Here is a 144,179-nt window from a genome sequence, read left to right on the forward strand (position 1 = left end):
TGAAAGTATTGTAGACAAACAAAATTATCCGTAGCATGAAAATTTCAGCAAAATATTCTGACTGAATTTAAGGACATACATGTAATAAACAGTGCTCTAATCATATTGTAATCGACGTTGTAGTAAAAGATATAAATCGTAAAAAAAAAAAAAATAGTTGAGTGAAATGAGGATAGAAACGTTCTATAAATTTAAACGATGAATTTTAACTTATATATGTATTTTCATAAATTTAGTAGAATATAATAAGAAAATAAACAAGAGTCGAAATTTTATATAAAAATTGTTTTTATACATTTGTTAAGATGTTTATTAAGGACTACTCTCACGAGAATCACATCTGAGGATTCGAGTGGATTTATCTGTTAAGTACGAATGCTAATGTGAATTTCGTGTAACTCCGAGTCCGCGAATGATTTACTATCTTAATGGGACATGACGTTGAAGTTTCACTCGGTCATCTCTCAACCTCGTTTGATAATTAAATCACATCTTGTGTGAGAAACACATGATTATTACTTTGATTATAAATATATAGATTATAAATCAATCTTTTTTATGATTTTTTTTTTTTTTGAGAATTGCCATTTAATTAATTTACCGTCATCTTTCTTATACATTAAAATTAAATTACATACATAGGAACATCTAGGAATGATAATCAAAATATTTAAGTACATCTTTAAATATTTAAATTAAAATTATTAAATTATATTTATATTAAAATTAATTATCAGTTAAAATCTTTATTAAAGTCTCGATGTAATTGTAATTTACTATCTGTTTTGTTAAAATGACAAGACTGTTTGCCGACAAGATTTGCTGACCCAATTTTATACAGATCCTGAAATTTCTTGCAGGACAATGATCTCGCACAGGATACCGTTCGCGCGGTTCAGGGACTTCGCAAGAGAGAGAGAGAGAGAGAGAGAGAGAGAGAGAGAAAGAAGTAGGTTTCCCGCGAATTAGCATAATACATTTGATCATGCTCCGTGGAATATCGTTAATAACGCAGTCACGGATACCCTTTCGGTTCGCGTGTCCTTCTCGTAAGAATAAAGTACGCGATTCTATTTTCTCTCGTTCTGTTCTGATCGATTTATATTTATGCGTTATTGGCAAACGTAAATGGCCTGAAGATAAATGAATTAATTTTGCTATTTTGTTCGGCATAAGTTTTATCGATTAAAATAGTCATTAATAGTAGTTGATTCTTTTTTAATATGAATTTTTCATGTGGCAAAAGTTTCTTAATCTCTTTGTTAAAAACTCGAATTTCATATAATAATTTTCTTTAATTAATTTTAATAATTTAATATAAGATATTATTTTATTTAATTTTATGTTATTTATAATAATATATATATATTATTATCTATATAATATAATATTACATCAATATTAATAATAAATTCATAATATAATAATTCTATTGAAAATTTAACAATATTTTTACTATATAATATATTTTATTTAGAATTTAATAAAATAGATCTTGCACATTGAAATAATACAAAAGTGTGAGTATAGAAAAAAATCTTATGTGATATAAAAAGAATAGAGGATATAATTGGGTGACAAGAGTACGGTGTTATTACTTGATAATAAAAATATCTGGAAGACGAGAGGAATCAATCTTGAGATTGAGTCGCTTTTTACGCTCGTCGCTCTCCAATTAAATTAATAATCGAATAAACGACGACGTGTGTTTCTCTCGGCGTGCGTTTGCAATCACAATTATAAACTGACAATGCTGACGTGGTGCAATTCGTGTACGGCGGGCATAATCGATTTTCCGCGGCGGATATCGATCGCTCGCGAAACCTTGAACGTTCATTTGCAACTTAATGAACAGACGGACGCGAAGCGTGAAGCGCACGCGCGCTCAAAAAATCACGAATTCGATCCGTCTCGATCTTGCTCTCTCTTTCTCGCGCGCGCGCGCGCGCGCGCCCGCACAATCGGCGCTTTTGAGAGATCGGATCGAAAATCTAATTATCGTCCCTTTCAGCCGCAGCGCGGTTGTAAAACACTCGCTCGAATCGATTCGCGATTCTCGACGGACGATTCGAGCTGCCCGCACAAAGCAGTCGTTTATGACGGGCTGTCTCTCGAAGTGATTCTGTGCTGAAAGTAGAGAGAAAATAGATCGGGATCGCAATATGGAGATAAGTCGCATGATTTAGCGATAAGCCCATGTTGTTAAGCTCACGGTTTACCAGCAGTAATGTAAAATATTAATAATTAAAGAAAAATTTTTTTTGAAAAATATTTGCAATTTTTGACGTTTTACATAGAATATTTTTCTTTTATTGATGTTTAAACAGTACAACAGTATTTTTAAATCCTCGATATTTAATATTTGTTAGCTGTAATCCTCTGAAATGAATAAATTTGATCTATTTTTATCCCGCAGAATAAATTTATGAAATATTAAACCTAATTGCACTAGAAAAGAATTAAAAAATAACAAAGTGTTATTTTAAATTTAAATGTTTTAATTTTGTTGAAATTTATTCGTTTCTTGAAGATTTTAGAAAAATATTAATTGTTAACTTTTTAAGCTTTATTTAGGTTTAGTATTCCCCAAAAAGTGTTTTCTTTCATTTAAAAAATAAAAAAAATTGAAGTTATTCGATCCATTAGTTTTTCAAGATATGAGATACTTTAATTTTAATTTAATTTTTAATTAAATAATATCTTATAATTATATATCTTATATAATCTTTCCATCATTTTTCTTTGCAAACTTTTTTAATTTAAAAACTCGAGAGATATATTTTTTGGATATCATACTTTCAAAAAATGAAAGAAAAAAATTATTGAGCCTCTAAAGAGTACTGGGTTCTCAAGTATTAAAATCTCCAGAAACTTTATTGTTTTCTATTCAGTCTAAAATACCGTTTTCTGTTAACGCAATGTTTACGTAATTTCTAAGAAAACAAGAGATGTCTGCGATATTCTGGATGAAGTTTTTGTAACGCGACGATTTCTCTCACATTTAACGAGCCAATAAATACGTCTTGACCATTAAAAGTACGAGGATTTGATGGAGCTAATTAAGCTCAGATTTGAATAGAGAGAGGACCGATGCGGACCACTTAAGGATCAGGGACAGTCGTTCGGGTTAGGCTAATTTTCCGGGGTAATAGTGGGTGGAGTAACGGAATTGCGGAACTAGAGTAAACTCGACGAGCAATTATCGGGTCTTTATCAAAGAGGGAGTTCGCGGCGATTACGTGACCTTTCACTTTTCCACAATTTAGTAACTGGATCGGTTCGTGACGTAAACGCGATCGCGTTGCATGCCGTTAAACAATCGCGGTTACGATGCTTTTAACACATCGTTGTTTAATTTAAATCGATGATCCTTCTCTCGTAAAAACATCCGCCTTCGAATCACGATAATTTATTGTATTCTGCATATATTTATTTTAAGATTTTTCATTCAATTTATAATTCTATTTTTTTATTTTAAATTATTTTCACATATTTTTCATTTTATTTATGTATTTCTCTTTTCGTATTCTTTTCTTTTTTTTCTCTCTTACGTAATAGGCTTTTTTATATATTATGCTAAATAAATATATAGATAGATAAATAAAAAAATAGATAAATAAGTAGGTAGATAAATAAATAAATATATAAATAAATAAACAATAAATATTCTAGAAAAAAAATGAAAAATAATCCGGATATGAAACGTCGGTTTCATATCGATGTTTTTAAGCTTCTCAAAAGGAAAGTCCATTTTCTAATTCAATTTTGTGTTAAAAGTAAAAAGAATGAAAGGTCAAAATAATATTATATTTTGATTTTCACATTCCGGATATTAACTTTTATATATTAATATCCATACTAATATCTCCTTCTATGATTCCGAGACATATAATTTATCACAAACAATTTTTATATATTAAAATATAATAATTATATCGTTATATTATATTATTATTTTGCATTAAACTGAAATTTGTATAAATCTGAAACTTTCGGACTTTGACTTTGACGTCGCGCGTTCAACGATCCGATAAATTGCCTCTATTTAAATCGGTGTACCATTTAACGCTTGACTCTTATAAAAGAGACGCGGTGTGTTAGTTTTGCAATCAGTTTGCGGCAAATCACTCGGAGTTATCTTGAGAATTAGAATCACGGTGCGGCTCTCAAGGCCTCGCGCGCGCGATTGAAGGATTTATTTATTCCTTATGGTTATACATGGGACTCTGCGAACGAGACAGAGGAATTGGGCGATCACGTTCGTGCCCGCAAGGTGCATACCATAATCGCGACCGCGTAATCGCGATAATATTATCCGCCTGCTCGGAACACACACACACACAGACGGACGGACGGACGGACGGACGGACAGACAGTGTTCGCCGCGACGCGCGAATTGCATTCAATGCAATTACTATGTAAGTCGTCGATCGCGACTCGGGTCCGCGTTCCCTCTTTTCTTCCTTCTTCTCTATCCTTCTCTCTCCCTCTGTCTTTTTTTTTTTTTTTTTTTTTTTTTTTTCTTCTGCCTCCTTTTCCGCGAGCCGGGCTCGCGCGCGCCCATCCATGAGAGTTTGCAACCATTCATCATTGAAATGTGCAACGTGCAGCGTTGCACCACCATGTACGACCGACACTGAAAGAGACGAACGTATGATTTCATCCGTAGGTCCCCGCGATTGCGTCGTCTCTGCCCGAGAATCAATCATATATGTATGATTGTTATAATAAAAATGTATTGAGTTTGAATTGAAGGAATTTCATTATAACTGTTATTATATAATTGCAGGATATGGTGGGAAGGATTTTAAAAAATATAATTAAAATTATGCGTTTGGAAGAGAGAAATTCTCAAACTAAAAATATTAAAAATATCGATCTAATAATTGTGATACAATTCAATGGAAGAAATAAAAAGATATATATGAACGGAAGACTGCAAGTAAAATAAAACGAGATATACAAGGCCTTTAAGAAGCAAATGACTTATAAATATAAATAAGTAGAAAAAAAGTCAAAATTTAAAAACCAAAACGAATGCGAAATTTAATATATTGAAATATTACAAGAAATAATGTTTCAAGGCAGATAACGTATCTGAATATCTTATAGAGGTACATTTTTTAATCCTAAAAAAATTTAAGTTTAATAAATATGCAAATAAATTTAATTTTTAAAAGAAAATTATTTAATAAGGAATAATAATATATTATAATGATTTAATAAAAAATATAGAATAATTATAAAAATTTAATAATAAAGTAACTTGTAAAGTTGGAAAGCATGCTTTAATAAAAGAATTATTTTACCATCGTGATACTTGATTATTACTCGAATAAATGTTTCATGAAATCAAAATTTTCGGAATCTGTTGTTTGACATATGTTCGACAGATGGATCCTCATGAAGATTTATTTCAAAAACCAACCGATCTCTCTCGATTTGTCAAATCGACGCTTGTCAGCTCATTCTCAAAGATTTTCGACATTCATATTTAATAATAATTTAAAAATATTAATTAGTAGTACTTAATTTAAATAATAGAAATATATCAACAGCATTATTTTTAAAAATGTGTATAATAATTCATATAATATTAACAAGAAGTGATTAACAAGGCAGAATAATTAATGTCTAATTAATATCCAAGCCATTTTTTTAGGGAGTACATATGACATTAAAAAATAGTAACAAATTAATAAAATAGCAAAGCATGGTGAAATTATTTATTCATTTCAGGAATCCTTTTTACTTAAACTAATAACACTATACAACATATTTATATATTATTTATTATTATTTTTACTATTATGTTTTAATTAATTATGAATTGTTAATATTATTCACATTATTGTATATATGTACATTTAGTATTATATATATGTATTAATTTATTTGTTTATTTATTCTAGAAAAATGTGGCGAAAGATGAAAGAAACTTGAATAAAAAAAAGTCATCACATTTTGGGGATTCATTTTTCTCCATTAGCCTGCGGCATTCCTCGGATTTCCTGGAAGCAAGTACACATCTCGACCGGTATATACTGAGTGTCAGGTACGAAGGAGGTTATCTTGTGTGAAAACCGTGAACATAATCCGTCAGAGAAGAGCACATTATTCTTAGAACACCTTTATATGTAAAAAATTGCTTAAGATTTCAGACATATTTTTGTCTGAATTTTCAAATTTGAATCTTTAAAAGTAATTTCAGAGACAGTCTGCCTTAATCATCAGAGTCATTTTACTAAAAGTCAGAAAAGAGTGTCTGAAAATTCATATACTCTGTTGAGAATTCTATCTAAAAATTTAGACAGTGTGTAAAAAAACTTTAGACACTTTGTCTGCAGTTATTTATTATAATGATTTATCTCTGGTGAAAAATATCTTCAGAATTTCTTATAAAAATTTTCAGACTTTTTTATAAAAATTCTAAAACTTTCTCAGAAATTTTTCAAATTTTCTATACAAATTGTCAGAGTTTTCAAAAATGTTTAGAAAAAGAATCTGAAAATGTGAGTATAAATTTACATCATTTTTAATATTTTTTCGGATCAGTATCCGAAATATTTTCATAATCAAAGAAATCCACGGTTTATCAACTTTTATTTTCCGATCCTGTCTTTGAATGCATTTTATATTAGTAATACAAGAACGCAAGCATCCGTTTTTTATTATTTATACATATGTTAACGGAAATTCACATACATATCTCATTCTATCTTTGTCCGACATTTAGTGAAAAATGAAGATAGAATGACGTTTGTGTTAATTTGTACTTTAAATAAAATGCACTCAAATATAAAAATTGATAAAAATAAGTGGACTTTTCATAAAATATTGATTAATGGATCGTGAAAGAGAACACATTAAAATCCTTATATAAATATTCTGAGTAATAATGGAGATGTTTAATACTTTTATCGTAAATAAATTTTGTAAGAAATTTTCATATGTATAAATGTAAAATATTCTGAAATTTCTTATTTTATAATTAAAAAAAAAAAATTTTTAATCCAAATAAATCTGATATTTTTTTAGAATTCTTCGTAAAATCATACCATGAAGAATTCCTAAAATTTTCTAAAAAATATGAGATTTTTTTCACCTCAAATATTTGTAGGGACGGAAGCCGTAGACGTGTCGAATGCGCGGAACGAGAATGAAGGAAATGCGATGCGCCTTCGATGATCCTACAGGTTATTGCTATCTCGTCGACGTTTTAACGCGAGAGCGGCACGATTTTACATAAAACGCGCGATTTTACGAGACGCATAAGAGAGAAAGTCTCGAATCGCTCTGCATGCAGTGCTTGCAGTCATTTAGAGATCATTCCGGGACTCGTCGTAAACCGCAGCCTCCTCTGCGTCCGCAATTTATCTCCTTTTATCGTTGGCGGAATCGGGTCGCCGATACATAACTTCTTATATTCCGCCCCACGAAATCTTTTGCATGCGCGCTCGAAATAAATTTTCACGGAGACCCATCCTGTCGGAACGTATAGTTGCATGTCAAACACATCAGACTTTAAAATCTTTGATTTTATTTAAACGTTTATTCGAGCCATAATCAAGTACCACGATCATAAAATAAGTCTTTTATCAAAGCTTTCCGACTTTTACTTTATTATTAAATTCCTATAAATCTTTTATTAAATAATTTCCTTTTAAATATTTAATTTATTTGTAATATTTATTAGTAAATTTAATATTTTTTAGGATTAAGAGAATTTTTTTTAAATCAATAATTTTATATATAATATATATATTTAAAAGAATTTTTTTAGAATGGTTTAGATTTTATCTTCTAATTAACACAATTATAATGTAATATTTCCTCACGTATACTCAATATTTTTATTATAGCGATAAAACATTTATTAAAATAATTTGTCATTTTAATACAATATAAATTGTTATTTAAATTAAGAAATTTAATATGACAGATAAAATGAAATGGATTTAAACTCCGTAAGTTTTGTTTTATTAAAAATTAATACTTTTTTAACATCTTTAACAAAGTTCACATTCTTCTAGTCACAACATAATAATCTTCTCTCATGTTTTTAGTATAAATTCCTCTCTTAAACGAAAGTGGATGCACCGTTTTTTTTTTCCAAACAGGACGAAAAGGATACAATTCGAACGGCAGCAGCCGGCGGACATTGTTTCTCCCTCATATCGCTCTACAAATCATACCTTCTCAAGCTCGCACACGATCGCCACTTTCAAATAGTCTCTGCCCAACTATGCGAACAGCGTTGAATTAACGACGCGATTTCTAAAACGAGCGAGCGCGAGGAATATCGCGCGCGTTATAGTAGCGATATCGTCCGATATTTATTTCTCGCACGCCGCGGGCGAGAAATTAATTGCGGGATATATGTCCGAGCTACTTTAACATTTTTCTCGTGATGTCGGATTAATCGCGAGACGATTCGATATCTCCCCACGCGAGGTTTCTCACGCTCTCTGTCGAGAGAGAGAGAGAGAGAGAGAGAGAGAGAGAGAGAGAGAGAGAGAGAGAGAGAGAGAGAGAGAGAGAGAGAGAGAGAGAGACAAGAGAGAGATGTGCGATTTTAAAATTCTTATCATTATAATTTTATTGTCTTTTGTAAGACTACAATGTATACATACAATAATATAAATTAATATGAATAAAATTAAGATAAATAAATCATTAATAATTAATATAAATAAAAAATTAAAAATCACTGCAGATAAAATGTCTGAAGTTTTTTACAGACACACTGTCCGAATTTTAAAAAAGAAATCTGAATTTTTAGGCATTTTTTGAATTTTTGAAGAAGAATGACTGTGATGATTAAAACCGATTTTCTGAAATTACTTTTAGACTCTTAGATTTTCAGACAGAGTTTTCGGCATATTTCAAGTTTCAGATATTTTCTCAAACTTTTAGAAAAATAAATCTGATGATTAAGACAGATTATCTATGCAAAATTTACTTTCAGACACCTCGCTCTAAAAATTAAGATGAAAATATATCAAAATTCTTAGGCAATTTCTTACAGTGTAATTTTTCCATCATTGAACAATTGTAATAATTTTAAATTTCTTTTGTCACTTTGCAAAAATTTGCGGTGTCATTTTCTTCTTTCTTTTTCCACGAATAAAAAAATAATATAAAATAATATAAATAAAAAGTAATATAAAATAATATTAATTTTTGTACTCTATTTTACATTGAACTAAATAACGTTCCAGGAGACAAATGAGATCTTTACAATTGATACAATCTTCTTGCGATACGCACAAACAGAATACAACCGGTAGATTTTATCAATCGATTCGAAATTACACTCACCTATTTAAAACGTGAGATAAATTACACGTCACTGGTGGCAAACAAAAAAATGATAAACCTTATCGGCCGACGATGAGCGCGAGACAGGCTGAAATTAAACGCTATTTTTCTCGCTGATGCGGGGAAAGTTACGGTAACGCGACGTCGTGGAATCGATTTTGTGTTGTTATTTAAATGAGTTTGTCACGTTTCACGACTGTCACATACATACAATGTGTTAATAAGCCGTGACATGTAATGTGTTAATGGAGGATAACAATATTACTTAATTAGAAAGAAAATAATATATATAATCTCAAGTTGGAATTAAAAATTACTTATTAAAATATACAAGTCATTATCACACAATTAAATATTATCAAAAAATATGTATTTGAAAGAATTACTCTTAAAAGATAAAAAATATTATTAAATAATACTTTTATTAAATATAAAGTAATTTAATTAAATATTTAATAAAATATTTTATTAAATATAAAATATACTTTCATAAAATATTATTAAATAATACTTTATACAAGATATAAAAAAATAATATATAATAATTACAAAATTATAATTGTTTGTTATATATATTTAATCAATATTGTATATATATATATATATATATATATATATATATATATATATATTATAAATATATAATACATATATAACTATATATAATAATGTATAAAAATATTTATAAAATATGATGATATTTCGAAGATGCTCAGATTTGGAATCTCAAAATTCCGAATCTGTAATTTATTTTCACGAATGCAATTACGCGGAATGCATGCAGCACGAATGCAATTACGCGGTATGCATGCAACAGGCCGACGCGAAGCGTTGAAATTTCCGCGAAACGCATAGGGAGCGTCGCTTACGCCATTACATAGTTGACGTGGTCCTGGAACGTCGAAGTCTCTGCCGGAGACGCTTCTGGAGATTTCAATGCCTGGCGCTGTAAGGGATCGTTCGCGCGGGAGACTTCGTGTCGGCATGTGTTGCATGCATGTCGTAATCGATGGTAAATCGCCGTTTAAATTCCGGTTAAATAAGTTGGCGAAATTAAATCGCAACACACGATAGTGCAACTAACAGTGTGAATAACTTCATCGAATGCACAACCGTATCCTTCACACGTCTTTTACGCGCGAGAGATAATTTGATGTTAGATTTAATATAAGCATTGGAGACACATTGATTTATTTTGTAATGCTTGTATTTAATTTTTTTGCGATTTAGCATGATATTTTTGATATATCTTTTAATATTTCAGTATTCGCTGATTTTAGAAAAATAATTATTCAAAATATGTTTGAAGAGAACAATTTTTAACTTTCATACTATAGTTTTAAACTTTTTAAAATTGAGTTTTTAATTAACTTAATGGATAGATTTTTGTTTGCGCTTTTAATTAATAAAAGACTTTTGTGAAACCCATTAGATTATATCACACATTTTGAAAGAAATAATTAATTCGATATATTTTCGTTCGCGCACTTTTAATGGTAAAGTTATTCACAAGAAACTGTTGAAGAAACTATTTCAAAATTTTTTAATTACTATTTTTTTAGTAGTATGGAAATAAGAATGTGTAATCGAATGACGTATTAAAATTTAATTTTCTCGAATGTTGGGGAACTAATTTTATGTAAGTCTTATAAATCGCACTTAAATAAATTATTATCGAAGTCGATACTCGTTGTGTCCCACTAAACGCGCGGCGTACAATAGTCACTACTACTTGTTACTATGCACGACTATAAATACGACTCGATTTACATAACCGGGACTTAGCCGGGCCTTGTTATAAATATGTATCGGCAGACTTGTCACGAAGATTTGCTGGCGCGAAAATTAAATCGCTCCGCGGTATAATAACGGATATAATTAATGGTTCTATATTATCGGAATCTGTACTTTACGCGGCCGAGAGAGAGAGAGAGAGAGAGAGTAATACATATCTGCGGTTGTAAAAATCTTCCGCTGACTCGTTCGCTACTCTATTATTTATACGTATCGAAATTTTCCTCTTGTGATAACGTGCGAGCACCGCGTAAACATCTTATAAAAGTTTACCCGGAATGTGCGTGGAAAAATGTTTGTGATTCACAATCTAAAGAATCTTAGATTTTTGATGTTTTACAAACGCGATTGCAAGCGGAAAATTCAAACAAATCCTAATATTCGCTTTTTTTTTTATTTTTATTTAATTAAGCAAAATATTTTTTTACATAGATAGAACATGTAACGACTCAACACTAATGTTGGTTGATATTTAATTTCTGTTGAAATTCTGGACTAATCAAACAGAATCAAGAAATTAAATATTATAATATTATAATTAAGAAAAATTAATATTATTATATTATATTATAATATTCTTTGTATGGAGAATAAAATTTTCTTCCATTAAACAAATTAATTAGTATGTAATAAATAAATTTAATTATTTTTTACTTTTCTTTATATTTAATCCATTAAATAGGAATAGAAATAAAAATAAAAATTATTAAATTTATTTTAATTAATTTTTTTAAATAAAATAAAATTCAAATTCCATTAAGTAGGATTAAAATCTTATTATTAAATGAGATTAGAATAGAATTAAAATTGAAAAAGTTTTTCTAATTAGAACGCAATATCTATTTAAGGTAGGTAAATTTGGGCATTCTAATTAGAATCTATGCTATATCTCTCTGGGAAAATCTTGGGAAATTTCCAGATAGGTCGCGGAGGTGCATTTGTCTCGTGTTGGCTCGTGTATCGAGACAGAACCCGCGCGCGGGGCGATTAAAAAGAAACGCTCGAGCTGCTCACGTATAGCGTTTCACGGTCGCGTGATTTCGATAAATCGCGCTACGCGCGTCGATTGCTTGCTTGTACGAAGCTACATCAATTCAAGCGACTCGTAGAAAATCGCGTGGATCCTCTCTCGATGCTTAGATGAAAGTAAAACAGCCGCCGGGGCTCTTGCGTATATTCTCGCCTCGCGCGTTGACCCATTAACGGTCGACGTGCCATTTTTTTTTCTCCTTTTTTAGAGAAAAAAGATTTTTATTATAAGTAAATAAGTTGTGCTAACAGTGTGTGAGTGTGCACATATATGTGTGTGTATGTGTGATTAATATTTCATGTGTAGCCTGAGAAATTGGAACGCGACTTTCTATCTGTAAAAGGATAAAAATTGAATCTTCAGTATATTAATTTGGGATTTAAAAAAATCAGACTATCGTATAAAAAAAGATTCTTTTCGGTTGATTGATATCATTTTTCATAATCGCAATTTTGTTTCGAAAAAAAATGGTTAGCTCGATCAACGACGCGTCATTCTTTTTAAACGAAAATAAAGAGGGAACTTAACGGGAGGAGGAGAAACGACGATGGCGCACGTCAGTCTTGACTGGTTCGTTGTGATGTCGTTGAACTTGACCGAAGGTTTCACTTTCCTCGCGCAAACTATTGGGGAAGAGAGGAGCACGTGAATAATTCATGCGCGCCCTGTTCCACAGGATGAGCCACTTAATGATTCCTTTTTCCTCAATGATCGGAGTCTACTATACGCTTATTATATCGGAGAACCTTGAACCTAACTATCGATGACTTCAGTTAGACCTTCTTAAAAGAAACCCTCGATCTTCTCAAAGTAAAATCAAGTGTTTGTCGAAAAATCGCGATTGATCTGAATTTATTTTTTTAAATTTAATTTATTTAATCTTGTTAAATTTTTTTTCTAATTTTTAATTTAATTTATTTAATTTTCAATTTTTTTCTCGAAGAAATAAATTGCATATATATATATATATATATATATATATATTTGTAAGAAGCGATCTTAAATTTAGAAATATAAATTTGTCATCACAATTAAATTGTACTTAATTGTATTTCAGGATTAATTTTGAATCGAACATATCGGAGGATTCTACAAAATTTTGAGATGAGTTGCATTTCATTTATAATTTGAATTTGAATTAACATTTTTCGTTAAATTTAAAATTTTATAATTTTATTATATATAAGAAAATGGAAATAAAATAAAATCATGCAAAATCTATTGTATGTATGTCTATTATATACATACATAATATATATTAATTTGAATTAAAATTATATAAATGTACGTATAATTAATATATAAATATGTAATAATTAGTTAATATAGTATATATATATATATATATATGTATAATATAAAGATATATTAATTATATAAATTATATATAGTTACATATGAATAAAAATTTGTTATGTTATAAATACAATCAAACTTTATACATCTAATTTTATAATTTTCATGCAAATTTATATAATTACTATGACGAAATCATCATTGAAAATTACACGAAATCGAGGATCGAAGGAATTGCGGAATTGCGTTTCGGCGCGTTATTGCGGAATTCCGCGGGACGGAGGAGGAGAATGCGTAATCGGTGGCCGATGGCGGCGCGTTCCATTTTCATCTAATTGGCCGCTCGCTTTGGATTTTGCGCGCTCTTAATTGCGGCCAGGAAAGTACCATAGCAGCGTGCGGCCGGCATAAAGTGTATGTCCTCTCTCCGCCCGCGTGTATCCGCAGAAGCGGAATCTTCGGGATACTGAATGTAAACGCCGTCGCTAGAAGAACGCCTCTCGCTTTAACTCCTTCTTTTGACATAACTGCACGGTTTTTGTATAAACAGAATCGAGAGTCGCGGTTCACGGGAGATTGAAAATGTTCTCGGCGAAGGAATAATCTCTCTTAACCCATTAAACGTGATAATTATAATGTAAAAAATTTCACTAGCAAGCCAAAATTTTTCCACTATTATTTTCCAAAAGTAATATATATATATTTGCAATAATAAATAATAAATTTTATTTATATACATATACATATATATGTTTTTTTTATTTTATAAATAGTATTGTAAATATTTTAGATTTATATTTTATTTTACGTGTATATGTATAGAATAAAATTGTATAAAATTATATTAAAAATATTATATTAATAAATTAGATATTTTGATAATTTTAGATAAAACAAATATTTATATGTACAAAATTTCAATATAAGAAAAAGAAAAATAAAATATAATCAATCACATGTTACGCGTGTAAATGCGTTCGCAAGTATGTTGCATGACAGGTCGCGGGCTGAAGACGATAAATGTCGTATCAAGAGGAAGCGAGAGGGATGTCGAATCGAAGTTTTTGCGTAGTAGAGAAACTATTCTGCGGTTCGAACCGAGGGACGAGGTATTGGGACGATTACATTAGCTCGGCGCGATGCTTATCGGCATCGTACGCACGATTAAATTGATTTATGGATAAACGTTAGAGGCGGCGGCGGCGGCGGCGATGTCGTTTATCCGCCAGACTCGTAACCAGAGCGGGAGAAATCTTTCCCCCTTGTATAATAATTTTTTAAAATTCTTTTTTCCTGTCATCATTTTCTTCAGATTAAATAATTTTTATAAAAAGAATCTTCTATATAATTATAAATGAAAATTAAAATGAATAATTAAAATTAAAAATTAAATTTGATTAATTGAAATTAAACTTAAATTGAAATTAATCTTAATTATTAAAAAAATCTTTTATAAATCACTCTAAATAGCTCTTCTAAATTGTTATTGCATATAATTTTTATATATCGACTAAAAAATATTCGAGGCCAATTTTCTACTCCATTTTGACAAGGAACTTATATATATATTTGAAATTAAAATTTACATTTCTTCCTTCGAATATATAAGAGAAAGATGGATTTTTTTATCGAATCGGGGCGTTATTCCTCTCTCGTCACGGGCGTGTAACTCACCCACGTGGAGAGTGGGTGTGAGCCGCCATTGGAATTCGATATTATCTGCTGACAGATACGAGATCGACCGGCGCGCGTGACGCGCTTTTTTCCAACCGTCACGAGCACGTTTCTCTCTGTTCCGTCGCGATCGCGATCGCACGATCCCCTTGGTTAGCCTTTGAGCTTACGTTTAGAGGAGGGAATGGGCGATAGAATTTGTGCAATTTGCATTATGATCGTTATCTGGCGACGTTCGATTTAACTTAACGGCGGCGCGACCGCCCTTTACGGCGATAACTCTGTCTCCTCGAACTGACGTAGTAATAATAACGATAATGACGTGATCGGCGACAAACGAAACCAGGACAAACGAAAGGCTCGGAATTCGAAAGAAGGGCCGTTTCTCTCTCTCTCTCTCTCTCTCTCTCTCTCTCTCTCTCTCTCTCTTTCGATCGATCGACCTGATTAAAGCTGACTTTCATGGCCAATTAACTAAGACTCGTCTATAAGAATCAATAAAGAGAGCCACCTGTCAAAATTATAAGCCATTTTTACACGTGTCAATGTTACAGGTGGCCCTTAATCGCGATATCTAATGTAATATATTTGTTGAAAGTAAAAAAGGGACGTCGACAGAAATAATCCGTCGCGGACGAACGTCAATTATGACTCTCGAGAAATGTTCGTCTTTCTATAGCCCCGAAGTCGAGGTAAAAAGTTGCGGATTGCGTCGCGGTTTCGCGCGAGGAATGCAGAAAATATCCCGCGCGTTAACATAGTTACTTAAATAACTACGCCAGGCATTACAAGTGTTCGTACACCGGGGAGGTTTCTTGAATGATAGATGTTAGCTATATGTATACATATTTTCTTTATTGATCGTTACAATTTTAAACTTGCAATTTTTTTTGAGAAAAAATATTTTCTCCACCATCCAAAAAGTCAGAAAGGATAATAAACATATAATTAAAAATTATATGTAGCATGGATAACTATCTTTAAATTTCTGTAACAAAAATTGTTTTATGAAAAATAGAGAGTAAAAAGTAATATTTTTATGATAATTATGAATTATAATTACACATGTGACTCAATCCATCCTTTTATTATCTTTTATTATTAAATCTGCGAAGCGGGTTTGAATTATCTTGTAATAGAAAAAATAAAATTACAAGATTTTTTTGGAAGTTATATGTAAAAGAAAATAAGCGAAAAAAATCATAAAAGAAATTATTAAAAAAAGTAACTTAAGAAAGATAATATATTGAAATTAGAATAGTTAATTAAAATATTGAGTGTTTTATATAAATGATTATACATCGTAGTGTAATTAAATATGACTATAAAATATAATATTGAAATATGGAAGTGAGGTAATTAATTTTTTTATTTAATTCAAGGAGTAGATTACGTTTGAAAAGAAGTCAATAACAAAATATATATTATTTTTAATTTCATTTTTTATAATATCAAAATATATAAATAAAGGCAGAATCACTGTGTTCGCACGTCATACGTTAATATCAAATTCATATAAATAAATAACTAAATAAATATAATCAAAAAAATAAAGTTATAGTTGTAGAGGGATATTAATAAATATATTTATATTATAGAAATTATTTTTTTTATATCTTATATTTTAAAATTGACAACTAAACACCTGATTTTTTTATTTATTTCCATTTAATTTTTTTCTTTGTCTTTTTCTTTTTATTTGATTGTACGTATAAGATTTTATAATTATATTGTAATTAGAGTTTTGCATCAGGATATGAAGCAGACAAATAATTTTTTTCCTGCACGTATATAACACGGATTAATCTCTTTGAAAAAGACGATGTGTGTGTGTGTGTGTTTTAGTGGTTGTGTGTATTGAACAAAAAATTGGTATGCGAGTGTAGGCAAGTCTTTTTGAGATGATGAAACCAGACACGAAGACCAACCATGCGCGTCAACAAGCTTTTGTCGCGATTCATAATCGACCCGCAGATATTTATCTCCCTTGTCTTATTCCTGATTACGTTCTTACGAAAAATTTCAAAAGCTTTAATTATAAATCTCATTTTCCCTCCGCAAAAAACCTTTACGATCGCCCAAACAAAGTTCAAAAATTCGCAAAATTTCGTAATACGCTAGTTTAAACGCTGCGAATTTCGAGGACGAAATTTAATTCCGTTTAATTAATTATATTTTGTCCTTCACGTTTACTCTTTCGAAAAAATTAACATTCCAGATGATCCGGCGTTTCCGAGTAATTCCGAAATATCTCGCTCGACCGATTTGCGGTTTGGGAAAAACCACCGGGGCGGGGATGACCGTGCGGAATTTGACACGCGTGACTTCGCGGCTCGAATTGAGCGATCTCGTTCGCGAAGTCATATATAATTACGGCGCGCGCGGACAAAGGATGTGGAACGTCGCGCGAAAAAGCGCGCGTGACCGAACGTCGGCCGTCGTCCTTTTCGTCGTCGTCGTCGAAAGAAAGCGACCGTACCAGCAGCGTAGTAGCGTTGCTATCTCGAAACGTTCGAAGAAGGAAGGAAAAGAAAAAAAAAAAAGAAAAAAAAACAAGAAGGCGGTCGAGAGACGACGAGTTTTCGATCGGAGACGAGACGAAAAACGATCCGGCAGGACCAACTCTCTGTGTGTGCGATTATATTCTTTTTATACCCGGGAGAGGGGCGGGGGGGAGGAGGGGGAGGGGAGAGAAGGGGAGAAACACTCTCCTTAATAATATTCAAGTGTTTCTTATCGAGCTGTTTGTCGACCCGAATATTCTCCTCTTCTCCTTCTTTTCTTTCCTTATTAATAAAGTATATCGGCATTTTCTGCCTCATATCCGGATGAAAATAATTATTCCCGCCCAATATTTGCTGAATTATAAAGTAATTATGAAATCACATTTAATCAAATAAATTTACCGAGAGAGAGAGAGAGAGAGAGAGAGAGAGAGATATTAAATAGGAATAAATAATAAAAAGTCAGGCGTTAAATTGTGAATTGTAAAATATAGTATTCCAAATATTAAATAATTTTTTAATTATATTAAAAAAATTAATTCCTATAGTATAAAAATATATTCATAATTCCTACAATATAAATATATTTAATATTATATAATACCTCTACAATTATAACCTTACCTTTCTTTATTATATTTATTTAATTTTTTTAATTATATGTGTGTAGCTAATATATGTATATACATAATATTTAATATTATCTATATTTTTATATATTATGTATAATACTTCATTACATATATTGTAATATTTAATTATATATAATTTTATATATATATATATATATGTATGTATTTATTTATTTAATGATTTATTTATTTATTTATTTAATTTTTACCTATATAAATTTGATATAATACGTATATGAATTTTATACACATACTGTTTCTGTCTTTATTAATATATTTTAATAATGTAAAAAAATAAAATTGAGAATAATCGTTATTATTAATTTTTTTCTTCAAACTTATTAAATTGAATAAAAATATTAATTAGGTAGTTTTCTTATCACTTCTATATTTTTCAACGATATATTTTATACTATCATATTTAAATATATTATATTACATTCATGTAAAACAATATTTTAATAAACTATTCTAGTTTCATTATTGTCTTCTTAGATCATTCTTAATGGTTTCTTTTATAATTTTTATTAATTAATTCTTATTTTCTTTTTATTTTTAATCAACTATTTAGTCACACGTGCTTGAACACATACTATGTAGAGAGTTATAAACTTGTCATAAAATATAAAAAAAGTTACGTAAAGAAGATAGATGTTATTTTTATGATTTATAACTTAAAGAAAGTTTTACAGTTTTATCTTTCTATCCAAGAATAATTTATATTCGATTCGCAGATTTGAATAATAAAAGACGTATTTATTCGATGTAATCAATTCATAATTACTTTGAATAATTTTCCGAAGAAAGATCTTTGTAGTCTCGGACTCTCTTTCTGACAGAACGTTTTAACATTCAATGGCGCCAACGAGTTAACCCGACGTCTCATTTAAATCGCGATCGCTAATTTACACATACGTATGATTCCTCTCTTTTTTTTTACAGCGCGCTGAAAAATGTGCATCCCCACGCGACTCGACAAAGTAAAATGCACAATAATCGCGCGAGTCCTCCAAAGCCGATATTGTGAGAGGCCCGGGAATAGAACGACGTCATTTTTCACATCGCGTTGCCCGCGGGCGATTATAAAGAAAGAAAGAAACAAAAGGGAAGAGTCGCGCCGATATGATAATAATTGCCGATTTTTATGCAGCTCTGATGAAAGAAAGACGCCCACCTACTTGAGGACTCGCGAGTCTCATTGACAGTGAGAAGAAATGATTCTCTGAACCATCATCCTATTGTCATTGAGATATGTATATACGTTTGACACAGAAATCCTAGAGCAAAGAATGTAAACTTCTCGCTCTTTTCTTATCTAATTTTTACATTGTGACTGAGAAAGAACAATCGATAAATAATTGTTGATTAATGATATTTTATAAATGGGCCCAGACAATACACGGTATTTATTATAAATATTCATAAATATTCTTATTATTTATTTTTTTAAATATTATATAAATATTTTATATAGATTAAGAGAAAAAATAAAAGAATTGTATATTTGATTCATATTATTAAAATATAGATTAATGTTTTATATAATAATATTTATAGTAAAATTAAAAAATAAATGATGTAATATTTAGTAAATATTTCTCAAATATTTGCTGGGATATTTATGATAAATTCTTATGATCTGTTTAATTTAAAATTATTTATGAAATATGAAATATTTTGATAAGCAATTATAAAATATTTTACACTTCGCATATACTTTATAAATATATTATATTATTTGTTGTGTCTCCCCAGATCCGGGAAGGAAATTAACGTTATTTATTGGTGATTCCTTCGAGGAAGTGCAAAAGAATCACGTCTCTCATGAATCTCATCTTTCTCTCGTCTTGTAATACGTCAAGGACTCGGGAGCGCAATCCAGGACTCGCATTTGTCTATATCCCAGTATATGTCGCGTATATATATATATATATATATATATATATGTGTGTGTGTGTGCGTGTATTCAAGTGACGCAATCGGATGCCAACGGCTGCAGCAGATCTTTTGACGTGTTCGTGTTTGGCGGATGCTACCGTCTAACGGTCGTTGATACACAAAGCTACACAGCACACACACACACACACACACACATACACACACACACGCACGCACGCACGCACGCAGGCACGCACGCACGCACGCACGCACGTATACACGACAGATATATAGAAGTAAGCAAATGCCCGGATTCGAAACCACAACCCAATAGCGAGGCCTCGATGACGTCAGGCTTCATGAATGGACCTCACACAAGTCTCAAGAGCTTGTCGGTGCAACCAGAAGAGGCGTAAGCTGTCAATGGCGAAAATCTGTTGAGAAATCGATCGAAGAGAGAATGTTATGCATTGCCGATTGTTGATAACACAAAAATATAAAAAATGTGAAAAATAAATATTATGTTTTTTTGTTAAATCATTATATAACTTATGTTTGCACTCATCAAGTCAAAATGTTAATTTCTTTATATATTTATATTTATTATTTATATTATTATTTTTTAATTTTTGTTTAAACAATTGCGTCGACTTTTTTATTGCACACGAGCTCAGGTGATAATACATGCCAAAATCACAGTTGACTTGAGGTACTCTTCTAAAAAGAAATAATTATTTATTTTGAAAAATATTTACACAATATATTAAACAATATAAATAAATAAAATTAATTTGTTATTTATTTGCTATATAGATTGTTGACAATTTTACAAAACTTTACAAATCAACGTTATTTAAATATACACATTTAAAATCGTATACATATATATACATACATTAAATTTAAATGGAGCGCTACATCACTACAGAATATTTCTTCCACCAAGTTTGAAAAAAACAAAGTAATGATAAAAAAGTTAATAAATGACAAAGTAATACTTTGTAATTTACTTTATTTTATTTCTATTTAATTATATAAAAGTAAAACCGTCGTAAAATACAAAATTTAAATACAAAAATAAATTAATGAGATTTACAAAGTAAATTATTCGCGAAGAAACGTCGAAAAATGTGGAGATCTTATCTTAAAAATTTCGCAGCATTTCTAAAGAAAGCAAATAATAGACTAGAATATCAAATTTTTAATAGATCTTTTTTAAGAAAAGATGCTCAGAATTGCTATAATATACAAAATAAGTAGAATTCATTTAAGAAAAAACTACAAACACTGATTAAAATTAAAAATTAATATGTCAATTAAAATAAAGATTTACCTTGCAAAATTAAAATGTTTACTTTTATGAGTTTCTATGTACATTTACTGTAAAATTTTCGCGATACAGTCACTACAAAAAAGTTAGTTCAATATAAGATAATATTTGTGATGAAGCAAATCTTTACCTTAACTCACTTAACTTAATTAAATTATTAATTTTATAATAATAAGCGTAAAATAGTTGGCATTAAAGTAATAGTAGAAAAAAATAATAGAGAAAAATGTTTATTGTATTTTCAAAATAAAAAGCTACATGGAATCACACTTTATAATTATTTTATGTTCGAAATTTAAAAATAAATTAGACGAATCAGGACATGCGTAGAGTGTATTTGTTTTTGAATTTATATATTTAGGTTTAAATTTTCATTTTAAATATTTATCGAAATTATTTAATTATATTATAAGTTTAAATTGTTATAAGATTAAAAGTTTTATTATAAAAATTAAAAACGATTATTCTTCACAAAATAAAATATAGCTAATTATAATAAATTTAAAAAAATTTATAGAAAGTTATTGTGTGCGTGTGCGTGTGCGTGTGTTAATAATATTTATATATAAAAATGTGTATGTAAATATAATATTTACATATACATATATATATATATATAAATATATATATTATACAGGATTTATATAAGATAAAATAAAAATGATTGACATGCTTACAGGTTCTAGATTGAAAGTGCGTCAATGCACTTGCTTGGGAAGTGGAGGCCTCTTGATAATTTCTAAAATGGTGTACGTTTGATAAAATAAATTTCATATTTTGCTGATATTGTGAAATTTTATGGGTTGATGGAAACCGTTTATTATTCTTCTAAAGGTGTTATTAAAGTCGTCAACACTTTTGGTATCAAACTTTTGAAAATTGAAGACTTCTAATTTATTTTCAAGTAAGTATTGTACGACTTTTTTGATTGTTTTTGTATTTGTAATCCAACAGTAAAGTTGTCGTTATAATTTTTATCTAAATTAAAGCGTAACATCTGAAATTGAAAATATCGAAGCTCAAGCGACTGTTTATGAAATCATGTTATCTTCAAAATAAAATATTTCAAATATTTGTCACACATTAGTTACAAATTATTTTAAGCAAATATTTATTTACAATAAGAAAAAAATAAAATTGACCGAAATATTACAAATAAGAAGTCACACTTTATAAGTTAATATGATAATAAAAACAATTAACAATATACACATATAACTAAAAATTTGTTAAATGCAAAAAACAACGTGCTGTAATTTATTTTAAATTTAAAAACAATAGTATAATCAATATAATATAATATTATGTAACATAATAATAATAATCAAAATAGAAATAAAAAAAGATGAGATTTATACGAATACTGTTGCCTGTGTTTATAAATATAGTTACGTAAAAACACTGTTTAATACGTATCGAATTCGAAAGACAGTTTTTCAATTATTATCAGCTACCAATACGTAGGAAAAACGAAAATATTATGATTGATGGATTATTATCAATATTATTAGGTTCAATTAACAATCGAGTAATTATATTCTGTAATTTTAAATCTGACATTTATTCAAGTATAGCTTCTTGTAATTCATATATCTTGTAAAAGTCACACATTAAAATTCAATCTTATAAATATATCTTAAGTTCAAAGAAAAAAATTTTTAACGTAGTTAATCTTATATAGTAGATTTCGAAAAAAATGCGTTTCTATATGTATATTTACATAAAAAAATGCTAGTACAAAGAATACATTTGCGCTCTACATTTTAATGATTTATATGATATGTCGGCAACGCATAATAATGCGTATTTTAATTTTTTTTTTTCTAATTGAAAAATCTTTCGACCAAATATGATTCTTTTCTCATTTTCTTTCAACCATTTTCCTGGACCCTTCGTACGCAAAGCAAATGAAAAGTCTATAGCAAACATACGCAGCGCATAAATTCCTTTTCATATTTGTCTTGATCGCAATATTTATATAGCTGTAATTTATGCGCGGGAAGTTGATTCGATTATAAAATGAATATATTCTTCCTTACCACACACCACACACACACACACACCACCACCGTTTATGGTTTGAGATTTTTCTCCGTATTATTTTTAAATTTATCGCTTAATAGATTAGTTTTATGTACAACAGAATCTTTGTTGTGTCAATTAGACCCAAACATAATAATGTTGACATTTTTAGATTTAAAAATTATCGTAGTTATTAAAAAAAATATATATATATATATATATATATATATATATACAAATATCAGTACGTAGACAAGTCAATACATATCTAAATTATAATAAATAAAAATTATAATATTTATATTTAAACAATATGCGAGAGAAATCTAATAGCAAAGGAAAATTAAAAAATAATATAAAAAATGGAAAATTTAAATATTTTTTTCAATTGCCAGAAAATCTTTTGATAATTAAAGAAACGCCTTGTATGAGTTGCATAATACTTTATTAATACATATATTTTATTAAAATGTTCGTTGAACGTGTACAAAGAACCGACACCAAACAAAACATTAATATATATTAAAGTACATCACAGTTGATCACAATTAATTATAGTGTCTCACCATTAATCGCAGTCACCACTTTTTTGTTTGTCAAAATCGTGAAGTGATCACCCTTAATGCAATATACTTCCACTTTATTTTGCGTTATCTGAATAATAAATCGTTAATAGTAAAGTTTTGTGAAAATGAATTTAATGGATGTGTGTAAAAGTTAACAAAATTTTTTTCAAAATACCTTGTGTAAACCATAATCCTCTTCAATATCATATACATGTGATAAGGTTGCTTTTAGCAATGTTATGGGTGATTTAATACGCGATAGTGTAGAAGGATCATATTCTCGAATAGCGACTACATATTTATATACTGTTGTACATAATGTTTTTAGATTTATTAATGAAAGTGATGTATTTATTGCCAAAAAGTGTTTGGCAAAAATATCGAACCGTTCTTCCCAAGATTTACATTCTTTCAGTATCATTAGAATCTGTCGAATATGAATTTGTACGTTCTGTTTTTAAATGACTTTTAAAACTTTTTCTAGACTTTAACCTTTTGCGGTCCTACTGAATTCTCAACATTACTTTTTGTTCCAGACTATCAGTCTATTTCAATAAAAATTTATAATTATTTAAACATTTTAGCGATCTCAAAAACATTTCTTGCAGTATTATGATTACCCACACTTTTGTAAAAATTTTTTCCACTTTTTATATGTGTTACGTAATATGAAAGATTACTGAAATATGGGAAAATATACAAGTTGTAGAATATAATTAAAATAATTGAACTGTACATGAACCTACTGAAATAAAATATCAAAAATATCGGATCACAAAAAGTTAAAGACTTTTAATATGATTGTTTTTTAATGACTGTTGACTAAATGAAGAAAATGTAAAAAATTGTAAGATGCTTTAATGTTTGTAATTAGAAATATACTTTGTGAACATAAAGAAAGAGATTACCTTTTCACTGGATCCTGCTTTATAAACTTCTAGAATAATGGCTAAAATATCAATTTGAAATTCAATGTCGTTAAAACATGACAAATGCTGTTCATATATTGCTCGCACTTGTTGTGGAGCACCATCGATGAGTACAAGTCGTCCTTTATAATTCATAGCCTTCAGCTTTCTTGCTAACTCAATTGCGATAATAGATCCGAAAGAATACCCTACCAATACAAAATCTCTTCCATCTTCCAATCTTAAAGATACGTGCTATAAAAATATTAAAATAATACAGCAAATTTTATGCCTATAATTTTAACAAAAATACACACAATTCTTTAATTAATAAAACAAAAATTAACACAGTTTAACAGGATTTTGGAACTTGAATCTACTTTACAAATTCTTGTACAATATTTGATTTTTTTTATACTGAATTACTTTAGTACGTTATAGTTTTGAGAAAAAGGGTAGAAATTTTAAAAAAGGGTTCGTGATAAATATTGAAAGTGCTATATCTTAGAAGGCAAACATAATTTATAAGACTATAAGAAAAGAATCATCGGTGATTACATTTTAATATAAAATTCAAAAACTTCAAGGAATATCAGAAATATCTTAAAGTGTAATCATTGTGACGATTGTTTTAATAAGACAAATTATGTTTGTTCTAAAGTTATGGCATTTTTTTCAAAATTGTGACATACTAGAATAATTCTGCGGCCGGATTTGAATTCGGCATTAAAAAATCTATTCAAAATAATAAGCTTGATTCAAATCACGCGATACCTTCATAAGATGATCCGTTGTTTCCGATATTATGTTTGTAGCCTCGATATTGTTTGTGCTACATTGTAGAGATGTTAAAGAAAATTTAATACTCGATAATAAGTGTTTAAATACAGTTGCACAACCATAGACTCCTGGTATTAAAAATATTTGGACTGTATTTTCTCCTATTTTAGGCGAAACATCTAAACAGATTTCTTTCACGAAATCTTCGTCCTTTACGATACCGAATAATTTCACAATGTTTGGTTCCGTTATTTCAACTGACTGCTCAACTTGCGTATTATCGTTATTTGCGTTGGACATTGCAACTAATTTTGCAAAAATCAAGTTTCGTATCTCTTGTGCAGTAAGAAAGATATCAAATTCTCTTTTCATGGTTTGCTTAATTTCGACAATCATCAATAGAATCTGCTCCAATCTCAGCCAGAGATATATTTTGACTTATCATATGCATGTCTTTTATATCTGGTATGAAATTAAAAATATATATGATTTATTATATTTATTATAACTTTTACTTAAAATATAATAAATCATATATATTTTTAATTTCATACCAGACGTATAGATTTACATCATAGGATTTCCACAATTTAATTCTCATGCGCTGATAACCATTTTTTATTCCAGTTCGCGATATCAGGACGACATTTTTAGCTCCTCGTAATATTAACCAGTCTGTTAATTCTAATCCGAAACCGCCAAGACCTCCTAGTATAACGTAGCTTCTGTTGCTGAGACAGTAATAACGACGAAGTGCCATTACAGGTCCACTCAAAGATTGGTTATCTTCTTGAATATTTAAAATTATCTAAAAAAATATTTATATATAAGAAATATCGAAATTATAGTATTTCAAATTTTTTTGTTTATAAAATTTCTTATTTATTTTGTTTATAATTTATTATTATATTTCAAATTCTTTTGTTTATAAATTTTTTTATGCATTTTGTTATAAAATAAATATTCTTTACAAATACTGTGAATAAAGTTATAATATTAACATACCTTTCCTATATGTTTCCCACTTGCCATATATCTAAAAGCCGCCTCGATGTCTGATTTTGGGAAAACTTGTACCTGAAGTGGTTTGATTTTTCCAATTTTCAGACCGTCAGTTATTATTTTGGACAACTAGGACTTATGTTTGTGATGTTGGGCATACATATTGTCTAATAAAATACTGTGAAAACTAATGCCTTTTTGAAACAGATTTATAGAGGATTGTTAGAAATAAGATCAAACTTTCCAATCTCTAGGAAACGACCTTTTTGTGCTAGACAACGAACGGATGCGATTAATTTTTCTTCCGCCAATGAATTTAACACGATGTCCACACCGCGATTGTTTGTTTGCTTCATTATCATTTGTTCGAAACTCGTATCACGAGAATTTCCAATGTGGTTATCCATAATAATCGGAAACATTTTCTTAATAAATTCTCGTTTTTCAATTGTACCCACGGTAGTGAATACCTCGCATCCCTCGCTAAAAGCCAAGTGGATAGCCGCTTGTCCAATACCTCCAGTACCGGAATATATAAGTATTTTATCTCCCTTTTTCATCTTTCCAAAAATATATAAGGCGAGGTAACACGTACTGTAAACGCATGGCATGTATCAGGTATGTTCCAACATAAACCTTTATCTTTTATAACGACGTTTGCTATACATCTTGAAAAAGCAATGTTAGTCAATGATATTTTACATAATGATTTTTAATGACATATTTACTTATTATCACCAAGTCCCATTACGCGACGTCCATTGGTGTCAAATCCTACGTATTCCATTCCAAGTGATGTAGGCTGAAATCTTGCTTGTGACATTGCTATCGGAAATGAATTTAGTTTGCCGGTAGCTAACATTACGTCTTTAAAATTAATAGAAGAATAAACTACACGTATCAAATCTTCGAAATGAGACTGGATGGATATATCGTTTTCTATCCAACATAATGTTTTTTTTTCATTTAGATCACCACGAACCTATAATAATATAAACATTATTTTATATACAAACATAATAAACATTATGTAAGGTGTTTACTTGAACATATTTATAGAGTGCATGTTTCTTACATCAAAGTAATGAAAAAGATTAATTAAATTAAGAAGTTTGTAAACACATTGTATAGGACATATATATAAATATATAAAGTTAAATATTAATTAACACAAAGTTGTACATCACAGAATACATAGATATATACATACATACATACATATATATATATATAGGAAAAAATGGTTATTTTAGGAAAATAGCTTTTGACTAGTCAAATGCTATTAGCCTAGTCAAATCGCTTTCATTCGTTTATTTGTGTTCAAATGTTATTTTCCTAGACAAACAGCATTTCTCTGAACACTATTTAGGAAAATAGAAATCAAAATTATTTTGAGCAATAATATCTACAGCATATTTCTATAAATTTGCAACTTCTGGATTGGTTTTCAGTATATTTCAGTTAATTATCTTATTAATCCCCTATTAAACTGAAACACTCGAATCTTTCCAATATTTTTGTTATACCATTTGAGTGACGTAGGCGGTAGATACAGGTTTGACTTCTGGACGTGGTAATTTTAAATGCCTGTAAGAACCCCAGGTCTGATTAGGGCGCAAAACATTAATAGTCATGTCTTTTTCCAATTGCTGCATATAAAAAGGGTTTTGTAAAGAGAATTTAGGAGCTTTTTGATCTTGAATAAGTACACTTCTGACAATTTCCCCGCCTGATTCTTTTCTCAAACAGTTAACGAGGCCTAACAAACCACACTCAAAGTCTCCCTGTCCGACAATTATAATTCTACTGTCTTTATCTTGTTGAGTATCATCATTCACGAGCAACTTTAATTCTTCTAGCCAATTAAAGTTGTCATTATTTATATAAACGACAGTCTTTTTCTTTATCTGAACTTTTTTCTTCAAAAGCACAATCACTTCAGTCTTAGTTCGTTTTTCAAGAATAACATTTAATTCATATTGCCGCATGTACTTGTCGTAGTTAATTATGTTGCTCTTTTCGCGCGTCAATAGATAACCGCCTTCTCTTATAAATGGCAAAAGTCTTTCTAACGAGTTTTGTTGTTTCGTCAAGAGATTAAATCCGACAACTATTAAGGCTTTGTCATTTATAGATGATTTGTGATTGATAAATCTACGACTGTAACATTTTGGGGCAATTCTACTGAATTGAAACGATTCGATAATGTTAATAAAGTAATATTTGCTTGTATCTGCGGCATATTATTAAAAGTTTCAATCAGCAACAAAGATGATAAGTTTTCCAATGATACATTATCGACATCTTCTACTAGTTCAATGGCTGTTACGTTAATAATCTGATGATCTTTTAATGCAAGTTGCACCGATATTCGGATCGCTTCATTTAAAGAAATTTTCGCGTGATCATAATGAGCTACAAATAAGTGTTCCTCGATAACGGGATCTTGAATTAGATTTCGGCGAGAAATTGCGGTAACGCTAGCACCTCGAATCTCTATTCCACCAGATATAATCGCATCTGTTTTTCTGTATATCCGTACTGATAATTCTGCAATGAGGCAACTTAAATAGTAATTTTGTTAAAAATCCTTTACATGTTATTAATGATAATGCAATAAATAAAATATAAAAATATGCTTTTAATATGTAGTTATTAATGTAAATTAATATATTATCAATATGTATTGTCAATTTAAATTTCGAAATTTTTAGTTGATGAAGAACATACCTTTATACTCTTCTGTCATCACTTCCCGTAGCTTTGACATGTGAAGCGCAGGATCGATCACCAACTTTTGAATACTAGTAGGAACATATAAATCCCTAGTATCGTATCCAAGTATATGCAACTGCAACATAGTATCCATAAATGTTACCCAATTATTTGTCCAAGAGATATGTCCTTTGCTGCCTGAAATAGATGCGCTTTTTAATCCACGGAACCAGCCACTGTACTGGTAGCCGCGTAATTTCAACTCTTTGTAGATATCTTGAGTAGTCATGTGTTCTTCGTCGTCACATTCCGGCAAAAGATTAGTAGGAATTATTTCCTGTTCTGGATTTGAAACAGTATGCACTGTACCGATTACCACAACACTATCTCCTTCGATAATTTCGAATTTTCCGCTCTATCTGTGACATTTTTATATTCAATATTACACATACAGTTAGTGAACATATAATCTTACTATTATTATTGTAAAATAATTGTAAAATAATTTAATAGTTTGGTAAATACCTTGTGTCCTAATTGTCAATTTTACAACATTATTCGATAAATGAGTAGCACCAATAAACTTTATATCTTGAAATATTATTGGCATAGTTGTGTATATTTTGTCTTCTATCATGCCGATGGTTTCCCAAACAAACGCAAGATATCCTGTCGCAGGTAATAAATTTTTTCCGTCGATTATATGACCGATCATATACTCAAAACTTTCATCGTTGAGACTGATTTCGATGTGTCTTTCTCTGAATTGCATATGTGTCTGTGATTGAAAGGTTGCTACAAACCAATCTTCAGAATGATCCCATCTATATCCCGACATTAAAAGCTTGTTTATATATATGTATATATGTGCTTGTCCATATTTATACGTTTTTCATTTATGTCAGCAAAATGTAAAAAGATTAATTATGACACCATGTACTTTACCTGATAGATGGAGATATCATAGGGGTTCCTCGACTGACTGGAAATTCCACTGGCGGATATAAATTAGCGATCTGCGGTTAGGTAAGCCACAATTGTAAAGTTTTCCAATCCCTCGCAAAGTTACATCGATATCTTGTTCAGTGTGCTCAGTCAGTACGATGTTCGTCACTTTTGGATGTAAAGATTTCTTTAAGATATGCTGCAGATTGCCATCCGATGAAATTTCGATAGTCACTGCATTATTTGGAATTAAATTTGTTGCTTGTTCAAATAGTATGGTATTTAAAATACTATTCGTGTAATAATATCCTGAAGATAACGTCGCTGCCTCATTGGACCATTCGATGTAAGGTACGGAGGTACTGATCCATCTTAGACTTCGTTTTTTTGGCCGTGTTATTACTTGATTCAAGTGAAACAAAAGGCGAATTTTCAATATGGTATATCGCAGGAGATTTCGTTCACATTAATGTTATTAATCTGATAAACAACAAATCAAATTGATGCAAAAAAGTATGAAACAAATTAAAAATCTTAGAATTTAATATTTTTAAAACAAAAAGGATCAAGCAAAGAGATTAATTTAACTAAAAATTAAAAGCAATACCTGTAATTTTTTCATGAACTTTTTTATGGATTCTGCAGGCCCACATACAATATTGCTGTTTTGATTATTATAGCATATTATTTCAATATTCGCTGGATATATATTTCTTAGGCGTTTGTAGTCAAAGTTTACAATTGCCATAGAACTATGAATATTTTTTTCGATACAGGCTATACCAATAAAGTATGCCAATAAAATAGTTTGTTCAAGAGTTAGACATCTAACCGCATATGCACAACCCAATTCACCAGCAGAATGACTAATCATGTAATCTGCAGTAATTTCTAAAGATGTTAGAAGATCTACTAAGCCAATCTATAAAGTTATTCAGAGTTATTTTTATTATATTATATTATGTTTAAAAATTGGACATATTTCTTTATATATTCATAATGTTTATAATAATTTACCTGAATAGCAACAATGCTGACAAATGTATGTAAAGCATTTTTGCATCCTTCTTCGTCTTGCTTTGTTAAAATGTTCATGATATTTATATTATATAATTTTAAAATATCGCATTTTCTCATAGCGTTTGCAAAGACGTGAAATTTTAATAAATTTTGACCTAAAAAGGTTTCAATTTAGAAATTATATCATGTCATTATTTCAATGTGCCATCATACGTGAAACGTCAAATATTGAATATTTATACCCATTCCTGGCCATTGCGCGCCTAAGGCAGAGAATATAAACCAAATAGGTCTTTTTACATTCTCATAATTTTGAATCTCTTTTATTGAATTTTGTTGCAAAGTGCATTGCTTCAGTATAATATATCCTCTCCATGAATGACCATCTATATTGTCTGCATAAATATCGTGTAATAAACGAATATATTCGGCATCTGTAGAATGATTAGCGACCTAGGAGAAAAATTATTTTCTTAAATTTTCTGTAAGAAATATAATAATTTTTAATTATTAAAAATGTTGCTTGAAATATCTACTAACATCGTTCAAAAACGAATTTACTGATTCTTTTGTGCGTCCAGATAATATCACGAGTCTTGATAAGCCGTCGTTTGGTGCTCCATTATTAATTTTTTGTTTGCTATTCCATTTTAGTAACATATGATATATTCTTAAGTGGCGTTGCCTCTGTAACTACTTGAATGTTTCCATTTACAAGGGCATCTATATCATTTCGTGGTGATGTATAATTGATGTTTGGTGGAACAAGACCGGTTTCGAACGCTATTATTACCTTAAAAAGCCAATGAAATTAATGAGAAACATAACAATATGTATTTTTGTATTATTTTATCTACTTAAAAATTTATTTATTTATTTAATTAATTAATTGATAAGACAAGAATCCCTTTAACTATTTCAATACCAACGTCGACTATAGTCAGCATCCACATAACGAGCATCATCACTTGTTTTAAAGTATCATACAAGTGTATCATACGAAATTATATTATTAGTTGTCGATTAATTATTATCGATGATTCTTATTAAAGTTTTATTGTTTCTATTTAAGTTGATTTATTAACTTTAATTCCGGAGTCCGCAATACAGAAAATGCTTATTCGCGGACACATACGCGGTAAGGAATAAATTAATAAAAAAAAGAATAATAGTAATTGACGAACCACGTAAACGGTAAACAAATAAAATTAATAAGAATACTTTAAAATTAAAGTAGTATTTTAATAAGAGTATTTTTTTGTTATACAGGGTGTCGTGTGAATGTGAAATAAAAGTTCTTCTATGAATTTATCTAATTTATCTAATTCTTTTTACCATTCGTGAAATATAATCGCTTCCAGTTTGAAAACTATTCTAGTCTCGACATTTTTGTATTAAACCTTTTATCTTAAAATGTTTTAAAGAACCTGCCATTAAAATATTTACCGGTCATTTCGGGAAATTCTGTATATGCGGAATTTACCTTATATTACTTTTTTTCTCCTGAAAACATTATAATGTTTTTAATTTTTATACCTTAGCTATTTGTGCGAAACCACTGGCTGCTTCACCGTGACCAAGATTGGATTTTACGGAACCGATCGTCAGCGGAGTCTTTCTGTTTTTACACAATATTTTATTGATAGCATTTATCTCCTCCGGGTCTCCAGCTTTGGTAGCCGTACCATGCGCTTCAATATAATCTAGACAGCATGGTAAGACTCCGCATTCTTCACAAAATTCTGTCAATAACATGCTTTGATTATGCATCGATGGAAATGTTATTCCTTCTTCCTTGTATCCATCGTTATTTATTTTAATATGCTTAAATATAGCATAAATTCTTTTAGCATATTTTGCCTTTTGAAGGTATATCACCGACACGGTTTCGCTACGCGAGTAACCGCTAGCTGCAGTATCAAAAGGCCTGCAGTAACCATCGGCTGACAAAACACCTAAAAAATTATATAGTATTAATATGTATATACAGGGTGTTTCATAAGTCATGCCCTATCTCTAAAAAATGAATTTATAAAATCAAACTAAATAAAAAATAAACACTGACAAAATTACATGAGCCTTCTTTTAACAATTGCAATCGAATAAAGATGGATAGACGGACACTCTGGTACGGGATCTGATGAGATCTTAATTAATTTTAGTAAACTTACCAAGACGCGAGAACTGCAGATTTATGTTAAGATGTAAGCATACACCGAAAAAATGGTATTCTCTATTTTAAAAGAATTCCTTCTAAAGCTTTCCTCCAATAAAATATTCTAAAAAATTCAGAATATTCCCCTCTAATGATCTTTTGTTAAGAATAGTATATGAAATAAAGAAAATATTCTTAAATTGTATCATACAAACCGTATTTGCGCTCACACCACTAGAGGGCATTACGGTATATTTTTTCCAATAGAAAAACCTCTCGCAAGATATAAAAACCCCAACTCAAGAGAGCTCAGTATCGGGACTCTTAGCTCTGAAGATGCAAGCTGCAACGTTTGCGAAATGTCATTGCGTGCATTACGCTGTTTAATCACGCGGCATCCATTCGGAAGTCCCCAGTTTAGACAATTCTAATGGTCACGAAAGCCTCAAGACTAGAAGTGTATATATTCTTACATATTAAGAATATCTAATACTTTTCTATTTTTTTAGAGGATTTCTGTCTTCAGTTAAGAAAATCCTCTTGGCGCTTATTTTAGAGGAAGATATTCTAAAAATAAGTGGTATATTCTTAAAATGAGAATATTATTTTTTTGGTGTAGATTTGAGGTTGCAATTATTGCATTGTCGCATTGACCCGACATGATATCCAAGAGCCAAAGCATGAAGACTAGAGCTGCATGCTGAATCAACAGTATAAGACGGACCTTTGACATCCAGGAAATATGAAAGAATATTTGCCTGTGAAGATTTAAAGCACCCAACAATGCATGGAGCGTCCATCTAATTATAAGCAACAATTCATATAAATAAACACTGAATTTAATAATTCTTTATTTTAACTATTTTTCCCTATATTTACTAATTAACAATTTTTTTTTTTTAAGATAATTATACATAAATTTCTGTTGAAACTCAATGAATGTTGATCCAATGATCACAGCAGTATTTTTTCCTCGCAATTGTTTCGGATTGATTCCCGCATCAATAACTGCCTCATAAGTATGTTCAAGTAACATTCTCGACATAGAGTCGAGCGTATGTGCTTGCTGGAAGGATAAGTTAAAAAAATCCAAATCGAATTTTTTAACATTGTTAATAATTTCCATACGTTTTGGTAGATCTGGGTGCTCTGTTAACGAATTATAAAATTTCATAAAAATTATCGTATTTACGTAATAAGAAATTCTAATATACTAAATGTCTCACACATTTTAATTAAAAGTATTCTGTATATTCTTTCGGAACACATACCTAACTGTGTTATTGATGAAAAGAATGTATATTTTACATTAAAACCAATCGTAAATAAATGTAAAAATATAAATTGTAATTACCTTTTTCCCATCGACCGTGATTTATTTTAAGAAGATTAACTTTATTAAATAAATTTTCTCCTAACTGATTCAGATTATCTGAATCTGAAAAGCGTCCAGCTATACCTGCAATAACAATTTCTTCACCAGAATCAGTGCATGGTGTGAATGTTCCTTTCTCCATGATGTCAATTATTTTCGTATATGTTGAGCTAGAACAATAGTATATGAATTATAAATATGTTATTATAATATATTATTTATAATAATGTCTGTACTACAATATAAGAAATACATACTAGATATATTTGCTTCTATATAGCTTCTGCTGCAAATGAAGAGTAGGCAACAGAGTGATTAGCACTTACTTATATAAACTTGATCTTGCATTTTAATTATTTAAATTCTTGCGACTGTATAATTGCGGATAGGTCGTATTTGTAATATAGGTTTTACTATAGGTCGTATTTTTAATTTTTTGTATAATTTTGTAATTCTAATCATTTCCAGTTGAAATACATCAATTGTATGCAAAATATTGTCCCATAATATCTACAATGTTGAATAATTCAACAATCTGTGAAAAAGTTTTTTTACTTTATAAAAAAAATTGTATATAAATATAAAAAAGGACATATTAAAAATATATTATTTAAAATTAATAATATCCTTTACATTGTTAATTTAATATTAAGATTGCAGAATTATAAAGTTTTACTAACTGTAATTTTTTTTATAACATTAAATTTTTTATTATTTAATTAAAGTAATTTCAGTTAAATATTAACTTTTGTTAAGATGTAATTTTTCAATATAAACTTATCTTCTTATCTTCTTTTTATCACAATTCTCTTGTAAAAGAATTAATCAACATAACCAAATAAAAAATTAATTGAAAATATTAACATTAATATGCATGTCGTGTTTGTTCATGATTTTTTTATTAGGCTTTTAATTCTTTTTTTTCATAATAAATTTATATGATTTATATATTTTCAAACATGATAAGTTATACTCGGCGATGTGAGCCCATGCGCGGATGTTGATGCGTAAAGAAACTGCGTAAAGAAATTAATTCTTTTCACGAAAGAATTTTTAATTAATACCCAGAGCACATATTTTCTAGATTCTCATTTTTGAGACCCCTAAAAAACCCGCTCTATAACCCCCCAAAGAGATGTAGACAAGAAAAAATATCGGGGCGAAGTCGCTGAATCGGGAATTGAACCCGAGTCTTTCGCTTGCCGGGCGACTGCTCTTACCACTGAGCTATTCAGCCCCACACCGATACTTCACTCGTCTATTTGTTAATATAAACCTCCTGATAGATAAATCGAAGAACGCGATTTTTCAGCCCCGCGTGATTTCAAATGATTTGAAATTATATTCGGCTCCAATATTTACAAACATGATAAGTTATACTCGGCGATGTGAGCCCATGCGCGGATGTTGATGCGTAAAGAAACTGCGTAAAGAAATTAATTCTTTTCACGAAAGAATTTTTAATTAATACCCAGAGCACATATTTTCTAGATTCTCATTTTTGAGACCCCTAAAAAACCCGCTCTATAACCCCCCAAAGAGATGTAGACGAGAAATATGTGCTCTGGGTATTAATTAAAAATTCTTTCGTGAAAAGAATTAATTTCTTTACGCAGTTTCTTTACGCATCAACATCCGCGCATGGGCTCACATCGCCGAGTATAACTTATCATGTTTGTAAATATTGGAGCCGAATATAATTTCAAATCATTTATATATTTTGATTATATTTTTAGTAAAAGGATATGTAAAAATGTGCACACACATGTATGAGTCTATAGCTTATTGTTAAAATTATTTAGATAAGAAAATTAAATTAAATTAGCATTCAGACCTACCGGATATACGTTTACGAATATTTAACTTTTCCATATTTTTATTCAACGCATTGTGCGTTATAATATGTTAATGTTAGATGAGGTAACCTCTATTAAAAATCTAAAAAAAAAGCGTAAAAGATCGCGAGAATATAGTGCGAGAAAAAGAGAGAGAACGTTAGACATCGTGCATGTGCGGGGTGCGTGGTGCGTGGGTATGCGTGCATGGCTACTTTTGTCTATTTTTTCAACTGTTTAAGGAAAACATTAGACATAGCTCTTTTCGCTGAATCTAAATTATTGTGCAGTTCTACCTTGTCACTAATCCATCGTAAAATAATATAATATATTGAAGCAAATTATTGTATTATGTTTTTTATGATTTTAACAGAATTATACAATTGTGTAATAATTAATTATACAATTATATAATTATGTCATAATTAATTATAAATTATAAAATATTTCTTCCACAACAATATTGTTGAAATAATCGTCTTCCCGATATAATAATAAAAATATTAAATTTATCACGTGTAGCCATTCAATATTTTACACAAACTTTAGAAATGATCGAATATCTCATAAAAAGTTTATTTTAGAAAAAAATGCTTTAGGCAAAAGTTATAAGGCTTAAAAAGGAAAATCTTTTGTATGCAACTCTACTTCATTTATTAAACTTTATTTTTTCGTCATAAGTCATTAAACCTTGATACAGATAATACAATACCATATGAATAAATTCATGATTCTGTGCTATAACTTGTTGTGTTAATCTTATATTAATATTGTAATGTTCAGCATTTTTATTATAAATTGCAACGTAAGTTTCTGCGATTTTGCCATTTATAATAAAAAAATATTATCTACGACGTCATTACATTGTCATTACAGTGGATGCTAAATAAAGTATATATATTTCATACACACAATATAATTTATACATTTATTAATGTTACTAGTATAATACTATCAATTTTTATAAGAAAAATAAAACAAAAGTAACTGGGATCGATTTAGGCACTTATCGTTATTCTTCCTTTTGCTGTATCAGAACTTTTAAATAACTTTCGGAATTATTCGTATAATTAATCGGATATATTGTACATACATGTCATATAAAAAATTTAAATATAGAGATATCGTCAAGATTTACGCAGATTAAAATATAAACATAATAAAATCACAAATATCTGTAAAATATTAAACAAAACTTTGTCTAAAGCAATCGATTATGTAAAGGCTAAGAATTAGTAAGTTTTTCCTTTCTAATAATGATTCGCGGATGAACTAGTCGACCTATTACCGGTATTATTGTACGCACGAATTACATACATATGTATGTGTGACGGAAATTTTGCTGCATTAGATATTCTTAGTATACTCTATTACGATATCTCTTCATAATTAATTAATTATGGTATGAAATTAAGTAATTAAATCTAGAATTACAATAAAAATTATAATCTGATGCTTAAATGTTATAAATGTTAACCATGCACGTACAACTGTCATATTTTATTGTTGTATGTTATATGAATTTAGTAAATAATTTAATTAATTTACCTAATAGTTCAAATAAAATTTCAGTTTCTTTCCTCGTAAAATTTTAAAGAGTTGTATTCAGAATTCCGAGACTTTTATTAGTATAATTAAATACGGCTCTACGGTTAAAATTAGCAGAATTAAGAGAATCATATTTTTAAACAATTTCGATACGTCTGTTATTTATTACAGTCGGAATTATTATCTTACGAACCTCTTATGCTACGAAACCTCTTATCCTACGATAAAAAAATCCTCTTATGCTACGACCGCGAAAGGGGAATTATACCCCCACTCTTAAATTTTTGTCGTAGGATCAGAGGTTTAAGGGGAAGATTCCGGACCGAAAATGTCGTAGGATAAGAGGTCCGACTGTACTTTAAAAATTTTGGTTTAGAAAAGGCATTTAATTAAATATTCGACATAAAATTTACATGCTAAGCGTTGTTTATAATAGCTGACGTAATAACATACAATTTCTTTAATTATAAACATTCAAAAAATATTCAAAGATGAAATTAATTATACGCAGTATCACAACTAAAAATTTGAATGTATTATAAGGCATACAAAAAAATATCTTAAAATTTGTATAATTGTAGAAAAGCTTTTTTATTATAAAAATACAATATCTAAATATAATTTGTTTTTCTATACAACTGTCAATAACTTATAAATAATAATGAAATATTCCAGCTTTGCTAAAGCATACAAATTATTTATTTTTATCTTAATTAATAATATTACATTTAATTGTATATTACAAAAATTGACTAATTATGAAGACGTATATAATATATTATTCTCGGAATACGCCGTGACTTTTTGACGCAGCGAAAATTTCCGTCATGCATGCATATGTAATTTATGCGTACATTAATAACGGCAATAGGTCAACTAGTTTATCCGCAAATCATTATTAGACATTATTAGAAACGTAAAACTTTTAACTTATGTATCGACATTGTATTTTTAATGTTTGGAGAGTTCTAGAAGTTTTGTAGAAAATAATTGTATATAGATACATACATACATACATACATATATATATTGGTAAATTGGTTTAATCCGGACTTGTTTTCAGGGTTTGCCGTGTATATCAACCTTTCTATAACCCTACACCTCCTATACCTTTTTCCTCAACTGTCATCTCCTGAAGGAGGATGGCTTATCCCTCTAACTTCAACCGCAGAGTGCGTCTTATCTGCAGTCAAAAGGACCTACTTTTTACTGCCGGTTCCGAACGGTGTAAATAGAGGGAATTTTTGTAGCAAGATACTCTTCGGTGGGTTGCCATTGCCATCGGAGGGGTGGCGATCAAATTAAATGGAAGAAAAATTCGAAATTTCTAGTCGGATTTGAGATCTTAGGCACAGCAAACAGACGCACAACTCACTGTGCCAGAATCGCACCTTATATATATATATATATATATATATATATATATATATATATATAAATATATATATACATATTTCTCATTATTGACCTCGCGTTGTTGGAAAGAGTGACTGTAAAAAGGACGAATTTTTCGCCTGTTTTGCGGCCCTCTATTTCGGGATCTATTCAAATGCGAATCAACTCCTTATGATAAGATATTAATAGAAAAAAAGTTTCAACTTGAGGTGACATTTAGTTTTAGAGATATGAGAGTTCAAAGTTATATTATATACGGGCGTTCCATTTAACTTGAAACTGCCTAACATCTTGGGATATAAGCATCCATATAAGCATTTGAAAGAAATGTTTCAAAAAGGTCCTGAATATTTTCGAAAGAGATATTATATTGTACCGATTTATTCTCTCCCTCCTCCCTCTTAAATAATAAAATATAAAACAAAACGCAAAATCAAGTATTCGAACAGTTTCCCGTAAGAGAAGTAGCGCGCGATTTCATATCGATTCGACTACTTTTCTTCCGACCTTCTTTGTAAATCAATTTTGTTGTGCCGGTTGTTTTTTCCAAATTGATGTGATTAGGACTTGCTCAAGTTTTTGGTTTTAATAATGCCGACCATTACTTGTTTATCACTTTACGATACTTGTTAGTATTGGTCTGTATAACATAATTCAGAAATAGCATATTCCGAAATAAGTTAGTTTTTTTTAGAAACTTTGACCTCTCATATTTCCAAACTAAATGTCACCTTAAGTTGAAACTTTTTTTCTATTAATATCTTACCATAAGGCACTGATTCGATCCCGAAATCGAGGGCCGCAAAGCAGGCGATTTTTACAGTCACTCTTTCCTCATACACACACACACACACACACACAGAGGTTTTCATCGAATCTTACGAATGACTTAATAATTGAATATTTGAAACAAAAGTTACAGTACTTTGTCTTCGATAAGAGATGACAACACGAATGAGCACAACGAATTGTGCATACAAAAAATGACGTAGAAACTATCAGATGATGATGATATGTTTAAACTTCAAAGAAGCAAGTTCCTCCATTCATATATTTATCTGCGTATATCATGTAAGATAAGTGACTCTTTTCGTAAACAAATGCAACAGTAATATGATTATAATGGAGAACAAGGAGGAGGATTAATAATGCGAGGTCAATAATGCGAGATATGTATATACATATATACATATATATATTGCCGTTATTATTGTACGCATAAAAATACAGATTATACATAATTACAAATCTTTTGTCCTACATCAAATACGTATCAATTTTATTCATTTGCTCTATTTATTTATTTTTCTGTTTATTACATTATTATTTTACTACCGTAACCCTTTATATAACATCAAATATTATATACTGTTAACATTATAATTATAACATAATATATAATTGTATATATAATATGACATATATAATCTGAAAATATTAAGCATAGATCCACTTATACAACAGCCACAGCGCTGCAGTAACGATGATAGTTTTCAATGTCACAACAAACAGATCCATTCTGAAATATTTTAGAATAAACACGTTACAAATATGATTATTGATTATTTCTGTCATGTTTATCCAACAACAAATTGTTTTACAAAAACAAATTAAAAATCCCTTTAAGAATCCCGAATAGTCACCGTGGCCATATTGAAAAAGATATTTCAAAAAAATGAAACAAGACTACAGGTTGCTTTAACTCATTACTTAGTTTGCCTTTCGCTCATACTTGTAAAATTGTCCGAAAACTAAGCTTTTCTCTTGACAGTTAATAAATAACCGTACAATCAGTGTCAAAATAAATTTATTTATATGGCAAAACACGCGGTTTGACAGCTGTCTAAAGAAGTGGAGAATGTTCCTTCCACATGGTACATTCCTTGCTAGCTTTAGTTTTCAGACAATTTTACAAGTGTGCTAAATCGATCTATAGTGTTGATTCATTGAAATACCTTTTTATTTAAAAATTGCACGCAAGAATAATTTGGCTGTCAAAACGTCACTTCAAACGTCACTTTCACGCCTAATAGAAAAAAAAGAAACAGACAATGCGAGATCAAAAGAGAGAGCAATAATGATTTGGTTTTTATTCCTATCGTAGTTATGGTTGTCGTCACCGTCAACTCAGAGTTTCTCGGCGACTACTCGGGAGCTTTAAAGTTAATTTTTTATTTTTATAGAAACTAAATTTTTTTACCTAATATGATAAGATAATAATTAATCTTTAAATCTCTCTTATTATTATTGCTAATAGCCAATTTAAAACTTTACACATCTCATAAAAATAATAATAATATATCCTGTTTATAATATATTTTATACTCACCTTTTACGACTCGCTCTGAGTTCATCTACTCGATTCATGTCCTCGTTGAGAAGATATAATTTACTTCCAATCACACCATTTCTTCATTACATAAAATAAACATCTAATGGTTTAACATCATATTCGATGTAAACATTATTTAAAAGGTCAAATTAATAAAAAAATCTTTACCTGTAATACTTTGCAGTATCAAAAACATTCATATTGTATGAAAATGTTTCCCTGTCCTTAAGTGAAATTAAATTATACAATTTTAGCCAATTTGTAACTTTAAATTGCCATTCATTACACATAAAATGCTTTACAGCGTTGTTGGCTACGTATATTTTCCTTTGCAGTCTTATTAGCCTATGTTACAAATTATACATTTACACAAACAGATTTATTAGTAATAATATCAGCTATACTCTATTGAATCCGGAAATATAAAAAGATTAAGAATACATCTTTAAAAAGAGATATATAATTTTATAAAGATGTGATAGAGCATTAAGGATGTTTAGCACCTACAATCAGAGCAAAAAGTAGCCGAAATTGACGAATATATACTTTTTTCATGTATCTTAATATATGATTATTATAAAAATTGCATAAAATCTTATTATTTATTCATAGCTAGAGTGTAGAAATGTATTGTCCAACTTTTGTTGCTTTTTTTCGGAGAATTTTCGTGTTCCTTAAATTATAATGAGAAACTTTTATCATTGACGGTACTTCGATTTCAACATTACAGCACAAAATTTGAATTGTAAAAATAAAAGAATATACTCGTAATTTAAAATGTCAGAATAAAAATTATAATAGTGAATAATGACAAAATATAGAAGATCATTAACTATTTCTTTGATAAATTTAATAATTTGTCATTTCTCCGAGAAGAAAGAAATGTGGCAACATGGTAATTTTTCATAATTTGGTCAAATTGCAAATTGACATATGAGGCCTAGTCGTTTCTCACTTACAAGTTTGTATATAGATGCTTTTTCAGATGAAAAGATAGGTTATTTAAAATGTCAAAAGAAGGGCCAGTTGAATGCTATGTTGCCACGTTTTCACAATAAATAATATGTCATCTCGGATAATAGGACGAAATTGAGAAAATTATATTCAATATCTTTTGAACTAGTCATTACTTGACACAAATTATGTGATCAAATATCTCTTCTATATTTAAATTATACTTTTGCAAATTTTGAATAAATTCCTATTATTATTTCTATCTATTTTAGCTCTTAAATCGACACGATCACAAGTTTTTTATAAGATAGAAAATCTGTCATCGTATCAATTTAAGGGTTAAAAAGGGCAGAAATAATAATATTTATACTTATTTATAAAAATAATTATATTTTAAATTATATTAATACTTTTACTTATAATTAGATCGACAAAATAATTATATTCATAATAATATCGACGGGTAAATTCATTGCAAATTAAAATCCTTATAAGTTTTGATTGCTTCATCAACTCTAGGTTTTTTTTATAAGTCTTTGAACATGTGTTAGAACAATCTGTGCAAATTTTATTAAATTCTTATATTTTTAAAAATAGGTACTAAACATCCTTAAGAGAATATTTCTCGATTTAATTAAATAGTGGTATCTAATGAAATATCAATGATCTGTATATTCTAAGACAATAACATAATTAGTTAGTTGGTACTTACATAGGTTGATGTTTCGTAAGTATTAAAATTAGATCTATCAACATAGCTGGCAAGATATGCAACAATATTGTCAACATATAATATTGAGTATCATTATCGGTAAATATTGTATTAGGCGTCCAAATAACGTTTTCGAGGGGTATTTCCTTTAAGATTTGAAGACCCATTTGACTAGTTTTCTGTACCAACCAGTGTCTCTGATCAGAAGTACAATGTATGACCAAAGGTGCAGAACCTGGCGTACAGCTACTAAATAAAATTACAAATTAATGAAATTGTTACTTATATAAACTTTCATAAAAATTGCTTTAAGCTTCCACTAACAGAAAGTTACAGTAACTGTAAAATTTAAAATTTTATACGAGTTACAAATAATATTATTATAAAGTATTAAACATTCAAAATTAACAAGTTTTTATAAGTCATATATCGAAAATGTAAACAAAATTGACGTTAATTATGTATATTATTATTAAAAAATTATTAAATATTGTCAATTTAGTTATATGTATACGATAAGTTGTATTTAAATTTATATTTGAAAATTTCTCTGCTAACTCTAAATTTTTCAATAGCACGTAAGATTAACAAAAAATTAAATACAATGTGTATGGTTCCGCAAAAATGTTGATTTAGTTTTAAATAAAAAAAGAAAGCTTTTTTTTGTATATGTTTTAACTTAATGCCATTGAACATGCATATTTAAATACGTAATAATATTTAATATTCATACATTGACAATCCAAGCTGCCAAGTTGTGACTATTATACATTTTATGACAAAATCTACTGGGATTATATTTAAACAAATATGTTCATTAGTCTGCAATACTCGTAATACTCCTTTTCCACTACCAATTAATATCCCTATTATACCATTATAGTTATCTATCCACCCTGGAACTGGATCATCATAAGTACTTGTCACTAAAATATGAATCATATTTATTAGATAATTATTGCTAAATTATTTATTTGTTTATTTTAGTGATATTTTTTATTTGTTCTTAATAAAAAATGGGAAAAGGACTACAAAGCTTATAAATATTTGTTCAATTTGTTTTAATTTAGTTTTTAGTTTTAAATTGTTAAGCTAATTTATTTATTTATTTATATGTGACGACAGTACGTCCACTATACAATATGTTAAAACAATTATGTACTATGAGTAAGAATATATAAGAATATCTTTTAATATAAATATAATATTTAATTTTTTTTTAAATTTTATAAAAAAGAAAAAATAGTAGTGAGGCAGGAGTAAATAGATAAATTTTAGAAATTTTTAGTTGCTGTTCAAAAACATTTCTAACAATGAGAGGTACGATCATCCATATACAGGTTTTTTTACTTTTCGATATATCTTGAAAATTCGAGATATCGAAAAATGTTTTGTAAAAAAGTTTTTAATGATAAAAATATCTCTATTTAACCACATTAATAAAATTTTCGAAAAAATTTTTTTTTAATTTATATTTGCATTCAAAAAGCTATTTTTAAAAACTTTATGTTTTAATTTAAATATTTGTCAAAATTTTTTTATTAATATAGTTTAATAGAAATATCTTCATCATGGAGCTTTTGTGTAAAGCATTTTTTGATATTTTAAATAATTTTCGAAATATATATATGTATATATATATATATATGTATACATAGATCAAGAAGAACAAAAAGCCTTCTGCATATGAAAGATAATTTCACCCTATAGAATCGTTTTTGTGCAACAAAAATGAAAATTACTAAATTCATCTATTTATCCCCCTACATGTATGCAAACCCCTACAGCACGATATATTGATGGAATATTATTTTGCAAGATTGGGATATGCAATATTTCTGAAAGCTTGTCACAATATAGATATGCTGCCAAAAATCTATATTATGCAGTATTTTTATAATAATGTTGATATATTTCAAATCTTATTGCATGTGTATTTTTATAATGTGAATATGATATTTGCAAAATATTGCAAAATATTTTTTGTATGCATAATATTTATTTGTCCGTTTTTGTAACCATTAGTTTAATATCCGAATTCTCTGCGGTAGGATTGTATTAAATAGAAATGAAGCTGATAGAGAAATATATTTTATTCGATGTGTTTGTAGGCTTTAGATATTCTCTTGAAAAAACTTGAATACGGAATAGGTAAGGCATAGTGCGTCACATAACAGTAAGCGATCAAACTAGCGAAAGATATGTGATTGCATTATAATATAGCAGCAATATCTGAAATAAAATATTAAATTTATAATATTAGCACAATATTGCTGCAATATTTGTAATATGTAAAATATTGAAATATTTATGCAATATTTTAACAATATTTCGTGCTGTAAGGAAAGTTTTAACAAAATCAGAATTTTTGGGTTTGCGAGATTCCTTCGTAAGATTCATTTCATAAGAGATAAAGAAGAACTTATATCTAACATTTCAAGAAAGAAAAGAGAGTAACATACCTATAGAAGGTCTTATAATTGCACAAGGCAACGATGAAGAATATTCCGCTATTACAGCCTCAGCTAAATTCTTCGAGAATACGTATGTATTAGGCAAGAAATCCAAACATCTGTACATATTTCAAAATTATATAAAAAATTAATACAGCCTGACAATTATAACATTACTCCATAAATGAAAGAAAAACTGGTATTATATTTGTCTTTAATTGTGCGCATCCTATATATACTTGAAATTTACAAACATATATAATATGTTTAATATGATTTTGTTATGCTTACTTAGCTGTACAGACATTTATGACATGTTCATCCATCTTTTCGGCCACTTCGATCATTTTCCGCCAATCGGCTACGGCTGGGTAAATTTTTTCTTCAATGACAGAATGATTTAAATGCGTGTATGCTGTACTGACATACACTAGTGCCTTAAATAAATACAATTAGTCCTAAAGTCACTTTTTTAAATAAATAAAAAGTTACAAAGAAAAATAGACATATATTTATGAAATTAAAATTAAAACTATTAAAAAATCTAAATTGACCTTGATACAACAAAGTCTCAAATTGATACTCCTATCTTTTTCTCTTTTCGAACTAAACAATTTTATCTAAAACATTGTTTGATAAAACAAAAGATATTTGGAGTGCACAAGATAAAAGATTATAAATTTCTAAAAAATGCACAATATAAAATACCACACGCAATATGGAACATAGTAATTTATTTACATATATATGTAAATGCAATATCGGTTTATACTTACTATTAAATTCTTCATATTTTGGGCTAGAATACAAATATCTCTCGTTGATCTAGTATTAGTAAAGATGGCGTACTTTAAACTGTCGTTAAATTTCACACTCGCCGATGCATGGATTATTATAGTCACTCTCTCAGCTAGCATTTGCCAGTCAGTAGCTGACAAACCTAAATTCTCTTTGCTAGCATCACCAGAAATCGGAATTAATTTTGTAAAATTGAAAGGTTGTTCTTCTCGCAGTTTATCGTATAACTAAAAAAAAATATATTAATTATGTAACGTATTTATTGTAATAATTGGCACGAATTTTAAAGATAATTTGTAAAAAAAAATTTGAATATTCTGATTATTTATAATATTTTGTTTTTACATGTTTTATCCCATACACTTTTATCAAACTTTATAATTAGTTTTTTATAAAAATAAAAAAATATTAAAAATCTATATGAATGTATAATACAAGTTTTTACGAAAACTTTCCCATTTACATGTTATAGCAGTTTAAGAAATATATGATATTGTAAAGAAGAAAATATTTTTGTAATTAACTTACCGGTAAGTTTAATAATTTTTCGAGTCTTTCGTTAATGCCTATTCCTTTTTTCGAACGCATTAATATAAACACTTCGCGAACATCTGGACAAGATCGCAGTATCTTCTCCATATATACTCTACCCAGAAATCCTGTCGCGCCTGTCAAAAATATACTTTGTCCAGCATAAAACTTTGGAATCGAGTCAGCTGAGTCCATTGTAATCTTGTCCACCGTTATTAAAATAATAACAACAATATGACCACAATAATCAAACAGTAGCCAAAAATATGTACAAGTGCACTCGAAAATATTATTGTCTCCTTCTGTCAATACTGTTATTAACTAGTAGGAGTTCAATTGGAAAATAATAAACTGTGAATGAGATGGGCCATCAATAACGCATGCTGTTTAATTAAAATCTAACTGTTTGCTAAGCAGACGTAACCACTATACATATTAATGAAACGGAAATTCTACAGGCAAAGGTTGAAAGAGCAAATTTATGTAATGCAGTAGCCTAAACGATTATTATATGCCTAGACGATTGTTAGTAGATCAATAACTAATAGATATAAAGTTATTTTGCAGTTTATTCAATATGTGCAATATGTAATTCTATGAAGAATTGGATATAATCAATTGTATTTAAACAACTTTATTATAAATAATAATGAATATATTCACAAATTAAGTTGAATAAAATACTTATGCATATATAACTGAAAAGTAAAAATAATAATGAAAATGGTAAATAGATACCCAGACATTGTAATATTTAAAATACTTATGTAATTTACAAGATGCACACGAATTATTACATACATATATATAATGTATATGTAACGGAAATTAATCATATTTTTAGAATAACATATTATCATGTTTCTTCATAATTAATCAATGGTATGTCATTGAGTAATTAAATTTTAAACTATAATAAAAATATTATAATCTGATGCTTAAATAATGTTAATCTTCTGTCATCTTCTAGTTGTATGTTGTATAAATTTGATAAATAATTTAATGGTTTGTATTCAGACTTCCGAGACATTTATCACTGTATCAAATACGTTCAACGGTCAAAATTAATGCATATTTAGGAAAATTATATTTTTAAACAATTTTGAAATTTCGATGCGTCTTTAATCTATTATTTGAAAAATTCTGGGCTTGAAGAGGGCATTTAAATATTTGAGATAAAATTAAATTCTAAGCGTTGTATTGTAATAACTGACGTAATAATATACAATTTCTTTAATTACATACTAACATTTAGAAAATATTCAAAGATGAAATTAAATATGCAGTAGTCAAAATTGAAAATTTGATTGTAGAAGGTATTGCTAAAGCACACAAAAAAAATATCTTAATGATTTTGTATAATTGTAGAAAAGTTTTCTTATTATAATAATAAAATATATTTATTATTATTATAGGAAGAAAGTTTATATTAATATTATGTAAATCTCATTTGTTTTCCTTTAAATATCTGTCAATAACTTAATATATAAGAAATATTCAAGACAAGATTTGCTAAAGGATGCAAATTATTTAATTTTTTTATGAATATAAATTAGAGTATTTTAATTTAGTCAATAAACACACACATTATAAATTCATAAATTTTAAGAAACAAACCAAGAGAAATCTGACAGTCAATTTCCGTTGAAGTCATGGGAACAGTGATTCCTTTAGAAACAAAATTACTGTGTAGTTCAATATAATTTTTTCTTATTTGGTTTATTTTTTAAAATTTATAGATTTTATAGTATCGCGTAGCACATTGAGTGAAAGAAAAGAATCATGAATTCGATATAACATAATACCGTTATAAAAGAACTAATTGTGAATTATATAATATCTCAAAACGTATATGATATTTTAATATCTCAAAAATTTAAAAGTGTGTGTGTATGTGTGTGTGTATATTGATAAAATGATTAGCATTTATAACATTTTAGCATCAGCTGATTACAATTTTTATTGTAATAATACATTAAATTACTGAATTATATAATTGACTAATTATAAAGAGACAAGGTAATATATTCCCAAAATATACCGTGACGTATGATGCATCAATAATTCCCGTCATACATGCATAATTTCTGCGTAATATAATTGCAGCAGTAATAGAATAATCGACTGGTTCATCCGCAAATCATTATTAGAAAGGAAAAATTTATTTAATCCTTATCCTTTATATAATTTTAATTGCCCGATATCTTATATATATATATATATATATATACAGGGTATTTTGGCAAAGGTGGGCAATCTCTCGTGAGCATGTAGAGCAGATAAAAATAACCCCATAAGTTTTTATAAAATTTGTTTCTATGATGCATTTCTACCGAGATATTTGTCGTTAAAATTTAAATTTGAGAATAATTTTTTTAAATAACTTTTATATTACTTTGCAGATCTTAATAATGTATAATAACTTTTTTATTATTAAGTGGAGATCTTTAAAATAGTGTGATAGATTTTTTAATATCATCTCGGAGAACCAGAGTCTGATCATCTGTAAGTCTCTTAACTTACAAAACTTTAAAGCCGATGGGTTTCTTATTTTTGAGTTATGTTTATAGATTCTTCACATCTCTAAGAAAAAGATATTCTAGTTTTATTTCATTAAAACTAACTGTTTTCAAGAAAAATGCATTTGATCGATAGAAAGTAAACTTTTATTCGTAATAATTAAATAATGATTTTAAAAATAATATAAAATTACATGGGTATATTTAAAAGAGAATGATTATTTGTAAAAAATTATTTATTATTGCGCACAAATAAGAAATAATCGTGAGATATTATAGCAGGTGCAGCAGTCATCAATTGTCATCAGATGTACGAGCTCGCTTACGGGGGGAATTCGGTCTAGAGGCCTGATTTTTAGACTTTTCTTTGCAATTTTTTTATATAAGGAACGCATAAGATCAATTAAAATAAAAGTTTTTTCTGTTTGTTAAGCAACTTTTTAAGTATTTATAAAAATTTTTTTATTTAAAAATTCCAAGAATTAAGCTGCATGTAACAGTTCTTCTCAACCCATAACAAAAAAAGTAGTTGCACGGTGCGCACAATTACATTCTGCTTATCTGAATCAAAAAATTCAAAAAGATTCTTAGAATATATGAGTTTGGATTTTTGAAATTCTACAGCCCTTTGAAGACAAAAAAAATAGCCGAAAAATTAATACTTATTTTCAAAGTGACGCCGTTTTTTTATTTTTGCATATTTTTTAAAAATCCTACTTTGGGTGAAAAATTGTTGCCATTTGAAAATTAGCACCCCTTTATATCTCTTCTTTAAAATCTAACCAAATTTTCAAAATTACATAAAAATTAAGGTCACTATTAATTATTATGCTGTGCAATATATCAACAATCTGTGAAAAAGTCTTTCTACTTTATAAAAAAAAATTGCATATAAATATAAAAAATTGTATATAAATATAAAAAAGACATATTAAAAATATATTATTTAAAATTAATAATATCCTTTACATCGTTAATTTAATATTAAGATTGCAGAATTATAAAGTTTTACTAACTGTAATTTTTTTTATAACATTAAATTTTTCATTCTTTAATTAAATTAATTTCAGTTAAATTAACTTTTGTTAAGATGTAATTTTTCAATATAAACTTATTATCTTCTTATCTTCTTTTTATCACAATTCTTTTGTAAAAGAATTAATCAACATAACCAAATAATAAAAATAAATTGAAAATATTAACATTAATATGTATGTCGTGTATGTTTGTTTATGATTTTTTGTTAAGCTTTTAATTCTTTTTTTTCATGATAAATTTATATGATTTATATATTTTGATTATATATTTAGTGAAAAGATATGTAAAATGTGCACACACATGTATGAGTCTATAGCTTATTGTTAGAATTATTTAGATAAGAAAATTAAATTAAATTAGCATTCAGACATACCGGATATACCTTTGCGACTATTTAACCTTTCCATATTTTAATTCAACGCATTGTGCGTTATAATCTGTTAATGTTAGATGAGGTAACCTCTATTAGAAATCTAAAGACAATGAGCCCTATTACACAAAAAGACTGATATCTGAAATGTTGTACATCAAACGACAAATAAATAGCATAAATCTACAAACAGATATAGAATGTTTGCCAGCTATTTACGATGATATAATAAACAAACTGCCTAAGATCTAATGTCACCTATCTAACTCTTTCCATCTTAAATGTATTTTTCGCCCTTGAGCTCATTACCATCTGTACCATCGGCATAACCACACGTTATACATCAGTTGCACGATATATATATACCATAGATTCAACACACACAAACGGAATGCATATCCTGTAAGCTTTTTCTAAGTCACTACCATTATACACAAACTAGCGGTAAATAACTTTATTACAAACAGGTATTTATTATACTCATTTTATTAATACAGACTTAACCCCTCAATCTAACTGCATACTTTCCTCGGTCTGGAAACCTCGGAGAATTGCCTCGCGGGATTATTATGCAAGCCGTACAATAAAAGAGCCGAACAAGTTGGATCGTTTTATATATATGTAATTTATACAACTAACATGCGACAAATATGTACAGCGTTTTTAAGGCATTGATCCATTTAATCATGCGAATACGATTACGATTTTTATTTCACACATTGCTTACGCTTTTATTATGCGATGTTTTCTCATTAATTTCGTTTTTATCTATTTATAATTCATTTATTTATTTTATATAATATGCTAAAGAGAATTCAAAACATGAATCGAAACGTTCAGATTTTTATTATAATTTCCGTCATTTTATAGAATGTTACTAATGTACTTAATGTCAATATACCTACAACACATCACCTATATAAAAAACTTATAATTTTGATTCACTACTTCTCGCTCCTATTGCCTTTTTCTTACTTACTTATAAAATATTTTTTTCACAACAATATTGTTGAAATAATCGTCTTTTCGATATAATAATAAAAATATTAAATTTATCACGTGTAGCCATTCAATATTTTACACAAACTTTAGAAATGGTCGAATATCTCTTAAAAAGTTTATTTAAAAAAAAAATACTTTAGGCAAAAGTTATAAGACTTAAAAAGGGAAATTCTTTGTATGCAACTCTACTTCATTTATTAAACTTTATTTTTTCGTCATAACTCATTAAACCTTGATACAGATAATACAATACCATATTCTGTGCTATAATTTGTTGTGTTGATCTTATATTAATATTTTAATGTTTAGCATTTTTATTATAAATTGCAACGTAAGTTTCTGCGATTTTGCCATCTATAATAAAAAAATATCCACGACGTCATTACATTGTCATTACAGTGGATGCTAAATAATGTATATATATTTCATACACATAATATAATTTATACATTTATTAATGTTACTAGTATAATACCATCAATTTTTATAAGAGAAATATTACAAAAATAACTGGGATCGATTTAGGCACTTATCCTTATGCTTCCTTTTGCTATATCAGAACTTTTAAATAACTTTCGGAATTATTTGTATAATTAATCGGATATACTATACATATATGTTATATAGATAATTTAAATATAGAGATATCATAAAGATTTACGCAGATTAAAATATAAACATAATAAAATCACAAATATCTGTAAAATATCAAACAAAACTTTGTCTAAAGCAATCGATTATGTAAAGGCTAAGAATTAGTAAATTTTTCTTTTCTAATAATGATTCGCGGATGAACTAGTCAACCTATTACCGGTATTATTGTACGCACGGATTACATACATATGTATGTGTGACGGAAATTTTGCTGCATTAGAAGTCATATTCTTAGTATACTATATTACGATATCTCTTCATAATTAATTAATTATGGTATGCAATTAAGTAATTAAATCTAGAATTACAATAAAAATTATAATCTGATGCTTAAATGTTATAAATGTTAACCATGCACGTACAACTGTCATATTTTATTGTTGTATGTAATATGAATTTAGTAAATAATTTAATTAGTTTACCTAATAGTTCAAATAAAATTTCAGTTTCTTTCCTCGTAAAATTTTAAAGAGTTGTATTCAGAATTCCGAGACTTTTATCAGTATAATTAAATACGGCTCTACGGTTAAAATTAGCAGAATTAAGAGAATCACATTTTTAAACAATTTCGATACGTCTGTTATTTATTACAGTCGGAATTATTATCTTACGAACCTCTTATGCCACGAAACCTCTTATCCTACGACAAAAAATCCTCTCATGCTACGACCGCGAAAGGGGAATTATACCCCCACTCTCAAATTTTTGTCGTAGGATCAGACGTTTAAGGGAAAGATTCCGGTCCGAAAATGTCGTAGAATAAGAGGTGCGACTGTACTTTAAAAATTTTTGTTTTATAGAAAGGGCATTTAATTAAATATTCGACATAAAATTTGCATGCTAAGCGTTGTTTATAATAGCTGACGTAATAACATAGAATTTCTTTAATTATAAACATTCAAAAAATATTCAAAGATGAAATTAATTATACGCAGTATCACAACTAAAAATTCGAATGTATTATAAGGCATACAAAAAAATATCTTAAAATTTGTATAATTGTAGAAAAGCTTTTTTATTATAAAATTACAATATCTAAATATAATTTGTTTTTCTATACAACTGTCAATAACTTATAAATAATAATAAAATATTCCAGCTTTGCTGCATACAAATTACTTGTTTTTATCAGAATTAATAGTATTACATTTAATTGTATATTAAAATTGACTAATTATGAAGACGTATATAATATATTATTCTCGGAATACGCCGTGACTTTTGACGCAGCAAAAATTTCCATCATGCATATATAATTTGTGCGTACATAAATAACGGCAATAGGTCAACTAGTTTATCCGCATATCATTATTAGACATTATTAGAAACGTGAAACTTTTAACTTATGTATCGACATCGTATTTTTAATGTTTGGAGAGTTCTAGAAGTTTTGTGGAGAATAATTGTATATAGATACATACATACATATATATATATATATATATATATATATATATATATATATATACATATATATACATATCTCTCATTATTGACCTCGCGTTGTTGGAAATTTTCTCATACACACACACACACACACACACACACACACACACACACACACACACACACACACACACACACACACACACACACACACACACACACACGCACAGAGGCTTTCATCGAATCTTACGAATGACTTAATTGAATATTTGAAACAAGAGTCACAGTACTTTGTCTTCGATAAGAGATGACAACACGAATGAGCACAACAAATTGTGTATACAGAAAATGACGTAGAAGCTATCAGATGATGATGATATGTCTAAAGTTCAAAGAAGCAAGTTCCTTCATTCATATATTTATCTGCGTATATCGTGTAAAATAAGTGACTTTTTTCGTAAACGAATGCAACAGTAATATAATTATAATGGAGAACAAGGAGGGGGATTAATAATGCGAGGTCAATAATGCGAGATATGTATATATATATATATATATATATATATATATATATATATATATATATATATATATATATATATATATATATATTGCCGTTATTATTGTACGCATAAAAATACAGATTACAAATTTTTTTTCTTACATCAAATACGTATCAATTTTATTCATTTGCTCTATTTATTTATTTTTTGTTTATTACATTATTATTTTTCTCTCCGTAACTCTTTATATGACATCAAATATTATATACTGTTAACATTATAATTATAATATAATATATAATTGTATATATAATATGACATATATAATCTGAAAATATTATACATAGATCCACTTATACATCAGCCACAGCGCTGCAGTAACGATGATAGTTTTCAATGTCACAACAAACAGATCCATTCTGAAATATTTTAGAATAAACATGTTACAAATATGATTATTGATTATTTTTATCATGTTTATCCAACAACAAATTGTTTTACAAAAACAAATTAAAAATTCTTTTAAGGCTCCCGAATAGTCACCGCGGCCATATTGGAAAAAATATTTTAAAAAGATGAAACAAGACTACAGATTGCTTCAACTCATTACTTAGTTTGCTTTTCGCTCATACTTGTAAAATTGTCCGAAAACTAAGCTTTTCCCTTGACAGTTAATAAATAGCCGTAAAATCAGTATCAAAATAAATTTATTTATCTGGGAAAACACACGGTTTGACAGCTATCTAAAGAAGTGGAGAATGTTCCTTCCACATGGTATATTCCTTGCTAAGTTTAGTTTTCGGACAATTTTACAAGTGTGCTAAATCGATCTGTAGTGTTGATCCATTGAAATACCTTTTTATTTAAAAATGGTACGCAAGAATAATTTGGTTGTCAAGACGTCACTTCAAACGTCACTTTCACGCCTAATAGAAAAAAAAGAAACAGACAATGCGAGATAAAAAGAAAAAGCAATAATGATTTGATTTTTATTCCTATCGTAGTTATGGTTGTCGTCACCGTCAACTCGGAGTTTCTCGGCGACTAACTCGGAAGCTTTAAAGTTAATTTTTTATTTTTATAGAAACCAAATTTTTTTACCTAATATGATAAGATAATAATTAATCTTTAAATCTCTCTTATTATTATCGCTAATAGCCAATTTAAAACTTTATACATCTCATAAAAATAATAATAATATATCCTGTTTAAAATATATTTTATACTCACCTTTTACGACGCGCTCTGAGTTCATCTATTCGATTCATGTTCTCGTTGAGGAGATATAATTTAGTTCCAATCACACCATTTCTTCATTACATAAAATAAACATCTAATGGCTTAACATCATATTCGATGTAAACATTATTTAGAAGGTCAAATTAATAAAAAAATCTTTACCTGTAATACTTTGCAATATCACAAACATTCATATCGTATGAAAATGTTTCCCTGTCCTTAAGTGGAATTGAATTATACAATTTCAGCCAATTTATAATTTTAAATTGCCATTCATTACACATAAAATGCTTTACAGCGTTGTTGGCTACGTATATTTTTCTTTGCAGTCTTATAAGCCTATGTTACATATTATACATTTACACAAATGGATTTATTAGTAATAATATCAGCTATACTCTATTGAATCCGGAAATATAAAAAGATTAAGATTACATCTTTAAAAAGAGATATATAATTTTATAAAGATGTGATAGAGCATTAAGGATGTTTAGTCTTAGAATCTAATGGAATATTAATGATCTGTATATTCTAAGACACCTACAATCGAAGTAAAAAGTCGCCGAAATTGACGAATATATACTTTTTTTTATATCTTAATATATAATTATTATAAAGATTGCATAAAATCTTATTATTTATTCATAGCTAGAGTGTAGAAATGTATTTTCCAACTTCTGTTGCTTTTTTTCGGGGAATTTTCGTGTTTCTTAAATTATAATGAGAAACTTTTATCATTGACGGTACTCCGATTTCAACATTACAGCACAAAATTTGAATTGTAAAAATAAAAGAATTTACTCGTACAGAGTAATTTAAGATGTCAGAATAAAAATTATAATAGTGAATAATGACAAAATATAGAAGATTTTTAACTATTTCTTTGATAAATTTAATAATTTGTCATTTCTCCGAGAAAGCTTCTTCAGATGAAAAGATAGGTTATTTAAAATGTCAAAAGAAGGCTCAGCTGAATACTATGTTGTCACGTTTTTACAATAAATAATATGTCATTTCGGATAATAGGACGAAATTGAGAAAATTATGTTCAATATCTTTTGAACTAGTCAGTACTTAACCAAAAATATGTGATCAAATATTTCTTCTATATTTCTTCTATATTTAAACTTTACTTTTGCAAATTTTGAATAAATTCCTATTATTATTTCTATCTATTTTAGCTCTTAAACCAACACAATCACAGGTTTTTTATAAGATAGAAAATCTGTAATCGTATCAATTTAAGGGTTAAAAAGGGCAGAAATAATAATATTTATACTTATTTATATAAATAATTATATTTTAAATTATATTAATACTTTTACTTATAATTAGATCGATAAAATAATTATATTCATAATAATATCGACGGGTAAATTCATTGCAAATTAAAATCTTTATAAGTTTTGATTGCTTCAGTGAATCAACTTTAGGTTCTTTTATAAGTCTTTGAACATGTGTTAAAACAATCTGTGCAAATTTTATTAAATTCTTATATTTTTAAAAATAGGTACTAAACATCCTTAAGAGAATATTTCCCGATTTAATTAAATAGTGGTATCTAATGAAATATCAATGATCTGTATATTCTAAGACAATAACATAATTAGTTAGTTGGTACTTACATAGGTTGATGTTTCGTAAGTATTAAAATTAGATCTATCAACATAGCTGGCAAGATATGCAACAATATTGTCAATATATAATATAGAGTAGCATTATCGGTAAATATTATATTAGGCGTCCAAATTATGTTTTCGAAAGGTATCTCCTTTACGATTTGATAACCTATTTTTCTAGTTTTTTCTATCAAGCAGTGTCTCTTATCAGAAGTACAATGTATGACCAAAGGTGCAGAACCTGGCGTACAGCTACTAAATAAAATTACAAATTAATGGAATTGTTACTTATATAAACTTTCATAAAAATTGCATTAAGATTCAAGTAACAAAAAGTTACAGTAACTGTAAAATTTAAAATTTTATGCGAGTTACAAAGTATATTATAAAGTATTAAACATTAAAAATTAACAAGTTTTTATAAATCATATATCGAAAATGTAAACAAAACTGACGTTAATTATGTATATTATTATTAAAAAATTATTAAATATTGTCAATTTAGTTATATGTATACGATAAGTTGTATTTAAATTCATATTTGAAAATTTTTCTGCTAACTCTAAATTTTTCAATAGCACGTAAGATTAACAAAAAATTGAATATAATGTGTATGGTTCCGCAAAAATGTTGAGTTTTAAATAAAAAAAAAAAGCTTTTTTTCGTATATGTTTTAACTTAATGCCATTGAACATGCATATTTAAATATGTATTAATATTTAATATTCATACATTGACAATCCAAGCTGCCAAGTTGTGACTATTATACATTTTATGACAAAATCTACTGGGATTACATTTAAACAAATATGTTCATTAGTCTGCAATACTCGTAATACTCCTTTTCCAGTACCAACTAATATCCCTATTATACCATTATAGTTATCTATCCACCCTGGAACTGGATCATCATAAGTATTTTGCACTAAAATATGAATCATATTTATTAGATAATTATTGGTAGATTATTTATTTGTTTATTTTAGTGATATTTTTTATTTGTTCTTAATACAAAATGGGAAAAGGACTACAAAGCTTATAAATATTTGCTCAATTTGTTTTAATTTAGTTTTCAGTTTTAAATTGTTAAGCTAATTTATTTATTTATTTATATGTGATGACAGTACGTCCCTAATACAATATGTTAAAACAATTATGTACTATGAGTAAGAATATAAAAGAATATCTTTTAATATAAATATAATATTTAATTTTTTTTAAAATTCTATAAAAAAGAAAAAATAGTAGTGAGGCAGGAATAAATAGATAAATTTTAGAAATTTTTAGTTGCTGTTCAAAAACATTTCTAACAATGAGTCCATCCATATACAGGTTTTTTTACTTTTTCGATATATCTTGAAAACTATTCGAGATATTGAAAAATGTTTTGTAAAAAAGTTTTTAATGATAAAAATATCTCTATTTAACCACATTAATAAAATTTTCGAAAAAATTGTTTTTTAATTTATATTTTTTTTCACAAAGCTATTCTTAAAAACTTTATGTTTTAATTTAAATATTTGTAAAAATTTTTTTATTATAACAGTTTAATAGAAATATCTTTATATGGAGCTTTTGTGTAAAGCATTTTTTGATATTTTAAGTAATTTTCGAAATATATATATGTATACATATATATATGTATACATATATCAAGAAGAACAAAAAGCCTTCTGCATATGAAAGATAGTTTCACCCTATAGAATCGTTTTTGTGCAACAAAAATGAAAATTACTAAATTCATCTATTTATCCCCCTACATGTATGCAAACCCCTACAGCACGATATATTGATGGAATATTATTTTGCAAGATTGGGATATTGTATGCAATATTTCTGAAAGCTTGTCACAATATAGATATGCTGCCAAAAATCTATATTATGCAGTATTTTTATAATAATATTGATATATTTCAAATCTTATTGCATGTGTATTTTTATAATGTGAATATGATATTTGCAAAATATTGCAAAATATTTTTTGTATGCATAATATTTATTTGTCCGTTTTTGTAACCATTAGTTTAATATCCGAATTCTCTGCGGTAGGATTGTATTAAATAGAAATGAAGCTGATAGAGAAATATATTTTATTCGATGTGTTTGTAGGCTTTAGATATTCTCTTGAAAAAACTTGAATACGGAATAGGTAAGGCATAGTGCGTCACATAACAGTAAGCGATCAAACTAGCGAAAAATATGTGATTGCATTATAATATAGCAGCAATATCTGAAATAAAATATTAAATTTATAATATTAGCACAATATTGCTGCAATATTTGTAATATGTAAAATATTGAAATATTTATGCAATATTTTAACAATATTTCGTGCTGTAAGGAAAGTTTTAACAAAATCAGAATTTTGGGTTCGCGAGATTCCTTCGTAAGATTCATTTCATAAGAGATAAATAAGAACTTATATCTAACATTTCAAGAAAGAAAAGAGAGTAACATACCTATAGAAGGTCTTATAATTGCACAAGGCAACGATGAAGAATATTCCGCTATTACAGCCTCAGCTAAATTCTTCGAGAATACGTATGTATTAGGCAAGAAATCCAAACATCTGTACATATTTCAAAATTATATAAAAAATTAATACAGCCTGACAATTATAACATTACTCCATAAATGAAAGAAAAACTGGTATTATATTTGTCTTTAATTGTGCGCATCCTATATATACTTGAAATTTACAAACATATATAATATGTTTAATATGATTTTGTTATGCTTACTTAGCTGTACAGACATTTATGACATGTTCATCCATCTTTTCGGCCACTTCGATCATTTTCCGTCAATCGGCTACGGCTGGGTAAATTTTTTCTTCAATGACAGAATGATTTAAATGCGTGTATGCTGTACTGACATACACTAGTGCCTTAAATAAATACAATTAGTCCTAAAGTCACTTTTTTAAATAAATAAAAAGTTACAAAGAAAAATAGACATATATTTATGAAATTAAAATTAAAACTATTAAAAAATCTAAATTGACCTTGATACAACAAAGTCTCAAACTGATACTCCTATCTTTTTCTCTTTTCGAACTAAACAATTTTATCTAAAACATTGTTTGATAAAACAAAAGATATTTGGAGTGCACAAGATAAAAGATTATAAATTTCTAAAAAATGCACAATATAAAATACCACACGCAATATGGAACATAGTAATTTATTTACATATATATGTAAATGCAATATCGGTTTATACTTACTATTAAATTCTTCATATTTTGGGCTAGAATACAAATATCTCTCGTTGATCTAGTATTAGTAAAGATGGCGTACTTTAAACTGTCGTTAAATTTCATACTCGCCGATGCATGGATTATTATAGTCACTCTCTCAGCTAGCATTTGCCAGTCAGTAGCTGACAAACCTAAATTCTCCTTGCTAGCATCACCAGAAATCGGAATTAATTTTGTAAAATTGAAAGGTTGTTCTTCTCGCAGTTTATCGTATAACTAAAAAAAAATATATTAATTATGTAACGTATTTATTGTAATAATTGGCACAATTTTTAAAGATAATTTGCAAAAAAAGTTGAAAATTATGATTATTTATAATATTTTGTTTTTACATGTTTATCTCATACACTTTTATCAAACTTTATAATTAGCTTTTTATAAAAATAAAAAAATATTAAAAATCTATATGAATGTATAATACAAGTTTTTACGAAAACTTTCCCATTTACATGTTATAGCAGTTTAAAAAATATATGATATTGTAAAGAAGAAAATATTTATGTAATTAACTTACCGATAAGTTTAATATTTTTTCGAGCCTTTCGTTAATGTCTATTCCTGTTTTCGAACGCATTAATATAAACACTTCGCGAACATCTGGACAAGATCGCAGTATCTTTTCCATATATATTCTACCCAGAAATCCTGTCGCGCCTGTTAAAAATATACTTTGTCCAGCATAAAACTTTGGAATCGAGTCAGCTGAGTCCATTGTAATCTTGTCCACCGTTATTAAAATAATAACAACAATATGACGACAATAATCAAACAATAGCCAAAAATATGTACAAGTGCACTCGAAAATATTATCGTCTCCTTCTGTCGATACCGTTATTAACTAGTAGGAGTTCAATTGGAAAATAATAAACTGTGAATGAGATCGGCCATCAATAACGCATGCTATTGAATTAAAATCTAACTGTTTGCTAAGCGGATGTAACCACTATACATATTAATGAAACGGAAATTCTACAGATAAAGGTTGAAAGAGCAAATCTATGTAATGCAGTAATATATGCCTAGACGATTGTTAGTAGATCAATAACTAATGGATATAAAGTTATTTTGCAGTTTATTCAATATGTGCAATATGTAATTCTATGAAGAATTGGATATAATCAATTGTATTTAAACAATTTTATTATAAATAATAATGAATATATTCACAAATTAAGTTGAATAAAATACTTATGCACATATAACTGAAAAGTAAAAATAATAATGAAAATGATAAATAGATACCCAGACATTGTAATATTTAAAATACTTATGTAATTTACAACATGCACACGAATTATTACATACATATATATAATGTATATGTAACGGAAGTGAGTCATATTTTTAGAATAACATATTACCATGTTTCTTCATAATTAATCAAGGGTATGTCATTGAGTAATTAAATATAAAACTACAATAAAAATATTATAATCTGATGCTTAAATGCTATAAATGCTAATTATAAACGCACAACTGTCATCTTCTAGTTGTATGTTGTATAAATTTGACAAATAATTTAATTAGTTTGCCTAATATATAGTTCAAATAAGATTTATGTTTCTTTCTCTCGTAAAATTTTACAAAAATTTATTCAGATTTCCGTGACATTTATCACTGTATCAAATACGTTCAACGGTCAAAATTAATGCATATTTAGGAAAATTATATTTTTAAACAATTTTGAAATTTTGGTGTGTCTTTAATCTATTATTTGAAAAATTCCGGGCTTGAAGAGGGCATTTAAATATTTGAGATAAAATTATATTCTAAGCGTTGTATTGTAATAGCTGACATAATAATATACAATTTCTTTAATTACATACTAACATTTAGAAAATATTCAAAGATGAAATTAAATATATGCAGTAGTCAAAACTGAAAATTTGATTGTAGAAGGTATTGCTAAAGCACACAAAAAAATATCTTAATGATTTTGTATAATTGTAGAAGAGTTTTCTTATTATAAAATTAAAATATATTTATTATTATTATAGGAAGAAAATTTATATTTGTAAATCTCATTTGTTTTTCTTTAAATATCTGTCAATAACTTATAATAATGAAATTTTCAAGACAAGATTTGCTAAAGGATGCAAATTATTTATTTTTTTTATGAATATAAATTAGAGTATTTTAATTTAGTCAATAAACACACACATTATAAATTCATAAATTTTAAGAAACAAACCAAGAGAAATCTGACAGTCAATTTCCGTTGAAGTCATGGGAACAGTGATTCTTTTAGAAACAAAATTACTGTGTAGTTCAATATAATTTTTTCTTATTTGGTTTATTTTTTAAAATTTATAGATTTTATAGTATCGCGTGGCACATTGAGTGAAAGAAAAGAATCATGAATTCGATATAACATAATACCGTTATAAAAGAACTAATTGTGAATTATATAATACCTCAAAACGTATATGATATTTTAATATCTCAAAAATTTAATAGTGTGTGTTTATGTGTGTGTGTATATTGATAAAATGATTAGCATTTATAACATTTTAGCATCAGCTGATTACAGTTTTTATTGTAATAATACATTAAATTTCTGAATTATATAATTGACTAATTATGAAGAGACAAGGTAATATATTCCCAAAATATGCCGTGACATGTGATGTAGCAAAAATTCCCGTCACACATGCATAATTTCTGCATAATATAATTGCAGCAGTAATAGAATAATCGACTGGTTCATCTGCAAATCATTATTAGAAAGGAAAAATTTATTTAATCCTAACCTTTATATAATTAAAATTGCCCCATATCTTATATATATATATATACTGGGTATCTTGGCAAAGGTGGGCAATCTCTCGTGAGCATGTAGAGCAGGTAAAAATAACCCCATAAGTTTCTATAAAATTTGTTTCTATGATGCATTTCTACCGAGATATTTGTCGTTAAAATTTAAATTTGAGAATAATTTTTCTTAAATAACTTTTATATTACTTTGTAGATCTTAATAATGTATAAGAACTTTTTTATTATTAAGTGGAGATCTTTAAAATAGTGTGATAGATTTTTTAATATCATCTCGGAGAACCAGAGTCTGATCATCTGTAAGTCTTTTAACTTACAAAACTTTAAAGCCGATGGGGTTTTTATTTTTAAGTTATGTTTTTAGATTCTTTACATCTCTAAGAAAAAGATATTCTAGTTTTATTTCATTAAAACTAACTGTTTTCAAGAAAAATGCATTTGATCGATAGAAAGTAAACTTTTATTCGTAATAATTAAATAATGATTTTAAAAATAATATAATATTACATGGGTATATTTAAAAGAGAATGATTACTTGTAAAAAATTATTTATTATTGCGCACAAATAAGAAATGATCGTGAGATATTATAGCAGGTGCAGCAGTCATCAATTGTCATCAGATGTACGAGCTCGCTTACGGGGGGAATTCGGTCTAGAGGCCTGATTTTTAGGCTTTTCTTTGCAAATTTTTTATATAAGGAACGCATAAGATCAATTAAAATAAAAGTTTTTTCTGTTTGTTAAGCAACTTTTTAAGTATTTATAAAAATTTTTTTATTTAAAAATTCCAAGAATTAAGTTGCATGTAGCAGTTCTTCTCAACCCATAACAAAAAAAGTAGTTGCACGGTGCGCACAATTACATTCTGCTTATGTGAATCAAAAAATTCAAAAAGATTCTTAGAATATATGAGTTTGGATTTTTGAAATTCTACAGCCCTTTGAAGACAAAAAAAATAGCCGAAAAATTAATACTTATTTTCAAAGTGACGCTGTTTTTTTATTTTTGCATATTTTTTAAAAATCCTACTTTGGGTGAAAAATTGTTGCCATTTGAAAATTAGCACCCCCTTATATCTCTTCTTTAAAATCTAACCAAATTTTCAAAATTACATAAAAATTAAGGTCACTATTAATTATTATGCTGTGCAATATATCAACAATCTGTGAAAAAGTCTTTCTACTTTATAAAAAAAAATTGCATATAAATATAAAAAATTGTATATAAATATAAAAAAGACATATTAAAAATATATTATTTAAAATTAATAATATCCTTTACATCGTTAATTTAATATTAAGATTGCATAATTATAAAGTTTTACTAACTGTAATTTTTTTTTATAACATTAAATTTTTCATTATTTAATTAAAGTAATTTCAGTTAAATATTAACTTTTGTTAAGATGTAATTTTTCAATATAAACTTATTATCTTCTTATCTTCTTTTTATCACAATTCTCTTGTAAAAGAATTAATCAACATAACCCAAATAAATAAAATTAATTGAAAATATTAACATTAATATGCATGTCGTGTATGTTTGTTTATGATTTTTTTATTAGGCTTTTAATTCTTTTTTTTCATAATAAATTTATATGATTTATATATTTTAATTATATTTTTAGTGAAAAGATGTGTAAAATGTGCACACACATGTATGAGTCTATAGCTTATTGTTAGAATTATTTAGATAAGAAAATTAAATTAAATTAGCATTCAGACATACCGGATATATCTTTGCGACTATTTAATTTTTCTATATTTTAATTCAACGCATTGTGCGTTATAATCTGTTAATGTTAGATGAAATAACCTCTATTAGAAATCTAAAAAAACGTAAAAGATCGCGCACTTTGAATCGCGAGAATACAGTGCGAAAAAAAGAGAAAAAACGTTAGACATCGTGCATGCGTGCGGAGTGCATCGTGCGTGCGGATGCGTGCATGGCTACTTTTGTCTACTTTTTCAACTGTTTAGGGAAAACATCAGACATAGTTTTCTTTAATTTCGCTGAGTCTAAATTATTGTGCAGTTCTACCTTGTCACTAATCCATCGTAAAGTAATATAATACATTGAAGCAAACTATTGTATTATGTTTTTTATGATTTTAACAGAACTATACAATTATGTAATAATTAATTATACAATTATATAATTATGTCATAATTAATTATAAATTATAAAATATTTCTTCCACAACAATATTGTTGAAATAATCGTCTTCCCGATATAATAATAAAAATATTATATTTATCACGTGTAGCCATTCAATATTTTACACAAACTTTAGAAATGATCGAATATCTCATAAAAAGTTTATTTTAGAAAAAAATGCTTTAGGCAAAAGTTATAAGGCTTAAAAAAGGAAATCTTTTGTATGCAACTCTACTTCATTTATTAAACTTTATTTTTTCGTCATAACTCATTATACTTTGATACAGATAATACAATACCATATTCTGTGCTATAATTTGTTGTGTTGATCTTATATTAATATTGTAATGTTTAGCATTTTTCTTATAAATTGCAACGTAAGTTTCTGCCATGTATAAAAAAATATTATCTACGACGTCATTACATTGTGATTACAATGGATGCTAAATAAAGTATATATATTTTATACGCACAATATAATTTATACATTTATTAATGTTACTAGTATAATACTATCAATTTTTATAAGAAAAATAAAACAAAAGTAACTGTGATCGATTTAGGCACTTATCGTTATCCTTCCTCTTGCTGTATCAGAACTTTTAAACAACTTTCGGAATTATTCGTATAATTAATCGAATATACTATACATATATGTCATGTAGAAAATTTAAATATAGAGATATTGTCAAGATTTACGCAGATTAAAATATAAACATAATAAGATCACAAATATCTGTAAAATATCGAACAAAACTTTGTCTAAAGCAATCGATTATGTAAAGGCTAAGAATTAGTAAGTTTTTCTTTTCTAATAATGATTCGCGGATGAACTCATCGGCCTATTATCGGTATTATTGTACGCACGAATTACATACATATGTGTGACGGAAATTTTGCTGCATTAGAAGTCATATTCTTAGTATACTATATTACGATATCTCTTCATAATTAATTAATTATGGTATGCAATTAAGTAATTAAATCCAGATTTACAATAAAAATTATAATCTGATGCTCAAATGTTATAAATGTTAACCATGCACGTACAATTGTCATATTTTATTGTTGTATGTTATATGAATTTAGTAAATAATTTAATTAGTTTGCCTAATAGTTCAAATAAAATTTCAGTTTCTTTCCTCGTAAAATTTTAAAGAGTTGTATTCAGAATTCCGAGACTTTTATCAGTATAATTAAATACGGCTCTACGGTTAAAATTAGCAGAATTAAGAGAATCACATTTTTAAACAATTTCGATACGTCTGTTATCTATTACAGTCGGAATTATTATCTTATGAACCTCTTATGCCACGAAACCTCTTATCCTACGATAAAAAATTTTCTTATGCTACGACCGCGAAAGGGGAATTATACCCCCACTCTTAAATTTTTGTCGTAGGATCAGAGGTTTAAGGGGAAGATTACGGACCAAAAATGTCGTAGAATAAGAGGTGCGACTGTACTTTAAAAATTTTTGTTTTATAGAAAGGGCATTTAATTAAATATTCGACATAAAATTTGCATGCTAAGCGTTGTTTATAATAGCTGACGTAATAACATAGAATTTCTTTAATTATAAACATTCAAAAAATATTCAAAGATGAAATTAATTATACGCAGTATCACAACTAAAAATTCGAATGTATTATAAGGCATACAAAAAAATATCTTAAAATTTGTATAATTGTAGAAAAGCTTTTTTATTATAAAATTACAATATCTAAATATAATTTGTTTTTCTATACAACTGTCAATAACTTACAAATAATAATAAAATATTCCAGCTTTGCTGCATACAAATTATTTGTTTTTATCAGAATTAATAGTATTACATTTAATTGTATATTAAAATTGACTAATTATGAAGACGTATATAATATATTATTCTCGGAATACGCCGTGACTTTTGACGCAGCGAAAAGTTCCATCATGCATATGTAATTTGTGCGTACATTAATAACGGCAATAGGTCGACTAATTCATCCGCAAATCATTATTAGACATTATTAGAAACGTATAACTTTTAACTTATGTATCGACATTGTATTTTTAATGTTTGGAGAGTTCTAGAAGTTTTGTGGAGAATAATTGTATATAGATACATACATACATATATATATATATATATATATATATATATATATATATATATATATATATATATATATACATATATATACATATCTCTCATTATTGACCTCGCGTTGTTGGAAATTTCCTCATACACACACACACACACACACACACACACACACACACACACACACACGCACACAGAGGCTTTCATCGAATCTTACGAATGACTTAATAATTGAATATTTGAAACAAGAGTCACAGTACTTTGTCTTCGATAAGAGATGACAACACGAATAAGCACAACAAATTGTGTATACAGAAAATGACGTAGAAGCTATCAGATGATGATGATATGTCTAAAGTTCAAAGAAGCAAATTCCTCCATTCATATATTTATTGCGTATATCGTGTAAGATAAGTGACTTCTTTCGTAAACGAATGCAACAGTAATATAATTATAATGGAGAACGAGGAGGGGGATTATTAATGCCAAGTCAATAATGCGAGATATGTATATACATATATATATATATTGCCGTTATTATTGTACGCATAAAAATACAGATTACAAATTTTTTTTCTTACATTAAATACGTATCAATTTTATTCATTTGCTCTATTTATTTATTTTTTTGTTAATTACATTATTAATAAGATTATTGAAAGAGCTCCGAATTATTAAATATAAATAAGTAAGTAAGAAAGAGGCAATAGGAGCAAAGAGATGTGAATCAAAATTATAAGTTTTTTATATATAGGTGATGTGTCGCAGGTATATTGACATTAAATACATTAGTAACATTCTATAAAATGACGGAAATTATAATAAAAATCTGAACGTTTCGATTCATGTTTTGAATCCTCTTCAGCATAATATATAAAACAAATAATTGAATTATAAATAGATAAAAACGAAATTACTGAGAAAACATCGCATAATAAAGGCGTAAGCAATGTGTGAACTAAAAATCGTGATCGTATTCGCATGATTAAATGGATCAATGCCTTAGAACCGCTGTACATATTTGTCGCATGTTAGTTGTATAAATTACATATATATAAAACGATCCAACTTGTTCGGCTCTTTTATTGTACGGCTTGCATAATAATCCCGCGAGGCAATTCTCCGAGGTTTCCAGACCGAGGGAGGTATGCAGTTAGATTGAGGGGTTAAGTCTGTATTAGTAAAATGAGTATAATATATACCTGTTTGTAATAAAGTTATTTACCGCTAGTTTGTGTATAATGGTGGTGACTCAGAGAAAGCTTACAGGATATGCATTCCGTTTGTGTGTTGTTGAATCTATGGTATATATATCGCGCAACTGATGTTTAACGTGTGGTTATGCCGATGGTACAGATGGTAATGAGCTCAAGGGCGAAAAATACATTTAAGATGGAAAGAGTTAGATAGGTGACATTGGTTAGATGTAATTTCACTGTTCACTAACATCCCAATCAATTTAGCAGTAGAAAGCATATCAAAGAGATGGCAATATATCACAAATAATTGCAACATCCCAGAACCAGAATTTTTAACAGCAATATACCTAGTCTTAAACTCTACATACTTTGTCTTCAATAACAAATTTTATCAACAACCTTTTGGCACACCAATGGGCTCCCCACTCTCTTCGATCATCGCCGACATAGTCCTACAAGACATAGAGGAGAAAGCATTGACGTTATTGAATTTTACCTCTTCCATTTACTTCAGATACGTAGACGACATATTAATATCGGTACTTCCAAAATTTATTGACCAGACATTGACAATTTTTAATTCTTTCCATAGTATAGAGCACAGTTCACTGTGGAAAAAAATGACCACAACAAGATTAACCTTTACACCTCACTCTCTTTTAACTAATAACCATCTAATATTTGACTGATACCATAAGAACACGTTCTCGGGTAGATGTATCAATTTCCATTCCCAACATCCTAACAACCAAAAAAGAGGCACTATAATAGGCTTAATTGATAGAATATTCTTATTATCACATCCCATGTTCCATGAAAAGAATATCCAATTTATAATAAAGATTTTACTGGACAACTCCTATCCAACCGATTTTATATTCAAAACAATTAACAACCGTATAAAGTTTTTAATTAACAATAGATTATCCGACAGAAAATCACAAACACTCAATAATAACTCATACTTTACAATTCCATATTTGCATACAGTAACTGATAAAATAAAAAATGCTTTAAAAGATGTCGACATCAAATTAGCCTACTACAGTATAAACAAAAACCACAAATTTATTAAGACACACAAAGATCCTATCCCTATTCCCATGAAAACAAATGTGGTATACAAAATTAATTGTCTAAATTGCGACGCTTCTCATGTTGGTCAAACGGGCAGAAAGTTGAATACTAGGATAAAAGAACATAAGACCAACATAATGAAGCCCAATAACAACAAATCAGTGATCACTGACCACCGCCTAACATACATATCATGACTTTGATTAGGACAATGCACAAATATTAGACAATGAGCTCTATTACACAAAAAGACTGATATCTGAAATGTTATACATCAAACGACAAATAAACAGCATAAATTTACAAACAGATATAGAATGTTTGCCAGCTATTTACGATGATATAATAAACAAACTGCCTAAGATCTAACGTCACCTATCTAACTCTTTCCATCTTAAATATATTTTTCGCCCTTGAGTTCATTACCATCTGTACCATCGGCATAACCACACGTTAAACATCAGTTGCACGATATATATACCATAGATTCAACAACACACAAACGGAATGCATATCCTGTAAGCTTTCTCTGAGTCACCACCATTATACACAAACTAGCGGTAAATAACTTTATTACAAACAGGTATATATTATACTCATTTTACTAATACAGACTTAACCCCTCAATCTAACTGCATACCTCCCTCGGTCTGGAAACCTCGGAGAATTGCCTCGCGGGATTATTATGCAAGCCGTACAATAAAAGAGCCGAACAAGTTGGATCGTTTTATATATATGTAATTTATACAACTAACATGCGACAAATATGTACAGCGGTTCTAAGACATTGATCCATTTAATCATGCGAATACGATCACGATTTTTAGTACACACATTGCTTACGCCTTTATTATGCGATGTTTTCTCAGTAATTTCGTTTTTATCTATTTATAATTCAATTATTTGTTTTATATATTATGCTGAAGAGGATTCAAAACATGAATCGAAACGTTCAGATTTTTATTATAATTTCCATCATTTTATAGAATGTTACTAATGTATTTAATGTCAATATACCTGCGACACATCACCTATATATAAAAAACTTATAATTTTGATTCACATCTCCTCGCTCCTATTGCCTATTTCTTACTTACTTATTACATTATTATTTTTATCTCCGTAACTCTTTATATGACATCAAATAATATATACTGTTAACATTATAATATAATATATAATTGTATATATAATATGACATATATAATCTGAAAATATTATACATAGATCCACTTATACATCAGCCACAGCGCTGCAGTAACGATGATAGTTTTCAATGTCACAACAAACAGATCCATTCTGAAATATTTTAGAATAAACACGTTACAAATATGATTATTGATTATTTCTATCATGTTTATCCAACAACAAATTGTTTTACAAAAACAAATTAAAAATTCTTTTTAAGCTCCCGAATAGTCACCGCGGCCATATTGGAAAAAATATTTTAAAAAGATGAAACAAGACTACAGATTGCTTCAACTCATTACTTAGTTTGCCTTTCGCTCATACTTGTAAAATTGTCCGAAAACTAAGCTTTTCCCTTGACAGTTAATAAATAGCCATGAAATCAGTATCAAAATAAATTTATTTATATGGGAAAACACACGGTTTGACAGCTATCTAAAGAAGTGGAGAATGTTCCTTCACGTGGTATATTCCTTGCTAAGTTTAGTTTTCGGACAATTTTACAAGTTGCTAAATCGATCTATAGTGTTGATTCATTGAAATACATTTTTATTTAAAAATGGCACGCAAGAATAATTTGACTGTTAAAACGTCACTTCAAACGTCACTTTCACGCCTAATAGAAAAAAAAGAAACAGACAATGCGAGATAAAAAGAGAGAGCAATAATAATTTGATTTTTATTCTTATCGTAGTTATGGTTGTTGTCACCGTCAACTCAAAGTTTCTCGGCGACTACTCGGGAGCTTTAAAATTAATTTTTTATTTTTATAGAAACTAAATTTTTTTACCTAATATGATAAGATAATAATTAATCTTTAAATCTCTCTTATTATTATCGCTAATAGCCAATTTAAAACTTTATACATCTCATTAAAATAATAATAATATATCTTGTTTATAATATATTTTATACTCACCTTTTACGACGCGCTCTGAGTTCATCTATTCGATTCATGTCCTCGTTAAGGAGATATAATTTAATTCCAATCACACAATTTCTTCATTACATAAAATAAACATGGCTTAACATCATATTCGATGTAAACATTACTTAGAAGCTCAAATTAATATAAAAATATTTACCTGTAATACTTTGCAAAATCAAAAACATTCATATCGTATGAAAATGTTTCCCTGTCCTTAAGTGGAATTGAATTATGCAATTTCAGCCAATTTATAATTTTAAATTGCCATTCATTACATATAAAATGCTTTACAGTGTTGTTGGTTACGTATATTTTACTTTGCAGTCTTATTAGCCTATGTTACATATTATACATTTACACAAACGGATTTATTAGTAATAATATCAGTTATATTTTATTAAATCCAGAAATATAGAAAGATTAAGAATACATCTTTAAAAAAAGATATATAATTTTATGAAAATGTGATAGAACATTAAGGATGTTTAGCACCTACAATCGGAGCAAAAATAGTCAAAATTGACGAATATATACTTTTCTCATATATCTTAATATATGATTATTATAAAGATTGCATAAAGTCTTATTATTTATTCATAGCTAGAGTGTAGAAATGTATTTTCCAACTTCTGTTGCTTTTTTTCGGAGAATTTTCGTGTTCCTTAAATTATAATTAGAAACTTTTATCATTGACGGTACTTTGATTTCAACATTACAGCACAAAATTTGAATTGTAAAAATAAAAGAATATACTCGTACAGAGTAATTTAAAATGTCAGAATAAAAATTATAATAGTGAATAATGACAAAATATAGAAGATCATTAACTATTTCTTTGATAAATTTAATAATTTGTCATTTCTCCGAGAAAAAAGAAATGTGGCAACATGGTAATTTTTCATAAATTGGTCAAATTGCAAATTATCATATGAGGCCTAGTCGTTTCTCGCTTACATGATTGTATATAGAAACTTCTTCAAATGAAAAGATAAGTTATTTAAAATGTCAAAAGAAGGCTCAGCTGAATACTATATTGTCACGTTTTTACAATAAATAATATGTCATTTCGGATAATAGGACAAAAATGAGAAAATTATATTCAATATCTTTTGAACTAGTCAGTACTTGACCAAAAATATGTGATCAAATATCTCTTCTATATTTAAACTTTACTTTTGCAAATTTTGAATAAATTCCTATTATTATTTCTATCTATTTTAGCTCTTAAAGCAACACAATCACTGGTTTTTTATAAGATAAAAAATCTGTAATCGTATCAATTTAAGGGTTAAAAAGGACAGAAATAATTATATTTATACTTATTTATATAAATAATTATATTTTAAATTATATTAATACTTTTACTTACAATTAGATCGACAAAATAATTATATTTATAATAATATCGACGGGTAAATTCATTGCAAATTAAAATCCTTATAAGTTTTGATTGCTTCAGTGAATCAACTCTAGGTTTTTTTATAAGTCTTTGAACATGTGTTAGAACAATCTGTGCAAATTTTATTAAATTCTTATATTTTTAAAAATAGGTACTAAACATCCTTAAGAAAATATTTTCCGATTTAATTAAATAGTGGTATCTAATGGAATATTAATGATCTGTATATTCTAAGACAATAACATAATTAGTTAGTTGGTACTTACATAGGTTGATGTTTCGTAAGTATTATAATTAGATCTATCAACATAGCTGGCAAGATATGCAACAATATTGTCAATATATAATATAGAGTACCATTATCGGTAAATATTATATTAGGCGTCCAAATAGTGTTTTCGAAAGGTATCTCCTTTACGAGTTGGTAACCTATTTTTCTAGTTTTTTCCATCAAGAAATGTCTCTGATCAGAAGTACAATGTATGACCAAAGGTGCAGAACCTGGCGTACAGCTACTAAATAAAATTACAAATTAATGAAATTGTTACTTATATAAACTTTCATAAAAATTGCATTAAGATTCAAGTAACAAAAAGTTACAGTAACTGTAAAATTTAAAATTTTATGCGAGTTACAAAGTATATTATATAGTATTAAACATTAAAAATTAACAAGTTTTTATAAATCAAATATCGAGAATGTAAACAAAATTGACGTTGATTATGTATATTATTATTAAAAAATTATTAAATATTGTCAATTTAGTTATATGTATACGATAAGTTGTATTTAAATTCATATTTGAAAATTTTTCTGCTAACTCTAAATTTTTAAATAGCACGTAAGATTAACAAAAAATTAAATACAATGTGTATGGTTCCGCAAAAATGTTGAGTTTTAAATAAAAATAGAAAGCTTTTTTTCGTATATGTTTTAACTTAATGCCATTGAACATGCATATTTAAATACGTATTAATATTTAATATTCATACATTGACAATCCAAGCTGCCAAGTTGTGACTATTATACATTTTATGACAAAATCTACTGGGATTACATTTAAACAAATATGTTCATTAGTCTGCAATACTCGTAATACTCCTTTTCCAGTACCAACTATTATCCCTATTATACCATTAAAATTATCTATCCACCCTGGAACTGGATCATCATAAGTATTTTGCACTAAAATATGAATCATATTTATTAGATAATTATTGGTAGATTATTTATTTGTTTATTTTAGTGATATTTTTTATTTGTTCTTAATAAAAAATGGGAAAAGGACTACAAAGCTTATAAATATTTGTTCAATTTGTTTTAATTTAGTTTTTAGTTTTAAATTGTTAAGCTAATTTATTTATTTATTTATATGTGATGACAGTACGTCCATAATACAATATGTTAAAACAATTATGTACTATGAGTAAGAATATAAAAAATATCTTTTAATATAAATTTAATATTTAATTTTTTTTAAATTTCTATAAAAAAGAAAAAATAGTAGTGAGGCAGGAATAAATAGATAAATTTTAGAAATTTTTAGTTGCTGTTCAAAAACATTTCTAACAATGAGGGGTACGATCATCCATATACAGGTTTTTTTACTTTTTCGATATATCTTGAAAACTATTCGAGATATTGAAAAATGTTTTGTAAAAAAGTTTTTTTAATGATAAAAATATCTCTATTTAACCACATTAATAAAATTTTCGAAAAAATTGTTTTTTAATTTATATTTTTTTTCACAAAGCTACTCTTAAAAACTTTATGTTTTAATTTAAATATTTGTCAAAATTTTTTTATTAATAAAGTTTAATAGAAATATCTTTATATGGAGCTTTTGTGTAAAGCATTTTTTGATATTTTAAGTAATTTTTGAAATATATATATGTATACATATATATATGTATACATATATCAAGAAGAACAAAAAGCCTTCTGCATATGAAAGATAGTTTCACCCTATAGAATCGTTTTTGTGCAACAAAAATGAAAATTACTAAATTCATCTATTTATCCCCCTACATGTATGCAAACCCCTACAGCACGATATATTGATGGAATATTATTTTGCAAAATTGGGATATTGTATGCAATATTTCTAAAAGCTTGTCACAATATAGATATGCTGCCAAAAATCTATATTATGCAGTATTTCTTTAATAATGTTGATATATTTCAAATCTTATTGCATGTGTATTTTTATAATGTGAATATGATATTTGCAAAGTATTGCAAAATATTTTTTGTATGCATAATATTTATTTGTCCGATTTTGTAACCATTAGTTTAATATCCGAATTCTCTGCGGTAGGATTGTATTAAATAGAAATGAAGCTGATAGAGAAATATATTTTACTCGATGTGTTTGTAGGCTTTAGATATTCTCTTGAAAAAACTTGAATACGGAATAGGTAAGGCATAGTGCGTCACATAACAGTAAGCGATCAAACTAGCGAAACATATGTGATTGCATTTAAATATAGCAGCAATATCTGAAATAAAATATTAAATTTATAATATTAGCACAATATTGCTGCAATATTTGGAATATGTAAAATATTAAAATATTTATGCAATATTTTAACAATATTTCGTGCTGTAAAGAAAGTTTTAACAAAATCAGAATTTTCGGGTTCGCGAGATTTTTTCGTAAGTTTCATTTCATAAGAGATAAATAAGAACTTATATCTAAAATTTCAAGAAAGAAAAGAGAGTAACATACCTATAGAAGGTCTTATAATTGCACAAGGCAACGATGAAGAATATTCCGCTATTACAGCCTCAGCTAAATTCTTCGAGAATACGTATGTATTAGGCAAGAAATCCAAACATCTGTACATATTTCAAAATTATATAAAAAATTAATACAGCCTGACAATTATAACATTACTCCATAAATAAAAGAAAAACTGGTATTATATTTGTCTTTAATTGTGCGCATCCTATATATACTTAAAATTTACAAACATATTTAATATGTTTAATATGATTTTGTTATGCTTACTTAGCTGTACAGACATTTATGACATGTTCATCCATCTTTTCGGCCACTTCGATCATTTTCCGCCAATCGGCTACGGCTGGGTAAATTTTTTCTTCAATGACAGAATGATTTAAATGCGTGTATGCTGTACTGACATACACTAGTGCCTTAAATAAATACAATTAGTCCTAAAGTCACTTTTTTAAATAAATAAAAAGTTACAAAGAAAAATAGACATATATTTATGAAATTAAAATTAAAACTATTAAAAAATCTAAATTGACCTTGATACAACAAAGTCTCAAACTGATACTCCTATCTTTTTCTCTTTTCGAACTAAACAATTTTATCTAAAACATTGTTTGATAAAACAAAAGATATTTGGAGTGCACAAGATAAAAGATTATAAATTTCTAAAAAATGCACAATATAAAATACCACACGCAATATGGAACATAGTAATTTATTTACATATATATGTAAATGCAATATCGGTTTATACTTACTATTAAATTCTTCATATTTTGGGCTAGAATACAAATATCTCTCGTTGATCTAGTATTAGTAAAGATGGCGTACTTTAAACTGTCGTTAAATTTCATACTCGCCGATGCATGGATTATTATAGTCACTCTCTCAGCTAGCATTTGCCAGTCAGTAGCTGACAAACCTAAATTCTCCTTGCTAGCATCACCAGAAATCGGAATTAATTTTGTAAAATTGAAAGGTTGTTCTTCTCGCAGTTTATCGTATAACTAAAAAAAAATATATTAATTATGTAACGTATTTATTGTAATAATTGGCACAATTTTTAAAGATAATTTGCAAAAAAAGTTGAATATTCTGATTATTTATAATATTTTGTTTTTACATGTTTTATTCCATACACTTTTATCAAACTTTATAATTAGTTTTTTATAAAAATAAAAAAATATTAAAAATCTATATGAATGTATAATACAAGTTTTTACGAAAACTTTCCCATTTACATGTTATAGCAGTTTAAGAAATATATGATATTGTAAAGAAGAAAATATTTATGTAATTAACTTACCGGTAAGTTTAATATTTTTTCGAGCCTTTCGTTAATGCCTATTCCTTTTTTCGAACGCATTAATATAAACACTTCGCGAACATCTGAACAAGATCGCAGTATCTTCTCCATATATACTCTACCCAGAAATCCTGTCGCGCCTGTCAAAAATATACTTTGTCCAGCATAAAACTTTGGAATCGAGTCAGCTGAGTCCATTGTAATTTTGTCCACCGTTATTAAAATAATAACAACAATATGACCACAATAATCAAACAATAGCCAAAAATATGTACAAGTGCACTCGAAAATATTATTGTCTTCTTCTGTCAATACCGTTATTAACTAGTAGGAGTTTGATTGGAAAATAATAAACTGTGAATGAGATCGGCCATCAATAACGCATGCTGTTTAATTAAAATCTAATTGTTTGCTAAGCAGACGTAACCACTATACATATTAATAAAACAGAAATTCTACAGGCAAAAGTTAGAAGAGCAAATTTATGTAATGCAGTAGCCTAAACGATTATTATATGCCTAGACGATTGTTAGTAGATCAATAACTAATAGATATAAAGTTATTTTGCAGTTTATTCAATATGTGCAATATGTAATTCTATGAAGAATTGGATATAATCAATTGTATTTAAACAACTTTATTATAAATAATAATAAATATATTCACAAATTAAGTTGAATAAAATACTTATGCATATATAACTGAAAAGTAAAAATAATAATGAAAATGGTAAATAGATACCCAAACATTGTAATATTTAAAATACTTATGTAATTTACAAGATGCACACGAATTATTACATACATATATATAATGTATATGTAACGGAAATGAGTCATATTTTTAGAATAACATATTATCATGTTTCTTCATAATTAATCAATGGTATGTCATTGAGTAATTAAATTTTTAACTATAATAAAAATATTATAATCTGATGCTTAAATAATGTTAATCTTCTGTCATCTTCTAGTTGTATGTTGTATAAATTTGATAAATAATTTAATGGTTTGTATTCAGACTTCCGAGACATTTATCACTGTATCAAATACGTTCAACGGTCAAAATTAATGCATATTTAGAAAAATTATATTTTTAAACAATTTTGAAATTTTGATGCGTCTTTAATCTATTATTTGAAAAATTCTGGGCTTGAAGAGGGCATTTAAATATTTGAGATAAAATTACATTCTAAGCGTTGTATTGTAATAGCTGACGTAATAATATACAATTTCTTTAATTACATACTAACATTTAGAAAATATTCAAAGATGAAATTAAATATGCAGTAGTCAAAACTGAAAATTTGATTGTAGAAGGTATTGCTAAAGCACACAAAAAAAATATCTTAATAATTTTGTATAATTGTAGAAAAGTTTTCTTATTATAATAATAAAATATATTTATTATTATTATAGGAAGAAAGTTTATATTAATATTATGTAAATCACATTTGTTTTCCTTTAAATATCTGTCAATAACTTAATATATAAGAAATATTCAAGACAAGATTTGCTAAAGGATGCAAATTATTTAATTTTTTTATGAATATAAATTAGAGTATTTTAATTTAGTCAATAAAAACACACACATTATAAATTCATAAATTTTAAGAAACAAACCAAGAGAAATCTGACAGTCAATTTCCGTTGGAGTCATGGGAACAGTGATTCCTTTAGAAACAAAATTACTGTGTAGTTCAATATATTTTTTTCTTATTTGGTTTATTTTTTAAAATTTATAGATTTTATAGTATCGCATGGCACATTGAGTAAAAGAAAAGAATCATGAATTCGATATAACATAATACCGTTATAAAAGAACTAATTGTGAATTATATAATACCTCAAAACGTATATGATATTTTAATATCTCAAAAATTTAATAGTGTGTGTTTATGTGTGTGTGTATATTGATAAAATGATTAGCATTTATAACATTTTAGCATCAGTTGATTACAATTTTTATTGTAATAATACATTAAATTACTGAATTATATAATTGACTAATTATAAAGAGACAAGGTAATATATTCCCAAAATATGCCGTGACGTATGATGCATCAAAAATTCCCGTCATACATGCATAATTTCTGCGTAATATAATTGCAGCAGTAATAGAATAATCGACTGGTTCATCCGCAAATCATTATTAGAAAGGAAAAATTTATTTAATCCTTATCCTTTATATAATTAATTGCCCAATATCTTATATATATATATATATATATGCAGGGTATCTTGGCAAAGGTGAACAATCTCTCGTGAGCATGTAGAGCAGGTAAAAATAACCCCATAAGTTTCTATAAAATTTGTTTCTATGATGCATTTCTACCGAGATATTTGTCGTTAAAATTTAAATTTGAGAATAATTTTTCTTAATTAACTTTTATATTACTTTGTAGATCTTAATAATGTATAAGAACTTTTTTATTATTAAGTGGAGATCTTTAAAATATTGTGATAGATTTTTTAATATCATCTCGGAGAACCAGAGTCTGATCATCTGTAAGTCTTTTAACTTACAAAACTTTAAAGCCGATGGGGTTTTTATTTTTGAGTTATGTTTTTAGATTCTTCACATCTCTAAGAAAAAGATATTCTAGTTTTATTTCATTAAAACTAACTGTTTTCAAGAAAAATGCATTTGATCGATAGAAAGTAAACTTTTATTCGTAATAATTAAATAATGATTTTAAAAATAATATAATATTACATGGGTATATTTAAAAGAGAATGTTTACTTGTAAAAAATTATTTATTATTGCGCTCAAATAAGAAATGATCGTGAGATATTATAGCAGGTGCAGTAGTCATCAATTGTCATCAGATGTACGAGCTCGCTTACGGGGAAAATTCGGTCTAGAGGCCTGATTTTTAGGCTTTTCTTTGCAAATTTTTTATATGAGAAACGCATAAGATCAATTAAAATAAAAGTTTTTTTTGTTTGTTAAGCAACTTTTTAAGTATCTATAAAAATTTTTTTTATTGAAAAATTCCAAGAATTAAGCTGCATGTAGCAGTTCTTCTCAACCCATAAGAAAAAAAGTAGTTGCACGGTGCGCACCATTAGGGCCATTTTGCTTATCTGAAACAAAAAATTCAAAAAGATTTTTAGAATATATGAGTTTGGATTTTTGAAATTCTACAGCCCTTTAAAGACGAAAAAAATAGCCGAAAAATTAATACTTATTTTCAAAGTGACGCTGTTTTTTTATTTTTGCATATTTTTTAAAAATCCTACTTTGGGCGAAAAATTGTTGCCATTTGAAAATTAGCACCCCCCCTATATCTCTTCTTTAAAATCAAACCAAATTTTCAAATTTACATAAAAATTAAAGTCACTATTAATTATTATGCTGTGCAATATTTCAACAATCTGTGAAAAAGTTTTTCTACTTTATAAAAAAAAATTGCATATAAATATAAATAATTGTATATAAATATAAAAATGACATATTAAAAATATATTATTTAAAATTAATAATATTTTTTACATCGTTAATTTAATATTAAGATTGCAGAATTATAAAGTTTTACTAACTGTAATTTTTTTTATAACATTAAATTTTTCATTCTTTAATTAAATTAATTTCAGTTAAATATTAACTTTTGTTAAGATGTAATTTTTCAATATAAACTTATTATCTTTTTATCACAATTCTTTTGTAAAAGAATTAATCAACATAACCAAATAAATAAAATAAATTGAAAATATTAACATTAATATGTATGTCGTGTATGTTTGTTTATGTTTTTTTTGTTAGGCTTTTAATTCTTTTTTTTCATGATAAATTTATATGATTTATATATTTTGATTATATATTTAGTGAAAAGATATGTAAAATGTGCACACACATGTATGAGTCTATAGCTTATTGTTAGAATTATTTAGATAAGAAAATTAAATTAAATTAGCATTCAGACATACCGGATATACCTTTGCGACTATTTAACCTTTCCATATTTTAATTCAACGCATTGTGCGTTATAATCTGTTAATGTTAGATGAGGTAACCTCTATTAGAAATCTAAAGACAATGAGCCCTATTACACAAAAAGACTGATATCTGAAATGTTGTACATCAAACGACAAATAAATAGCATAAATCTACAAACAGATATAGAATGTTTGCCAGCTATTTACGATGATATAATAAACAAACTGCCTAAGATCTAATGTCACCTATCTAACTCTTTCCATCTTAAATGTATTTTTCGCCCTTGAGCTCATTACCATCTGTACCATCGGCATAACCACACGTTATACATCAGTTGCACGATATATATACCATATATTCAACAACACACAAACGGAATGCATATCCTGTAAGTATTTTCTGAGTCACCACCATTATACACAAACTAGCGGTAAATAACTTTATTACAAACAGGTATTTATTATACTCATTTTATTAATACAGACTTAACCCCTCAATCTAACTGCATACCTCCCTCGGTCTGGAAACCTCGGAGAATTGCCTCGCAGGATTATTATGCAAGCCGTACAATAAAAGAGCCGAACAAATTGGATCGTTTTATATATATTTAATTTATACAACTAACATGCGACAAATATGTACAGCGGTTTTAAGGCATTGATCCATTTAATCATGCGAATACGATTACGATTTTTAGTTCACACATTGCTTACGCTTTTATTATGCGATGTTTTCTCAGTAATTTCGTTTTTATCTATTTATAATTCATTTATTTATTTTATATAATATGCTGAAGAGAATTCAAAACATGAATCGAAACGTTCAGATTTTTATTATAATTTCCGTCATTTTATAGAATGTTACTAATGTACTTAATGTCAATATACCTACAACACATCACCTATATAAAAAACTTATAATTTTGATTCACATCTCCTCGCTCCTAATGCCTTTTTCTTACTTACTTATAAAATATTTCTTTCACAACAATATTGTTGAAATAATCGTCTTTTCGATATAATAATAAAAATATTAAATTTATCACGTGTAGCCATTCAATATTTTACACAAACTTTAGAAATGGTCGAATATCTCATAAAAAGTTTATTTAAAAAAAAAATACTTTAGGCAAAAGTTATAAGGCTTAAAAAGGGAAATTCTTTGTATGCAACTCTACTTCATTTATTAAACTTTATTTTTTCGTCATAAGTCATTAAACCTTGATACAGATAATACAATACCATATTCTGTGCTATAATTTGTTGTGTTGATCTTATATTAATATTTTAATGTTTAGCATTTTTATTATAAATTGCAACGTAAGTTTCTGCGATTTTGCCATCTATAATAAAAAAATATCCACGACGTCATTACATTGTCATTACAGTGGATGCTAAATAATGTATATATATTTTATACACATAATATAATTTATACATTTATTAATGTTACTAGTATAATACTATCAATTTTTATAAGAGAAATATTACAAAAGTAACTGGGATCGATTTAGGCACTTATCCTTATTCTTCCTTTTGCTATATCAGAACTTTTAAATAACTTTCGGAATTATTCGTATAATTAATCGGATATACTATACATATATGTCATATAGATAATTTAAATATAGAGATATCATAAAGATTTACGCAGATTAAAATATAAACATAATAAAATCACAAATATCTGTAAAATATCAAACAAAACTTTGTCTAAAGCAATCGATTATGTAAAGGCTAAGAATTAGTAAGTTTTTCCTTTCTAATAATGATTCGCGGATGAACTAGTCGACCTATTACCGGTATTATTGTACGCACGAATTACATACATATGTATGTGTGACGGAAATTTTGATGCATTAGAAGTCATATTCTTAGTATACTATATTACGATATCTCTTCATAATTAATTAATTATGGTATGCAATTAAGTAATTAAATCTAGAATTACAATAAAAATTATAATCTGATGCTTAAATGTTATAAATGTTAACCATGCACGTACAACTGTCATATTTTATTGTTGTATGTTATATGAATTTAGTAAATAATTTAATTAGTTTACCTAATAGTTCAAATAAAATTTCAGTTTTTTTCCTCGTAAAATTTTAAAGAGTTGTATTCAGAATTCCGAGACTTTTATCAGTATAATTAAATATGGCTCTACGGTTAAAATTAGCAGAATTAAGAGAATCACATTTTTAACAATTTCGATACGTGTGTTATCTATTACAGTCGGACTTATTATCTTACGAACCTCTTATGCTACGAAACCTCTTATCCTACGACAAAAAATCCTCTTATGCTACGACCGCGAAAGGGGAATTATACCCCCACTCTCAAATTTTTGTCGTAGGATCAGACGTTTAAGGGAAAGATTCCGGACCGAAAATGTCGTAGGATAAGAGGTGCGACTGTACTTTAAAAATTTTGGTTTTATAGAAAGGGCATTTAATTAAATATTCGACATAAAATTTGCATGCTAAGCGTTGTTTATAATAGCTGACGTAATAACATAGAATTTCTTTAATTATAAACATTCAAAAAATATTCAAAGATGAAATTAATTATACGCAGTATCACAACTAAAAACTTGAATGTATTATAAGGCATACAAAAAAATATCTTAAAATTTGTATAATTGTAGAAAAGCTTTTTTATTATAAAAATACAATATCTAAATATAATTTTTTTTTCTATACAACTGTCAATAACTTATAAATAATAATAAATATTCCAGCTTTGCTAAAGCATACAAATTATTTATTTTTATTTTAATTAATAATATTACATTTAATTGTATATTAAAATTGACTAATTATGAAGACGTATATAATATATTATTCTCGGAATACGCCGTGACTTTTTGACGAAGCGAAAATTTCCTTCATGCATGCATATGTAATTTATGCGTACATAAATAACGGCAATAGGTCAACTAGTTTATCCGCATATCATTATTAGACATTATTAGAAACGTGAAACTTTTAACTTATGTATCGACATCGTATTTTTAATGTTTGGAGAGTTCTAGAAGTTTTGTGGAGAATAATTGTATATAGATACATACATAAATATATATATATATACATATATATACATATCTCTCATTATTGACCTCGCGTTGTTGGAAATTTCCTCATACACACACACACACACACACACACACACGCACACAGAGGCTTTCATCGAATCTTACGAATGACTTAATTGAATATTTGAAACAAGAGTCACAGTACTTTGTCTTCGATAAGAGATGACAACACGAATGAGCACAACAAATTGTGTATACAGAAAATGACGTAGAAGCTATCAGATGATGATGATATGTCTAAAGTTCAAAGAAGCAAGTTCCTTCATTCATATATTTATCTGCGTATATCGTGTAAGATAAGTGACTTTTTTCGTAAACGAATGCAACAGTAATATAATTATAATGGAGAACAAGGAGGGGGATTAATAATGCGAGGTCAATAATGCGAGATATGTATATACATATATATATATATATATATATATATATATATATATATATATATATATATTGCCGTTATTATTGTACGCTTAAAAATACAGATTACAAATTTTTTTTCTTACATCAAATACGTATCAATTTTATTCATTTGCTCTATTTATTTATTTTTTGTTTATTACATTATTATTTTTCTCTCCGTAACTCTTTATATGACATCAATTATTATATACTGTTAACATTATAATTATAATATAATATATAATTGTATATATAATATGACATATATAATCTGAAAATATTATACATAGATCCACTTATACATCAGCCACAGCGCTGCAGTAACGATGATAGTTTTCAATGTCACAACAAACAGATCCATTCTGAAATATTTTAGAATAAACACGTTACAAATATGATTATTGATTATTTCTATCATGTTTATCCAACAACAAATTGTTTTACAAAAACAAATTAAAAATTCTTTTAAGGCTCCCGAATAGTCACCGCGGCCATATTGGAAAAAATATTTTAAAAAGATGAAACAAGACTACAGATTGCTCCAACTCATTACTTAGTTTGCCTTTCGCTCATACTTGTAAAATTGTCCGAAAACTAAGCTTTTCCCTTGACAGTTAATAAATAACCGTAAAATCAGTATCAAAATAAATTTATTTATCTGGGAAAACACACGGTTTGACAGCTATCTAAAGAAGTGGAGAATGTTCCTTCCACATGGTATATTCCTTGCTAAGTTTAGTTTTCAGACAATTTTACAAGTGTGCTAAATCGATCTGTAGTGTTGATCCATTGAAATACCTTTTTATTTAAAAATGGTACGCAAGAATAATTTGGTTGTCAAGACGTCACTTCAAACGTCACTTTCACGCCTAATAGAAAAAAAAGAAACAGACAATGCGAGATAAAAAGAGAGAGCAATAATGATTTGATTTTTATTCCTATCGTAGTTATGGTTGTCGTCACCGTCAACTCGGAGTTTCTCGGCGACTAACTCGGAAGCTTTAAAGTTAATTTTTTATTTTTATAGAAACCAAATTTTTTTACCTAATATGATAAGATAATAATTAATCTTTAAATCTCTCTTATTATTATTGCTAATAGCCAATTTAAAACTTTACACATCTCATAAAAATAATAATAATATATCCTGTTTATAATATATTTTATACTCACCTTTTATGACGCGCTCTGAGTTCATCTATACGATTCATGTTCTCGTTGAGGAGATATAATTTAGTTCCAATCACACCATTTCTTCATTACATAAAATAAACATCTAATGGCTTAACATCATATTCGATGTAAACATTATTTAGAAGGTCAAATTAATAAAAAAATCTTTACCTGTAATACTTTGCAATATCAAAAACATTCATATCGTATGAAAATGTTTCCCTGTCCTTAAGTGGAATTGAATTATGCAATTTCAGCCAATTTATAATTTTAAATTGCCATTCATTACATATAAAATGCTTTACAGCGTTGTTGGCTACGTATATTTTTCTTTGCAGTCTTATAAGCCTATGTTACATATTATACATTTACACAAATGGATTTATTAGTAATAATATCAGCTATACTCTATTGAATCCGGAAATATAAAAAGATTAAGATTACATCTTTAAAAAGAGATATATAATTTTATAAAGATGTGATAGAGCATTAAGGATGTTTAGTCTTAGAATCTAATGGAATATTAATGATCTGTATATTCTAAGACACCTACAATCGGAGTAAAAAGTCGCCGAAATTGACGAATATATACTTTTTTCATATATCTTAATATATGATGATTATAGAGATTGCATAAAATCTTATTATTTATTCATAGCTAGAGTGTAGAAATGTATTTTCCAACTTCTGTTGCTTTTTTTCGGAGAATTTTCGTGTTTCTTAAATTATAATGAGAAACTTTTATCATTGACGGTACTTCGATTTCAACATTACAGCACAAAATTTGAATTGTAAAAATAAAAGAATTTACTTGTACAGAGTAATTTAAGATGTCAGAATAAAAATTATAATAGTGAATAATGACAAAATATAGAAGATTTTTAACTATTTCTTTGATAAATTTAATAATTTGTCATTTCTCCGAGAAAGCTTCTTCAGATGAAAAGATAGGTTATTTAAAATGTCAAAAGAAGGCTCAGCTGAATACTATGTTGTCACGTTTTTACAATAAATAATATGTCATTTCGGATAATAGGACGAAATTGAGAAAATTATGTTCAATATCTTTTGAACTAGTCAGTACTTGACCAAAAATATGTGATCAAATATTTCTTCTATATTTCTTCTATATTTAAACTTTACTTTTGCAAATTTTGAATAAATTCCTATTATTATTTCTATCTATTTTAGCTCTTAAACCAACACAATCACAGGTTTCTTATAAGATAAAAAATCTGTAATCGTATCAATTTAAGGGTTAAAAAGGGCAGAAATAATAATATTTATACTTATTTATATAAATAATTATATTTTAAATTATATTAATACTTTTACTTATAATTAGATCGACAAAATAATTATATTCATAATAATATCGACGGGTAAATTCATTGCAAATTAAAATCCTTATAAGTTTTGATTGCTTCAGTGAATCAACTTTAGGTTCTTTTATAAGTCTTTGAACATGTGTTAAAACAATCTGTGCAAATTTTATTAAATTCTTATATTTTTAAAAATAGGTACTAAACATCCTTAAGAGAATATTTCCCGATTTAATTAAATAGTGGTATCTAATGGAATATTAATGATCTGTATATTCTAAGACAATAACATAATTAGTTAGTTGGTACTTACATAGGTTGATGTTTCGTAAGTATTAAAATTAGATCTATCAACATAGCTGGCAAGATATGCAACAATATTGTCAATATATAATATAGAGTAGCATTATCGGTTAATATTATATTAGGCGTCCAAATTGTGTTTTCGAAAGGTATCTCCTTTACGATTTGATAACCTATTTTTCTAGTTTTTTCTATCAAGCAGTGTCTCTGATCAGAAGTACAATGTATGACCAAAGGTGCAGAACCTGGCGTACAGCTACTAAATAAAATTACAAATTAATGGAATTGTTACTTATATAAACTTTCATAAAAATTGCATTAAGATTCAAGTAACAAAAAGTTACAGTAACTGTAAAATTTAAAATTTTATGCGAGTTACAAAGTATATTATAAAGTATTAAACATTAAAAATTAACAAGTTTTTATAAATCAAATATCGAGAATGTAAACAAAACTGACGTTGATTATGTATATTATTATTAAAAAATTATTAAATATTGTCAATTTAGTTATATGTATACGATAAGTTGTATTTAAATTCATATTTGAAAATTTTTCTGCTAACTCTAAATTTTTCAATAGCACGTAAGATTAACAAAAAATTGAATACAATGTGTATGGTTCCGCAAAAATGTTGAGTTTTAAATAAAAAAAGAAAGCTTTTTTTCGTATATGTTTTAACTTAATGCCATTGAACATGCATATTTAAATACGTATTAATATTTAATATTCATACATTGACAATCCAAGCTGCCAAGTTGTGACTATTATACATTTTATGACAAAATCTACTGGGATTACATTTAAACAAATATGTTCATTAGTCTGCAATACTCGTAATACTCCTTTTCCAGTACCAACTAATATCCCTATTATACCATTATAGTTATCTATCCACCCTGGAACTGGATCATCATAAGTATTTTGCACTAAAATATGAATCATATTTATTAGATAATTATTGGTAGATTATTTATTTGTTTTTTTTAGTGATATTTTTTATTTGTTCTTAATACAAAATGGGAAAAAAAATACAAAACTTATAAATATTTGTTCAATTTGTTTTAATTTAGTTTTTAGTTTTAAAAATTGTTAAGCTAATTTATTTATTTATTTATATGTGACGACAGTACGTCCACTATACAATATGTTAAAACAATTATGTACTATGAGTAAGAATATATAAGAATATCTTTTAATATAAATATAATATTTAATTTTTTTTTAAATTTTATAAAAAAGAAAAAATAGTAGTAAGGCAGGAGTAAATAGATAAATTTTAGAAATTTTTAGTTGCTGTTCAAAAACATTTCTAACAATGAGGGGTACGATCATCCATATACAGGTTTTTTTACTTTTTCGATATATCTTGAAAATTATTCGAGATATCGAAAAATGTTTTGTAAAAAAGTTTTTTTTTAATGATAAAAATATCTCTATTTAACCACATTAATAAAATTTTCAAAAAAAATTTTTTTAAATTTATATTTGCATTCAAAAAGCTATTCTTAAAAATTTTATGTTTTAATTTAAATATTTGTCAAAATTTTTTTATTAATATAGTTTAATAGAAATATCTTTATCATGGAGCTTTTGTGTAAAGCATTTTTTGATATTTTAAATAATTTTCGAAATATATATATATGTATACATATATATATGTATACATATATCAAGAAGAACAAAAAGCCTTCTGCATATGAAAGATAATTTCACCTTATAGAATCGTTTTTGTGCAACAAAAATGAAAATTACTAAATTCATCTATTTATCCCCCTACATGTATGCAAACCCCTACAGCACGATATATTGATGGAATATTATTTTGCAAAATTGGGATATTGCATGCAATATTTCTAAAAGCTTGTCACAATATAGATATGCTGCCAAAAATCTATATTATGCAGTATTTCTTTAATAATGTTGATATATTTCAAATCTTATTGCATGTGTATTTTTATAATGTGAATATGATATTTGCAAAGTATTGCAAAATATTTTTTGTATGCATAATATTTATTTGTCCGATTTTGTAACCATTAGTTTAATATCCGAATTCTATGCGGTAGGATTGTATTAAATAGAAATGAAGCTGATAGAGAAATATATTTTACTCGATGTGTTTGTAGGCTTTAGATATTCTCTTGAAAAAACTTGAATACGGAATAGGTAAGGCATAGTGCGTCACATAACAGTAAGCGATCAAACTAGCGAAAGATATGTGATTGCATTTAAATATAGCAGCAATATCTGAAATAAAATATTAAATTTATAATATTAGCACAATATTGCTGCAATATTTGTAATATGTAAAATATTAAAATATTTATGCAATATTTTAACAATATTTCGTGCTGTAAGGAAAGTTTTAACAAAATCAGAATTTTCAAGTTCGCGAGATTCCTTGGTAAGATTCATTTCATAAGAGATAAATAAGAACTTATATCTAACATTTCAAGAAAGAAAAGAGAGTAACATACCTACAGAAGGTCTTATAATTGCACAAGGCAACGATGAAGAATATTCCGCTATTACAGCCTCAGCTAAATTCTTCGAGAATACGTATGTATTAGGCAAGAAATCCAAACATCTGTACATATTTCAAAATTATATAAAAAATTAATACAGCCTGACAATTATAACATTACTCCATAAATGAAAGAAAAACTGGTATTATATTTGTCTTTAATTGTGCGCATCCTATATATACTTGAAATTTACAAACATATATAATATGTTTAACATGATTTTGTTATGCTTACTTAGCTGTACAGACATTTATGACATGTTCATCCATCTTTTCGGCCACTTCGATCATTTTCCGCCAATCGGCTACGGCTGGGTAAATTTTTTCTTCAATGACAGAATGATTTAAATGCGTGTATGCTGTACTGACATACACTAGTGCCTTAAATAAATACAATTAGTCCTAAAGTCACTTTTTTAAATAAATAAAAAGTTACAAAGAAAAATAGACATATATTTATGAAATTAAAATTAAAACTATTAAAAAATCTAAATTGACCTTGATACAACAAAGTCTCAAACTGATACTCCTATCTTTTTCTCTTTTCGAACTAAACAATTTTATCTAAAACATTGTTTAATAAAACAAAGAATATTTGGAGTGCACAAGATAAAAGATTATAAATTTCTAAAAAATGCACAATATAAAATACCACACGCAATATGGAACATAGTAATTTATTTACAAATATATGTAAATGCAATATCGGTTTATACTTACTATTAAATTCTTCATATTTTGGGCTAGAATACAAATATCTCTCGTTGATCTAGTATTAGTAAAGATGGCGTACTTTAAACTGTCGTTAAATTTCACACTCGCCGATGCATGGATTATTATAGTCACTCTCTCAGCTAGCATTTGCCAGTCAGTAGCTGACAAACCTAAATTCTCTTTGCTAGCATCACCAGGAATCGGAATTAATTTTGTAAAATTGAAAGGTTGTTCTTCTCGCAGTTTATCGTATAACTAAAAAAAAATATATTAATTATGTAACGTATTTATTGTAATAATTGGCACGATTTTTAAAGATAATTTGCAAAAAAAGTTGAATATTCTGATTATTTATAATATTTTGTTTTTACATGTTTTATCCCATACACTTTTATCAAATTTTATAATTAGTTTTTTATAAAAATAAAAAAATATTAAAAATCTATATGAATGTATAATACAAGTTTTTACGAAAACTTTCCCATTTACATGTAATAGCAGTTTAAGAAATATATGATATTGTAAAGAAGAAAATATTTATGTAATTAACTTACCGGTAAGTTTAATAATTTTTCGAGCCTTTCGTTAATGCCTATTCCTTTTTTCGAACGCATTAATATAAACACTTCGCGAACATCTGGACAAGATCGCAGTATCTTCTCCATATATACTCTACCCAGAAATCCTGTCGCGCCTGTCAAAAATATACTTTGTCCAGCATAAAACTTTGGAATCGAGTCAGCTGAGTCCATTGTAATTTTGTCCACCGTTATTAAAATAATAACAACAATATGACGACAATAATCAAACAATAGCCAAAAATATGTACAAGTGCAATCGAAATATTATCGTCTCTTTCTGTCGATACCGATATTAACTAATAGCAATTCGATTGGAATATAATAAACTGTGAATGAGATCGGCCATCAATAACGCATGCTGTTTAATTAAAATGTAACTGTTTGTTAAACAGACGTAACCACTATACATATTAATGAAACGGAAATTTTAAGCAAAGGTTGAAAGAGCAAATTTATGTAATGCGGTAATATATGCCTAGACGATTGTTAGTAGATCAATAACTAATGGATATAAAGTTATTTTGCAGTTTATTCAATATGTGCAATATGTAATTCTACGAAGAATTGGATATAATCAATTGTATTTAAACAACTTTATTATAAATAATAATAAATATATTAATTCACAAATTAAGTTGAATAAAATATTTATGCATATATAACTGAAAAGTAAAAATAATAATGAAAATGGTAAATAGATACCTAGACATTGTAATATTTAAGATACTTATGTAATTTACAACATGCACACGAAGTACATACATATGTATAATGTATATGTAACGGAAATGGGTCATATTTTTAGAATAACATATTACCATGTTTCTTCATAATTAATCAATGGTATGTCATTGAGTAATTAAATATAAAACTTAAATAAAAATATTATAATCTGATGCTTAAATAATGTTAATCTTCTGTCATCTTCTAGTTGTATGTTGTATAAATTTGATAAATAATTTAATTAGTTTGCCTAATATATAGTTCAAATAAAATTTATGTTTCTTTCTCTCTTAAAATTTTACAAAAATGTATTCAGATTTCCGAGACATTTATCACTGTATCAAATACGTTCAACGGTCAAAATTAATGCATATTTAGGAAAATTATATTTTTAAACAATTTTGAAATTTCGATGTGTCTTTAATCTATTATTTGAAAAATTCTGGGCTTGAAGAGGGCATTTAAATATTTGAGATAAAATTACATTCTAAGCGTTGTATTGTAATAGCTGACGTAATAATATACAATTTCTTTAATTACATACTAACATTTAGAAAATATTCAAAGATGAAATTAAATATATGCAGTAGTCAAAACTGAAAATTTGATTGTAGAAGGTATTGCTAAAGCACACAAAAAAAATATCTTAATAATTTTGTATAATTGTATAAAAGCTTTCTTATTATTAAAATAAAATATATTTATTATTATTATAAAAAGAAAATTTATATTTGTAAATCTCATTTTTTTTCCTTTAAATATCTATCAATAACTTATAATAATGAAATATTCAAGACAAGATTTGCTAAAGGATGCAAATTATTTTTTTTTTATGAATATAAATTAGAGTATTTTAATTTAGTCAATAAACACACACATTATAAATTCGTAAATTTTAAGAAACAAACCAAGAAAAATCTGAGTTAATTTGCATTGGAGTCATGGGAACAGTGATTTTTTTAGAAACAAAATTACTGTGTAGTTCAATATATTTTTTTCTTATTTGATTTATTTTTTAAAATTAATGGATTTTATAATATCGCGTAGCATTGTGAAAGAAAAGAATCATGAATTCGATATAACATATAATAATACCGTTATAAAAGAACTAATCGTGAATTATATAATATCTCAAAACGTATATGATATTTCAATATCTCAAAAATTTAAAAGTGTGTGTGTGTGTGTATTGATAAAATGATTAGCATTTATAACATTTTAACATCAGCCGATTACAATTTTTATTGTAATAATACATTAAATTATTAAATTATATAATCGACTAATTATGAAGAGACAAGGTAATATATTCCCAATATATGCCGTGACATCTGATGTAGCAAAAATTCCCGTCACCCATGCATAATTTCTGCGTAATATAATTGCAGCAGTAATAGAATAATCGACTGGTTCATCCGCAAATCATTATTAGAAAGGAAAAATTTATTTAATCCTTATCCTTTATATAATTAATTGATATCTTATATATATACATATATACAGGGTGTCTTGGCAAAGGTTGGCAATTTCTCGTGAGCATGTAGAGCAGGTAAAAATAACCCCATAAGTTTCTATAAAATTTGTTTCTATGATGCATTTCTACCGAAATATTTGTCGTTAAAATTTAAATTTGAGAATAATTTTTTTAAATAACTTTTATATTACTTTGTAGATCTTAATAATGTATAATAACTTTTTTATTATTAAGTGGAGATCTTTAAAATAGTGTGATAGATTTTTTAATATCATCTCGGAGAACCAGAGTCTGATCATCTGTAAGTCTTTTAACTTACAAAACTTTAAAGCCAATGGGGTTTTTATTTTTGAGTTATGTTTATAGATTCTTCACATCTCTAAGAAAAAGATATTCTAGTTTTATTTCATTAAAACTAACTGTTTTCAAGAAAAATGCATTTGATCGATAGAAAGTAAACTTTTATTCGTAATAATTAAATAATGATTTTAAAAATAATATAAAATTACATGGATATATTTAAAATAGAATGATCACTTGTAAAAAATTATTTATTATTGTGCACAAATAAGAAATGATCGTGAGATATTATAGCAGGTGCAGCAGTCATCAATTGTTATCAGATGTACATACGAGCTCGCTTACGGGAGGAATTCGGTTTAGAGGCCTGATTTTTAAGCTTTTCTATGCAAATTTTTTATATAAGGAACGCATAAGATCAATTAAAATAAAAGTTTTTTCTGTTTGTTAAGCAACTTTTTAAGTTTCTTTAAAAATTTTTTTTATTGAAAAATTCCAAGAATTAAGCTGTATGTAGCAGTTCTTCTCAACCCATAAAAGAAAAAGTAGTTGCACGGTGCGCACGATTAGGGCCATTCTGCTTATCTGAAACAAAAAATTCAAAAAGATTTTTAGAATATATGAGTTTGGATTTTTGAAATTCTACAGCTCTTTAAAAACGAAAAAAATAGCCGAAAAATTAATACTTATTTTCAAAATGACGCTGTTTTTTTATTTTTGCATATTTTTTAAAAATTCTACTTTGGGCGAAAAATTGTTGCCATTTGAAAATTAGCACCCCCCTTATATCTCTTCTTTAAAATCAAATCAAATTTTCAAAATTATATAAAAATTAAGGTCACTATTAATTATTATGCTGTGCAATATTTCAACAATCTGTGAAAAAGTCTTTCTACTTTTTAAAAAACGTTTAAGACATAATTTAATGATTAGTCAAGAATTTGACATTACGAAAATTATCGTATCGTGTTAAAAATTTAAAATAAAAAATTATTGCTATTATTTTACATTAAAGTAATCAAAATAATATAATTTTTATAATAATATCGTTATTGATATAAAGTGTGTAATTATTTTGATGATAATTTTGATAATAAAATATTTTAAATAAAAGAAACTTTTGAAAAAAAATTGTAGACAAGCTTTTTTAAACACTTTTAGATACTGTAAATACAAATTACTACTAATAAAATTATATTCAAAAAAAGTATAGTATATTCAAGTATTTTCAAATATATTCGAAAAAAATGCCAGACAACACAAATAGAAGAAAGGAGATCTTAAAGTTATTTAAAAGACAATAATACGTCTTTAAGTTGTTTGTTAATTTTGTTACTCGTTATCGAAAAATGTAACAAAGTTACTTTTTCCGTTACAAACAAAATTTGTAACGCCGTTACTATTACAGTTATCAAAAAATAGTAACGCGTTACTTCCCAACACTGTATATAAGTATATTGATTATAATATAACTGCTTGTGTAATTATGTGTGATTACACATCCTATATTTATGTAGCTAGTAGATTGTCATAATATAGTATCTTGATTAGTTGTTCATATATTTCATATATTCATATATAGTAGTTCATATATTCATATATTTTACTAGTAGAGAGCGTAAGATAGCCTTTCTCGTATAAGTTGCAGTCAGTGTCAGTCAGTTTTATATATTTTATTTTTGTTAGAATTGTTTTTAATTTGAAACATAATTGTGATAATTTCTTATTTTCTAATTTTTTTCTAAATTCTTGAGTATAAATAAAAGCATAATTATACATATATGTTTTTTCAATACTCTATTTATATGCACAGATTGGCCGAATTTTTTAAACTAAATTCTTATTAATTATTGCAAATACTACAAAATGAAAGATTTCCTAAAGAATTTCTCTACTTGGTCTAACCGGTTTTATTTTTTTGAACGCAATAATATTATTACCGAACACATTGTATTTACACATATATATACAAATAGATCTATCTTTAAATGTTTTTAAGTTTTCACGACATTTTTACGATTTTCCCTTTTTCCCTTCAAAATAATAGAAAAATAAAATATTTGTTTAAAAAATATATTTCTATGAACTGTACAAATCCTAAGAACATGCAATAAAATATTTATCAATAGCATTCTTTAAGTAGTAATTTAATATACAACGCAGAAAAATAATAATAAATTCTATAAAGATGTTTTTCATTCCCTTCAAAATTCTAGCATTACTTTTAAAAAGATATGTGTATTGCATATGTTTTTATCATTTAAAACGTTATATATAAATTTGAACCAAACACACAGTGCGTCTTGTACTTGAATGTACATCCGCAAAAGTAGCACCGTAATCGTATTATCATGTGTTTATCTTATTTTAGCATATTCTTATATTGTCATTATGCACATGTCTGCTGAACTTCGTATTATATTGTTTGAAACACAACGAACATGAAATAAATTTTAATTAAGTGTATAATGATACTGACTCCTAGAACTTATTTTTTCCCGGATGTAAAATGTTATGTAACGAATGGTTGTCAGATTCAAAAGGTTATATTCTTAAAAATATTAGAAACTGAACGTGGTGAATATAAATTTTTTTTTCACGCAAGAACACACAAGTGCACACTTTGCACCATACGCGTTTATTATCAGGTAATTCGTGAAAGAAAAATCTCTTGTTAACAGGATCAAACTGACAATGAGCAAAAAGTCTCTACCGTTTTTTGCGATTTTTCCAATAATTATGATACGAAAAACTTTTTTCCTAATTAATTAATCGAGTTGTCAAACTATATTTACCTAAATGTTTTACAGTGACAGTCAATGTATTGGAAAATTTTATAATGATATTTAAAAAGACTGTAAATGATGAAGTGCTGGCAAAAGAGCTACATGAGGTTAATTATAAGTGGAAAATTGTTTGGCTAAATATCATTGTTTTCATTTATATTCATCTTTCATTCCTTTATGGAATATATCTAGCCATTTTTTATGCTAAATTCTTGACAATCCTCTGGAGTACGTATTTTATTTATTTATAACAATCTATAAATTCTTAAAGTACATTGCTTACATAAATATAATAATAAAATAAAGTATATATTGTCATACAATTATTTGCAATTTATTTATAGATTGGGTTATTTGTGCCATTGGGGCTATGGGCGTCACCGATCTTATAAGGCAAAATGGCCGCTGAAATTTATTCTTATGATTTTGCAGACTTTTTCTTTTCAAGTAAGCTTAATTTTAATTTTTTTTTCCCTTCTCTCATTCAAGTATCATATAGAACTTACATTTTTGCGAGCTATTGATTACAGCTTTTAATTTTCTTTTTTCTGTAGCGCAATGTTGTTTGTTTTCTAATAAGCTATATTTTTTAGAATCACATTTACGAGTGATCCAGAGATCACAGAGTGCATCATAAATTCACCGATACTGACGCCGATCCATACAACGCGCTTAGAGGCTTCTTTTTCTCGCATATCGGTTGGCTTATGGTTCGCAAACATCCGGATGTCATCAGCAAGGGCGCTATGGTCGATATGAACGATCTCGAGCAAGACCCCTTCGTGGTCTTTCAAAGAAGGTGCGATGCGCATATCTTATTCTTACGAGAATAAGTTAAGTAAATATCATTTTGTTCGCTTGATTTTATTGATATTGATTTCTTTTTTATTCCTATCTGTTTTAGGTGGTACGTATATTTGGTATCAATCTGTTTTATTGTGTCAGTCTTGATACCTTGGTGGGCATGGGATGAGAAACTGCCATATGCGTGGAACATGGTTATTTCTAGATATTGTTTAAACTTAAATGCAACTTGGTTGGTGAATTCCGTGGCTCACATGTGGGGTGTAAAACCATATGATAAGTACGTATTGTACTTGTATACTATTTATTTCGTGCAAACTTGTGCTTATTTTGCGTTGTTGCTTAGAAATTTATTTTATGATATAGATCAATCACCCCCACGGACAATGCTGGTGTCTCTTTCGTAGCGTTTGGCGAGGGCTGGCATAACTACCATCACGTCTTCCCATGAGATTACAAAACAGGGGAGTTTGGAAGTTATAAACTCAATTTAATCACAGCTTTTATAGATCTGTGTGGGTACCTAGGCTTAGCTTATGATTTAAAAACTGCATCTGCTAAGATGATAAAAAACTGCGTTCTTTGAAACAGTAAAATTAATAATGAGTAACATCTTACAGTGAAAATTGTTACTTTTAAGTATTTGATTATGCAGAACGTTTATTTTCTATTTTTAATTTATATATTACATTTGTTTGCAAATATATTTTATAATGTACAACTCAATATTAATAATAAATTACTAATTGATATCTTAAGGATATTTAGTACTTATTTTTAAAAATATAGGAATTTAATAAAATTTGCACAGATTGTTCTGATACATGTTCAGAGACTTATAAAAAAACCTAGAGTTGATTAACTGAAGCAATCAAAAGTTATAAGGATTTTAATTTGCAATGAATTTACCCGTCGAAATTATTATAAATATAATTATTTTGTCGATCTAATTATAAGTAAAAGTATTAATATAATTATAAATATAATTATTTATATAAATAAGTATAAATATAATTATTTCTGTCCTTTTTAACCCTTAAATTGATACGATTACAGATTTTCTATCTTATAAAAAACCAGTGATTGTGTTGCTTTAAGAGCTAAAATAGATAGAAATAATAATAAGAATTTATTCAAAATTTGCAAAAGTATAGTTTAAATATAGAAGAAATATTTGATCACATAATTTTGGTCAAGTACTGACTAGTTCAAAAGATATGAAATATAATTTTCTCAATTTTGTCCTGTTATCCGTGATGACATATTATTTATTGTAAAAACGTGGCAACGTAGTATTCTGCTGAGCCTTCTTTTGACATTTTAAATAACCTATCTTTTCATCTGAAGAAGCTTCTATATACAAACGTGTAAGCGAGAAGCGACTAATTTATGAAAAATTATCATGTTGCCACATTTCTTTCTTCTCGGAGAAATGACAAATTATTAAATTTATCAAAGAAATAGTTAAAAATCTTCTATATTTTGTCATTATTCATTATTATAATTTTTATTCTGACATTTTAAATTACTCTGTACGAGTAAATTTTTTTATTTTTACAATTCAAATTTTGTGCTGTAATGTTGAAATCGAGGTACCGTCAATGATAAAAGTTTCTCATTATAATTTAAGAAACACGAAAATTCTCCGAAGAAAGGCAACAGAAGTTGGAAAATACATTTCTACACTCTAGCTATGAATAAATAATAAGATTTTCTGCAATCTTTATAATAATCATATATTAAGATATATGAGAAAAGTATATATTCGTCAATTTCGGCTACTTTTTGCTTCGATGTAAGTGCTAAACATCCTTAAGTAATGAATTTGTTTTTCATGCGACATTATAAGGACATAATGACTGATATTAAAGTAGAATCTCTATCAAATCAAATCATACTTAGGCTTAGCTTATGATTTAAGAACTGTATCTTCCAATATGGTAAAGAAATGTCTTCTTTGAAACAGTAAAATTAATTAAGAATATAAATAAATATAAATATAAATATATATTGAATCATGTCGTTTACCTAATTATTTTATCGTTTTAATTCAAATATTCCTTTTTTATGTATTATATAAGATTGAATCTTAATTACACATAAAATGATTAGGTTTAAATGATGGTTTTGGTTTGTGTTTTTTATATAGAAAGAAAAACAGACGTTTAAAAAATATATGAATCATTCCGCAGAATATATATGTATATATATATATATATATATATATATATATATATATATATATAAGAATTTAATAAAATAATTTTAATATACTTTTAATATACAATTCTTTATTTGCGTATATGTAGATGTAAAATTCTCTCCTTCTCCCCCCCCCCTCTCTCTCTCTCTCTCTCTCTCTCTCATGTTTCCTCTGTCGATCTCGCCTAGAGACTGACCTAAATAAACAAATTCAAATTACTTATATATATATATTCTTTTCGCTTACAGCTCGGCCTATTCTGATATAAAGATTGTCCCGAATTTTGCTAAGTTATTGTACTTTTATTACATTAATATCGCCTAAATATTTCAAATTACTTTGGCTTATTAATAACATTGATATACCAAGAATACATGTAGATAATAACTCTAGGATATAAATGAACAATTCTTAAATCTATGTATATAAATATTAAGTGTACACAAATACATATCAATACTAAGATATAAGTAAAGATGAAATTATTCCGTATTTATCTGTTGCACGTTTGCTGGTAACCAACCGGCGAATGTTAGCAGGTTCCTAAACGCTCAAATAAGGCTTACGCGTATTTTGAAACCCATCAATATCAGTAATAATATATCGATTATTTCGCAAAGTCTTGGCTATCTGATAAGGTTCTTTAAACATAGGAATGAGTTTCTTTGACACACCTGTTTGTTCTGTTTAAAAAATGGAGGCTAGTTTTGCCTTCTGCAAATCCGACAGCAGTACTCCTACATTCCAACGAATTAATTTTATCCTCTAAATGAGAAAGCTATAATAAAACTAATCTTATAATAAAATCGACGGTGAGGTTAACAATTTACGAGACGCGCTCATACAGATAGGACCTGTTCAGCTTAGCACTTAAGTCACCATAGACGTGTTCCCCGCTGTAGGATAAGATAAAATAAAATAATACTACTCGTTTTACTAAACTGTAATAAACAAATATATATACATTCCATACATAAAAGATAATATAAATAAGTAGATATAATAAAAAGGAAGAAGAAAAAAATATTTTATTCTTTTACAATATATATATATTAATTTATAGTTATCATTTAAAAATACAAATTTATATATTCTTATATTCTATATAACATATTATAATATACAACTTTTAAAAAGTTTTAGACATCAATGTTAATGAAATAAACAAGTTTTGGAGGTAGTCCATTATACCCCGCATGAAAAGCATATCACGAAAATCTAAGCTTTTACTGAATCAATAATCTCGTCTATTTAAACTATTATTTTATAATAAACTTACGTTTTTTCTTATAGTGGATATTCCAAAGAATATTTTTAGTAAAAAAAAAATCGATTTATTTCTTTTTAATATGTTGAAAACTTGCTCAATGCTTACGTTGGCCGTTCTACCCCACGTTCCCCTATATAGAAATTTCCTACTAAAAGAAAAAAATTATTAAAAGTATGTGCATTGCAAAATTTTGAATTATTTAGAAGAATCAAAGTGACGTATTTTTGATACTTTTTTTTCTTGCGAATTACTTGTTTTTGCGTATGTTTTAAAAAAAATAAATGAACAATAATTTCAGATAATTAAAATTTTTCTTTTTATTATAAAATGTATACATTTTTATAAAAAAGACGATAAATTTTTGGAAAAACTTTTAGTTCACTTGTGCACCTGAGACGGTCGCGTGCGTTTTGTCTCGCGTTGCTCACAGTTTGTGATGAGTCTTTCTCTGGTTTTTTCTTCTTTTTTTTCTTTGTTCTCGCCATTATGGCATTGACCTTAAAAGTGCATTTGAGCAGGCACTATTACTTTTAATTATACAGTGTGAACCATTGAAGAACTCAGCGTTATAATTTGATATAATTGCGAAATCATAGGCGCCTTTGTTATATTTTAAAATAGCTTTTTATTACTAAAGATAATGCAAAAATGGATCTAAACATTTGAAAGTAAAGTCTGATCGTTTTACTACAATTATTATTAAAACGTTTTTATTTACGTTCCTTTATCTGGCGCTTGGTTTTTATGCTTTTTATGTTTTCCCGTAATTTTAATTTGTGAGCCTTTTAGTCTTTATTAAAAAAAATATATTTATAATATTTTATTTTTTTGTGAATGACCCAGAAGATTTTGAACTACTTTTCTTATTTCTTCACAGACGGTATGTCCCACGGCAGGTGTATTCGTCTCAATAATATAATTTGGAGAGAGAATATTACTTATTTTGTGTATCTTTTTGATAATGACTCTTAATAATGATATATACAGGGTGATTCATTTTAAGTGATTTGGTCGATTATTTTGCGAATCGATGATTTTATTGAAAAATATTTCAAATAAAAGTTGCATAGTTTAAAGGGGGACACATGACGGAAATGTGGACTTGGCCTTGAGTGACCTTGTCAAAATCAGATCAAGGTCGTTAATGTTTTTTTAAATGAAAACTTCTATTTTTTATTACATATTCTTATAGCTTGTCTCGAGAGCTTTCCGAAACACTATAATAACGTTACGTTTCATTAAGTACTTTCCGAGTTATGAGCTTCAAAGTTGCAATATTTTGATATAAAATACAAGATATCTCGTAAAATATTCATTTTTTGATTATCTTACCCCCAATACTTTTATACACAGAATAATGAGACGAATCAATTGGTGTAATTACAACACATAATTATGTTAAAGTAAAAATGTGTAACTGCTAGTTGCAAATTCAGATTTTTTCTTAAAGATAACTGTGTTTTAATTACACCACTTGATTCGTCTCATTATTCTGTGCATAGAAGTATTAGGGTAAGATAATCGAGAAATGAATATTTTACGAGATATCTTGTATTTTATGTCAAAATATTGCAAATTTGAAGGCTTATAGCTCGAAAAGTACTTCATGAAAAAACATTTGACTATAGTGTTTTGGAAAGCTCTCGAGATAAGCTACAAGAATGTGCAATAATACATAGAGTGTTCCATTTAAAAAAATTGACGTGACTTTCACGTGACCTTCTATTGAAAATTCAAGGTCAAACCAATGGTACCATCTTATGGTTCCCTCGAAATCCTACAACTTTGGTTTGAAACATTTTCTCAGAAAATGCTTTCCTGCTGAAATATTACAGTGGCTAAGTTAAAATGGGTCACCCTGTATATATACACAGGGTGGGCCATTTTAATCGATTCAATCGAATATCTCGAAAACCAAGCCCGAGAGAGAAAAATGTTTCAGGCAAAAGTTGTTTGATTTCGAAGGGGTCATAAGAGGGTACCATTGGTTTGACCTTGAAAAGTTATTTGAAGGTCACATAAACGTCATGTTTAATTTTTTAAATGCTACACCCTATATATTATTGCATATTCTTGTAGTTTATCTCGAGTGCTTTCCAAAACACTATAATAAAATATTTTTTCGTGAAGTACTTTTCGGATTATAAGGCTTCGTATACTTGCTCGGATTTGTCAAACTTTGTTAATTAATTTCTCGATAATTATTACGAAGATCGCAAAATTGTAGAAGACTTTTATGTTCTGTTTGACCTGCTCTATTTGCCTAGAGAGGTGGGGCAATTATTACCGGACATCTAATATTTATATATACATATATATTTGAAAAATACTGATGAGATTATAGAGTACAATAAAATGCATTTTTTTTCCTCACACGCGTATTATTACAATTAATTCTTTTCGTGATTCTCTTTGTCCTAAGTCTCTCGGATCTCCTCGATCCGCGGATCAAGAATCGATTCTTTTTTTTAGTAGTTACAGCGGCAGTTACAGCGGCATCATGCGGGTAACATTTTTCCAGCGCTTTGTTTGGTACGTAATGAGTGCCTTCGAATTTGTTAAAGTAACGACCTATCTCACTATTTTCTATCCATTTCGGTGTTGTTAAAGTTACAGCGTCTATAATAAAAATTAAAAAACACCGAGAAAAAATCAATTACTGATAAGTAAAATTAAATAATAATAAAGAAATACGATAAAAAATAATACTAAAAATAAATAAAATATTTACATTAAGAAAAAAAAAGAACAAGATAAATTAAAATAAAATAGAATACTATTTTGCAATACGTATAAAGAGATGAGACAAATATAGAAAAAATTGTAATTTAAGATATAAATATGCCAATATAATTATATTCATACCTTCTCCCACATAACACATTTCATTATTTTCGGTAAGAATTATGTAATGTGTTTGTTCCTTTATGTCACTACAGATCTTCAATGGAAAATCTTGAGACCCATCTCTTCTATCTTCTACAGAGATTTCAACAAACTTTCTATCTTTATATCGATGCCATCCAATTATTACGCCTGTAGAACAATCTGCAGATTGATCACCATGTGTTACGATCATTCCAACTGCAAATTTTACATCGTCTGATCTTGCATTTAGCATTTTAAATTTTGATATGTTTAGGATGAACTAAAAAAATGTAAGTTCAAGCTTTTTAATTGATATTTCTTGTCAAGTAATACTTATATAAACATTTGTAAGAAGTTAAATTACAGCTAGTCAAATTATAAATAATTATAATTTCTATATAATGGTATGTTATCAGAGAGAACGTTTTTAATTATTATTATTATTATTAATATACAGCATGTGTAGGGCTTACGCACAATACAGTGTGGTCCAATTTTTTCTAAATTCGTACTCCAATCTCTTAAATTCATATTCCAGTTGAAATCATCGTAATGTGATAAGTCTGTATCATTCACTTTCCACAAATTTTCATTATACTGGATCATATTCGATAATATGTCTAGCATCTACAATAAAAAATGATTTAAATGTGTAAATAATGTTCTAATTAGAAACGAAAAAATTATATATTGTGCAAGTCTATGTGTTTAATTTTAATAATACGTAAATTAATATTAAAATTAATAAAAATTAAGTGCGAGTAATTACCAACCTTTTTAGCTTCTATTATTTCCAATTTTTTAAAATGATACGTGGTAAAACAATCTGGGAATTTTTCAAAATTTATTCTAAAACATCTTACATTTGTTGAACTATTTGTGACACTGTAAACAATATAAAATAATATTTGTATACGTGTGTGTATGGTAAAAATGAAAATATCGAAAGATTCAAATAACTTCAAATTTGATATTATACTTACTATGTTGGTTTCCAAAATAGACAGATGCGCTTACCGGGATATCCTTTTATTATATCGCAACGTAGACCAAGTCTTCTGGCAACGCTATGATATATTATATATATTATTATTTCTTGACCATATTTATGTTCTAAGACCTATGTCAAAAGTTACAATGCAGAAATTAATTAGAGAGAAAGTATTTCTAAGATTACAGCAACATGACCATGTTCACAGCATAATTGGCCATATTTCTATAATACATTATATTCAATAGTACTTACATTATCTATACATTTGTATTTTAATTGTGTATTCCAATCTATGTTTTCCACTTTGTTTGGTCGGAAGTTTAATTTGCCGAATATATGTTCCTCGAGTGTGTTCATAATCTGAGTTCCTTCGGCTTCATTCCAATGATTATCATCGATATTGTTCTTTTCCCAATAGGAAAAATTTTCTGCAGACGTCGAGAATATTGAATGGTCGGGATATTTCTCTCTGAGGCTATTCAATACTTCTAGTGCCATACTATCTAGTATTGCTGTTATGGACGAGAAAAATACCTCCTTTTGACGCTGTATGTCTTGTGCCACAAAAGTAGCAATTCGTTCTAGTAGTTGCACTTTGTGAGGTTGCTTTTCAAATTTTATTAATTTTGTCTCCCACATATAATTCCTCAGACAGTTAAAAAGTTGTACATAGTAATATTTTTCTGTTAGATCGTAAACAGTTTTTCTGAAAAAATATACATATTAACTGTGCAATATATATGTTAGTTCGTAAAGTTAATTGTACTTTAATTGATATAATTTTACCGTGAAAATTCAGGGAGCAAATTTTTAATCTCATCAATATAGAAAGAAATTTTTATATCATCTCTATTCATACTAAATCGATGTGACATATCTTTATCTAACTTAAACATGTAAGTGTAATGTGTTGAGTTTTCCATTAATATACCGCGTTCATAATATTCTTGAATTTTTTGAGGCATGGAATTTTGTAATCGTCTCACCCAATTTATGCCTATTTCTATAAAGTTCAAACTTTCTTTATTTTTCTGTTTATTCGTTTCAGACGCTTCCTGTTCATTTTGTTTAAGCTTCTTGTTATAGAGTTTTCTCGCTGTAGGCCATCTGAAATTGAAATAAATAATATTATCGTAAATTTATATAAAACGCTAAATTATTGCATTAGTAACAAGTTTTCCAAGAATTATATTGTTTAAATTGTGTAGTATACGTAATTAGTCCAAATATCGACATTCTTGTTTTATTTTAATACAATATATAGTATGAGATATACAATTTTCAATTTAAATTGTAATAAAAAATTACACATTAACAATATACAATTATGTAAAATGTAAACAATGGACAGCATGATAGCCATAAATATAACAAATTAACTTTTATACTCTGTGTATTTATTAAACATCAGTTTAATGAATTATTTAATAACATAATTAAATAAAATAGTTCTATTACTAAAACTGGATAATAAAATTCAAGAAACAGAAAAATAAATAGGAGCTGTCTTCAAAAACTTTTCGCTCATAAAGGAAATATAAAATTTAACTATTCTTTAATTAATTAAAGGCTAAATTTAATTGATAAAAAATGTAGTGAGAATAATTTCTCGGACTCTTTATGTGATTTAACTTTCATTGATTCATTTCTTAATCTTTTTATATTGTTTATTATATTTTATATGTTTTTTATATGTATTATTTTTATAAAATATATTTTTTTCAGAGTTAATTATGGTGGTATATTAATAAAATTAAGTTGCAAAAAATTACCTAATTAACAAGTAATTACCTTTGAAAAAACTTTTTCTCCATAAACTTGTTGTGTTTGACTACATGTTGAAATTTTTTGCACACACATCTGAAGTTAATGATATCCTCAATAGTGATATCGTTGTAGCCAAGTATAGTATCTATCAATTCTTCAGGTAAGTTCGTTATCGTCGTCATTATTTCGTTTATGAAACAAATTTAGTTAAAAATTTAGCAAAACACAGAAAAGTAATTTAATTTAAGAAGATCGGACTGCGTATCATTAATTTACTTTTTGTAGTCACACAAAATCTATTGCGAAACCTATATTCTTATGTATTTTCCAATTACCAAAAACACGTGTTATACACTACAGAAGTTCTTTACACTCTCTGTCTATACCTATTCTGGAGAAATCTGAAACCTAAGAGCTTCCCCACCATATTGTTGTCACGTGACTGCACACAATAGGAAAATTTTGTTGGAGTCTCTCAGGTAATATTTGTCACAAATCTTTTGAATTCCGAATTTTAAGGGAATTGCCTGCCTTTCATTACACATGTTCCTGGCATAGTAAAGTACATATTTAAAAGAATTCATAAAAAGCTCTCAATTTTTATTTACGACAATTTTTTTATATCTCCAGCATATTCTATGAAAATTTTGAATAAAATTAATAGAAAAATAATGAGATATAGTGATGTCTGTGAACTAATCGCCGCACACGCATCACGCATGTTTCCTTGTGTGTATGTTCATATTCATTTTCTAATGTTAAGTTGTGTTTTCTATTGTGAACATGTTTAATTAATATTTTGTCCCGTAAGGTTTGTTAGTTAAGCGACCAAACTGCCAGAATTAAGCTTTATGCATTTATTAAATGTTAGAATTAGTTTCTCATGACCAAAAGTCGAAACGTTGTCATGAGAAACGTGTTCTAACATTTAAAATATGCATAAAGCTTAATTCTGCCAGTTTGGTCGCTTAACTACCAAACCTTTCGAATCATTTCATCACTGGCGATATCAATTACTATTAATATTTTGTGTTTGTAAATTTTTGTAAAGAAGATTCTTATTATTGCGCAGAAAAATAAATCTGTTTTTATTTCTCTTTTTATGCGTCTTTTATTTATATTTTCATTATTTTTTTTGTCTATTCTTTTTTTTGTTTTTAATTATTTTTAATAGAATCAATCTTCTAGAAAAAAAATATGTAAATGATTTAAATATTAAAAAAATATGTTTATTTATTTTTATTTTGTCATTGTTAAGTCATTTTACACAATAATTTTTAATTAATTTATAATTATTAGAAATTTTTTTATGAAACACTCTCACGAAAAAAATTGTCATTAACTTACAGAATATGGGCCGAAGGCCCCCTTTTGCACCCCCCGCCCGTATGTGTGTGTGTGTGTGTGTGTGTGTGTGTGGCCACACGAAGAAATGTCGATTAATTGGGCTTCTAACAAATAATTCGTTAAAATTTTTCGTCTTAAAAACTTTTTAATCACAACATTACTCAGGATGATGATCTTGATATGTGAAGGACATTGAAAAGGGTGGCTCCGTATAAGTGAATAATTACCTGTAATTTAAATGTTTGGCAAATGCAATCATTTTTTAATATATTTTGGAATTAATTTGTACTTTTATGTGAATTTGATGGCTGTTTCTTGAGTTACAGGATTCGTTAAATTTAATATTCAAAGTTTGGTTTTTTCCTCAAAATTTTATAAAAATTGGCTATACTTTCATAAATATTTTCAAGTTTAAAATATATTTATAATAAGATTAGTTTTTACAGTATAACTTTATATAGCATAAATTATAATTGTATATGAATAAATGTCAGGATTTTTTAAACTCATTGCAGAATATAATTTTGTCATTTTCTTTGTTAATTATTAAATAATACTACTAATGTAAGTATAAATAATAATTTATCAATTTTGAACTTTTATCAGTTTTATGTATCAGAAAAGTATGTATTACCTGAAAGAAGTTCCTTCAAGCTACAGAAAAAAATTCTTATTGTATGCAGTCACAACAATTATATGGTAGGCGAACATTTAGATTCACAGCTAATTCTAATATAAAGATGGTCAGAGAGTTTAAAGAATTCCTGTACGCACATGACACGCACGTGTGCACTTGGCATTGGAAATTGGAAAATACATAAAAATATAAATTTCTCAGTAGATTTCGTATTACTATAGACAAGGAATTAATGATATGCAAAAAGTTTTATCCGATCTTCTTAAATGAAATTATTTTTGTTGTGTTTTACTCAAATTTTTCATAATGGTTCCGATATTGTGCTTACTTGAGGAGGTGATAGATACATTCTTCGCTGCAATATCAGTATTGAGGATATCATTAACTTCAGACGTGTGTGCAAATAATTTCAATATGTATAGCCAAATACAGCAAATTTATGGAAAAAAAGCTTTTTCAGAAGTAACTACTTGTTAATTAGTTAATTTTTTGCAATTTGATTTTATTAACTATTGTACAATCAATTATGCAAAAAATATATTTTATGAAAATAAAATAAATAAAAAAATGTAAGAAGTATTATAAACAATATAAAAATGGGCAAATCACATAAAACAAAACGCGAGAAACTATCTTGAATAAATTTTTTGATGGATTAAATTTATTCTTTAATTAATGAATATAATATTTATGTTGTATTTCTTTTTATAACAAGAAAAAATTCTTGAAGGTAACTGCTCGTATCAACTTATACCTTGACTCTTATTAGCCTGTTATCTTTTCATAATATAAGGAAAAATAAATATATATGTATATATATGTTAGAGTATAGTATTTATTTTTTAGAATAAACTCTTCGCAACAATCAGAGGAACACTTGAATTTTTTTTTTTTTAAATAGTCAAAGTTCAACCAGCTGTACCATCCTTAAAAATAAACAAAATTTAAATTAAAAACAAAAAATTTTAGAGCTTGAAATCTCCACTTTTGAAGGCTCACTATTATTTTTATGTTTCTGGTAGTTTGGCAATTTTTACATGTAGAAAACTATCAGCTGGACAAAATATGAATTTTTTTTCTCTTTTTGTGAGCCTGTCCAAAAAAAATCTGCGAAAATTTGAAGCATTCTAATGTAAAGTCTTCCCTACAAAATTGTTTTTTTGTAAATTGTCTACGATTTTTTTTACTGAGTTTTCATTGATTAAATAAAAAATGAGCACTTTGAATTTGATCACTCATAACGCCGTTTAAAGTCATCGTATTGCAATGAACAAAATAGACTCTTAAAGCTGAAACTTTGCTCCATTAAATGGTATAATTGTCAAATTTTTTCTTTTTTTATTTTGACCCAAAAAACAATTGTGTGGAACGACAAAAAAATAGGTTTTTCGCGTTCTTTTATACTTTAAAGTACACTGAATTTGATAAAAAATTGCCGAATAGCTATAAGATTTTTTTCATGGTGGCCATTATGTTTATGGAACAAAATGTGTAAGAAAAATTATGAAAAAGCTTAATTCCAATTTAATAATAAAAATAACTATCCCCTTTAATGTTAAAATTTTTACATAATCTATAATATATTAATTTATTAATTAAATAAAGAAAATGTGTGATTTTTAAATTAAAACTAAATATAACTAAAATCATTATATAATCATATATAATTGGTTAGTATCTCGCAAAATAAAAATATAGTTGTTTCTAAAATACAATTAAAAATAAATAAATAAATATATGCATATTTCCAAAAAATTATAAATAATAAATAAACTGTCTTCTTTCTTAATTATTGTTTTTAATTATTATGAATGTATACACAATGTTTTATTATATAAAATAAATATTTTTTTTGTTTTATTACGTTAAGTGTTATTAAGTAATAATTGATACATGTTCGACGTAATCGATATAAATATGAAAAATTGAAAATGTTGTTCATGATAATATGAACAAGATACAATTAATAAAATATGAAATTTATATGCAGAATTAACAAATAAAAAAGACTTTTTAGTCAGTCGATATAATATTTATATTTTAATAATAATAGTAGAAAATTTTACAAATATTTCTGTGCATGTGAATGCGAGCGCGTGTGAGTCAGAGGAAGATCTTATTTCAATTGCATAACTCTAAAATTATGTTCACAGTGAGATATTAACACTGGACTGGAATAAAAGAAAATAAGTACATATTTTTACGTGCAAACATATACATTCTTTCTTATTGTGTTAATATCTTATTTTTATATTGTGACTGATTTTTGTATTTGTTGTATGTTTGTTTCATTTCGGCTATTAGAGCTAATTTAAGGGGGGAATCTCTTTTTTTTTGGTCAAAAAAATTGATTTTTTTTACGGAATCGAGTTTAAGGCCTTGAAAATACTTCTGTAAAGTTTTAATTTGAAATTAATTAAATTGTGAAAGTTATAAACCGTAAACCGACTCGGCGCGCAGGTATATTTTGAAGAGCACAACAGCTGTTTGAACTCCTTGCTGCGCGGTCAATACAATGTGAATAGATTTCATTGCGTTGACAAAAGGAAAAGAAGAAAGAAGAAAGAAAGAAAGAAGAAGGCATACTGTATGGCCCTGGTATAGCAGATTAGCTGTAAGTACTTGATATATCTTCATAAACTCAACTTGAAACTTTAAACGCGTTTTTTCTCGAAACAGGTTCTTTACAACTGGTTGACATGATTTCTAAAAAATTATTCAATCGATTGACTTGAAATTTTAACTGTGTGTTCAGAAAACATCCCTCTATCGCGTGAACTAAAGAAAAAGTGATACGTTATATACTTTTTTTTATTGCAAAAAAATTACCAAATTTGAGAGTAAAATCGATTATTTAAGTTTGATAAGTCGCCATTTTCTCAAAAAAATTTTTTTTTGCTTACTTCTAGTTCAGGCGATAACTACATGTATACAGAAAAAAACACCGTTTGATTTGTTTGTTTCAGAGTATCAAGGGTAGATATCGTGTCAACCAGCGATTAAGGCACTCCACGCGGTATCATAAATGAACAGGAATAACAGGCGATATTTTTAATAAAAAAATATTTTTAAATAAATAAATATATAATAAAAACATCCGGAAAAGATGAAATTAAAACAGCGCATAGTTTTGCTAAAAAAAATTCCCAAAAAAGTCGTTTTTTTTTACCAAAAAAAACAGATTCCTCCCTTAATACGCACCTGGGTAATAGTTCTACAAATATATTGTACTATTTAATTATTGTTTTTGACTATTGTTGTAGCTTAAAAGGCTATATATTATCATAATTTACATATTTGTGCTGCACAACATTTGTTTTCAAAGAAATATTTTTTTCTACGCTTTTAAGCTCATTTCTAAAAGTTCACAAATATTCTTTTATGCAATTCTGAGAGGGGAAACCTATTTTATTTTATGTATATAAATTGCAACTTTTATATTAAGTAAATATATTGTTTTGTTAGGTTAGAACTCGGTCGGTATCATCCCCTTAAACCATTTCTTTGTCTTTTAATAAATATCATATTTCGGATATAAATCTTTTAATATAGAAAAGATCCTCACCCAATATCTCGACGTCATTCCATTTAAATTCATGGCCCTATAAAAGTCTATGATTCGTAATGACCGACTGGTTATTGGTATTTCTTTTAATTTGTGATTTGTGTTCGGAAATCCTAGTCTTAAACATTCTCGACGCCTGACCTACGTATGTTCTATCACAATCAGAACAGCTGATTTCGTATACGACATTAGTTTTTTGATTATTAGGTATATTAACTTTTTGCACCTTAATCAATCTATTAAGTTTGTTTAGACTAGAGAAGGCAAATCTTACATTTAAATTTTTAGTAATATTTCTGAATTGTTTAATCACATTAGGTAAGTAAGGTACCGTAAAAAATGAGGACGGATTCTCATATTCTTGTTAGACTCCCGGTTATTAATTAGATAATTTACCCGTTTATTAATGACATTAAAAATCAAATTGAGAAGGTAACAATTTTCTAAGAGGATTTTGATAATGAGGTCAAAGTTTTTTGTATGGAATTTTGCATGTGATAATAAGAAGGGGCTCTGTCCACTAATCCGATAATCGTACCCTTCTTTTGACAGTGGGGTGTTGTGAGTTAAAATTAAGGTATCTATCCGAAAATGTTGCTTTGTGAAACCAGTCAAAAATTAAAAATTTATTATCAACTATAAGTGTTACGTCTAAAAAGTTAATTGTTTTATCATGTTCTAATTCTAAAGTAAATTGCAATCTGTCATGAAAAATGAGTTAAAATTAGGGAAGGTTAAGTCCACAAATTCGGAAGGAATATACATATATACATATATGTATATATATATAATTTTATATAATAAAATACTTTATTTAATACCATATTGTATTATTTTTTACATATTATATTCTAATATGACTAAATTGCGTTACTCAAATTAATCATGTATTTTAAAATCATTTATTTCAATTAATAATTGTCGGATTTTATGTGTTTAAGAATGCCTTATAAAAATATTTTTTTCGTCAGAGTTGTTTTATCGTATCAAAATTATTATATTTATCTGCAGCTGTAGAGATTATTTTATTGATATATAAAATTCTTTCAAATTATTTTTGGAAATATTTGATAAATGATCCTGTTACGTCCTGTCGGCTCCACGTTTTTCCTCCCACGAAATGAACAATAATCATCCGATCGGTCACAAAAAACGGGTCGCGCAATAAAAAAAGAACCGTTATTATCAAATAATGTTTAGACCTTCTAAAAACGATATCTAAACAAATACCGGAAAGGATCAATAACGAAATCCTCTAAACAACAAAACAGACAAACACAACTGCATAATCTTAAGAAAGAAACAAATAATGTCGCTACGCACTGTCGGCTCCACGTTTTTCCTCCCACGAAAATGAAGCAATAATCGCCCGACTAATCATAAAAGGGATCGCGCGACGAAAAATATTTTAAAACATTGAAAACGATGTCAAAAGAAACGACCGGAAAGAACCGATAGTGAGATCCTCTAAATGATTAAATCGACAAACACAGCTGCATAATCTTAAGAAAGAAATAAATAACGCCGCTACGCACTGTCGGCTCCACGTCTTTACCTCCTATAAAGATAAAGCAATAATTGCCCGACCAGTCATAAGAAGGCCGCGGAACAAAAAAAAAAGTTTTAAACATTGAAATCGATGTTCAAAGAAATGACCGAAAAGGACCGAAAGCGAGATCCCCTAAATAAATAATGGATAAAAACAGCCGCATAATCCCAGGAGATAACCAAATGAAGAATCTCCAAATTTCCTAAGAGGCCGTACAGAGCCCACCAATCAACAACAATCAAAAATAAGGAGGAGAAGGATCTCACCGAACGACAGCTTTTACACGTCAAGATCTCAAAAATACTCCCGCCCAAATTGTTAACACGCCCTCAAAATTTAATATAAAAAGGGAAGACTCGCGCATTACGATAGAATCCAAAATTTAAAATCAGTTGACAGTACATCAGATTCATTTCGGTCGTTCGCTGACTCGAGCAATTCGTCTACACTACGGGAGTTCCGTTTATGTTTTAAAACCTATTAGAGTCAGTGCTCAACAAGACCACCCGCCGAGTAAGACCACAACTGGAGCCACAACTACACCAGCAGTTAAAACGCAACCAATCTGCCCAAATAATAAGTTTAATTTCCTTCTCTTTTGTTTTTTTTTCTCTCATCGTCTCCTTTCCCCTTTATTCAACCTTATTCTTTATTTAAAATGCCTAAAATCGCGCCGACCCGCCGATTCTCGCGAGCCAACCGAGACCATAGATCGGACGACACGACCGTGTGCGAAATCGCGCCGTAACATACATAACACTGTTCGTAAATTTTTATTATTATTTTTTTTCTTATTATAAACTATTGTACAAATACCAACCAGAATAAAATCTTTAGAATCGCACTCGTTCCCCTTCTTTTCTGGTTGATGACCTCCGTACTTATGTAACACCCGCGATCCACACACACAAACACACACACACACTCATACAAATAATTTTAAGGCGGATTTGATAATATCAATAAAGTTATATGTATAATGGTAGGGATCAATTGAATAAATGTTAATTTAAAAATTAAATGATCGGTAAACTTATTTAACTCCCTCACTCTCTCCACGCGAAAGATCACACAAGGTCCCGTCCCGCGTAAAGGAGATTCGATTCTCTTACCAAAAAGGGACCACCGAGAGAGAGCGTTCGCATAACAGAGTAATAACGACACCCGTCGTTTACCTGTTTGCTAACCTGCAGCTCGCTCGACCGAGTCACTCGTCGATAAGACTTTTGACATCGGAACAGTTTCTATTACGCCCTTCCTCTGACCCATCCTCTCTACGGGCCTGGACGTAACAATCCTTTTAAGTACAACTGTGTGGAATAGCTGAACGCAAAGTAAACTGAAAATAATTCCTCGGAAATGCTAACTGGATTGAAGACAATATTCTAACGGTTTGATCTGTTTAATTATGTGCAAACATTCGATCACGAATTAGAAACGCGCATTCGTCAATATGTCGAATAGGAAAGACAAATAAGAAAAAAAAACCAGAATTGACAAAGATTGTGAAATATTATAAATAAGAAGTATTATAACATTTAGTATAAACATTTTATTTTATATGTTAATATAATAATAAAAACAATTAACAATATATATAAAACTAAAAATTTGTTAAATGCAAAATACGACGTGTCGCAATTTATATGACAATTATTTTATTTGTCTGTAACCTTTTTGTCGTAATTTATTTTAAATTTAAAAACAGTATAATCAGTATAATATAATATTATGTAATAATAATAATAATAATAATAAACATAAAAACATTTTTTAATTGCTGGATTTATTATCAATATATTAATAACATGTTACATATAATTAATAATTAACAATCAAGAAATTATATATGCAATATGCAATAATTCTAATTCTGACAGTTATTCAAGTATATTTTCCATTATTTATTCTGTGAAAGTTACACAATAAAAATCAATCTTATAAATATATTTTAAATTCAAAAAAATTTGTTAAAATGGAGTCAATCTCATATAGTACATTTAAAAAAATGTTATATATGGCCAGATCGTGCCAAATTTCGGATTTAATTATATATGATCATGTATAGTCACGTAAATTCATTTTTTCTCGGGTATAATAATATTGTGTCATTTTTCGGATATAATTATATGTGGCCCCAATTAGATATAATCATATATAATTACATAAGTCTATTTTTCCTCGAGATAATATATAAAATTGCACTATATATATATATATATAATAAAAATTTTTAATGAAAACATATTTTAATTGAGAAAACTTTTTGTACAAAACAACTGTCTCCATGTTTTTTTTACAAAAATAATAATATTAAAAAAATTAAAAATTTATTCAAAAATTAAAAACTAAAAATTAACACAAAATATAAAAATTTTTAAATTTAATTAAAGAAACATTTTCAATTTCAGTATATTGTTTAATGACCAAATTGCGTTAGGTAGCTACTCTTTGGATAGAATCTTTAATCACTCATCTATAGCTGTTGTCGATTAGGTCCTACAAATGTTTAAAAGAATTTAACTAAACAATCGAGAAACCAAGATTTCTTTATCCTGAATAATCCATAAAATTCTGGCAAGAATTTCTAGCCTTTAGTCCATTGCAACTGTTGTTAAACCAGGATTTTCGCACTTTTGCGCGATAGTAATCACAGTTGATCACAATTAATCATAGTATCTCGCCATTAATCGCAGTTGCCACCCTTTCGTTTCCCAAAATTGTTATGTGATCACCCTCGATATAATGTACTTTCACTTTATTTTCAGTTATCTTAAATATAACATAATTTATTAATGGTAAAGTTTTGTTAAAATGAATTTATTGGATCCCAGAAAAACTTTTTCAAAATACCTTGTGTAAACCATAATCTTCTTCCATATCAAGTATATGTGATAAGCTAGCTTTTAGCAAGATTTTATAGATGATTTAATATGCGGTAGTGCAGAAGGATCATATTGTCGAATAGTGACTACATGTTTATATATTGGTGTACATAGTGTTTTTAGATTTATGAATGACAGCGATGTATTTATTGCCAAAAAGCATTTGGCAAAAATATCGAACCGTTCTTCCCAAGATTTACAGATCATCAGTATCATTAAAACCTGTCGAAAATGAATTTATACGTTTTTTAAATGACTTTTAAAATTTTTTCTAGCTTTTAACTTTTTGCGGTCCTACTGAATCTCAACATTGCTTTTTTTTACGTTCCAGATTATCAGTCTATTTTGACATAAGAATTTATGATTATTTACAAACAAACATTCTAGCAATTTCGTAAACTTTTCTTGTAGTATTATAATTGCATACATTTCTATAAAGAGTTTTTCCTTTTTCAATGTGTGTTATGTAATATAAAAGACTACTGAAATATAGAAAAACATATAAGTCATAGGATACAAGTAGAAATAATTGAATTGCACATAACTGACTGAAGTAAAATGTCAGAAATATCAGATCGCAAAAAGTTGAATACTTCTAATATGATTGTTTTTGAATGACTGTTGACTAAATGAAAAAAGATGTAAAAATCATAAGATGATTTAACATTTGTAACGAAAAATATATGTAGTGTAAAAAAAGAAATTATACCTTTTCACTGATTCCTGCTTTATAAACTTCCATAAGAGTGGTTAAAATATTAATTGCTTTTTTCAAAAAGAGATCAATTTTTTTCTTTCTGATATTCTATAAGTTAATAGTGTTACAAACTTAAAAAAACTGAATAATTAGATTTTTCAAAAAAGAAAGAGAGGGAGGAAAGGAAGAAAGAGGGATTTCAAAAAATATGGAACGGTTTCGCACTTTTGCGAAAATCCCCGTTCAAACAACAACTGTAGTGGATTAAACGCTACAAATTCTTGGAAGAATTTTATGAACCAATCAGGGTAAAGAAATCTTGGTTTCTCGATTTCTAAACTTTTTGTAGGATCTAACGACAACAGCTATCGATGCGTGATTCAAAATTTCTATAATAATAGCTCCTTGGCGAACAGGTTACATATATACACACACAAAAATTAGTATTTAGGTAAATTAATGTATATTGTAATTATAACATTTATATTTATACCATATATGCGAGAAATCTCGTAGCAAAAGAAAATTAAGAAATAATGTAAAAAAATAGGGTATTAAAATGAGTTTTAAAAAATCATTTGTGGACAATTAAAAAAACGTTTTGTGTTAAATAATTTATAGTATTTTATTAAAACATATATTTTATTAACGTGGTTGTTGAACGTGCAAAAAAAAACCGACACCAAACAATACATTATAATATATATTATAGTACACCACAGTTGATCACTATTAATTATAGTATCTCGCCATTAATCGCAGTTGCTACTTTTTCGTTTCTCAAAATTGTTATGTGATCACCCTCGATATATTGTACTTTCACTTTACTTTCAGTTATCTTAAATATAACATAATTTATTAATGGTAAAGTTTTGTTAAAATAAATTTATTGGATGTAGATTTTAATAAAACTTTTTCAAAATACCTTGTGCAAACCATAATCGTCTTCAATGTCAGATACATGTGATACACTAGCTTTTAGCAACGTTATAGGTGATTTAATACACGGTAGTTTAGAAGGATCATATTGTCGAATAGCGACTACATGTTTATATATTGTTGTACATAGTGTTTTTAAATTTTTGAATGAAAGCGATGTATTTATTGCTAAAAAGTATTTGGCAAACATATCGAACCGTTCCTCCCAAGATTTACAATCCCTCAGTTTCATTAGAATCTGTTGAATATGAATTTATACGTTTTTTAAATGACTTTTGAAAATTTTTTTAGACTTTAACTTCTTGCGGTCCTACTGAATCTCAATTCTACTTTATGTTCCAAACTATGAGTTTATCTCGACATTAAAATTTATGATTATTTACAAACATTCTAGCGATTCGGTAAATATTTCTTGTTGTATTATGATTGCATTCACTTTTGTGAAGATTTTCTTCTTTTTTTACGTGTGTTATGTAATATGAGAGACTACTGAAATATAGAAAAAGGTACATGTCATAGGATATAAGTGAAAATAATTGAATTGCACATGAACCTACCGAAATGAAATATCAGATTGCAAAAAGTTAAAAACTTTTAATATGATTGTTTTTTAAAGACTGTTGACTAAATAAAGAAAATGTAAAAATCGAAAGATGCTTTAATGTTTGTAAGTAAAAATATACTTCGTGCAAAAAAAGAGATTATACCTCTTTACTGGTTCTCGCTTTATAAACTTCCATAATTGTGGTTAAAATATCAATTTGAAGTTCAATTTCGTTAGAACATGATATATAATGTTTATAAATTATTCGCAATTGTTGAGGAGCACCATCGATGAGTACAAGTCGCCCTTTATAATTCATAGCCTCCAATTTTCTTGCTAACTCAATTGCGAAAATAGATCCGAAAGAATATCCTACCATTACAAAATCTTTTTCATCTTTCAATCTTGATGATACGTGCTGTAAAAATATTAAAATAATACAGTAAATTTTATACTTACGGTTTTAACAAAAAATAAACACATATACAAATCTTTAATTAATAAAATATAAAATTACAGTTCCACAGGACATTGAGATTTAAAACCCCATAATTTCCTGTATACTTTTTTATGCTGAATGCGTCTTATAATTTTTGTTTTTTTTAAATACTTTTCCCTTTTTCCTGTATTTATGAGATATGTGACCGTTTCCGAGTTTGAAATCATTTTGTATATGTACTATGTTGAATTTTTTAAATTTTACGTTAAAGTATAATTATTAACGATTCTTTTAATAGGTCTATAAATTATGCTTGCCTTCTAAGTGATAGTACTTTAAATATTACCAAACCCCTTTCTTAAAGTTTCTATCGTTTTTCTCAAAATTGTGACATGCTAGAGTAAATCTGCGGCCGGAATTCAGCATTAAAAAGTCTATAAATAATAAGTTTAATTCAGGTCACGCGATACCTCTAAAAGATAATTCGTTGTTTCCGATACTATGTTTGTAGCCTCCATATTGTTTGTGGTACATTGTAGTAATGTTAGAGAAAATTTAACATACGATACTAAGTATTTAAATACAGTTGCACAGCCATCGATTCCGGGCATAAGAAATACTTGGATTGTATCTTCTTCATTTTTAGTCGAAAGATCTAAACAAATTTCTGTCATGAAATCTTCGTCCTTTACAATACCGAATAATTTCGCAACGTTATCAGGTTTTGTTATTTCGATTGACTGTTCAGCTTGCGTATTATTGTTATTTGCGTTGGACATCTCAATGAGTTTTGCAAAAGTAAGGTTCCGTATCTCTTGTTCAGTTAGAAACTTATCAAATTCTCGTTCTATGGTTTGCTTAATTTCCATAGCCATCATAGAGTCTGCTCCAAACTCAGCCAGAGACATATTTTGATTTACCATATTTATGTCTTTTATATCTGATAATATAAAAATAAAATATATATAATTTATTACACTTTATGCAAAAATTTAACATTATAATAATAATCATATAAAAACAGTACAAGCTATCGACTCTGCGCACGTGTGAATATTTACTTAGAATATTGGCGACAGCTTCCACCATATTGTTAATTCCGAAAGATTCTTTCTTCTCAGCAACGACCATGCTGCTTACGACTGGCCGGTTTTGAAGTAAAAACATATCGAGTTTATCGAGGCAGCTGGATATTTTTTGCTGTAAAGTGCCACTGATAACAAGTTCTTTGTCTTCCTCCTGCATGTCTGCGACAAATCCCACGTCACCTATGGCTGCCCATTGAATTGCCAATCCGGGTAATCCATCCATTGTCCTTTTTTCACACACTCTCTCCATGACGGAATTGGCCATAGCATAATTAGTTTGTCCAGCGTTTCCTCTGCCACAAGAAAAGGAAGAGAACATTACAAAGTGCCGTAGTCTAGAACAAATCTTTCTGGATAGCTCATCCAACATTTGCGTTGCCCAAGCCTTTGATTTGAAAGATTCCGCAAAGGTATCCGTGGTTTGATTCTTCAGAATGTGATCTTTCAGCACCATAGCGAGATTGAATATCGCATCCACCGGTGCTATTCTTTCAGCAGTTTGCAAGAGATGTTCACAATCGTTACGATTAGAGACATCAATATTTTTAACAATGAGTACATTTACACCATAGGATTTCCACAATTGAACTCTCATGCGCTGATAACCATTTTTTATTCCAGTTCGCGATATCAAAACGACATTTTTAGCTCCTCGTAATATCAGCCAATCAGTTAATTCTAATCCGAAACCGCCAAGACCTCCTAATATAATATAACTTCTATCGCTAAGACAGTAATAGCGACGATGTGTCATAACAAGTTTATTTAATGATTGGTCTTTTTCTTGAATTTTTAAAATTATCTAAAAGAATATTTATATATTAGAGGTTCCGAAATTATTATAGTATTTCAAATTTTTTTATGCATTTTGTTATAAAATAAATATTTTTTACAAATACTGTGAATAAAGTTATAATATTAGCATACCTTTCCTATATGTTTCCCACTTGCCATATATCTAAAAGCCGCCTCGATTTCTGATTTTGCGAAAACTTTTACTCGAAGTGGTTTGATTTTTCCATTTTTCAGACCGTCAGCCATCATTTTGGACAACAAAGACTTATGTTTGTGTGGATTGGCAAGAATATTGTCTAATAAAATACCGTGAAAACTAATGCCTTTTTGAAACAGATTTATATTTAGGGGATTGTTAGAAATAAGATCAAACTTTCCAATCTCTAGGAAACGACCTTTTCGTGCTAAACAACGAACGGATGCGATTAATTTTTCTTCCGCCAATGAATTTAACACGATGTCCACACCGCGATTGTTTGTTTGCTTCATTATCATTTGTTCGAAACTCGTATCTCGAGAATTTCCAATGTGGTCATCCGTAATAATCGGAAACGTTTTCTTAATAAATTGTCGTTTTTCAATTGTACCCACGGTAGTGAATACCTCGCATCCCTCGCTAAGAGCCAAGTGGATAGCTGCTTGTCCAATGCCTCCAGTACCGGAATGTATAAGTATTTTATCGCCTTTCTTCATCTTTCCAATAATATACAACGCGAGATAACACGTACTGTAAACGTACGGAACCGTAGCCGCCTCTTCGAATGTCCATGTATCAGGTATGTTCCAACATAAATCTTTGTCCTTTATAACGACGTTTGCTACACATCTAGAAAGAGCAATATTAGTCAATGATATTTTATATAACGATTGTTTGGACAATTTGAATGACACTATATTTACTTAGTATCACGAAGTCCCATTACGCGACGTCCATTGGTGTCAAATCCTACGTATTCCATTCCAAGAAATATAGATTGAAATCTTCCTTGCGATATTGCCGTAGATAATGAATTTAATTTGCCGGTAGCTAACATTACGTCTTTAAAATTAATAGAAGAATAGACCACATGTACCAAATCTTCGAAATGAGACTCAATAGGTATATCGTTTTCTATCCAACATAATGTATTTAGATCACCACGAACCTATAATAATATAACAAATATTTTATATATTTTTACATGATATATATATATATATATATATATATATATATGTATATATTATTGCTCATATACTATTAATATATTATTTAAAGCTTTTTGAAAAAAAATTTGTATGTACCATTTGAGTGACGTAGGCAGTAGGTACAAATTTGGCTTCTGGACGTGGTAATTCTAAATGCCTGTAAGAACCCCAGGTCTGATTAGAACGCAAAACATTAATAGTCATGTCCTTCTCCAATTGCTGCATATAAAAAGGGTTTTGTAAAGAGAATTTAGGAGCTTTTTGATCTTGAATAAGTACACTTCTGACAAATTCCCCGCCTGATTCTTTTCTCAAACAGTTAACGAGGCCTAACAAACCACACTCAAAGTCTCCCTCTCCAACAATTATGATTCTACTGTCTTTATCTAGTTGAGTCTCATCATTCACGAGCAGTTTTAATTCTTCTAGCCAATTAAAGTTGTCATTATTTATATAAACGACAGTCCTTTTCTTTATCTGAACTTTTTTCTTCAGAAGCACAATCACTTCAGTCTTAGTTCGTTTTTCAAGGATAACATTTAATTCATATTGCCGCATGTATTTTTCGTAGTTAATTATGTTGCTCTTTTCACGTGTCAATAGATAACCGCCTTCTCTTATGAATGGCAAAAGTCTTTCTAACGAGTTTTGTTGTTTCGTCAAAAGATTAAATCCGACAGCTATTAAGGCTTTATCATCTATATATGGTTTGTTTAAGTCTGCGATTGTAACATTTTGTGGAAGTTTTACAGAATTGAAACGATTCGGTAATGTTAATAAAGTAATATTTGCTTGTATTTGTGGCATATTTTTAAAAGTTTCAGTCAGTAACAAAGACGATAATTCTTCCAACATTACATTATCGACAGCTTCTACTAGTTCAATGGCTGTTACTTTAATGGTCTGATGATCTTCCAACACAAGTTGCGCCGATATTCGGATCGCTTCACTCAAGGAAATTTTCGCGTGATCATAATGAGCTACAAATATGTGTTCCTCAATAATAGGATCTTGAATTAGTTTTCGGTGAGAAATTGCGGTAACGCTAACGCCTTGAATCTCTATTCCACTAGATATAATCGCATTTATTTTTTTATATATCCGTACTAATAATTCTGTAATGAGACAACAAATGAAATAGCAATTTCTCAACAAAACTTTTTTATATAATTTTAATGATGATGCAATAAGTAAAATATAAAAATATGTTTTTAATATGTATTCAATTTTAAACTTTTTAATTTAAAATTTTTATTTATTAAATATTAAATTATTAAATTTTTAATTAATGAAGAACATACCTTTATACTCTTCTGTCATCACTTCCCGTAGCTTTGACATGTGCGCAGGATCGATCACCAATTTTTGAATACTAGTAGGAACATATAAATCTCTAGTATCGTATCCAAGTATATACAACTGCAACATAGTATCCATAAATGTTACCCAATTATTTGTCCAAGAGATATGTCCTTTGCTGCCTGAAATAGATGCGCTTTTTAATCCACGGAACCAGCCACTGTACTGGTAGCCGCGTAATTTCAACTCTTTGTAGATATCTCGAGCAGTCAGGTGTTCCTCTTCGTCGTCATACTCCGGCAATAGATTGGTGGGAATTATTTCTTTTTCCGGATTCAATATAGTATACACTGTACCGGTTACGACAACACTATCTCCTTCGATAACTTCGAATTTTCCGCTATCTGTGATGTTTTCATGTTTGATATTATACATATACGAGATACATTACGAGGTTACGAGATAACTTTAACTTTACTTATGTAAAATAATTTAATAATTTTGTGAATACCTTGTATCGTAATTGTCAATTTTACAACATTAGTCGATATATGCGTAGTACGAATAAATTTTACATCTTGAAATATTATTGGCATAGTTGTGTGTATTTTGTCTTCCATCATGCCGATGGTTTCCCAAACAAGCACAAGATATCCTGTCGCAGGTAATAAAATTTTTCCGTCGATTACATGCCCGACCATATACTTGTAACTTTCGTCGTTAAGGCTGATTTCGATGTGTCTTTCTCTGCATTGCATATGACTCTGTGATTGAAAGGTTGGTACAAACCAATTTTCAGAATGATCCCACCTATATTCCGACATTAAAAGCTCGTTTGAGTATACATATATATGCGTTTGTCCGTATTTATTTGTCTATATTTAGTTTTTCATTTATGTCAGTAAAATGTAAAAAGATTAATTATGACACTGTATTTTACCTGATAGATGGAGATATCATAGGAGTTCCTCGACTAACTGGAAATTCCACTGGCGGATATAAATTAGCGATCTGTGGTTGTAAGCCACAATTGTAGAGTTTTCCAATCCCTCGCAAAGTTACATCGATATTTTGTCCAGTGCGTTCAGTCAATACAATGTTCGTCACTTTTGGATGTAAGGATTCCTGCAAGATATGCTGCAGAACGCTATCCGGTGAAATTTCGATAGTCACTGCGTTATTTGGAATTAATGTTATTGCTTGTTCAAATAGTATGGTATTTAAAATACTATATGTGTGATAATATGCTGAAGATAATGTCGCTGCCTCCTTCGACCATTCAATGTAAGGTACGGAGGTACTGATCCATCTTAGACTTCGTTTTTTTGGCTGTGTTATTACTTGATTCAAGTCAAATAAAAGTCGATTTTTTATAGATGCGAGATAATGACTGTGATATGGTATATCGCAGGAGATTTCTTCCACATTAATGTAGTTAATCTGACAAAACAAAGTTAATTGCAGTAAAAAAATATAAAACAAATTAAATCTTAGAGTTCAAATTTCAGAACAAAAAAGGTTAATTAAGGAGCTCAATTTGATTAAAAATTAAATTAAAAAACAGTACCTGTAATTGTTTGGTGAAGCTTTTTACAGATTCTGCAGGCCCACATACTATGTTGCTGTTTTGACTATTGTGGCATATTATTTCAATGTCCGCCGGACACATATTTTTTAAACGTTTGTAATCAAGGTTCACAACTGCCATAGAACTGTGAATCTCATTTTTCTCGACACAGGCTACGCCAATAAAGTACGCCGATAAAATAGTTTGTTCAAGAGTAAGACATTTATCCGCATATGCACAACCTAATTCACCAGCAGAATGGCTAATCATGTAATCTGCAGTAATTTCTAAAGATGTTAAAAGATCTACTACGCCGATCTATAAAGTTATACAGAGTTAGTTTTATTATTATATCATTGAAAAAATGATAATTTGCGTTGTTAATATACATATAAAATATATATTCATATAAAGAACCATATCCAGTTTGGCTTCTGAGTAAAGAATTATTATTGTACGAAAGTCATATATTAATCGATAAAGAGTTTTTATTTACACACAGCACACAAAAATCCTACAAATATCTTTCAAGGATATTAAAAATAAAAATCAATAAAATGTCTATTTTATGTTCCTGAAATATATATTGTATAATGGATTTCTGTAGTTAATCCAAATATAAAAATAAATAGACGTGGTTTAACCCCTGACTTGTCTAAGAAATAATGTCCAGAAACGTCCTCTGAACGTCAAAGAAACGTAAATTTCGAATAAATAATAATAATACAAAAAAGACTTTATTATTTAACTTTAAACTCACACCTTATGGATGTAAATTTCAAATAATAAAATGACGACAGACTTTGTCAATCGAGGTATTCCATCTGCTAAAAATTCAGGTAAAAAATTTCTTTTTAAACTAAAATTGTAACTTAAATGTTTACTTTCATTAGCAATGTGATTGTGTTTTTTTGAAAATCTAAAGTATGTGTATGCATATACGTATATGCATACACATATGCACTCACATAGGCACACATATTCACGCAAGAGATTCTCATTATATATATGTATACTATATTAATATACATCGAATATAACATTAATACTGTACAATATATTTTATGAATGTTTTTAAAGCTTATAAACTTTAAAACACATGGTTTTTCCGAACATGAAATAGACATAAATCCGATATTGTGTAATGTCTGGGCACGAAATAAAAATTTAAATTGTCCAATAAAAGTGTAGATGCAAACAAATCTAACAAGACCAATAATACATGATCATAATAGTAAACTTTGGACAATTTTAGCAAGAGATTCATTTTACAACATTGTACCCATAAAACTTTTTATTCCTTCCTAAATACAATTCTCTCTACAATTCTAAAAATATTTTGATGTTTTTCATCAGGGACCTTTTCATAAAAAACTGGGCATATTTCTTTATATATTCATAATATTTAAAATATTTCACCTGAATAGCAACAATGCTGATAAATGCATGTAAAGCATTTTTGCATCCTTTTTCGTCTTGCTTTGTTAAAATGTTCATGATATTAACATTATATAACTTTAAAATATCGTCGCACTTTTTTATAGCATTTGCAAAGACGTGAAATTTTAATAAATCTCGACCTAATAAAGTTTTAATTTAGAAATTATATCATGTTATTATTTCAATGTACTATCATACGTGAAACGTAAAATATTGATTATTTATACCCATTCTTGGCCATTGCGCGCCTAAAGCAGAGAATATAAACCAAATAGGTCTTTTTACATTCTCATAATTTTGAATGTCTTTTATTGAACTTTGTTGCAAAGTGCCTTGCTTCAGTATAATATATCCTCTCCATGGATGACCATCTATATTGTCCGCATAAATATCGTGTAATAAACGAATATATTCGGCATCTATAGAATGATTAGTGACCTATGAGAAAAATAATTTTCTTAAATTTTTTGTAAGTAATATAATACTTTTTAATTATTAAAAATATTATTGCTTGAAATATCTACTAACATCATTCAAAAACGAATTTACTGATTCTTTTGTGCGTCCAGATAATATCACGAGTCTTGACAGGCCGTCGTTTGGTGCTGCATTATTAATTTTCTGTTTGGTATTATATTTTAGTAACATATGAGCATTGGATCCTCCGAAACCGAAAGAATTAATGCCTATGTAACCATTCTTAAGTGGCGTTGCCTCTGTAACCACTTGAATGCTTCCATTTACCAGGGCATCTATATCATTTCGTGGTGATGTATAATTGATGTTTGGTGGAATAAGACCGGTTTCGAATGCTATTATTACCTTAAAAAATCATTGGTATTAATTAGATACATAACAATAAGTATTTTTGTATTAATGTATCTGCTTAAAAATTTATTTATTTATTTATTTAATTAATGGACATGACAAAGATCCTGTCAATCTCTTAATATAAAAAGGGGAGCAATAGTAATCAACAAACGTAGACGGTGAAGAAACAAATTAATAAGATTACTTTAAAATTTAAGTATTTTAATAAGAGTATTTTCTGTTATATATATACGCAAAAAAACCTCCCACTAATCGTACGGGAAATCTATCCCAGTCAATTGAGCTGAATGTTTATATATTGTTTAAAAACTTTTTGATCAAAAATCTCAATGAACCCGAGGTGGAAAAATGGACAGTTTTCGAGCTGCAGGGTGTCAAATTTTAATAAAAGCGCTTTATTCGAGAACTTTACCGTTTGAGTATATCCCTGTATAAAGAGTGCTGTCATGCGCTTTTCACCTATTTGACCCTCTATAATTCAATGATAGTACTCGAGGGTAGGAGGTAGGACCATTATATATGATTCCCTGACCTTCTGACCCTCTTAGAACTCAAAATATATAATCGTTTAAAAAATGTATTTTTGCATCGATTTCAACTAGAAGATTATTTTAGGTCACCGTGATCCCTCTTGGGATTAAAATCGGCGAGAGTCATTCGCAATCGATGCAAATTCGAAGTCTGGAAATTAACTTCCAGTTTGATCTCTAGAGAAGGAATGAGAAAACTAAGAGTATAGAAGGTCTGGAGTACTATCATAAAATTGTAGAGGGTCAAATAGGTGAAAAGCGCACAACAGCACTCTTCATACAGAAATATGTTTAAATATGTTCAATGATAATTTTTTCGAATAAGGCACTATTATGAAACTGTCCATTTTTTGACTTAGGTCCATTGAGACTTTTGATCAGGATGCTATAAACTACATCATATTAAAAATTTAGCTCATTTGACCGGGATAGTTTTTCTGTATAATTAGTGCAAGGTTCTTTATCGTATATTACTTTTTTTATTATAAAAATATTATAATAATTGTACTTGTTTTTTCTACCTTAGCTATTTGAGCGAAACCACTGGCTGATTCACAATGACCAAGATTAGATTTTATGGAACCGATCAACAGCGGAGTTTTTCTATTTTTACACAAAACTTTATGAATAGCATTTATTTCTTCAGGATCGCCAGCTCTAGTAGCCGTACCATGCGCTTCAAAATAATCTAGAGAGGACGGTAATACTCCGCATTCTTCGTAACATTCTTTCAATAATATACTCTGGGTATGCATTGAGGGAAATGTTATTCCTTCTTTCTTGTATCCATCGCTGTTCATTTTAATGTGCTTAATAGTGGCGTAAATTCTTTTAGCGTTTTTTGCCTTTTGAAGATATAGCGCCGACACGGTTTCGCTGCGCGAATAACCGCTAGCAGTAGTATCAAAAGGTTTGCAGAAACCATCCGATGACAATGCACCTAAAAAATCATATAGTAGTATATTTATACAGGGTGCTTCAAATCATACCTCATCTCTAAAGAATGAATTTATAAATTCAAAATAAATAAAAAATAAAGACTGATAAAATTACATGAGCTTTTTTTAACAATTACAATCTAATAAAAATGAATAAACAGACAATCTGGTATAGGATCTGATGAGACATTAATTAATTTTAGTAAACATACCAAGACGAAGGAACTGCAGATTCATGATGGGATTTAAACATAGATTTGAGGCTCCAATTATCGCATCGTCGCATTGACCCGACATAATATGATAATAACCAAGAGCCATAGCATAAAGACTAGAGCTGCATGCTGAATCGACAGTGTAAGACGGTCCTTTTAAATCCAGAAAATGTGAAAGCATATTTGCCTGCATAGATTTGCTACATCCAACAATACCTAGACCGTCTACCTAATTATAAGTAACAATTCATATGTATAAACAATGAATTTAATAATTCTTCCTTTCAACTATTTTTTCCTACAATTATTAATTAATAATTTTGTTTCTACCTGAGGATTTTCATACATAAATTTTTTTTGCGATTCAATAAAACACGTTCCTATGATCACGGCAGTATTTTTTCCTCGCAATTGTTTTGGATTGATTCCCGCATCGATAATTGCCTCATGAGTATGCTCTAATAGCATTCTCGTCATAGAATCGAGCGTGTGTGCTTGCTCTAAAGATAAATTGAAAAAATCAGCATCAAATTTTTCCACATTATTAATTGTTCCCATGCGTCCTGGTAAATCTGGATGCTCTGTCAACAAATTATAAAATGCATAATAGTTATCATATTTACGTAATAATAAACTTCTAATATACAGTCTGTATAGTAATAGCGTGACGGGGTAAACTTCTGTTTGAGAACCATTATAGCGAAGACCTTCGAGAAAGCAGATAGAGAGAGACTGTTTTCTTATGACGTGTCATATGAAAGGCCCTGGTCTTTGTCAATTTTTGCTCGAGAATGACGTATTTAACGCTTACGCTTACGAACCAAAAATATTGCTTGAAGCTGCTGCTAAATACACATATATAAAAATTCAAAAGCGTTTATAAACAAGTATATGAAACAACAAATACCGTTAATGATTTGCTGGTGTTAGAAATCGTTTCCTTTCGATTGTTCGAGTATTTTGATCTTTAAAACGTTACATGCACTGCAACGCGTGGCGCTAGAGCCTCTAGGTAAAAGCGCGGTTCTGCTCATGTAATGGCGTGCGTATGTGACGACGACAATAAGAATATACGCTCTTAAATTAAACTGTTATACGTGTTACCTACCATCCGACACGTTACAGCTAGGTCGCAGTAAATCACGGAAAACATCAAAGGAATTGGATGAACGGATATAACAGTTATTTTCTAAAGTGGTTTTAAAGCAAGAATCAAGATTGGATTCTTCAAGAGGACAATGATCCAAAACATCGAAGCCGCTTATGCTGCCAATCGAAAGAAGAAAATAATATCAAAACATTAAACTAACCATCATAATCACTAAATGCAAATCTTATTTAAAATGTTTGGGAAATAATGAAGATATACCTACGTAAAAAAATTGTACACAATGAAACAATTATCTCTACAAATTCGTTCGATATGGCGATCTTTACCTCGAGAAAATGCTTTAAAATTAATAGAAAATATGCTTCCAAGAAGTCAGGCAATAATTGACAACGATGATGTTTGGATGACATATTAACAATAGCGTCGTAGTATTGAATGAGTAGTTTATATGTAACTTTTTTTTATTTGTTTATAATAAATGGCTTAGAAGTTATGTTAGTCACGCTCTTACTAGACACACTTAATGGGTCACATATTTAAGTATAAAAAGTAGTATAAGTATATTAATATTCCGCGGATGCGTATTTTTTTATATTTTTGTGCGTGTATATTCTTTTGAAAAACATACATTATTTATGTAATTATTGAAGAAAAAAACGTATATTTTACATTAAAACCAATCGTAACTAAATGTAAAACTCTAAATTGTAATTACCTTCTTTCCATCGGCCGTGATCCATTCTAAGAAGATTAACTTTGTTGAATAGACTTTCTCGTAACTGAGTTATATTATTTGAATCTGGAAATCTACCAGCGATACCTGAAATAACGATTTCCTCACCAGAATCCAAACTAGTGCACGGTCTGCAAGTTTCTTCCACCATGATGTCAATTATTTTCGTATATGTTAGTCCGAAATAACAGTATATGGATTATAAATATGTTATTTTATTTATAATAATGTCAAAATTATATTTGCACGTATGTTAATCCGGAACAATATTATATAGATTATAAATGTGTTATTTTATTTATAATGATGTCAAAATTATATTTGCGATATAGCTTTTACTGTAGATAAAGAGTAAAAGAATATAGACAATTGAGTGACTAAACCGTTACTTATATACACATATTTTACTTATTAAGTATTAAAATTTTTGCGACTGTATAATTACTGTAATCATTGACGTAAATCGTTGTACTTATATTTTGTTTGTAAAATTTTCTAATTCTAATCATTTCCAGGTAAAATATTTGAATCGTAACACAAAATATTGTTGTATATAAGTACGTGCAATACTCGATAATATTTAAAATTGCATATTATTATTAAAAAAGAAAGATATTAAAAGTATATATTATGTAAAATAAATAGTATCATTTATATTATTAATACGTACTATTGTAAAACTGCAGAATTATATTTTTATTAATAACATTAAATTACTTATTATTTAATTAAAAAAGCTTTATTTAAGTAATAAATTTTATCAAGATGCGATTTTTTTATATAGAAACTTATCTTTCTTTTATTACAATTTTCTTATAAAAGAATTAATCAACATAACCAAATAAATAAAATTAATTAATGATATTAATGTTGTATATATTTGTTTACCATTTTTTTATTAGGCTCTTAATTCTTTTCTTAATAATATATATTTACACCGTTTATACATTTCGATTATATCTTGATTAAAACAAAATGTGAACTTGTAATAAAGAGAATTATTTAGTTAAATATATTTAGTTAAATATATTTACACCGTTTATACATTTCGATTATATCTTGCTTAAAACAAAATGTGAACTTGTAATAAAGAGAATTATTTAGTTAAATTATATAGATAAAAGACGTAAAAGAAAAGGAAATTGAAAAAATAGAGAAAAAAAATTAAATTAGCATTCTGATATCCGGATGTACCTCTATATGATTATTTAACCTTTTTTGTATTTTAATTAAACGCATGACTTAAGCTTTTTATATTTTGATTAAGCGAATTGCGCGTCGTGTTGGATGAAATAAACTCAATCAAAATGTAAAAAAGAAGAATATGCAGTAATTCTGAATTAGGGACATAGTTGCAGTAGAAAAAAATTGTCATTTTGCTCTCTTTCTTTCTTTCACATTACATTCTCGTGATTTCGAAAGTTAACGAGCACAACAATTTAAAATCAACTGTCGAATCGATCACATTTTATTATTTGCAATTTCTATGTATAATGAATTAAACACTACGCAAAAAAAGTAGAGTCACTTTTTGTCGTATAAAATAAAAACCAATTTTCAAACAGTTGCAACTTACTTAAAAATAATTGAAATAGGGTCAATAAAAAAGCGTTTCAAAGCTTAAAGTTTCTAGTTTTAGAATCTTTAAATGAATTTCAATTCTTTCTATTTCTTACAAAATTACATTGTAAGAAAGCAACGTCCGTCGATTAAACAAATTTTTCAAAAGTTTGTGTAATATATATAATACCAAATTAAAAAAAAATCTAGCATGATTTTTATTTTTAAAAATATATTAAGAGATATTGAAGCTAAAACTCTGCTCCTTATCCCCCATTAATTGGATGATCGAATTTTCAAATAGTTGCAACTTACTGTGCTTGCTACCTGAGTAGTCTTTATCTACTTACCTTACCCTCCATGTATGCAAAGTTTCATTAAAATCAGAATTTTTGCACTGATGTTGCAAAAGTAACACGTGCGCTGCCGAGTGCCCTTGAATTAAAATGATAATGTAGAAAATTTGAATTGCAAATGTCATAGCATGTACGTCGTAGCCGAGTCAATTATTATTTTAATTTTATTCTACATATATACATATACACGCTAGAATCCGGACAAAATTCGATTTGAAATTCTCGCTATATTATAATTCCGCCCGATGCGTTACGTGGCACTAATGTAGCCATATATGTGGGTAAAAAGTTCGTAAACAAAACAAAGCGGAACACGTGTTTCATAGTGCAAAATATAATCGAAGAACGGTGATAATCGAAAACCTTCGTGCCGGACCGATACTGCTTGAAATAATTAAGGGGGGAATCTCTTTTTTTTGGTAAAAAAAATCGATTTTTTTTTACGGAATCTTGTAGTTTAAGGTCTTGAAAATATTTCTGTAAAGTTTTAATTTGAAATATTAATTAAATTGTGAAAGTTATAAATCGTAAACCGACTCGGCGCGCAGGTATATTTTGAAGAGCACAACAGCTGTTTGAACTCCTTGCTGCGCGATCAATACAATGTGAATAGATTTCATTGCGTTGACAAAAGGAAAAGAAGAAAGAAGAAAGAAAGAAAGAAGAAGGCATACTGTACGGCCCTGGTATAGCAGATTAGCTGTAAGTACTTGATATATCTTCATCAAACTCAACTTGAAACTTTAAACGCGTTATTCTCGAAACAGGTTCTTTACAACTGGTTGACATGATTTCTAAAAAGCTATTCAATCGATTGACTTGAAATTTTAACTGTATGTTCAGAAAACATCTCTCTATCGCATGAACTAAAGAAAAAGTTGATACGTTATATACTTTTTTTTATATGCAAAAAAAATTACCAAATTTGAGAGTAAAATCGATTATTTAAGTTTGACAAGTCGCCATTTTCTCAAAAAAATTTTTTTTTGATTACTTCTAGTTCAGGCGATAACTACATGTATACAGAAAAAACACCGTTTGATTTGTTTGTTTCAGATTATCAAGGGTAGATATCGTGTCAACCAGCGATTAAGGCACTCCACGCGGCATCATAAAAGGGCAGGAATAACAGGCGATATTTTTAATAAAAAAAATATTTTTAAATATTTCTGCAATCATCTTGATTGAAATCTTATATTTAAAATGTTTCTGCAATGTAATATTTTGCAATATTACAATTGCAAAATTTCTGAGACTATATGTTAGCTAATCAGCAGAGCGCCTGCGCAGCACATATACGCTGTTTTTGTGTGCATGTGAATAACCGTCTCTGTTTTCTAATGTCACTGAACGCGACAGCTGGGTATCAATATAACATTATTTTGTCTCGAACGTTGGACATTCTTACGTAAAAGGTATATACAATTCTTATAATTAACACATAAAAATATGAAAATAAGTTACAATATCGATTTTATTTATAATTGTATTTTAACCTCCGAAAGAGGAGATTAAGTTTCTGAAATTTGTGTGTAAAAATTATAAGCATATTCGATTATTTAATCAAAAATTGACTATCATACTCAAAAATAGAGTAATAATAATAAATAGTTATTTTTTTACATAAAGACTTCGAGTAGCATCGAACAACGATTGTCTTTTTTCTCTAATTGTAAAGGTTTCTAAAATGTGACTTTATAATATGTGATATTTCTGTTAAATATTTTTAATTTTTGGTTTGATAGATTTCTCAAATCAAAAATTAATATCTCAAAATAGAATAAGTAGAATAAATTAAAAGATTTGATTATTAGAATAAATTAAATTCTTAATTATATTCTAGCGTACTACTATAGATATTATAATAATGCATAGTATTTGACTATAATTATAATTACCATGAACATATATAAACAGATATTTAGACATAAAATATATAGTGTATATATATATATATATATATAATATTTATTGAAATTAAAGTTATAAATATTTCTTTCAATTTTAGGTTTATATATTGGCACTATAGAGGGATATTCGTGAATACATTTATCATTTTGAGTATCAATAAAGTACTCAACAGAAGTATGTATTATATTAATTTATAATATAATAATAAATCTATTTATATACTTATAATAAATAGAAATAAATAATATAATAAAAAAAATATATTAATAATATATTGTGTATTTAAAAAAATTGCAAATAAAATTATTATGATTTAATAAAATATTTGTATTTTTATATTAATAAAATATTTATTTCTGTACGTACGTTTTTTTTTGACATTTTTGTAATGTTTCTAATGAAACAAAAAAGGACATTGTATCAATCTTACTGAAAACTTTCATAAACATTTTCGTTTAATACTTTAGAAACGTTCTTTGCGGATCGTAGCGTACATTTTGATGTTGCTGCAAGCTTGCAAAAATGTTTCAGAGACATTACGCAATGTAACTACTATAACAATTTCAATATTTCAGTGTTAAGTCTCTGCAATGTTGTAGCAACTTTTTTGTGCTATCAGGGATTGCTCAATTACGCTTTAACGTACCGACAAATAGTATCGTGTCTATATGATTTAATCAGTACATGCGTTAAAGTTGTAAATTAGCGTAAGGATGCTGTATGCAAATTATAAATATATCTCGTTGCAAAAATAAGATAAATATCCTTCAATAAATTCACTGACTTCGATGAACGGATCTTGAGTGCTTTCCGTTTTTCTTTTGATTTTACATTTCTTTTGATTATACAACTCTGAAATACAACGGTAATCTAATAAAGATTGTACTCAAATTTAAAGCTAATTAGAATCCACAGATTTAAAATGAATGTCATCAGAGGATAGTTGTGCGGCTTCTTTAAAAAATTCAATTCTAAAAGAAAAAAAATTAATCAATTTAGCCATCCAAAGGTTAAGTGACAATGCATCGAATAATTGTTATTATATGGTTATTTGTACATAATAATTATTTTTTTAGTTTGAATGTCAAAGAGTCATATGACAAGGTATTACGTGTTAATTTCCCTTTTTCTTTTGCAGAGCTTACAAAGCAGAAAGTCGCTCGCGCGCACACACACATACACACTTGCTGTTAATTATACAATTAATACACTCGCTGTTGTAATAATTTTAGCAGCAAATAAAAATTTCTAAATTTATTTAACTATGTATGTATACATTATATATTATATATTATATATTATAGTTTCATCAAAATAAAAAATTTGACAAGGTCTTCTCGTCAATTTAATTTACACAATTAAATAATTAAATTTTTTTTATTTTAATTCAATGAATTAATAATTATTTATATAAAATATAAATTTTATCATTTATTTAATTATGTTTTTATATTCTCATAAAATAACTCATGATACTGATTTTGCTTGATTTAATGTATTTTTCAATTTTTTAACTTACGAAAGGTTGCATCGTTGCATTATCGTGTTTTTTTCGAAATGTGGAAAACTACGTTGAAATATTTTTTACATTGTACATTATGATCTGAAAGATCATCGAATATATTAACATCGCATTTACATATTTATTTTATCATTTATTACTTGATATTTGCGCACAATTTTCATCGCAAAGTAGTCACGTTCTGCTGCATCAAGAAAATGTTTGAAAATTTATAAATATTTATAAAACGATAAGACTCTCCATATTAATCTAAAATATTGCACGTAGTTTTAGTATATATTATAAGCATAACACGTAAAAAAGAGGAATTGTAAAAATTTAATTGTAATACATTATAGAAACAATAATTTACAGTTATAACAACAACTTAAAATAAAGAAAATTATATTTAAACAATAATTATATTTATTTGAAGATTTAAATATTTTATATAAATGATACTTTTATCTCTTTCCTTTAAGATTAAATAGTGGAACAGTACAGTTAATTTTAATAATTTTAATAATTATATAATTTTTAAAGAAAGATAAAGTTCTGAATTCTTACAAAATAAAAAAAAATTTAATTTTACGAAATTCTACAAGTTATTATTATTTAAATACATACATTTATAATTGTGCATATACATACATTAAATTTCAATGAAACGCTACTTCAAAGTGCTTCTTCCATAAAATAAAAAATAATATTAACAATAAAAAAAAATTATAATTAATAAATTAACGTTTTGCAATATAAATATATAAAATATATAAAAATATATTAAAATTTACTTCTATTTAAATAATTATATATTAAATAATTATATAAAACTAAAATATAAATCTTAAATACAAAAGTAAGTGAATTTTACAAAGTGAATTCTTAAAAGAACATCTACGAGACTACGAGGTCTTTTCTTGAACATTTAAACATTTGTAGATTTTTTTAAAGAAATCAAATAACAGATTCAAGTAATAACTTTTTAATGGATATTTGACTTTCGAAAAAAAAATTCTGAGCATGCGCTATTATACATAAAGTAAGTTTTTATTTAAGAAGGAACTACACAAATCATCTAAATCAAAAGTTTATATATACCTACATCTAATATATTTCGAGATTCATAAATTTTATATTGCACAAAACACTTACTTTTAGCCTCTCTCTCTCTTCTAAGATTAAAATTAATAATTAACTTGAGTAAAAAAAAGGGAAGATTTGCTCAGCAGAAAATTTTCATTTTCAAATTTTGTACATTATTTATTAAATCTTATAAGCATATATAAATATATGTAAATGTATATATTTTATTTTATATATATATATATATATGAATTTCTGCATTCAGTGTGATCTATGTCACTCATTGGTTGAAAAGATGCTTTAGATTTTCGGCGAAAAACATGGTAATGGCGCCGGCTATGATGTCCTTTGCTAGTTTCATACTGATACGAGCGCAATGCACGGTTTTGCCGAGGTGCAGATCTTCTTCAGTAAAATCAGATAGATTACTCTTGTCCGATTGCAAAATTTCTTGGACGTCTACGTTTTCAAACAGCTGATCGATCGGCAGTGTCTTTTCCAACTCTAGGAACTCTCAATTTTTTCTTTCCATTTCTTTTTTTGCTGAGAGCAATGAGTGCGGATTGTCTAGAATTAAACGAAGATTTCTGATTTCGGATTTAGTTATTGCGTCAACCAATCTGGGAATATTTTCATTAATTTCCCAATTGTTAGACTGATAGTACAGCCGAAAATAGTAGAAACAGTGATTGATTGATATCAACATATGTAAAGTAATTTAGTCACGAACATGCTCATGCTAGGTGATAAGACTAAAAAATATTAGATATATAAAGCAACAAAATTAAAATAGATAATGGTATTAATTGTTGTTTATAAAAAATTAATTTTTTATATCAACAATTTTTAAAAATGTATAGGGTAAACACGGGTAAGATGGCCATAGTTTTTTAAAATGCAAGAAACATACTTTTATTTTTGTTATTTTTTAATAATCATTTGTTGAATTTAATAATGTTTGACATATTATCTTCACTGAAGCTTAAATTACGTAATATTATCGAAATTAATAGGAAAATATTTAATAGAAATTTTATCAAAATAGTACAACATAAGCATTGGCCATCTTACCCAACTTTTAAGGAAAAGATGACCATAGTGACAGAAAGATGGCCATAATATTTATAAAAAATAGTGGAAACAAAAATAAAAATTATAGGTCACATAACAATTTACATATCTTTATAATATGTCTAACGTCAATTATGATAACTAAACTCTAATTTATTCGACGTTATAACAGTTTTTAGTGGACAAATGAAAAACTTAGCGGGTAGTCAAAAGTAAAAATATGATATAAAATTCATAATATTTTTATTTTATTTCGAACAATGTATGCACATAAACTACTGTAAATATCGATTATCTTTGATAATGACTAAAAAAGCGCACTATGTAGCGATTATTGAAAAAATTACAGCCTATAGCCATCTTTTCCGTATGGCGATCATACTCTAATTTACCCTATAAAATATTTATTGCGCTCTTAAAATAAAAATTGCGTACCAAATCACTGCAATTACATAATTATGATGGAAATAAAATAGGTGAGTTAAAATCAGACCTATGTGTGTTTTCTATTTTAAATATTTATTAAAAATATTTAATTATATTTTAAATATTATTAAACTGAAATTTTTATTATACAATTTTAAAACAAGTTTTTTATAAAATAAAATGTTATCAAATACCTATATCGCTGCCAGATGTAATATATGGGCGAGAAGTTAAATCGGGGGTTAAAATGGTATTATCCCTGATGTCTTCATGATTCGGGATATTTATTTTTTTCAAATTAATTATCTAAATTGGTCTTCCATAGAGCATAATTTTTGTTGCAATAAATGGTTCAAACTCAAACGTGTCGACTTTGTTACGTCCAGGCCCGTAGAGAGGATGGGTCAGAGGAAGGGCGTAACAAGAACTGTTCCGATGTCAAAAGTCTTATCGACGAGTGACTCGGTCGAGCGAGCTGCAGGTTAGCAAACAGGTAAACGACGGGTGTCGTTATTACTCTGTTATGCGAACGCTTTCTCGGTGGTCCCTTTTTGGTAAGAGAATCGAATCTTTTTTACGCAAGACGGGACCAAGTGTGATCTTTCGCGTGGAGAGAGTGAGGGAGTTAAATAAATTTACCGATCATTTAATATTTAATTTAACATTTATTCAATTAATTCCTAACGTTGTACATATAATCTTATTGATATCGGCCTTCAAATTATTTGTATGAGCGTGTGTGTGTGTTTGTGTGTGTGGATCGCGGGTGTTAGGTTAGGTACGGAGGTTATCAACCAGAAAAGAAGGGGAACAAGTGCGATTCTAAAGATTTTATTCTGGTTGGTATTTGTACAATAGTTTATAATAAGAAAAATAATAATAATAAAGATTTACGAACAGTGTTATGTATGTACGGCGTGATTTCGCACACGGTCGTGTCGTCCGATCTATGGTCTCGGTTGGCTCGCGAGAATCGGCGGGTCGGCGCGATTTTAGACATTTTAAATAAAGAATAAGGTTGAATAAAGGGGAAAGGAGACGATGAGAGAAAAAAACAAAAGAGAAGGAAATTAAACTTACTATTTGGGCAGATTGGTTGCGTTTTAACTGCTGGTGTAGTTGTGGCTCCAGTTGTGGTCTTACTCGGCGGGTGGTCTTGTTGAGCACTGACTCTAATAGGTTTTAAAACGTAAACGGAACTCCCGTAGTGTAGACGAATTGCTTGAGTCAGCGAAAGACCGAAATGAATCTGATGTACTGTCAACTGATTTTAAATTTTGGATTTCATCGTAATGCGCGAGTCTTCCCTTTTTATATTAAATCTTGAGGGCGTGTTAACAATTTGGGCGGGAGTATTTTTGAGATCTTGACGAGCAAAAGCTGTCGTTCGGTGAGATCCTTCTCCTCCTTATTTTTGATTGTTGCTGATTGGTGGGCTCTGTACGGCCTCTTAGGAAATTTGGAGATTCTTCATTTGGTTATCTCCTGGGATTATGCAGCTGCTTTTATACATTTATTTATTTAGGGGATCTCGCTATCGATCCTTTTCGGTCATTTCTTTGAACATCGATTTCAATGTTTAAAACATTTTTTCGTTCCGCGACCCTCTTATGACTGATCGGGCAATTATTGCTTTATATTTATAGGAGGTAAAGACGTGGAGCCGACAGTGCGTAGCGGTATTATTTGTTTCTTTCTTAAGATTATGCAGCTGTGTTTGTCTGTTTCGTTGTTTAGAGGATTTCGTTATTGATCTCTTCCGGTATTTGTTTAGCTATCGTTTTTAGTAGGTCTAAACATCATTTGATAATAACGGTTCTTTTCTATTGCACGACCCGTTTTTTGTGACCGATCGGACGATTATTGTTCATTTCGTGGGAGGAAAAACGTGGAGCCGACAGGACGTAACAACTTTGTTAAATTTAAAAATTATTATGATGATTAAATTTGCCCTTGTGCAGTCATTCATATATCAAAATATAATTAAGACAATATAAAAAAAGAATCTATACATGAAAAAAAAATTTAATTTTCAATTGTATTAACCTTTAGCACATGAATAGAAGAGATTGAAAAAAAAAGAATATATTTACAATACAGTATTTAATTATAATACATTAAAACTGATTCGATATTAAAATAAAAATATAGTAAGTTAAAATAAAAAGTATTATGTATAAAACATAATTATGCTTTTTTCAAAAAGAGATTTATTTTTATTTCTTTCTGATATTCTATAAGTTAATAATGTTACAAACTTAAAAAAAAACTGAATAATCAGATTTTTCAAAAAAGAAGGGAGGGAGGAAGGGAAGAAAAAGGATTTCAAAAAATATGGAACGGTTACGCACTTTTGCGAAAATCCCCGTTCAAACAACAACTGTAGTGGACTAAACGCTACAAATTCTTGGAAGAATTTTATGAACCAATCAGGGTAAAGAAATCTTGGTTTCTCGATTTCTAAACTTTTTGTAGGATCTAACGACAACAGCTATCGATGCGTGATTCAAAATTTCTATAATAATAGCTCCTTGGCGAACAAGTTATATATATACACACACACAGGAATCAGTATTTAGGTAAATTAATATATATTATAATTATAACATTTATATTTATACCATATATGCGAGAAAACTAGTAGCAAAAGAAAATTAAGAAATAATATAAAAAAATAGGGTATTAAAATGAGTTTTAAAAAATCATTTGTGGACAATTAAAGAAACGCCTTGTACTAAATAATTTTATTAAAACATATATTTTATTAATATGTTTGTTGAACGTGCACAAAAAACCGCGACACCAAACAGTACATTATAATATATATTATAGTACACCACAGTTGATCACTATTAATCATAGTGTCTCGCCATTAATCGCAGTTGATACTTTCGTTTCTCAAAATCGTTATGTGATCACCCTCAATATAATGTACTTCCACTTTACTTTGAGTTATCTTAAATATAATATAATTTATTAATGATAAAGTTTTGTTAAAATGAATTTATTGGATGTGGATCCTAACAGCAAAACTTTTTTAAAATACCTTGTGCAAACCATAATCCTCTTCAATATCAGGAACATGTAATAAGCTAGCTTTTAGCAACGTTATAGGTGATTTAATACGCGGTAGTATAGAAGAATCGTATTGTCGAATAGCGACAATATGTTTATATATTATTGTACATAATGTTTTTAGATTTTTGAATGAAAGCGATGTATTTATTACTAAAAAGTATTTGGCAAAAATATCGAACCGTTCTTCCCAAGTTTTACATTTTTTCAGTATCATTAGAATCTGTCGAATAAGAATTTATATAGTTTTTAAATGACTTTTAAAAATTTTTCTAGACTTTGACTTTTTGCGGTCCTGTTGAATCTCAACAATACTTTTTGTTCCAGACTATAAGTCTATTTCGACATAAAAATTTATAATTAATTACAAACATTCTAGCGATTCCGCAAATATTTTTTGTAGTATTATGATTGCATACACTTTTATGAAGATTTTTTTTTTCTATGTGTATTATGTAATATGACAGACTATTGAAATATGGAAAAACATACAAGTCATAGGATATAAATGGAAATAATTGAATTGCGTATAAACCTATTGGAATGAAATGTCAAAAATATTAGATCGCAAAAAGTTAAAGACTTTTAATTTCAATTGTTTTTTAATAACTGTTGACGGTAAAACTCTTGTTTGAAGAAGAATGCTCTTGACCTTGACATATGTTGTCAAGGTCATCACCCTGAATAACCTTCAAAAAGTTTTAGCTGTCGCTCGTTATATGTTAAAAAGTCATAAACAAAAAAATTTCATAAATAAGACAATTTTTTCACATCATGTATGTTTGATAAAGCGTACTTTAAATGGATCTATTTATTTAAATGTAATAGATTGAATGCGTGAGAGAGAGAGGAACTTTGCCCTTCGCCTCCTGCACCACACTAACCAAAAAAAAGCTAACCCAACCCAATCTTATCCAAGTTATAAAGCATAATCTATATCATGCCTTAGATACAGATTAGGTTAGTTTTTTTGAGATAGGTTGCAGGAAGAGGGGCAGAATCATAGATTTCTATATTAGATAGTTGGAACAGTAAGAAAAGATCTCCTTTTCGCTCCCACTCATTCAATGTATGTTTATATAAATCGGTTCATTAAATAAATAGATTCACGAATGACTTTATTAACACACAAAAAATTTCATAAAGAATCAATATTGTGTATCAGATTAAAAAATTTGTGTAAACGCACGTTGAAAATTCAGAAAATTGATAAACTTTCAACTATCTAAAATAAAAATCTATAGCACACTGACGCTTCAATTCATATCATAATTGATCGATATCATAAATCAAAACAAAATAGCGAGCTTTATTATAAGTTAGATATATATTATATTCCTTTATAGCAGATCATATGTTTATTTCTCAAATGTACACGGTGTCGAGAAACTAATCTTTTGAAATAAAACTTTTTTTGTTTATAACTTTTTAAAAAATAACAAACGACAGCTGAAACTTTTTGAAGGTTACTCAGAGTGATGATCTTGACAACATATGTCAAGGTCAAAATCATTGAAGCATTTTCCCCTAAACAAAAGTTTTAGCAAAAAAATTATACCTTTTCACTGGTTCCTGCTTTATAAACTTCCATAAGAGTAGTTAAAATATCAACTTTAAGTTCAATGTCGTTAGAATATGATATATAATGTTTAAACATTATTCGCAATTGTTGAG

General features: G+C 27.9%; 7 protein-coding genes, 1 long non-coding RNA gene, 1 other non-coding gene and 2 pseudogenes across 12 annotated transcripts in view; 2 read left to right on the top strand and 9 right to left on the bottom strand.

The window, feature by feature from the left end:
- Window positions 1-23,982: 23,982 nt before the first annotated feature.
- LOC140674167 (fatty acid synthase-like) lies at window positions 23,983-35,089 on the bottom strand. The gene is given in 26 exon segments (XM_072907547.1): window positions 23,983-24,135; window positions 24,223-24,474; window positions 24,956-25,210; window positions 25,730-26,140; window positions 26,295-26,543; window positions 26,741-26,949; window positions 26,952-27,347; window positions 27,350-27,405; window positions 27,466-27,719; window positions 28,264-28,875; window positions 28,878-29,287; window positions 29,468-29,869; window positions 29,975-30,276; window positions 30,398-30,474; window positions 30,477-30,832; window positions 30,835-30,877; window positions 31,005-31,319; window positions 31,415-31,572; window positions 31,660-31,870; window positions 31,958-32,084; window positions 32,086-32,210; window positions 32,954-33,372; window positions 33,589-33,650; window positions 34,232-34,372; window positions 34,487-34,638; window positions 34,967-35,089. Coding segments are annotated over 26 exon segments (6,219 nt in total). The 3' UTR covers window positions 23,983-24,033.
- A 1,023-nt stretch (window positions 35,090-36,112) lies between these two features.
- Window positions 36,113-36,184, bottom strand: Trnaa-ggc (transfer RNA alanine (anticodon GGC)). The gene has a single exon. It is a non-coding gene; the product is annotated as a tRNA-Ala (tRNA).
- A 4,757-nt stretch (window positions 36,185-40,941) lies between these two features.
- Window positions 40,942-47,864, bottom strand: LOC140674065 (fatty acyl-CoA reductase 1-like). 2 transcript variants are annotated; one of them, XM_072907406.1, is made up of 9 exons: window positions 47,503-47,864; window positions 46,953-47,201; window positions 46,468-46,613; window positions 46,186-46,295; window positions 44,457-44,649; window positions 43,724-43,969; window positions 42,226-42,402; window positions 42,055-42,135; window positions 40,942-41,244 (listed from the first exon to the last, which is right to left on the bottom strand). In XM_072907406.1, exons 1-9 carry the CDS (start codon window positions 47,698-47,700, stop codon window positions 41,163-41,165), a joined length of 1,482 nt encoding a protein of 493 aa, XP_072763507.1. In that variant the 5' UTR covers window positions 47,701-47,864; the 3' UTR covers window positions 40,942-41,162. The 2 variants fall into 2 exon arrangements, with proteins under 2 accessions (XP_072763507.1, XP_072763506.1); XM_072907405.1 differs by having other exon boundaries at window positions 40,943-41,244; window positions 43,724-43,972.
- A 7,318-nt stretch (window positions 47,865-55,182) lies between these two features.
- LOC140673884 (fatty acyl-CoA reductase 1-like) lies at window positions 55,183-61,969 on the bottom strand (annotated as a pseudogene).
- Window positions 61,970-70,655: 8,686 nt separating this feature from the next.
- Window positions 70,656-98,666, top strand: LOC140674169 (acyl-CoA Delta-9 desaturase-like; annotated as a pseudogene).
- Window positions 71,439-81,019, bottom strand: LOC140674168 (fatty acyl-CoA reductase 1-like). Its single transcript, XM_072907548.1, has 10 exons — window positions 81,008-81,019; window positions 77,942-78,265; window positions 77,394-77,642; window positions 76,909-77,054; window positions 76,627-76,736; window positions 74,891-75,083; window positions 74,165-74,410; window positions 72,657-72,833; window positions 72,491-72,571; window positions 71,439-71,682 (listed from the first exon to the last, which is right to left on the bottom strand). The coding sequence occupies exons 1-10, from the start codon at window positions 81,017-81,019 to the stop codon at window positions 71,601-71,603; spliced, it is 1,620 nt and encodes a 539-aa protein (XP_072763649.1). The 3' UTR covers window positions 71,439-71,600.
- On the bottom strand, window positions 85,616-92,330 carry LOC140673883 (fatty acyl-CoA reductase 1-like). Of its 3 annotated transcripts, none has more exons than XM_072907120.1 (9): window positions 91,967-92,330; window positions 91,419-91,667; window positions 90,934-91,079; window positions 90,652-90,761; window positions 88,908-89,100; window positions 88,182-88,427; window positions 86,718-86,894; window positions 86,547-86,627; window positions 85,616-85,735 (listed from the first exon to the last, which is right to left on the bottom strand). In XM_072907120.1, the coding sequence occupies exons 1-9, from the start codon at window positions 92,162-92,164 to the stop codon at window positions 85,654-85,656; spliced, it is 1,482 nt and encodes a 493-aa protein (XP_072763221.1). In that variant the 5' UTR covers window positions 92,165-92,330; the 3' UTR covers window positions 85,616-85,653. The 3 variants fall into 3 exon arrangements, with proteins under 3 accessions (XP_072763221.1, XP_072763220.1, XP_072763222.1); XM_072907119.1 differs by having other exon boundaries at window positions 85,617-85,735; window positions 88,182-88,430; XM_072907121.1 differs by lacking the exon at window positions 85,616-85,735 and adding an exon at window positions 86,209-86,242 and having other exon boundaries at window positions 88,182-88,430; window positions 91,967-92,329.
- A 4,749-nt stretch (window positions 98,667-103,415) lies between the features above and the next one.
- Window positions 103,416-107,539, bottom strand: LOC140673976 (F-box only protein 21-like). Its single transcript, XM_072907246.1, has 8 exons — window positions 107,207-107,539; window positions 106,202-106,522; window positions 105,668-106,121; window positions 105,405-105,541; window positions 105,195-105,306; window positions 104,899-105,048; window positions 104,419-104,701; window positions 103,416-104,172 (listed from the first exon to the last, which is right to left on the bottom strand). The coding sequence occupies exons 1-8, from the start codon at window positions 107,362-107,364 to the stop codon at window positions 103,892-103,894; spliced, it is 1,896 nt and encodes a 631-aa protein (XP_072763347.1). The 5' UTR covers window positions 107,365-107,539; the 3' UTR covers window positions 103,416-103,891.
- Window positions 107,540-118,461: 10,922 nt separating this feature from the next.
- LOC140673789 (fatty acid synthase-like) lies at window positions 118,462-131,892 on the bottom strand. Its single transcript, XM_072906953.1, has 19 exons — window positions 131,502-131,892; window positions 130,006-130,256; window positions 129,673-129,904; window positions 129,044-129,462; window positions 127,690-127,983; window positions 127,389-127,599; window positions 127,141-127,301; window positions 125,722-126,039; window positions 125,095-125,594; window positions 124,666-124,964; window positions 124,157-124,558; window positions 122,952-123,970; window positions 122,568-122,812; window positions 121,800-122,493; window positions 120,846-121,674; window positions 120,255-120,724; window positions 119,509-119,763; window positions 118,788-119,039; window positions 118,462-118,700 (listed from the first exon to the last, which is right to left on the bottom strand). The coding sequence occupies exons 1-19, from the start codon at window positions 131,668-131,670 to the stop codon at window positions 118,599-118,601; spliced, it is 7,122 nt and encodes a 2,373-aa protein (XP_072763054.1). The 5' UTR covers window positions 131,671-131,892; the 3' UTR covers window positions 118,462-118,598.
- Window positions 131,893-133,679: 1,787 nt separating this feature from the next.
- Window positions 133,680-135,526, top strand: LOC140673971 (uncharacterized). The gene is made up of 3 exons (XR_012048142.1): window positions 133,680-134,137; window positions 134,492-134,850; window positions 135,444-135,526. It is a non-coding gene; the product is annotated as an uncharacterized lncRNA (long non-coding RNA).
- A 6,646-nt stretch (window positions 135,527-142,172) lies between these two features.
- The window catches only part of LOC140673729 (fatty acid synthase-like), a 15,995-nt gene continuing 13,988 nt past the window's right edge, over window positions 142,173-144,179 (bottom strand). Inside the window, 3 exon segments of the mRNA XM_072906840.1 lie at window positions 142,173-142,386; window positions 142,477-142,728; window positions 144,064-144,179. The exon segment at window positions 144,064-144,179 is cut by the window's right edge and continues 139 nt beyond it. Of these exon segments, the coding sequence (XP_072762941.1) occupies window positions 142,303-142,386; window positions 142,477-142,728; window positions 144,064-144,179 (452 nt within the window). The 3' untranslated portion in view covers window positions 142,173-142,302.

This window comes from Anoplolepis gracilipes, chromosome 15, assembly GCF_047496725.1.
Source record: "Anoplolepis gracilipes chromosome 15, ASM4749672v1, whole genome shotgun sequence".
Lineage (NCBI taxonomy): Eukaryota > Metazoa > Arthropoda > Insecta > Hymenoptera > Formicidae > Anoplolepis > Anoplolepis gracilipes.

Excerpts from the sequence above, each read along its gene's own strand:
- LOC140674065 (XM_072907405.1), bottom strand. The coding sequence starts at position 47,700 with ATGGACTCAGCTGACTCGATTCCAAAGTTTTATGCTGGACAAAGTATA. Across the intron at positions 47,202-47,502 it reads AAAAATTATTAAACTTACCG|TTATACGATAAACTGCGAGA; the intron begins GTAAGTTAATTA and ends ATTTTTTTTTAG. Across the intron at positions 41,245-42,054 it reads CTCAGAGCGAGTCGTAAAAG|AATGGATCTGTTTGTTGTGA; the intron begins GTGAGTATAAAA and ends AAAATATTTCAG.
- LOC140674168 (XM_072907548.1), bottom strand. Across the intron at positions 77,643-77,941 it reads AAAAAATATTAAACTTACCG|TTATACGATAAACTGCGAGA; the intron begins GTAAGTTAATTA and ends ATTTTTTTTTAG. Across the intron at positions 75,084-76,626 it reads AATTATAAGACCTTCTATAG|TGCAAAATACTTATGATGAT; the intron begins GTATGTTACTCT and ends TTCATATTTTAG.
- LOC140673883 (XM_072907119.1), bottom strand. The coding sequence starts at position 92,164 with ATGGACTCAGCTGACTCGATTCCAAAGTTTTATGCTGGACAAAGTATA. Across the intron at positions 90,762-90,933 it reads ATAAATGTCTGTACAGCTAA|ATGTTTGGATTTCTTGCCTA; the intron begins GTAAGCATAACA and ends AAATATGTACAG. Across the intron at positions 88,431-88,907 it reads TGGCAGCTTGGATTGTCAAT|TAGCTGTACGCCAGGTTCTG; the intron begins GTATGAATATTA and ends AATTTTATTTAG.
- LOC140673976 (XM_072907246.1), bottom strand. The coding sequence starts at position 107,364 with ATGACGACGATAACGAACTTACCTGAAGAATTGATAGATACTATACTT. Across the intron at positions 105,049-105,194 it reads AAATAATAGAAGCTAAAAAG|ATGCTAGACATATTATCGAA; the intron begins GTTGGTAATTAC and ends TTTTTATTGTAG. Across the intron at positions 104,173-104,418 it reads AATGTGTTATGTGGGAGAAG|ACGCTGTAACTTTAACAACA; the intron begins GTATGAATATAA and ends TTTTTATTATAG.
- LOC140673789 (XM_072906953.1), bottom strand. The coding sequence starts at position 131,670 with ATGGTGGAAGAAACTTGCAGACCGTGCACTAGTTTGGATTCTGGTGAG. Across the intron at positions 127,302-127,388 it reads CGCGCAATGGCCAAGAATGG|GTCGAGATTTATTAAAATTT; the intron begins GTATAAATAATC and ends AAACTTTATTAG. Across the intron at positions 119,040-119,508 it reads AAGCGAGAACCAGTAAAGAG|ATTCTAATGAAACTGAGGGA; the intron begins GTATAATCTCTT and ends CATATTCAACAG.